The 144,179-nt window shown below is 42.7% G+C and overlaps 2 protein-coding genes across 5 annotated transcripts; both read right to left on the reverse strand.

The window, feature by feature from the left end:
- Positions 1-3,399: 3,399 nt before the first annotated feature.
- On the reverse strand, positions 3,400-5,757 carry Ccdc89 (coiled-coil domain containing 89). The gene has a single exon (XM_032893225.1). It carries the CDS (start codon positions 5,472-5,474, stop codon positions 4,362-4,364), a length of 1,113 nt encoding a protein of 370 aa, XP_032749116.1. The 5' UTR covers positions 5,475-5,757; the 3' UTR covers positions 3,400-4,361.
- A 6,518-nt stretch (positions 5,758-12,275) lies between these two features.
- On the reverse strand, positions 12,276-75,317 carry Sytl2 (synaptotagmin like 2). 4 transcript variants are annotated; one of them, XM_032893226.1, is made up of 19 exons: positions 74,825-75,317; positions 65,778-65,929; positions 63,896-64,028; positions 52,300-52,381; positions 50,909-51,023; positions 47,449-48,249; positions 40,440-44,123; positions 38,568-38,669; positions 36,184-36,237; positions 34,926-34,973; positions 31,398-31,492; positions 28,478-28,597; positions 27,031-27,200; positions 23,326-23,428; positions 21,325-21,495; positions 19,807-19,885; positions 17,334-17,433; positions 14,241-14,446; positions 12,276-13,388 (listed from the first exon to the last, which is right to left on the reverse strand). In XM_032893226.1, the coding sequence occupies exons 1-19, from the start codon at positions 74,923-74,925 to the stop codon at positions 13,243-13,245; spliced, it is 6,462 nt and encodes a 2,153-aa protein (XP_032749117.1). In that variant the 5' UTR covers positions 74,926-75,317; the 3' UTR covers positions 12,276-13,242. The 4 variants fall into 4 exon arrangements, with proteins under 4 accessions (XP_032749117.1, XP_032749119.1, XP_032749118.1 ...); XM_032893228.1 differs by having other exon boundaries at positions 44,052-44,123; positions 74,825-75,314; XM_032893227.1 differs by lacking the exon at positions 34,926-34,973.
- Positions 75,318-144,179: the final 68,862 nt, after the last annotated feature.

Below are 144,179 nucleotides of genomic sequence, written 5' to 3' on the forward strand. Positions count from 1 at the left end.
GTATAACCTGCTCAGATGTATCCTGAAGATATTTATATTATTTATATATATATGAGCTTTTAAAAATTTTTTCCACAGATATGTTGAATTAAAAAAGGTAAAGTTGGGGTTGGGGATTTAGCTCAGTGGTAGAGCGCTTGCCTAGTAAGCACAAGGCCCTGGGTTCAGTACTCAGCCCCGAAAAAAAAAAAAAAGGGTTTAAAAAAAAAAAAGGTAAAGTTAACTGATTGCTCTTTAATGCTATATAAGCTATTTCTGTTGAGGTTTAAATCTCAACCCCATATCCAGACAGAACACACCAAGCCAACATGGTTCCATGTGGAGAGGTTTAATGAGAGAAGAAGAGTAGAAGGGGGGATAAGTAAAGGCTGGTCATGAGCACGTGGAGGGAATGGAGGACGGGGAGAGAAGGGACAGGGATAAAGAGGGCAGGAGAGCAGAGAAGAGTAAGGGCAAGAGAGAATGAGGAAGGAGCAAGCAGCCCCTTATATAGTGTCAGGCATAGCTGGCTGTTGCCAGGCAACTGTGGGGTGGAGCATACCTGGCTGTTGCTAGGTAGCTGTGGGGGTAGAGCTTAGACAGAATACCAACAATATCTAATTGTTTGCTACTATAATGATGTAATGAATATATAACCTCATGTTCGCTTTCCATCACAACAAAAAATAATGAGACAGTTGGCTGATGAGGGGGAGAGGTTTATTTTCACTTACAGTTTTACAATTTTAGTCCATGATTACTTAGCCCCGGCAGTGTATCATGCTAGAGCACACAGCAGAGCAAGGCCACTCACCTCATGGTCAGGGAGCAGAGAAAGAGGAAAGGAGAAGGATCTCACAGTCCCCTCCAGTAGCAAGTGACCTGAAGACCTTCTGTTAAGCCCCAAGTCCTAAAGTTTTACCACTGCCCAATGGTGCTCCCTCTGGGGCATGTGGACATTTAAGATCCAAACTGCATTAAACCTTCAATGGGAAAGACAAATTTATTTTAAATGAGAGCACGGAAGAGTGGATCAGAATGTGGATGAGAGCAAGCTGTCATCTAGCAAAGATCAGAGTCCCCCTGTGGGCCTGGGGAGTTGGGGCTTGTGGGATATCAAAATCAATTAGATGCATAGTGAATGACCAGGCAGATTTTTCAAGGGGACATTTTTCTTGATTTGTTTCACAGGTAGAAAATGCTTGGTTCTTAAATTTTTCCAAGAGAGATGCTCATCAACCTCAGTAAGGTTCAACTGCACAGCCCAGGGCATTAAACTTAAGACATTTTAGGAAATAACATCGGTGTGTTCTTAGGAAGATTGAAAATAATTGCAAAGGCCTGTTCTTAGCCAGTGTTCCACATTCTGATAACTGTTTTCAAGATTTATGATTAAATTTCCTTAAAAAGTACTCCCCGGCTGGCATGGACATGGGAACATAAGTGGATGCACTACAGCAGAGACTGTTAGTGGTCCATTAAACATTCATCTGCCTTCCTAGCTCTCCCCGTGTCAGGGCATACGTTAGCTTCATCCCCATCACAGTGGCACAACCTGATTCATCTGAATTAATCATAGCAGCATGTCCTCTGAAAACACTTAGCTGAAGTATTTCCAGATGGCCTGGTTTGGGACCATGGATGCTAGAAGACACACCAACTAGTTGGGTGGATAGGCATTAGGGAGAGAGGTAAGAATTATGGCCCTTTTTTGCCTTGCGCCCTCATGGTTACATCTTGAAGGTCTGCTCAGTCTCATAGAGGGGAAGGTAGATTCATCTAGTCAGGGCCTGACCCAGCCACAGCTACTCCATGGTGTCTTGGTGAGAGAATAATAGGAATAACAGGCACTGGTGCCAGGGCTCCTTCCAAGGCTTGAAACTTTTTTAACTTCAATAGGATGGAGCTGTGGGGACCTTTGTTTTCCACCCATTCTTTCCTGAGAACTAACCTGAATTCATTTCACTGGAACAGGGGCAGAGCTCTGAAAACATGGCCGTTCATCAATGTTTCTCTTTGCAAATTCTTAGCACACCTTTAGCGTTTACACTCATCCTTCGGGGCACACCAAGGACTTACGGTTTTGTACTTTTCCAAGAGATCACGCTTAGTTCGGCATCACGGCAGACAAGGTGTTTTGAGTTTAGAGTCTCTGTTCTGTTGCCTTTCGTATTAGGGCGACTGCTTGTCAGCATTGAAAAAAATTAGGCTGGCTTTAGAAAAGGGTTTTGTTGCTTTGCTTTAAAATTTTCCCTTTAGGAGTTGGGGATTTGGCTCAATGGTAGAGCACTTGCCTACCAAGCGCAAGGCCCTGGGTTCGGTCCCCAGCTCCGAAAAAAAAAAAAAAAAAAAGAAAAAAAGAAAAAAGAAAAAAATTTTCCCTTTAAAGATAATGGTTAGAATAGGCCAACTTACCTGTCGTCGATTTGTTCCAATGATAAATATTACTTTATAAAGAAGTGCACTCTAGTAGATACCCTGATTGCTTCTTCTTGAATGGTCAGAGATTAAGTACAAAGCACTATAGCACACAAGGAATAGCCCACCCCTCCATGCGTGTGTTTGTGTTTCAAAGGAAGATTATATACTGGGAGGAAGCATGGATTTTAGCGCAGACTTGCTTGATTAATTGGTAGTGTTATGCACAGGAATAAAAGTACGATGCCCTTTGTTGAAACACTAATTTTGTAACAGTGATAAGTATTAAAGCAAGTCGGGGGAGTCCCCTGGCACCCTGCTAAGATCGTTCAGTTTAGATTTCCCTCAGCTTCTCTAGGTCTTCGTGGCTTTACATCAGCCAACCTCTTAGAGTCTCACTGTCTCATCTATAAAATAGTGACAACACGTCCTCTCTTGCGATGTCTGAGTGTGAAAAGTGACTTGGCGGGTGGTGGAGAGAGGACTAGGTAGCTAAGAAAACACGTTGCTCTTGCTCAGTTCCCAGCGCCCACACGGTAGCTCATATCTGTGACTTTAGTTCCAGAGAATCCGTCACCATCTTCTAAGCTTCTTGGATACACATATGATGCAGGCAAAGCACTCACCCAAAAAGTCTAAAAACAAATCATTAAAGACAAACAACTTGATATACAACTGTCCCATTCTCCACTCTTCCTTCTTCATTTATATCATGCCATTGTCTACGTAGTAAGTTCAAGGGCAACTTGGGCTGCATAAGTTTATCTCTCTCTTTATCACAAAACAAAACAAAACAAAAACTAATAACAACAAGCAAAGAAAGCCCCCAAGTAATAGTTTTTGTTTGCTTTAAGTAAATCAAACTTGCTATGTAACTTTTGGTGTTCCTGGCACCAAATGAATAAGAAAATTACTATGCTATAATCTATCTTATAGGTATTCATAATTGCATATAAAACAATGACTAAATATAGGAGAAATAAGAAAATTATATTCTGGTAATTAACTTGAACACTTTACTTCCTTAAGAACTTCTACATTTAACTGTTAAATAACTATTTTTTACAAAACAGAATAATTACTACAGAGAATGCCATAATACACATATACACATTCAACTTGGACTTTTAAGACACAAAGGTTAATTACACACAAAAAATGTATTCACAGGAACAGAAGACAATATATGAGCTACTACCAAAATCAAACACAATCTGCTATGATTGGTTTCCCTAAATTGAGGTATTTTTGCCTATTAACATATTGGGAAATAGAAAATGAAACCATTGAGAGTCTCAATAGAGAACATCTAAATCCTCTCAGTTATTAAGAAGAAAACCGAGAAAATGGGAATAAGATAAACTTGTAGGAAATTTTAGAATTGGTTGACTTAATGAACTTGAATCTTAATGCTCAATAGAATGACTAACACAGCTGGCTTTACACTTTGGCACACAAGTGAATGATCAAATTTTTGCTTTGCCAAGCTAACACAAAATCATGTCCAATCAGACTCTTTTTGCTGAGAACTATTTGTTCTACCAGCTGACAGCTCTCTGTTTCTACGCCCAACCACAGTGCTGTACGGCTATTATTCTGCAATGACTAATGGGGCTGTGTCTTCCCCTTTTTCACGATAGCACGTTCATTTTAGAATCCTTTAAATCATACATCTTTTCAAGCTATAGGAAGATGTCTGAGGCTGAGAATGAGTGAGCTAGAAGATACGGATTATCTTAAGAAATCTTCGAAGGCACAGAGGGGACTCTGGTTAATCTTAAATGTATTCTAGGGGGTAGAACTGAAAATTAACACTAACTGTGCAACAGGAACAACAACAAGGTCATAGTAAAGTGTTTTTTGTACTTAAAAGTATAGTAAATGAATTTTCTTTGTTTTTGCCATAAATCTAAGGCACATATACTTGAAGTATTAACTGGAGACAACAGGAAGCACAATTTCTCTTATGGAAAGAGATGGCGGAGTTTGGCATTAAGTTCTCTCTCTTTGCTTAAAAGATCCAGGCTGTGCTTTTTGAAGGCTTCTGATTGGAGACGCAGATCATCGTAAGCTTTCTGGATCCCGTCTACCTTGCGCTGGAGCTCGCGAACTCTCAAGTTGCTATCAACCGCCACTGCCTCTTGCTCAAAGCGTTCTAGCGCATGCTTCTTGGCCATGGCTGCCGTCTCCAATTTCTCCTCAAGCTGGCGGATCTCAGCCTGTTTGTTCTGAAGCACCTTGCCCCTCTCCATGGACAGCTGCAGCAGCTCCTCTTTCTCACGCATGACAGTGTGCAGCCTGGCCTGCAGCTCCTGGTTCATGTTGACATTCGCTTCTTGGTCCTTCCCCATCTGTTCCGTGGCCTGCTGGTGTTGTTGCTTGATGCTCTGCAGCTGGCTGCGCAGCTGCTCAGTCTCCTTGGCATGCTCACAGGCCTGCTGGTTCTGCAGAGCCAGCAGCTCCTCCTCTCGGGCCCGAGCCTGACCGGCTTCGTGAGCGCATCTCTGTTTCAAGACCTCCAGTTCCTCCCCCAGAGCCTTGTTGTGTGCAGTGAGCTGCAGTACCTTGTTCTCCTGGTCTTTCAGAGCCTGGCTGAAGAGGCTGTTATTCTCCTGCCTCAGCTTCTCATTCTCCTCCTTCAGCTTGACGTTTTCACTCTTGTGCTCATCTTTGAAGCGGATCATCAGCTCGTGGTTGGCTGCTAGGGTCATAAAGCGACTCTCCAGCTTTTGGACCTGCTCATTCTGGACCTTCATCTTCTCCATCTCCTGCATCCTCTTCTCCTCCAGCTCGGAGTTGAGCAGTTCTAGGATCTGGCAGCGTTCCAGGGCCTCGTCGGATCTGCGTTTCAAGATGCAGATGAGCTGGGATTGCTCTTGGATGCGGGAGCGGAGCATTGCCTTCTCGCCCTTCTCCTCCTCGGACAGTCCCCTAAGGTTGGCCAAAGCTTCTCTCAGACCGTCCATTTCCTTAAACCCCAATTCCTCATCCTCGTTTTCCAGGTTTTCGTTTTGTCTTCCTAGGATCTCGTCGGGGGGTGGGGTATCCATCCTAAGCGTCTTCTCCTTCTGCGGCATAGACGCTCTGCAGAAGAAATGACTTCAGTCTTTCCCCCTTCTGATTTCAAAAGGGCGTTGCTATGGACGCTTGGCACTCTCTCTAGCAGTTGGTTTTTCCAGTAAGGAGTCCTGTAATTGGTGGACAGACCTGCCGAACGCAGTGAGGTAATAGGGGGAGTTCAGTGCCAATCTGGTCAGGCTACGCCTGTCTTTTGAGCCAATCACAGTTCTCAGTTCACTGTCACTGTCCAGCCTGGGCAGCATAGCTGTAAGCCAACCACAGAGTCAGCTTCCTATTCGCAACAGGGGACAAATCTGATTTCTCCTAAGAGTAAACAAAGCAAGCTTACAGAGACTTATTCTCCTCTTTGTTCTGAAAAGATCCTTCTGTCTATAGAAACACAGTTGCTATAGGCGCGTCTAAAGGAGAGTCTGGACCCAGGTCTTAGCTCAGCTGCTCTAAATGAAATTCCTTTTGTTTCTCTTAAAGCAGATACCTTTCGTTAGATACCTTTAGTTAGACACTCAACCTTCCTGTTTACCTGTTGGGAAAATACATGAACAGAAACACAGTGAACAATACAGAGGCAATCAAGGCTGAAGCAAACAACAAAATGAAAAAACAAAACAAAACATGATGATTACACTTGTGCCTTGCACGCTGGAGAGATGGAGATACGAGTCTGTTCATCGAGATGCCAGAGGTGATAAACAAATATGTCTAAAAGTGTCAGATAAGATTGACAATCCATGGGATTGGGGATTTGGCTCAGTGGTAGAGCGCTTGCCTAGGAAGCGCAAGGTCCTGGGTTCAATCCCCAGCTCCGGGGAAAAAAAAAGAAAAGAAAAAAAAAAGATTGACATATTAATATAAAGTTTAGAGGCATTAACAGAGCATCATGTTAAAGGGGAAATGAATAAATGCATTTAAAAAACGAGGCAGAAACAGATGCGGGATGAACCTCAAGAATGATCCAACAAATGCAAGTAAAAATGAGATGGTATTTCATCCACCCAAACCAGTAAAAATAAATAAAATTCTCATTATTTATGATTTTTCCAGGACTTGTAAGGGATGGTGAAAGAAGTCCTTGGATGTTTTGTGAATGAAAAGTCAGTTAAGATCAACATGTCTGTGCTAACTTTCCAAAAGTTAAATATATCTGCCTCCTCAAATTTTTACTTTATCCCTCTTTCCTGAACTGTATTGAGAGCTCCCTTCTTTCTCTTTCTGATAATTGTCTCTTGTGAGGAGTTCTTTGTTTAAAATAATCTGAAAAAAACCCTTATGCAAGGGTTTTGCCTTGCCATCTGCCTCATAATTATTAAGAAACTTGAAACCTAAATATCCAAAAGAGACGGCCAATTGAGCATTATCATGTTTAAAAGAAATTTTTCATGGCACAGAAAATACTTACGTTAAAAAAAATAGCTGAAGAAAAGGAAGGTACAAAACTTGATGATCCAAATAAACTTGGTACCGTGAAGCTTAGGAATAGAGAAATAGTTGGCTCTTTGTGTAATGATGGAGTTGTGTAATGATGTCACCCGTATGGTGACAGAGAAGTCTGTGTCATTACAACTATTGTAGGGATGTTTAAGTGCTTCCGTTTTCACTGAGAACAAAACATTAGACAAAAGGGTTGAGATTCTGCCTTTGGTCTCAAATATTTGTGATTGTTTCCCAGATCACAAATTTTGTCTATACAGGGATGGCAAAGCTGAGAGCTAGAAACGTTCCTAGACTGGATGTTTTATACTTTTAAAACTTTTTAACCGATAAAGGCATACATATTATAAATATCAACATTATACTCTAAAATATTTCATATATAAATGACATATACACACATTTCCAACCAGATTAAATATATCTGCCTCCTCAAATTTTTACTTTATCACCTCTTTCCTCCCCCCTCCCCCTCCCCCTCCCTCCCTCCCTCCTTTCTCTTTCTGTGAGACAGGGTCTCATTTAGCCTAGGCTGTCCTCATAACAACTATGTAGCCAGGCCTGACTCTGAACCTCTTACCCTCCCATCTCTGCCTCTGGAATTTCGGGCTATAGGCACTGAGCCACTGCACTCTGCTTTCCTATGGTGAAAAGGTTTGCGCATCCTCTCTTCTGCCTTTTGAAATGTACCTACCGTGTGTTCCCTGCGTCCACTCTATTATTTGATGGCATAGCAGAATTTCTTGCTCCTATCTACATTTAACAGTGTCTTAGTGATGATTTCCACTGCTGGAAAGAGACATGACCAAGGCAGTTCTTATAAAGGACATTTAATTGGGGCTGGCTTACAGGTTCTGAGGTTCAGACCATTATCATCATGGCCAGAAACGTGGCAGCATCCAGGCAGGCATGGCACAGTAACTGAGAGTTCTACATCTTCATCCAAAGGAAGCCAAGAGCAGATTGTCTCCAGACAGCTAGGAGGGGGTCTCAAAGCCCATCCCCACAGTGACATATATCTTCCAACAAGGCCACACTTCCTAATAGTGCCACTCCCCAGGGCCAAGCATTTTCAAACCACTACAAACAATAACTTAGTACCAGTGCTAGTTCACATTTTTGCTGTTGTGATAAATCAAAAACTTCTTGCTGAAAAAAACTATTTTAGGTTACAGCCCATCACTGAGGGAAACCAGGAAAACAGCTCAAGGCAGGAACCAGAACAGAAACAATGGAGGCGGGCTGCTTTCTCACGCAATGAAAACAAACGATTTTTTATACAACAAACATTGGCAGGAAACAGAAAACAACTTCATTGGCTCCAGCCTTGCAGAGCCAGTCAACTAGTTACAGTTTCTTTAGTTAACTGGCTGTAGGGTAGTTCATGTAACAGCTGCTACTGAGTTTCCACTCTTAAACTCTGTGTTGGTTTGGGTTGCTAAACTGAAATTTTAACAAGTCCTGAAGTTTTGTAAAAAAAAAAAAAAAACATATGGAAGACTTTCAAAATGTGTATTAACTAGGCTACTGTGGAGAGTTTCAAATGTGGTCACACAGACTAACCTGGCTAAAAACCAGCTGGTCACAAAAGAAAAGTAAGCAAAACAAAAGGAGAGGAATCTGGAGGAAAGACTTGTAAGGATGGGGGCGGGGTGTCATCAATGGGAAGGAAATCAGAGGTGGGAGGATGAGAGTTATTAAACTGGATTATATAGTTGTCTGAATTTATCAGAGAAATTTTACCCAAAAATGGTGAAAAAAAAGAAAATACCAAAATGTAAATAAACTTATTGTAACTTTTCACTCATTTTTACACCTCTTCCTTAAATCTCAAGCTATGTTGCATGAACTAGAACATGCAGAGTGGACACAAGTGACCAGAAAATTAGAGTGTCTCTCTTCTTGTTTTACATTTAGTGAACATTGTATTTGTTGGTTACCTTATATAGTTATGTGACATAACAAACTGAAATTACAAAGTATATTTTCTTTCCTTTTTTACAAAGTATATTTTCTAAGAGCAGGAAAAACTCTCAAAATATTAATAGCAATTGTTTCTCCAGGATGGAATAACAGTCTCCCTCACCACCTACCTCAGCCCCACACACATAAGGAATATTCAGTGACCTTTGTCTGTTGAATAGTTTTTTCCACATTTAAAAATGTATTTTGTTAAGTACGAATTAACTTCTGTAACATCAAATCCATAGGTATTTTTAAAAAATCAAAACGAAGAATGTTAAAAGATTTATTGAGGGGGCAGGAGGAGGAATAGTAACACAAAGGATGTTTGAAAAAGTTCAAGGAAATCTATTTTATAAGCTTTCTAAATATAAATATTAGAATACACACACACACACACACATATATATACATATATACATATATATACATATATATATATATATATAATTGGAGATAGCTTACACAGGAGACAGCATTCTCCCAGAAACCATAGATCATCAAACAAAAAGCCAAGTGTCAGAAACAAGACATTTGCCTTCAAGTTGTTGAACACAAAGAATCCCAGAGACTCCTAAAACAACCCAGGCTGTCTTCATTCTTCTTGGTTGCCCACCAGGACTTGCTAATAAGACCCTATTCCTGAAGATACCACATGCTTTTTGTCCCAGAATATGGAAAACCAAGCTGATGGTGGCCTGGAAGTGTCTTCCTTATTGGCTAGCTTTCATATTGCTGGGAAGTGCTCTGTAGGCTTGCTGGGGGGAAAGACATCAACAGTCTTACCCAGCTCTGAACCCTGCCAGCTCCAATAAGATCAGCTCAGCAAGACGTGCTCTTTGGAGCAAAGATGACATGAATGCTATTCAGTTTAAGGCCTATTCCTCAAGGTGGAATTCACACTTGGTACTTAACTGGGGCAAGAAAGAACCCATGCCACCGTAGGTTAGAGGCCTAAGGAAAGACTATTGCTATTGTGTTGTTAAATGGACATAGAGACAGCAGCCTTCTAAACACTTATCTTCCTACCCAAAGATTAGTGCAGCTCTCAACCCTGAGCAGAGAAACTACTTTCTTTGCAGTAGATAGGAAGAAGTAACTAGAATGCTCAGCTCTAAATGCAGCATCCGGATTACCAGCCCCCTCTCCTCACTAGAGTTCATAGGTCATCACAGAAGACGGGGATGGAAAGATTTAAAGGTTTGACAGATTCAGACCAGTATGTCCTGGACACCAAAGGGTACTTTCTGGGTGGGAGCTCATGCAGTCATGAGTGCACTCACGAGACCCCCCACAGGATCAAGCCAGTGAAAATTTCCACGAGGATTTGTTGTATAACAGTTTCCTCAGACATGTCATTCTGCAGGGAAGCTCTGCAAGCAGGAAGTTAAACAACTCAAAATAGCTTCAGGAAGTCCCTGAGACTGATCAGATCCACCAGGCCCCTCCCTGCCATCGTAAACAATAAATGCTGACAGTCACTCCCAGACTAATTGAGCTAAACTGCAAAGAAGACTCTGAGACCAGACCAGCTGTCTGGAAGAAAAAGAAACCAGTCCAGCTTCCTGGAAGAGGGTCAGACCAACTAAGGCACATGGAAGGACACTCTCCAACCTATTGAGTAGCCTGCAGGCTGTGCCGTGTGCTCCAGGTTCCCGGCTTTAGGGAGTTGTCACCCAGGCTTGTGTGGACTTTGCTCCTGTAAGTAACCCCTCACGCGTAATCTGGTAAGTAACCCCAATAAAACTCGTTGGTTTGCTGATGGTATCGTCCTTTCTGGGGTAAGGAGATGTGTGTGTTGCATCTCCTTAGGGAAAGTTTTGTCACTCAACAGAATGGGAGTGGAGCCCAACCCATAGAGGAGAACCTGTTGGCAGTTGATGGCCACTGGAGAGGAAGCACCAGTTTTCTTCAGAGATGCTACCCTGGGTAGGTCGCCCTTTCTCCAGCTGAGGGCCCTACACCTATTCATGAACTGGAGTGCCAACTAGACTGACTGATTGTATGGAGAAAAGGTGAGATGGAGAGGTGGCAGGTCAGGGGTATCTGTAAGGAGTATCTGTTGGAGGGATAGAGGGGGTGAATTTGATCAAAATACATTGTATACAGATAGGACATCAAAAATTAAAAAGAATGAGTCCAACATAAATGAAAAGTGGGTGAACAAAGAGATGGAGTCTTAGGACACTAGACAACCCTTTATCCTGATTTTTACCCCAGGGGAAACCTCGCTTACCTATCTAGACTCTGATTCATCAGGAAACACCAATGGTAAACCTTGTCATTCCTACTCTGCACACAGCTGATGTATGCTTTATAAGCAGTATGTCAAATGAACTAGCTGGGCACTTGACTAAGGAGTGAGGATACACGTTTAAAATCCTACTGCAACACTTGAGAAAACTGCCAAAATATTCTTTGCTATATTCAGCAAGCCCAAGTGCTGTGGGGGTAAGGGGAGGCAGGTAGTCCTGGCTGGAGTTGGAGGAGGGCAACTGATGTCTTTAGTGCTTCTGAGATGCACAGATGTTGGGAGGTGATTGTACTGCGACTGTGACACAAGCCAGAGCGGGGCTTGCACTGACACTGCAATTCCAGCACAACCTCAGAGGGGTGGCTCTATTAACTCAGCACCCAGTGGATTGAAGGCTGCAGCATTTGCTTTCATAAAGAGGTAAATGGCCTAGTAGGCTTTGATTTTATTTGTTTTAGCGTTCTTTGGTTTGTTCTTGTTTTTCAACCACTCTCACCACGTACCACAAGCCAGCCTCAGACTTGCAACAATTCTCCTGCCTCAGTCTTCTAGGTCAGGGTTTATAGGCAAGAGCCCCATGGCTTTGATGACATCCATGAGACATCGTTACAAGATTTCACCTTCAGTCATTTTAAAACAGAGACTGAAGACCTTCAAGCCTGCCCACATTAGGCAGGATGGATGCTTGCCCGACAGGAGCCGGATTAGAAATTAAAACAGCAAGAATACAGCAAATACAGAGGTCTTAAGGTGGAGCAAGGGGCTTCCCCCATATGAATCAAAACGGTCCTAAAGATATCTCTTGACCCTGGAAAACTTTAAGAAAGAGAACTAGACTGTTGGGGGAGGGCAGCAATGGGGGAGGTGGGAGGAACACCCATATCTGTTTGCAACAATAAATGGTGAAATTTTTTCAAGTTAATAAAAAAAAAAAAGATTTCACCTTCATTCATTTTCAGAACAAGTCTTTTAAAGCAATGCTTCCTGAAAAAACGATCCAAATATCTCTGTGGAAAACTTTTTTATCTTCAATAACCTTTTTCAGAGATTCTCAACAAGTTTTGTAAAGTAAAAAAATTCTGCCTTTTACAATAACCAAAGAGCTCAGTTAGACGAGACAATGCCGAGAGCTGCATGGAAGACTCTGGAGAAATTAGCCATACCAGAGAATTTATATTTTAGGATTCCTAATACAACATATTGTTTTTAAATCTAAGAAGGCAGGATAAACTACCAACACAATTTAAGTCATGATAATTTATTCTAAGGGTTTTTACAAAATACCTTCTGAAAATTATACATAGGAAGTCCAATACAGTTGAGCAATTTATATTTCGATTAAAACTTTGTAGCAAAGCATATCTGTGACTATTATGCTGTTTTCGTATAGTAAAATTATAAGAAAAACCATCATTATACGCAATATTTTAGCATAGTCTTATAAAATACACACTTGCCACCCGTTTTAGCAAAAATGAAGCCAAAATAAGCCAAGAGCTGAATTCCATATGCAGCCAGTAGGTGGCACCAAAGTCCGTTTGAGACTGAGAAAGGTGACGTTATAGGAGTCGGGGTGTGTGTGGGTTTCTCAAGGCAGATTTATGAGCAGTGAAGTCAGTCTTACTGCCCTGAGATGGAATTCAATGTTTCATTAGAGGTTACTAAGTAAATAGTTGTCATATTATGTAGGTCGTTGTCATCACCGCTGTCCTTCCTCTCTCTGCCCCAGCCCAGGAGTATCCTTGTCCTTTTGCTCGTAACCTTCCTATTTATATGCCCAGCAATCATTTTAATAACCAAAAGGCAGGCCTGAACTGCAACACAGATTGTGGTACGAAACACGTAAAGCTAGCTTTTTCTTTGGTGTGGGAGCAACAGTTCAGTTTTCCTAGCTCGTTCAATTGTCTCCTTGAATGTTGGCATCACATGGCACTTCTGGGCTGTACATCTTGTCATGGTTTAGTTCCCTTGAGTCATGCAAGCAAAGGAATGCATGCAGATTAAATTGAGCATGCTTCATAGTAGTCATTAGTGACGATGGGAGAGGATATCTGTGCACGACGTCAACTCAAGTTCAGATCCCCCTGGGGAGTAGCTTTTGATGGTGGAATCGACTAAGATCACTTGGAAATCTTGGCGATGAGAAGCATCCTGAGGGGCAGCATTGCTTCAACCCAAGTGTTGGGAGAGTTTACCATCTTCTCCCAGAGAGCGACTTCCTCAGAAGTAGAGTCCATCCAATCCACTTCAGTCCCGTAGCTTTTCCCTGAAAGAAAGTTTAACATTTTCATTTACATTTCCCACTATCCAGCAGGGAAGACAAGGTAGACTGTGCACGCCTGGGGAGCACATCTAGGGCATAAGGAAGAGCTTGTTTACCACCCAAGGAGCTTCCTTGTTTTAATCCTCACGGCTCCCAGATGACTGATCTTCACCTGAATGTGAATGTGAAAGCTGGATGATAATTTTCAGGGCATAGAGGAATCAGGAGGATTGTGTTCTGAGGTAGAGAAGACACTGGGTGATGCCTTAGGAATACTGGTGAAGGCGTTTGGCCTGAAAGACTCAATCTCATAACTTGCCTCAGAAATGAACTTTATTATTATTAATCATTATTGTTATTATTTTGTTTTGGAGTATTGGGGTGTTTTTTTGACACTATTACTAACTACCTCATGGAACTGTGAAATAAATGTCATAATGTAATAAAACACCTAACAGAGTGATGAAGTGGTCGTCTCTATAATTGTTAGAGCAGACTTATCTTGTTCACCTATCTCCTTGAATGTTGGCAACACCTGTCTTCTTGGGCATACCTGTTGTCAATTGTTTAACTTTCTTGAGCCCTGTAATCAAAGAATGCATGTACATTGGCTTGGACATGCCGCACAGTACTCATTAGTGGCCCTGGGTATGGATATTGGTCCACAAAGTCAGAACCTTCAAGCTCTGATTTTGGAACCTGCCAACAGTATCAGGTTCTGAAAGGACAGACCCTCTTAACCAAGAACCCTTGGACCCCTGGTGACCTTTCACCCAATGGTTTCATTACATTTAGGATTTTAGCATCTCCTCGAGAGTTTGGCTCATAGAGAATTAAACTTGTGACAAATGTTACCTGTTCCAAAGCCGATCCGGAGACCTCCCAGAAACTGGTTGGTTAGTTTATAATGGTCCCAGACTGTGAGTTCTACACAGGCTTCCATCAGATCTTCAGGCCTGAACCCATCATACACCATGGTATGGTTGAAGACGGGGTTGCTGGTTTTTCCTACAGCTCTTGTCTTCTGGCGACTTTTTCTACTGGTATCTGGAAGGATGGTACTATAAAAGGAGAAAGTGATGTGAGGGCATCTTAGTTAAGAAAGTGAACATCTGTGCTGTCCATGTCCCTCAGCACAGCTATCTCACAGGCAACGGAAGAAGAAAACATGGAAGCCATGTGTGTGGTTCACATCTAGAAATCCGGCATCCATCAGGCTGAGGTAGATTGAAGTGAGTCTTAGAAACAAAGCAAAACTGGAGAGACAGCTGTCAGTGGAGTGTGTTGACAAGCATGAGGACCTGAGTTCTATCACCAGTGTCTGTACCAAAAGCTGAACACGGTAGTATGCATGTTAAATCCCAGTGCTGGGAATTAAATAAAAATGGAAGAATTCCTGAGTCTCTGTAACCATGCAGAATAGCCTAATTAGTAAGAGCCAGGCCAGTGAGAGACCCAGTTTCAAAGAAAGTAGATTCCATTCCTGAGAAACTCTGGCTTTCACACACACACACACACACACACACACACACACACACACACACACACACCAGAGAGAGCACATGTTGGAGAGGTCCTGCTGTAGTTTTATAAAAGTCAGGGGAAGGTATATTGTGCTAGAAAGATTAGGCACAGAAACAGCCAAACTGGGTTTGAAGCCTGCCTCTGAGACTTACTGCCTATGAACTCCAGGAACGTCACTCATCTCCTCAGACGCTTGCTGCCTCAGTACAAAGTTGGAATGGTGATGTTGACTTTGGGAGACTGACATTAGAAGTAACTAACATGCGGCATGCGCAGCTCAGTTAACTGAAAGTTCTTAAGGAGATAGGAGCTGCTAGAGGCTTCTCGTAGAATTGAGCACAAATAAACTGAAGATAGTCATGTGAACTGAACTGTCAGACTTAGAAAGACACAAACAATCACATAGATTGTGTGTGTGTGAGAGAGACAGACAGACAGACACACAGACACACAGACACACAGAGGAAGAGAGAGAAAGGAAAGGCAGAATTGCCTAGGAAGGAAACAAAGGGGATAAATAGAAGGAGGCGAGAAGGGGGAGGGCAGAAATACTCAAAACACATTGTGTACTTTGAAATGTTTTTTATGTGATCTATGTTCTTATATAATCTAGCACTATGTACAGTGAATATATGTCAATGGGGATTAATTAATCAACTAATTGATTAAAAAATAAAAACACTTTTAAGTTCACGAAGGCTTTTTATCAGCTTGTAATGGACATGAGCTTCTTCCTATCACATTGTCCTTTTGATCTCATAGTAAAGCATTGATTAAAATGAAAAAAATTCATAGTAAACCCTAGAGATATAAGTTGTATAGATTAATGTATATCAGTGTAATAAATATTGGTAAGAAAATAAATGGATTAAATATAGAAACTATGCCATATGATCATAACAGTAAACTTCATTATGTGTTAAAAATTTTGTCATAATTTGAGACTTATTGGTTAGTGTTTCCTGAAACCAATAATTTAAAAATTTAGAACTTCAGTGTATTTCTGATTGTCAGTCTAAGGAATTAATGTCTTGTAAAATTGAAAAAATAAAGAGAGAAATCTCTCCAACAGGCTAGGTTTGACTTTTAGAATTAATAATTTGACAATTTTATATTGCATTTATTATAATAACTAAATGAACATTAACTTGCCATGCATCTCATAAAGACAAGAAAATCTGAAAGTGGGAGACTGACTTGAACTGAATTAACTTACCAGAGAACCTAGGCAGAGTACTACATGTCTAACAAACAAGGCCATATCTTATATATATAAAAGTCTACGTCATATATGCCTACATAGTATAACTTATCTTCTAGTAGAGTCTCTAGGGATAAGACCGGAGCTAGAAGGCCACACCAATATTTACTCAATGGTTGTTTACTAGACACAGTCATTCTGTATGTATAACAGAGGAAAGTTTGCTGTCAGGAAACTCAAAAGTATTTTATATTCTAACTCCTGCTTGGAACTTGATTGACAAATCACTCTCAAGATATTTGCAATCTGATGTAAATAGGCAAGAAAGAAAAAGAAAGAAAGAAGGAAGGAAGGAAGGAAAGAAAGAAAGAAAGAAAGAAAGAAAGAAAGAAAGAAAGAAAGAAAGAAAGAGAAAGAAAGAAAGAAAGAGCCAAAACAAAATCTTGGCAAACAGAACATAGGAAGTAAGAGAAATCCTCCCTTGTTCATTCGGAAGCCAAATAGAGTGACATCCAGCATTAAAATTTGGTTAAGCTATTGTCCTGGCCATTCTTATGTCAACTTGACACAAGCCAGAGTCAAGGAGGGAAACTCAATTGATAAAATGCCTCCCTAAGATCCAGCTGTAAGGCATTTTCTTAATTAGTGATTGATGAGAGAGGGCCCTGCCCATTGTAGGTGGAACCATCCCTGGGCTGTTGGTCCTGGGTTCTATAAAAAAGCAGACTGAGCAAGCCATGGGGAGCAAGCCGATAAGCAGCACCTCTCTGTGGTCTCTGCATCAGCTTCTGCCTCTAGATTTCTGCCCTGCTTAAGTTCCTGTCCTGACTTCCTGTGATAATGAACAGTTATGTAAAAGTGTAAGCCAAACAAACCTTTTCCTCCCCGACCTAATTTTTGGTCATGGTGTTTTGTTACAGCAATAGAAGTCCAAACTAAGACAGCATTTTTGTAGTAAGAATTGCCCTCAGAAACGGAGGTACCCCAGAAGATGTTACATGTGAGTTTCAAATATCTAGCTTCATTTGTAGACACAATCTCTTAGGTTTGATTTTAAAACCAAATAAAGCTTTGGGAGCTGATGTCATAGACTCTTACAGTTTGATGTTTCTAATAATCTGTAAGTGATGGGTGTTGACATCACTGATACAGAGAATTGACACCAGCCAGCAAAGACAAGGCTATAGGAGAGCTAAGGAAAGTGGAGTCATGAATATCCTTACCACTTAACAAAAGAATTTAGGTGGCTCCCCCTCAGCAGTGGGAGGTCAAGGCATTCCTTCACCCAGATGTGCACTTCTCCAGTAGTAGGAAGCTTTTTGCCTGCAGTTGAACAAGGAAACAAAATGTGTTGCCATTTCTTTTTGGAAAAGGTGTCACCTTGCATATGGGATACCATGAGGAAACAAGCTAATGCTTGACAGTGTTAAGCTGATTAAGCTTAGGACATTCAGCCGTGTGCTTCTTAGTCTGAATGTCCTGAGCTCAGCCAGCTCTATAAAAATAGGAGCTGCTGTCAACAGATAGGTGCTCTGAGAGGGAGAGTTACTTTTCTTTAAGGATGCCCCCCCTCTGGTTTGTTGTACTTGAGGTTGGGGGATGGGGAGGACACAAAGTTGCTTTGGTAGGGAAAGGTGGATCTGGGAGGTGTTGGAAGAGAGGTGGATATGATCTGAATATACTCCATAAAATTCAAAGAACTAATAAAAATGGGGGAAACAATTCTGGACAGTAGGAACATCATATTGCTTCCAAGAACAGGGCATTTGTCCTTTTGGAGGGGGGGTTTTACTTGGTTCAGTAACATCAGACATCAGGGGTATGGGTCATCTGTTTACAATTGTATGCAAAACATCTCAAGACAATGCACAATCTCTTCAAATACCATTGCCAGTGTGAACTGGTAAGCTGAAAGACATTTTAAAGGCAGGTTTGAGTGTAAAGGAACCCAAACTAGATACTGGTTTTTTTATTGCCCTTTCTCCTTACATGTGCCATAAGGCTATTGAACATACAAGTATAATTGTTAGTATTGGAGGTAGTTACTAAGAAGTTGACTTAGTATAAAGTTGATGCTAGACTGCTTGCATATAAACAGAGGAATATTATTAGATTTTTTCCTGGGTGGTTTAGTCAATTAAACCATACTCATTGATCTATAGCCACATCTATAAAGTGCTCGTGTGTGTGTGTGTGTGTGTGTGTGTGTGTACAAGATACACACATATATAATAATGTGTGTATCTTTGATACATAATTTATGCCCCTTGGAAATATATATGGCTATACAGGAGAAATCAATTTAAATAAATCTAATGCAAATAGAAACACAAAAATGAAACATGGTATGAAAGATCAAGCTATTACCCAGTGCTTTAAAAAAAAATGATGTGCTTAATGAGTGCTAACTGAGTCAGGAAACGCTTTGTGGAGCTGAGACTCCATCTGAGACTAAGGGAGGTTGAAGAAGGGAAGGCAAATGTAGAGAGAAGCACCTACAGAGTAAACACTCAGACAAGGGAAAGAACATTGCACTGCATAATTCCCTAAGCCCTCACCACCAAGTCAGTGAGGAAAATTAGAAGTGGCACTTCTGTGCAGATTGACCTCAAGTGACAGGATACAAAGTCATATGCAAAAAGATCCAGAAGTTATAGAATAATGGTTGGGCCACAATTTAGCTTAAAAATATGCTTTGCCCTTCTCCTCCTCCTCTTCTTCCTCCTCCTCCTCCTCCTACCCCCTTCTCCTCCCCCCTCTTCTTCTTCTTCTTTTCTTCCTTTAAGTGAAGAATGCCCTTTTCTACTTCAACCTGTTCCTTCACCAGCCATTATCCCTTTTCCTAGTAGCTTTATGGCTTGGTTATTGAACACATGAGTTACACAGCTCCTGACTTCTACTACAATATTTCTACAACTTCTTAAGGACAATGTGCCTGGGAAATTAATTGTTGGTGGGATCTGACATTCATTTCCTGCCAGTTTTTTTTAACTTGTTGAAATGGCTGGAGACCTAAGGCCCCAATGCCCAGCCTAAGGCCCCAGTGCCCAGCCTACAATCAGTAATCAAGACAGAAAGCTTTATGAGACTAATCAGGGAAGATCAAGGAGCTCCAATTTCCTAATCACTTTCTATGAACCCTTTTAGTTCACATCTGGGAAAGGAATACTCGAGTTTCTCCCCTATCGTGGCTCTGTCAATAGGTCTAAATTTTCACTACAGCAAAGCCTATTCACATGGTACAAACAAACATTTTCAGGAACCAAGAAGTCAAAACAATGGCTATCTACAGGGCTGCAAAAGACAGAACAAAGAATTTCCTCATAGAAATGGGAAGTAAATTGGTATTACCTACACTCTGGGAAAGGGCAAGAGGAGCTACTGTTTAAAGGGTATAGCATTGTTAAATGGGGCAAGATGAAAACGTTCTGGGAATCCGCTCCACAGCAAGGTCAGTACAGCTCTTATCACTGAACTAAACAGCCAAAACAGAGAGGATTATGTATTTCTTACTATAAGAGAAGTAATGAGATTTTTCTAGTTTACAACTATGAGTTGACTCCTTTAATCTGTACAATTATTAACTTAAGATGTTAGCTCAGGAATCCACCTTTGAAAACATAACAGGGCCCAAGTTATCTGGAGAGCAAAGAGGTAAGGGGAGGCTTTGGATCTGAAGACAAAGTCACTGCATACCAGGGCTTGGCTCTGGAACATATTGGAGAGCTAGCTTCATTTCACCTCTGTTTTCTGTCTCAAGGGCAACTGGTGCTGTCTAAGAAAAAAAGAAAAAGAAAAAAATGTTAGCAGTGTAAGGAACAGATGTTTTTCTATCCTGTTAGTGCATACTGTGTTACAGGACCATATCTGTCCCATTTCTGAGATTATGAATCACATGTTTGCTCCAAACTTAGTTTTTCCTCTGCCTCCAAGCTCCGTGCAATTATTTTTTTTTTTAACTAAGAAAAAAAAAATGTTACCGTTGGACGGTAAAACCATGCCAGAAGCTTGGTAAGGTAGAGCAGGTTGTGACCTGGAAAGTCGGTGGTACACACTTGAGACTTAGGCCCCTGCCTGATTCCTGGTCTGGATCACGTGCCACACTCCTCACAGAAGGAAACATAAGCTGAGGTCACGTAGGCCCAGAACAGAGTTCTCCATGTTAATGATCTACCTAGAGGTCCTGAGGGTTTAGTCAATAAGCTCCCCTTCCCAGATATTCCTCCCTGCAAAAGGTATTTAATCTCAGGTCCACCCTGAGAAGTGGGTACGATATGGTATGCATCCATTTTCCGCCGTGAACAGCCAATGATATGGTTAAACATGGACTGTCTCTTTCATCAAGACCCGCTGTGAGGGACCTGGGGAAGGCCTTTGTCTACAGATTCGCAGCACAGCTCTCCCATGGAAGGTCCATCTATGCTTTTCTAACTCTGCCAAGCTAAGGATAATCACCCTAGGACAAGCCGGAGCTCTCCCTTCCCCTAGCCCTGGCCTAGACACTGTCCCCAGCCTGCCGGCCTGGGCCCCTGACTCAGATCTCGACTCTTCTGAGACTCCCAGCAGTCCTGGATGTCCGGGAGTCAGAGAACCCCCACTTTGGTCCCGTCTCATCACAGGCTGGGGGATCCCCGAGCCAGCTCCACTTTCCCACATCTCAGACTGTGCTTTCCCACCCCTGGAGCAGTGTCTTCCCTGAAGTCCAGCAAGCGCAGTCAAACTCCTCCTCCCAGGCTGCGGTGCCCTGAGGAGTAAGACCTTAATGAGAGCAATTGGGGGCTAAACTGGGATGACCATGAGCCTGAGGCTACCGTAGGCTAATGGGCCAGCTCCCATCAAGCATGGGCTATGTAATAAGACCCTGTAACTAAAAAATAAAAAACAAAATCAAAAAACCCAAAAAACAAAAGGCACATTCTTCTCAAGGACAATCTGACCATATGCTAGGCTCAAAGTCTATCTCAGATTTCAAAGAATTGGAGCACTTAAATGACCTTTTTGAAGACCCGAAGCCAAACATTTGCATTGAATGATGTAAGTTCTCCATAGAATTTTTAAAAGTCTTCCTTTACCAAATACACAACGTAAATTCAATTCTAGCTTCAAATGGTCCCAAGTTCCACACTGGCACTATGAGGTAAATGCTTCTGGTCTCTTTCCTGTACCCCAGATCGCGCACCAACCTACCACACAAACAAGGGGATCTGAACCCACCTTCCTCTTCAGCGGGTACCACTTCAGTTGTTTGTTCTGTTTGCTGTCCCAGTCCCATGTTTCGAGGTCAAGTTCTACCTCCCCCAGAAAGCTGTTGCGCTTAAACGTATCCCGATGCCAAACAGACAGGTTCAACTTCTGCGTCTTTAAGAATTGCCTTTCAATTTTATACTGCAGTGGTGAAGAGAAGAAAATTAAAACGATGACTAGCATCACCTTATGCCAAAGTTATGACACAGAGATGAAAGGTCATCTGTGTGGAGCCAAATGCCTCAGCTGTTTGATTTCCGATATCAAAAGGCTTGGGGAGGCATCTTACTCCACGTGTCTGATTTCAAAGAGCTAAAGCCCCATCTTTCATGAACGCGGATGCTTTCCCCACTGCTGGAAAAGGCAAGCCATAGTTCAAATATCATAGCTGGAAATAGCTTTCTAAAAGCAAAAGTCAATTATTCAACCTTTGCTGGATGCTTTTATAAGAGATAGATCATAAATCAAATTCAATCTAAAAATATAATTCAATATAGAATCTAGTTCTAGTTTTCTACCTAAGGACAAGGTCTTTTTTTAGACTTATTTCTCCTGTTTCTTTTTCTTGTCTTTTTGAGAGAAGGTCTCACTTAAGGCCTACTGCACAAACTTGCTGTATAATTGAGGATAACACCACATTCCCCTTACCTCCTTTCTGTGTCCTCAGATTATAGGTGTGCACTACCGTGCCCAGCTAGACTTCATTGTTTAAAATAGTTCTGCATTCACAGAAAACTTAAACCCAAGGTACAGCCCCCATAAGCAACCTGCCCCTACATAAAGATCTCCTGCATTATCAGATCTAATAACCATTTTTTTCTTAAAAAAGTAAATTTGATTTTTCTAGCCTCACATGGTTAGGTAGGAAAGACTTGGTGCCCTAACAGTTTTTCATCTCAAATTAAGTCAGTCCTTGATTATATATAATCATGGAAGGAATAATAGTACTTCCAATCTAAAAATAATCTCCATTTGGCTTTGTGACATATTGCTTGAATGTCCATTTTGGTTACATCAGACCTACCATTCTCTGAATTTACAATTTAAATTAGCTGGCTTTTCCTGAGTATAGGGTTGAAGCAGCTGACCCAGAAATAGCAGGGTCCTGGGATATATCACAGTCAAACAGTAATTACAAACTTGCTACATAAATCCATGGATGGCTAATTCAGTCATGGACGACTGACACCATCATTAAACCACTTCTTCCCCCTTTCCTGGAGGATTATCAAATACTTATAGTTTTCTAAAACAGAGAATGAACAGTACCTCTTATTTAAGTGATTTGTCAATCATAACAGTATGACATCCCATGTAGGGAGAAAAAGAATGGATGTGAGCTAGGCAACTTTCCATTTACAACCCACCTATCCATCTTTCCAATAAACATGTTTGTGGTGTCCCCTACCCTAAACACTGTGCTGTGAATCAGTATGCATTAAATGTCTAATGTGAGGCATTAGCTCATTTAATGTCTAGTCTGTGATTCCCAAAGGGGGTAGGTAAGTATTATTATTTCCCCCTTTGTAGATATGGAAATTACCATTAGCCTTGTTTTTGAGATCTGAGGTGTGGGAGTGTTATACACTGTACACACCACAGATTAGTCCTTGCCCTGGTGGAACTTAACCCTTAGTGTCAAGGTTAAAAAGTACTGAATGTTAGCACAGGCTGTCATAAGAAAGGCTAGGGAATCAGTGGTCATCAGAGGAATTATGTTTGCTGAGGCAGAAGTATTTAAGAGCAGCTTAAGGTACAGTTAAGAAAGGGTTGGGAGGAAGTCTCTTCCAGCCTGAAGGAACAGAAAATGTGGGAGTGTGAAGAAGATGGACTTCTGCTGAATTACATAACAAAGACAAAGGCAGTTGAGGCTGGGGTGCTGACATTTTCAGACACCACCCAAGCAGATATGACTATTTCAATGCCCAAGTTATCACGGAAGCTTTGCCTGTGGACAGAGTTTAGAAATACCCGCAATATCTCGTTGTATACAGGATTCAAGGTCTTCTTCACTACAAGGGTCTTCTTCTTGCCCATTTTGCCTTTGTCTGGTAGAAGATAGGTCTTTACATATCTAAAAAAGAAACATGGAGAGACGTGAAAGTCAGAGAAAATGAGTGATATTGTTTGGTTTGCATTTACCTTTTACAGCACATTGAAAACTGAGAGCAGAAATTATTACATGGTGCTGATAAAAACAGTAAGAAAGAAATGTTCCTGTCCACACCTTTGTATTTTAAAATATTAAAATGGATTAAAAGATTTAGTAGAATGGATCACTTAATGTTGTTTTAAGATTTGTAAATGGAAATTTCCTTTTAGAAAATGTGTTTCTTTATGTAGCTCAAGCAGGCCTTGAACTCTCGATTCTCCTGTATCCACTCTTTAAGTGCTTGTATTATAGGTGTGAGCCACCATGACTAGTCTTGAATTCATTGTTTTCTGTTGGCTTTCCTAATGTGGTACATAAGGAAAAATAGGCAACAGACTTCTAGTATAATGTTCAATTCTTTTGGTCTGTTTCCTGTTGAGAAAAGGCTTTGATGACTGTGGGATTTGTAAGCTATTACTTTATTACCAACTTATGAACAAATGAATCTTGGCATACATCTGCTTGGTCCATCCATATTTGGTATAAAACCAATGAAGGATGCCAAGGAAGCTATTCTGCAAAAAAAAAAAGAGAAAAGAGAGAGAGAGAGAGAGAAAGAGAGAAGAAAGAAAAAGAAAAAAGAAAAGAAAAAAAAAAAAAAGGAGGTCCAGGAGGTTGTTCAGTGAGGAGGGGCACTTGTCACACACACCTGATGACATGAGTTTGGCTCCCCAGAACTTACATAAAAGCTGAATAGGGCAGTGTGCACCTGTAATCCCAACCCCTTTGCAATGACATGGGAGGGAGAGAGGAGAATCCCCCCAGGAGCTCATAGCCCACTTTCCATGGAGTGTGAGGTGAAGCAGCAGGATCCACAAGATAGACTCTGCCTCAGTATAGTGTGGAAGCAGAGAACTGATTCCTGAAAGTTGTGAGGTTTACCCTCTGACCATCACATATATGCTATTACATATGGGATTAGTGCATCTACACTCACATATACATCACTCACACACATCCATATGCCACACACACACACACACACACACACACACACACACACACACATACATGCATGCACAGAGAGAGAGAGAGAGGGGAGGAGGAGGGGGAGGAGGAGGAGAGGAAGAAGAAGAGGGCAGGGTGGGGAGAAGTCTCACCAAAACTAGAAGTGGATGGAAAGTCTTATGGATATGGGCAGCCTTAAGAATATCTGATACTTTGTAAAATTATTGTTTTAAAAAACGTTTAAAGGGAGTTTGAATGGGGGTAACCTGCATGGATCAATGATATCCCACCCCCTAGAAGCCAGAAGTTATTAAGTGAAAAAAGATCCTACTGCCAGATGTGAATTGTCTAAATTGTTGGTCAGAGTCCCAGAGCTGCACCTTTGAATAATATAGGCTACTGCCATTGGTTTTGGTTGGCCACTAGAACTATATACTAAGACCTAACTGCCTGAATACACCACACACTCTGGTGGCAGGGCAGAGAGTAACAAAACTGGAACTGACCTGGAAATTTTCTTCACTGGCTCGCTTTCATAGTGTTGCAAGGTGCTCTATATCAGCCGCCAGGGTGGAAAAGTGATCGGCTATCTTACCAGCAGCGGAGCCTGCATGCTACAATACTGACCTACTAGGCAAGACAAGCTCACCAATGCCACAGAGACATAGCTGTTACAGGAGTAACCAACCACTTCCTGATTGGAATTGAGGTCTATTCTACAGGTCATAGCTCACACGTGGGTAAACTTGATCAAAATTCCATGGTGGTATTCATGGGGTACCTACCATTTTTATGTTGCTAAGTGTACATGTTATCAAACTGCCTCTAAGTGTTTGTGTTTATGGCCATAGGTCAGTGCTGCCCTTACCCCTGGTCGGAGAAGCTTCCTTTTGCAGAGGGACGTTTTTAGTGCAGAGACTCATAACTGGTCACAATGCTGAGAACAAGTGACCTTCATGTGCCCAGCCCTAAATGGGTCATCTCTCTCAATCTCCTCACCCCAAGCTCAGAGAACATTGGAGAAGGAAGAAGCAGAAAGGTAGGAGCTGGAGGGTGAAGAAGAGTGCTGCAAAACCCTTTGCTGGACATGACACGGGATAACACTCGAGCTCACAGCAGCTGTGGGTACCTATACAAGATGGAGGACTCCAGCACTCCAGGACGCATGGGGGAAGTGCTCCTAGTAGAGAAGCTATTGGCAATTGATGGGTGATGGGGAAGGACGAGTTATTTTTCCTCAGGGGTACAGCTATGATAAAGTTGCCACTGATAAATGACCCATTATAAAATGACCATGGTTATGGTAAACACACACACATTCATAAACATGTGAGCAACTCTAATTAAGCTTGTGTTTTGTTTTTTTATAGCAATACTTGAGATCAGGAAGGGAACATGTTAGGATAAGGAAAAGTTCCAGAGGGAGTGGGAAAGGGACCAGAGAAGGGAATGGGGAGGAGAGAATAGGCTCAGAGTATATATATATATATATATATATATATATATATATATATTTGGCAAGGTAAATAAAAATATTGTTAAAAAGTACTCAGTGGTTCAGAGCACTTTCACTGTCTCAGAGGATCCCGGTTCGTTCCCAGCACCAACACGCAGCTCACGACCATGTTTAACTTAAGTTCTAGTGACTCTGTCTGATTCTCTCTTCTGGTCTCTATAGGCACCAGGTTCTCATTTGGTTCATACACATTCAAGCGGAAAAACACACTCATAAATTAAAAGTAAAATTACATGCCTAAAAATACAAAAATGGAACATTTTACCATTTGGTATCTGTAAGTACCTTCTAACTTTTAGTGAGTTCTGTTTAGAATGAATGTGGTCATTCCATCTACTCTGTAATCAAATGGTACATTGCTCTTTGAAATAAAAAGAAAATAAAAACCAACTGGGAATGACCGAGAAAAATGGTCACAAATCGGACTTCTTCAAAGGCCAACCTTCAAACAAACTGAAGTGCACTCACTCCTATGACTTAAAAGACGAATCAGCCATTCTTCCTAAAGACGTGACCGCATTTCTTACTCCTTGGTCTTGAGACAGGGGTCTTCCTGTACAGCAGACGCTTGCTCCCAACTTACCATCCTCCAGCCTCTACCTCCCGAGAGCTGGGGTTACAGATGTGTGCCACACCACATGGGCTTTGTGGGACATAATTTAAATATGGGAACTACTTTACTAAGTCTTGAGTGTTTTCACAACAATGAACATTATGAAGTCTGTTCCTCGTGCCTCTAATTTTAGAAAAGTTTTGAAAGCCTGCCAGGAGAGCGGGGATCTGACTTCATTCTGGGTTTTGCTGCCTCTGAATCCATCTTTATGGAGTTCTTGTCTCAAGTGATGCCCCCAGAGTCCCCAAACTGAAATATTTAGTGTTTCTCTTTATCTTCTTTTATAATCGAATGTTTGACATATGGGTTTATAAAGCAACCAACATTTCAAATGCAAGCACACACAGACCCTGTCTTTGATGGCTTTGATTGATTCCTTGATCCCTACCAGACTGACTGAGAACTAAGAAAAAAAAAATGGGTGAGCCCTCCCGGGTCTGTACTCACGGGTCTGAGCGCTGTTTCTTAGCATCTGCCGCTGCTAAGTCCTTACACTGGGCCACAAACACATGCAGCTCTTTCAGGGACTCCACGTAGTCGATTGCAAACTGCACGCTTCCTTTCACTTCCAGGTTGCCAAAGTCTCCGCTATAAACGCTCATCACACTGCCGCTCGCCTGGGTGTATCAGAAACAGGCAGTGTTCACATCTCGCTCCTGACACCTCAGTGCAAGCGGCTCACACACAGACCCTGCTTGGCATTACGCTTCCAGCTTGCATAGAAAACCAGTTGATTTGGTGTGGCATATGGTAATACCAACACAGGTGATCTGACATGATATATATGGCTAGGCTTCACTTTGGGTTGTTCCTAAATGACAGATTTTGCAACGCAAAGTCACTTTGATGTGAGTTCACCTCTAAACAGGGTGGTTTTTAAGATAGGTGGCATTCTCTAGCCATGCTTAGTGTTTAAAGTGCTAAAGAGAAAGGATGTGAGAAACTCCAGGCACACGAATTACAGTGATGCATTGCTTAAAATCCCATGGCACCGCATAGGAGTTTTACCATGTTTCTTCTCCTCTGAATCTAGAAAAGTTCTGGCTGAGCCTTGCGCTTTCAGAGTTCAGGGAGGGTAGACTATAAATGATTGATGGAGGGAGCTTAGAGCCTTCCCCAGGTATACATAGATTATCAGGGGAGAAAAATCAATTTAAATAGATTTTTTTAAAAAGGGCTTCAGAAATACAAGGCTAGTAAGAATTTAAGCATGGCGCCATTTGTCTAGCATACCTGGTGAGCTGTGTGAATGTGTATGGATAATAGGGAATTATTTAGATAAATACATGTCGAGGCCATTTCATATGTGTATTTCTACACCGACACTGCATGAAGTACCTTAAATTATGGGAGAAGTTCCACATAATCACATCCACTTTCATCAAATCTGAGCAACTGTGCTTCTACGGGAGCTCTCCATTGAAAAGTCTGTTCTGGATCCTTCCAGAAGGTAATGAAGTACTAACCCACTCCTCGAAAGACTCAATCTAGATTCTAAGAGGCTTATTTAACGGACAGGTATAACGTGTGCCAGAAAGTTATATATAAAGTCATGTCTGAGATAAGCAGGTTCTGTAATAGCTACTCTGTTCCACAAAAAAAAAAAAAAAAAAAATTGAATGGTTCCTATTACTGCCAATTTAGAATTTTAAAGCACATCAAAAGGTTGTTGCTGTTATTGTTTTTAATTACAATGTGCATTAAACCCCTCATTCTATGAGAATTGGAATGTATAGCTAGCTGGAAGGTAATTACAAATTAAATTAAATTAAAGGAAATGATGTTGAGTTTTAGAGATAAGAAAAAAGGCCACTTTACAGTGAGCAAGGGGCACAGAAGAGCAAAGTTTAGAGCAGCAGAGAGAGAGATTAAAATGGAGCCTTTGTTTACATACAGAGGACAAGGACGTCATGCCAGAGGAGCTGCTAAGATTGGTTAATGAGCTGGGGCTCTTCTTGTATCTCCTGAGCTGGTAGCTGCTCTCTGATGCTGTGTCTGTTTCTCTGTCATCGCTCTACAAGACATCACATCACATATGCAGTGTTTATATTTGGAATGAGTCAAGGTCAGAATATTTTAAGTTTGGAATGAGTCAACGTTAGAATCTATGTCTGGGAGAGGATGGTATCTTATTACACAATGATCTGTGACATTTCCCAAAGGCAATGCTAGGGCTAATTGCTGGGGGTTCTGGATAGAGTGGTGGTCTGCAGTGGGCCTCACCTAAGAGAGCAGTGTGCTAAGAGGATGATGAAGTGATATTTTCCCACAGTGTGACCTATGGAAGATAGTACCACTGTGAGCTTTCTTGTCACTTTTTTCTTCTTTTTTTTTTTTGGAGCTGGGGACCGAACCCAGGGCCTTGCGCTTGCTAGGCAAGTGCTCTACCACTGAGCTAAACCCTCAACCCCTCTTGTCACTTTTAATATATTTATATACCCTACAGAAGATATATATTGATATGATATATATCATAAAATATCCATGAAATCCTATCAAAGTATAAAATACCATGCTTAAGTCTTTTCATTCTTAATATTTTAGCTTTAGCTTTCTTAAAAATCAAAATCTTTTGCTAGTGATACTATTAAACTAGGAATAATAAGGGCTAGTCTAATGAGTTTTGATTACATTTTATACTTTTAACTGTAAGGCATCCCTTATGTAACCTATAGTGTTGCTGTATTTATCCTTTTGTTGCTTTTAAGTCTTTGAAATTACCCATTCACTAGCTTTCAACACATTGCTTTAAAACTTAAAAAGCAATAGGATACTTATTTTAAAAACATCCCAAGGAACATCTACTTAGAACAAGGGGGAAAAACAGCAATGACAAATTCAATTGCATTTGTACTTAAAGTTTGTTGAATGCTTTCTTATAAGGTTCATAACTCATAACAATTTTATTTGGGGATTGCAGGACCTATGGAGCAGTTCGATGGCTCCAGGGTTATGGAAGAGTAGTTAGTTCATGCTAGTATATTCCAGCTCATGCGATTACACATCAACATCATAGGTGCCATTATAATGCAGATTAATAAAGGAGTTAAAGAAAAAATTAATGACTAACATGGAAAAGAAAATAATCATGTCTCGAGGATTAAAAAAAAAATCCATACCTTCTAAATACCTCTGATGTTACATTCCCTTCCCACACACTAAACAATCCATTCTCCTCTCCCAGAACACATTATATATCCTACTAGCATACCAGATCATCAATAAGGTATGGGACCCTGTCTTATTGACCTGGTACTGAATTTTTCACATAGCTAGCACTCTGTAAAGGTGACTAAGTTTCAAAGGGACAGCTGATAAAGGAGCAAGGGTTGATTTCATCACTGAATCCTTTACTCTCCAGTTCAAGCCTACATGCTTAGAAGAGTAAAGTGATACAGTTTCATTCCGATGCCTCTGATACGCAAAGCCAAATAAATGTCCCATTAAGGGCTGAGACAGCAGGTTAAAACTGAAGGATAAACTTAACATATATACCGGTACAATTCTCTGCTCAAATGATGTTTCATCCCTATGACCACCCAAGACCAGAGCCAATCTTGAAAGGTCTAAATGACAGAAATTGTGTGGAGTTTATATGTGGCTGGCACCAGCTAATGAGTTAGTTCTCCCCACAAAATAAGTGATTTCTTTTCCAAACTAGTGTAGGGCTCTTAAACATCTGCAAGGGTTAAATATTTGCAGGTGCTGTTCACCTGAAGTCCCTGATGGACAGAAGGGCACCCAGGATGGGAATAGGGTGCTATTTACATCTTGCTCAGAATTTTGCTCACATCCTGTCTTTTAAGAAGATTGGCTTGAGTATAAAGCCTCCCATTTCCCCTTCAGAAACCAGGGCAAAAATCTAGAGTCACAGATTCTCACCTTTACTGAGTGAGTGTTCACTATGCTCCAGGCACTGTGTTATATGTTTTCTTTGCATTAGGTCATTCGGTCCCAACAACCTCATACAGTAGAGAGTCAAAAACCAGACTCACCGAAAGTAAAGAATTTACAACAACCTAACTTTATAGCCAGAACTGGGAATATCTTACTACAGACCACAGGCTTCTAATCATGTGACCACAAGAAACTGAGATCTTACTAAGTCAAAAGACCTCAGGCCAAGGGTTAGATCTAGTTTGTAGTGGTTTCTGGGTGTTTGGAAACTACCTGGAGTATTGAGTTCATGGTACATATTCTGTACTTGGTAAATTATGGAGCATAGCCATGTTCCTACACGGTTATGACACAATGGTTACCAGCAGGGAAATCAGATCTGGATGCCAGTCCACAATCTGGCTGTTTGAAGATATTTTAATTCCACAGGCTTTATTTTTTCCACCTGTAATATTTGGAGATAATGGTGGTGCATACCTTTCACAGCCATTGGAGAACTAAGTGAAATAAACGGAAAGTTTGTGGAAACCAGCCGATTATTTTAACAGGTGCTTTGGAAATGGTTTACTTCCTATGGTTTTACAGACCAGCTCTTAGCTATAGATACAGTTAATTTATACAACATATTTCTCCCCAGATTTCTTAATTTGTACCTACTTTGAAGCAAAAGTTTCACAATCCTAGGTCTATTCAACCCAACTTCACTGGCCAGAATACCTACTGTTTGAGAGAGATGAGACACGACTTGCTTGCCCTATGCCTGGATCAACACCACTGCCTGCATTGACTTGGGAGGCAAGATTCACTCCATTGACATCCTAGGTTCAGGTCATACTCAGAGTGCAGATGCCCTGATGGTGGCAGAGCAAAACTCCTATCAGGCTCCATTTCCCCAAAGGTTCAAAACATAAACTTGCCTCATCTTGAAGAAATGCTGGCACAGACTTGCTCATCCTTTTGAGTTTGTCAGGGTGGGAAAACTGATTATCAGGCAGTGAAGGCACTGTGGAAACTAGAGAGCAGCATTTAGATTTCAAAATTACCCACGACCACCAGACATTAGGCACACATTGAGAATACACTTTGCTTTCATTTATGGATGCTGTTCTGTAGAGAGGTTAAAGGTGTAGTCGCTGGCATGCATAGGATCATGAGATAAGTGACAAGCAGTCCGTGTAAGTCATATCCAGAGAGAGAACTTGAAGGGAGTTGAACCAAATAAAAATGAGTTGACGAGCAAACAAATGAAACCACTTGCTCTTGTTTAATTTGTGTTGGTCTTGTATTATGTTATGCACCAGGCATGAGAGCTCAGGTCTACAATCCCAGCCACGCACTGAGGCTGAGGCAAGAGCATTGCTGTTGGCTTGAAGCCATACTGCCCTATGTAGTGACTTCCAGGATAGTCAGGGATACAAAGAGACAGACAGTGGCCTCAAAAAGACCCCTGCTTGTCAACATGAATTCATTTTATTTTTCCCCACGTCAGAACTCTGAATCCCAAGTGCTGTAATGTATTGGTTCATCTCCCCTACCCACCCCCAACAAGATCCACCACATTTCAACATGCTGCAGGCTGAAAAACTATTTCATTTGGACACTTAGGAATTTTGTTCACAATTCAACAGTAAAGACCCTTGACTATGGAATGCCTGAGACCAGGTTTGGTTGTTTAGTGATTAGGAAAATTCCTGTTTGGCGCTCTCTCTCTCTCTCTCTCTCTCTCTCTCTCTCTCTCTCTCTCTCTCTCTCTTTCTGTCCAAGAGGGAGAGGTGATACCATGGATCTGATGGTGGTTGTTACTCAGAATTATGAAACTCTATAAGTTTTAAAGTAATTGTTTTAGCCAGTGAGGTGGTACATGTCTTTAATCCCAGCCCTTAATATTTAGAGGCAGAACAATTTTCTGTGAGTTTGAGAAAAGCTTAGACTACATAGCAAGTTCCAGGCCATCCAGGGCTACATTGAAAGCCCCTGTATAAAAAAATTATTTTAAGGATATGTTTAGATACCATTTGGCTCCAAGACGTTTCAGTATATCAAGGTCAGGTGTAAACATTTCAAGTTAATATACTCTACTAATTGATTAAGAAAAGATAGCACATGACTTCTTTTTAATACAATAATGTATGTAAAGAAGGCCTAGTCAGAGGGGGAGCTTGAGTCATAATTTGTATATATGTAATTTGAAAATTGTTTTCTTCTTTTATACATGAGTCCCAGTGGGTAAGCTTTTATTAAGGTGGAGTAGTAGCTCTTACAATGAAAGAGCTTCTATTTCAAGACATGTTACACTGCCTGGTGTATACTAGGTGCTCTTTAAGTATTTTCTAAGACACAAACATTTCTGATACATCATCTTCATGTTATGACTTACACACAATACAAATATGTTGAGTTGGCTTTATCCTTAAATTACCATTAGGAAATACATGCAAATCAAATTGCCTTTCTTAAGGCAATACTTAAGGACATACATTTAGCCTGAAACATTAGCTGATTTCACCTTCAGTTAAAAGAAATATAAGGAGAGAAATATAAGGAGGGGAAAAATACAACTGAGCCGCCTATGTTAAATTTTTGGTTATTCTATATCAGTTCTCACCCAGCCCAGGGCTCACAAAGGAAAATGCCTACAGCAAATCCGTTCCATGTCTCGTTAGAATGACCACTTTATCATTTCCCATGCAGTTAAAGCATGTGTGTACATGTGCATATGTGTGTGCTTGCGGGAGTGCATCTGCATTTATGAACCTCTGTGTGCATTTCTGTCTATGTGTATATGTGAGTGAATGTGTGCAAGTGTGTACATGTGTGCACGCGTGGACACATGTATACTTTTATGTGTGCATGCATTTATACTCTTGAGTGATTTACAGTGGGAACAATTCAAGATAAGGTCATATCCTATGTGTAGTTCAATAACATTGTAAAAGCCTTTTTGTTGCATTGTTGCAAAAATGTATATTGTTGGATGATGTAAATAGGTCAAATTCAGCTACACCCATTACTCAAATGTAATCAGTTTTGTATTTATGACCTTCAGCTCTTTAATTTTAATTGCACATAGTTTTTCTTATGGTAAGAATGTTATTTATTAATGAAAAGAGAGTAAGAATCACGTTTTTAAAAATTTTCTAAAGAAATTACTTACCTACATCACAGCACATAATCTATTAGGTCATGGATGAAGACAGAAGCATAGACATGTGTCCATCTGTGCTTTGTTTTCATGCATCAAACAAAACATTAAGCAAACAACAACAAAAAAAATCAGACGCCCATACTTTTGCACATCCTAGTTCGAAGGCAACAGGAAAAAAAAGTCCCTTTGTCCATAAACATCTCCAGGGTCGGACCTTGTTTTGTCTGCAGCAGCCAGACAGTGGCATACTCCCAGAGCCAGGTCTGAATTGCCTTCTCTCCTAGGCAGCTCTTAAGAATTTGTCAAGTCATGTGCCAAAGCTCAGAGCCTTCGGGAAGACCTCATGAGCAGTCTCAGATTTCAAGCTAAGCATTAGAGGCTCCCGGCATCAGCACAGGATTTCTCTATCTACTGGCTCCTCCACTGAGAAGCTCTCCTCAGGAGGCCCATTAGCTTATTCAAAGGCTTTAGTGGTTATTACACACAATACTGTGGACCTGAAAGCAGGCCTGGGTATCGATCGCTTCATACCACCAGTGTCTACATTTATGAAAGAGGGGCGTTAACAATCATGCAGGCATGGATGCTTGCTTTGTCACTGCCCAGAGAGCCACTTCAAATATAGAATTTGCCCTATGTAGAATAGTCTTAATACTGAAAACTGGGAACAAGCACTATCTTTGTCTTTTGGTGGATATAAATTACTTGCTGGACATTAATAACAAAAGTATGTATTTTGTTCAGATTCAAATGTTAATTGTTTTTAAAAAAAGATTGAATATTTACTGTTTGAAGCTAGTTCAGAACTTCAGAATTTAAACCCTGAATACAACAGAAATTTACTTTTATAGATATGCAGGGAGGTCTAGCAACTATGCTGGCTATGAACCGTCAAAGCAGAGTTCTTTCAGGGATCCAAATCAGCAATAAATTGCTTTCTGATTACTGCTATATAAAAGTTAGAGAGACCCCAAGTGTATGGCATAATGCAGCACAAAAGGGAACTACAATAAAAATGCACCCATTTGATTTTGAGCAAAGATTCAAAGAACAGAGTAAGAGAAGTTAATAGCATCAATAACAATATACGTAAAAACCTAAGATATACAAGTCTCCTTTAGTGAAAGTATATTCTTTCAGCATAGTAATATGCCCTTATCAGAATGAAATAGTTTTTTTGCAAGCCTCAGAAATATAGTATTAATAGGTGCTGTGGTATTAATGGATTAGTTCATTAGCATATTTAATGTTACGTAGAATGAAATGTTTAGTCATTTATGAGAAATGTCCTGCTACTCACTTCCTGGTATACATTCATTTGTATCTGGGTCCTGGTCTGCTTTTTGATCTACCCAGAAGAGTAACATTGAGAATAAATACCATTTCGATTAAGGATTAAACAGACATGAAAGTCAAACTTAAATGCCAGTTTTACGACTGAAGTTGCAGAGTTCATCTGACAGGTTTTCAGCTTTTGTGGTGTCTCAGTGGAATCCTTCATTAACCTCCTTAAAGCCTCCTGTTTAATTAAAAATCTAAGACTCGGGGTAGGAGACCTGAGTTCCCTTTTCTGTAAGCCACTCAAACTCAGCAGGGACACAGGAAGGAAGCACTGGACCAGGAGCATCCAAGTCGTCACACCCTGCTTTTTCTCTGACTGATGAGCTGAATGATTGCAAAAAGGTCACCTCACTTTTCTGAGCAGTATTTTTTAAACTTCAAGATAAGGACTAAAATTATTTTCTCAGTTGTTTCAACAAGGTGGTTGTAAATATAAAACGAGAAAACCTAACATAATGTAGAAAAAAAATTACCTCTGAGGTCTTGTGCTGCATTTTGCGTAGTAAGTACACATTCTTATGATTATTGCAAGAACAGCTTGCAAAACTTAAGAGCTGTCACCAAATATAAATCATTCACTTTTAAGTGTCGAACTGTACAAATAAGACTCATTCCTTCCCCCACCAAGGCTCTATTATACAGTTAATGCTGTAACAAAAGAAATATGTATTCCATTGATATGCTTCAAGAGCTTGTGGCTCCTTAATATTTGAAATCAATTCATCTCGCCATCATTCCATACTCATTTATATAATCACTGGCAGGTTTATCTACCCTAGTCCTGGGGCCCTTTCCTTTGAAGTAAAGACTCTATCAATTGTGCCTAGAAAGATCTAAATGCTGAGATTTGAGAATCAAGTACAAGAACAATTTAACCCAAGATCACCACTCTATCTACTCTTTCCGCCTTCAGAGAGTTCTGCAAGTCAAAGTTAACACAAATTAGCTCATACCCGCAGAAATATAATTTCCTATTTATAGAAACCCTTGCTTCCCGAGTCTCTCTGATGAGATCCTCATGTTATCGCCAGCAGAGGCTTGAAGAATATAGGCAGTATCAAATGTACCACATTTTATAACTTAGGCACTATCGGCTGCATACTGGCAAGTGACAAGTGACGTTCTTCTATTTACCCAACCGCTGCATGCCAGTGATTGCCCAAATCACCCCAGAACTTAATACGCAAACAGACATGCAAACACATAAAGATATTTACCATCTTCAGCACTACGGACTAATTCTTCAGGCAGATTATCTACTTTTGCTTGATCTGTTCAGGAGAAATTAACAAACGGTTAATGGGGCTGATAAGAAGAGAACAATGAGTCTGTCCCTGGGAGCTCCCGGGAGGAGTTGGAAGCAATTAGTCAAGATGCAGTGAGGGGTGCAACCAAGATGTCTTCCCCCAAATACTTTCTCTTTAGATTAGCTACTTGAGCCAGTGTCTTAGCGGGCGCTTCCATTTCAGCCGCTATGCTATGCGGCTCCCAGCAGCAAACTGCTGCGCACTGACTCCCAAGGGTTAGAGGGTTTGCTCATTGCAAGCAATCCGCTGACAACAGGGAAAGCACAGGGCTGAAGCAGCCTTCTGTTCTTCTGCAGAGGGTAAGACTCTGGCCATGACTAACACCTTCCCAAACCTATGGTCATTAACAAATATTTGTGTATGCGCATCATCGTTGCATATGCCTCTGGGAGGCTTGCTTGGGAAGCCAACTTCAGAGATGTAACTGGGGACCAGCTGCTAAGTGGAATCTTGGCAGGCTAGTGTGAGAGTGGGTATCGGTATTTGGAAGAGAGAGTGCAAGAATACCCGTCAGCTGACTGTGACTTTTTTTTTAACCCTATACATTCCTGAGTACTCTAGAGCCGCACCTTGGCAATAACCCTACACTTCTCAGACAAGAGGGTTTTGTTTTGTTTTGTTCTTTTACTAAATAGGATAATTGTTGTCTTTTTCTTCTTTTTTTTTCCCCTCAGTGCCCATCACCAGCAAAAAAGGAAGGACAATCAGAGCTGTCCCACAAAGGACAGGGCATGCCTTTTCTGGAAGCATTCAGGCAGATGTGGGGGTTGGCCACCTGTTGAGGAGGCTTTAGAGGGAATTTGGACACTGAGAGAAATCAGAATGAGTGATCTTCAGGGTCCTTTCCAACCCTGAAATTCCAAGATCCTTAGGAGGGTTAGAGCTACATTCTGAAATGGGAATATTATCTTCCATGCCCTTGCAATCTCTGAATTTTATGAATTGTTTTGGGGAAAGAGCTTTTCTTCATTTCTGTTTAAACCCTGAATTTTGTTTAAAAATCCCAAACTGAAAATACCTAAAACTTATTCAAAGTCGGACAATGTTAGCTATCAGTTGAGTTTGGCAGTGGTTAATTTTTATTAACAATTTTTTTCATGGCCATCTGAGACCCCAGGATAGATCATAACTTCGAAAGAGTTGGAACAAAATTCCAGAGGCCATGATTTCTAAATCTACTGGTGTCAGATAAGTCCCAGTGGACATTCTGCCATATCTAAAGACCCCTCCCTGCCTTTAGCAGTTAAAGCAGCAGCCTGTGCGATACATTACCGTTAGAGCATTTCATGTTAGTCTTTGGTCAGCGTCAAAAGAAGTGTTCGAGTAGGAAAGAAGTGGCAAACAAGAAAAGCTCTTGAAGTCAGGGACTAACTAAATCTATTTCATGGGGCATTTACTGTCATACATGATGTGGTCACTTTATAAATACTGTTCACAGTAGTTTATTGTGAGCTTTAGGTCTACTGTATAATACTAAACAAGGCATTTTTACCTCTTAAAGTCCATTTTCCTCAGCTGTAAAATGAAGATGACAATTCACCTCTCATGGGCAGATACATATGGAAAAATTCTTAGACCATTTGCTGAACACAATAATATCCAATAGATTCTGTTGGTACAAATTTCACCAGCATCACTAGTACTATGATTCTTTAAAACTCACTTTACTTGGATTTTTTATTGAGAATCTTTGTGTGTATGAATATCTATATATGTGTATATTTGTAGGCATGCATACACATGAGGTATACACATGCTTGTGGACACCAGAGGTTGATACAGGCTGTCTTCCTTGATCATTCTCTTATTTACTGAGCCATGGTCTTTCTATGAACCCAGAGTCCACTGTCTCAGAGCATCAAGCTAGTGAGCTTGCCCTGGGGCTCCCTTGTCTTTGTCTATTGCTGGGATTAGAGACGTGTTGCCATTCTCATCCAGCTTTTATGTTGGTCCTGGGAATACAATCTATAGTAGTCATGCTCATACCTCAAGGACTTCATCCACCAAGCTACCCCCAGCCCTGTGTGTTTTTAAAGCTCAAGCTGGGATTTAACAACTCAAGGAAATCTAGTTTTCTCATAATTAAGTTTCATGAATTATTTAAAAGCAAAGTTGCGGACACTGAACACCAAGCTGCCTGAGCACGCGTGGAAAAGGCTCGTCTCCTCTGTAACAGCTGCGCCGGAGGCTCTGGTGCAGGCCAGCATGCAGTGAGACCACAGGGAAGCACATACACACACAAGCATGTTTAAGCTTAGGGGAGGCATGGACTGTGGGACAAACTTTATTCTCACTTGATGAATCTGATGGAATGTCTTCTAGACTTTTGGAAGGTATTTTCCTAGCAGCTCTCCTTTCCAAAGTTTTCAAAACAGGGCTGTGTTCTTCTTCTGAACCTGTTACAAGACAAAACGGATGAACACTGCACACTACCAAAGCAAAAGCATCCCCAGTCGGCAGAGGGCAATGAAACCGTAGACTGAAAAGAGAAAGTATCCCCAGTCCCCACTGATTCCCTCTAAACGCTTCACAAGAGAAATGGAAATATCTCTATTACCCTTCAAAAATAATTTTCCTGGTTATTTGTGAACATACACCAAAAGTACTGAGGTGACCACACTAATACAAAAGTGCCCAGGCATTCACATTCTCTGAGTTATTCACACTTCTATTTTGGGCACACAATTTATCAAGCCACACTTTTAATCTTCACACTTAATGTTCTAGCTTTTGAAGACAGCCATGAAATAACTCTTGGGCCATTTAAAAAAAAGTTCCCAGAAAACCACAGAAGACAGGGTTCAGATGTGTAACATCTGTGTACGGTTGAACACTTAGCTGGTGAGTTCTCCAGATCTACAGATGTAGGTCTTCTAGATTCAGGAACATTACCAACAAAGTGGCAAACCGTGTAGCCATTCTAGTAGTACACCAGAATCTTACTAAGTGCAGATTTATACAGGCCAGTTTTCTCTCCTAACTCAAAGGGCAGTTTTGTAAGACAATATCTCCACTGGATTAGTGGGATGGTTTTATTCTTGGGTATGTTTAATTTTAGAAAATATTTCACTTTTCTTGTTTATTTATTTCTTTTAATTAGCAACATTTGATAAAAGAGCTTAAACTTGATTAATTGGGATCCCATATAGATCCCTTGGTCAGTGGTCAAGAAGAGATGCTATGGCTGCTTGTCAAAAACAACCCTGACACCTCATCAAGTCAGCCACTTAGTAAAGCTCATCTAGTTCCATTAACATTATCAAAGCATGGGAAGATGACGACTGCCTTAACAGCTTTGGTGAAAGTGCCCCAGCCAGACAGCATCCTCCACTGCCTCACTGCTCTGATCAGGTAACTTCTCATTCCAATTTGCTTGGCGGTTTTTCTGCCAAAATGCCCAAGAGTTGATCAATATCAATCGGAGTCAAGCCCTGGTTTTATGGCTAAGCTGAAAAGAGAACCCCCGTGCTCTCAGACAAATGTAGCCATCAAGTAAGAGCCCGCAAAATCTAGCTGAGGTAGCAGGCCCAGGCAATGCCCTTAGGTGGGATCAGGTGACCTCATTTGGCTAAAAACATATTTGAGAAGGGGAAGATGTTCTTGCAGGAAATTGCAAAGAGAGAGGAAAGAAACATGAGGTGGGGTGGGGGACCCTCAGCAGAAAGTATCTGAGGGAAGGGAACTCGCAGCCTTGTATTTGGCCCTGAACGTGAGCTGCAGCCCTGCTAAAGCACTGACCCTAAATGCCGAGTTTGTGCTCATTTGTGGAACTTTCTCACTGACTTTTCCTAGAGATGTCTGTGAGGAGTGCTGGTTGAGATAATTTTAATTGTTTTTAAGAAAACAACTCATTTATCTGTCTTAAAGTGTCTTGCTAATCTAAAAAAAAGTTCTTTAAAAAATACTGCTGGAATCTAACAATTTTATAGATTTGATGAGATGATTCTAAAACACAGCCTTGTGAGAAAACCTGTTCTTATTCCAATTATCTGGATAAAGAAAATAGATCAAACGGCTCTTTCTAATGAAGAAAGGTTTGGGAGAACTATAAAAAAAAGAATATTGTGATGGAGGAATATCAAAATGGTCCCAATCAAAACGCCACCCTTTGCACATTTATCTCATGAAGCAGACTCTTCATGGAGTGAAAGGTCCCAGACACTCACTGGAGGTATTTCTCCAGCTCTCCCTGTTAGAGCTGGTGTTCCCATCTGAAAACTCAGATTCAGAGCATGCCTCTGGTCCTTGTTCTTTCTCTTGTCTCTTATATGCTGTTGCTAGTTCGGATTTAACTGCGCTTGTTTCTGTAGCCTTTCCTTTTGTTTCCAGGAGAACAATGGAGCGCTTATTTCTGGACACCCTCATTTCTTTAGGAGCTTCTTCAAAGCCTGGTTTCTGGGGAGCCCGTGTTGCTTCTGCAATAACCTTCTCTCTGCCTCTGTCCTCTACAAATAGCACAGTTTCAACGTCCTCTCTTTTATGGTCTTCATAAGGTTGGGGGCATTCAGGGACCCCAAACCCACCTGAGTAACCCTGGACATCTATCAATGGACCAGTGACAGCTTCATCTCCTCCTAATTGTTTATCACACGGGCTGACTTGAGATTCCAAACCACTACTTGCAAAGTCCATTTTAGAGGCTCCAGAGTCATCCAAAAAAGGATGGGGTGTTTCTCCCATGAGCCCTGCTTGCTCTGCCTGTGAAGTCTGCTTCTCCAAAATGTCCCTTGTCAGCTGGAGCTGACGAGGCCCTTCGGACATCTCTTTGAGAAGTTTCTCAAGACCAACATCAAAAATGTTCTTAGTAACTGATGGAGCCTCAGCCTTCTCTACAGTTTCTTGTATTTCTGTAGGATGGAATCCAGAAGCAAGCTGATGGGACGTCTCACAACCACCTGTTAAGGCTGATGGGGAAACAGTCACTGTATTCTTGTCATCTTTTGACAGGGAAGTTTGCAGTGTTTCCTTCCGTAGTTTTTCCAAGGCAGCCCTGAATTCAGGGCACTCTGGCTTAGGCTGAATGATCGTCTCCCTCACTGTCTCTCCCACTTCCTGAAGTAGCTCCTGACCATACCGAGTCACAGTATAAGAAGGTGACGTAGTGGCATGTGCTGATGGTGCCATTCTAGCAGTTCTACCTTCATGAGTTGTATCAGGAACCGGGTAAGAAGAATGGGAGTCCTCATTTGGACCAACAGGGTCTGGAGCAGCCCACACAGAACTCACTCTCTGAGGGCTTAAGGGTCTTTCAGGGAGCTTGGTGTCCACTTCTCCAGCTTCTCTAAGTAGCTTCTGCAATACAGCATTTATATCAGTCATTGCTGATTTGGAGGGAAGAACAACTTTCTCTATAGCCTCAGAAATTTCCCTCTGAGAAGACAAGGTGCTATCCTGGGACGGAAGAGGAGCATTCCAAGATAAAGACACATCTGCTGGAGGACTGGAAACTCCCTCAAAAGACTGGGAAGGCTGAGCCAATGGAGGAGACCCTTCTGCAGTCAACTGAAGCATCCCTTCCCTGTTACAATGTTTGGCCTTCAGGGTGAAATCTGTACCCACCAAAGTTTCAACACCCTGTGGGGGAGGAGCTGTTCTCTCTCTCTGATCTGCTGAAGGACTGTGATCCTCTCTTATCCACTTTTCAAACAATAGGTCCTCTTTAGGTGGGGAGGAGGGTCTAACCGGTTCCTGCAGAGATTGCAAGGGACTCGACGGAGTTTCAGTTGCTTCCTTCAGGAGTTTGTCCACACTACAGTCCTGTGGAATCCTTCTTTGGAGCTCTTTGGTGCTCTTCTTGACCCCTGTGAGTTCCTCCTCATCCTTGACAAAACTTTTCTTTTGAGGCCATGCACCATTTTCAGAAGCACCGACTTTGAGCGCTTGCTGCTCATGAACTTCCTTGCCAGAAGTCTGGCCTGCTGGTGATGTGGCTTCTGCCACCAACTTCTGTACCCTGTCCTTGAACGTGTCTGTAGAGACTTTAGGCAAAACGCTTGTTTTCACTATGGATTCTTGAATCTCTTGATCCGAGCAAGCCTTTTCAGTCACTGGGGTAACCAAGCATTCTGTATTTTTTCCTACATCTTCCTTCGAAGGCTCATTTCCTACCAACAGATAAGTGAACTTTTGGGGTGTTTTCTGTGGAAATTTGGTTTCGTCTGGTGGTGCTGGAAGCCTGCACTTTAAGTTTAATTTCTCCATCTCTTCTGCAGCTCCAACATTTCCCTGCCTTAAATGTCTTCCTTCTTCTACTTCAGGGGTCTTTTCGCTTGGTAAGTTCACGGTGTTAAACTCCTTGGATTTCTGTCTGTTCAACGGCATAGACGTTTGTTTGTTTGTAGCAGTATTATTCCCATCACTATGTTTACTGTTTCCGTCAGCTCCCAGGCCCCAAAACTTCCTCAGATTCTCAAACTGAGAGTGACTATAGACGTGTTCTGTATTGCGTTCATCCATCCTTTCTCTTAGAGACAGAACTTTGAAGTTGCCATTTGATTTATCAATCAGAAATCTGTCTTTCTCCAAAGAAGGGTGTGTTTCATTCTCCATAGTTTGAGGTAGAGTTACTTTATCGAACTGGTTACCTGAAGGGTGGTTTTTGGATAGACCTGATATTGGGGGCCCGGTTGTTTCAGGTTTATTTGAGGAAGAAGAACTAGCGAGATGAGGTGTTTGGTCATCCCCATCAAAGACCCCATGTTTAGCTGTGACTTGACTATAGTCACTCTGGCCTAAAGATAAACTGCCCAGGGACATGACTTGTGACTTCACAGGCTGGTATGCTTTAGTTGAAGTTGGCTCCTGGCTGCAAGAAGATGTGGGCTGTGGTGCCTTTAACTTAGCACCAGCTTTGCCTCCTTCCCAAAAAGATATTCTGTCGCTCACCCGTTTGTATTTCTCTCTCAGCACTTGGTTCTTGGGTTCCTCACCAACTTCTTCTTGGTCCTCAGGCTTCTTCCAAGAAGATCCACTGTCAGTAGCCCCAGGGGGTAACCCACTATTCTCTGTCTCTAGAGAAGGTTTTAGGAAGGAGATATTTCTGGTTTTGCTTTTCCTCTCTGCATCGTCTTTCAAAATGGAATCTAGGAAAATTACTGAAGAGTCAGCATTTATATGTGTGTTCCTCTTACTTTTTTGAGGTACATGGAACTTGGTTTTCCCTTTACCTAAGCTGCTGGGATGCGTAGTGTTCCATGGGGCTTCCTCTGAATCAGATCTTTTCAGAGGTCTGAGCAGGTAGTCACTGTCTGCAGGAATGGTCCCAACTCCTTCTCCTGTACTCTCTGAACCTTGGCTACCACCCATGTTTTCATTCTTGTGACTTGGGATTCTGTATCTTTCAAATCGTTGCAGTGTATCTGGACCTTTTTTGAGGGTGCCTTGTTGGGACAAATCCTCAGAGTTAGGCTTGAGAAGTGCATCACTGTCTCGGCAAGTTTTAGAAGCCAGCACATCTCCCTCTTCTTGAAATGTTGAGTCAGGCTTCACAGGCTTCACCTTAGTCTTAGTGGATTCTGGGACCTTTGTGTCATCTCCTTTCAGAGACATATTGTCTGTCATCAAGGTATTGCTAATCTGTGCTTTCGAGTCTGTTTGCTCTCTGAGATCTAGTCCTTGAAGATGTTGGAGAGTTGATGTACTGTCCTCTGTATGAGAACTTCGATTAAACCAGTCTAGGACTTTAGATATGGAATCATCAGTTGTCTTCCTTATCTCTGTAGCACATGGACTCACGGGTGAGGCTGTCTGATCAGTGAGAGCCGTGAGAAGAGGCTTACCTTGCCGATGGTCTCTAAAGCTGTGGTCTGATGTCTGGGATGGCTCAGGCTCAACACACTGAGTCAGTTCATCTGCAACACAGAAAGGCTTTTCTAAGTAAGATCATGTTTACAGGGCCATTTTTCAATAATTCATACTATGTTCTAAAAAGAGCACTTTCCACAGTACAACATCTTTCAGGGAGTTTAGTATAAGATATACTTATTAACTATTCTGCAAAAAAATACCTTGTAACAGGAGAGGAAGACAAATGTAGACCCCTTCAAGTAGTGTGAAGAGTTACTTGAAAAGTTTTTATTGGAATCCACAGTATATATGTTTTAAAAATCCTATGAACTTTGCATTCTGCTCCACGTTATATTTAAGTATTAATCTCCAACTCTCAAGTATTTGCATAAAACTGAAAATCCAGCAGTGGATGTCATACTGGTTTTATGGCTTTGCTCATCCAAAAAGAGTTGTCATAAGCCATAGGGGAAGCTTTGAGAAGCACAAACTGAAGCCGGTTCAGGAGTTAGAAAAACAACTTTCAAGTAAGACTAAACAATGAATTCTTTCCAGAACACTTGGATAAGAAAATGAGAATCTTCGCATTCCTGGGCCTAACTCCTGATGTATTAAATCAAAAATCTCTGAAACTAGGGCCCAGGAATCTTGAATAACAACTGTCCTGGTGATTGGTCTGCATCCTGGAGTTTTAGACTCTAATCAGAGCGGCCTCCTCCATCGTGTCGCGTTTCCTTTCCACTTGTCGGGAGTCTGTAGTTAAGTAAGCCAAGTCCACTGAGCTGGCTGCCTGTTGTCAGCTAAGCAATGGTTAGGGGTCTAAAGAAAGGTGGGTAGAGTCTTTTTGAGCCACAATTACAAGGTGCACAGGCATTGTGTAAGATCTCATTAGGCATTTACTTACACTAGTAAAGGCTCATGTGCTTTAAGACTTCTCTTTAAAATGCTAATTTTCTTTGAAATTCAGAGGGGTATTCCTAACATAAGATGAGCTGAATATTTTTACAGTCGGCCACATTTTCAGATCAATAAAAACGTGTCAGTTTATAAAATTAAGTCTTTAATTTTAATTAACTCTGACTAAATGCAAAAACATAAGAGACTCGCACAATACCAATACGTAGTAGATACCAGCTTTCTTATTTAAGTACATATCGTATCATTAAATATTTGTCAATAATTGTGAAAGTCTTAAAGAATTATATGTCTATTTACAGACTAATAATGAGGAAAACATTTGTAAAAACTCTTGGCTAAAATAACAAAGTTTTGTAGGTAATGGTTAGAGATGACTCAGTGGTTAAGGGCACTGGCTGTTCTTCCAGAGAACCTGGGTTCAATTCACAGCATCCACATGGTGGCTCAAAGCCATCTGTAACTCCAGTTCAAAGATTTGACACCCTCTTTGGCCTGCAGAACATGGTGAATAGGCACAGAATCAGGCAAAATACTCATGCAAAATTAAAAGTAAATCTTAAAAAGTCAGGGTATTATAAATATACTTTATGAATTACATACGTACCTAAATTTTTTGGCAGTGTGTAGAACTACCAGTTAGCAAAAGTTATCGTCGAACAGCAATATCACAGATGAGAACTTTTAAAATCGTGTGTGTATATGATTCTTCTTAAATATAAAGCTGTTACACTAAAATAAGAATATTTCTTTAAAAATTCTATAATGAGTACTATTTCCTTCTCTCCAAAGAATGCTTTTGTGTTGTTTGTCATTGTGAACATAAGCTAAGTCTTGATTACTAAAGCCAAGCCCTTAGGGGTCACGTGCTTACAGGGAGGTCTTTGAATGTATAGATTATTTTAATAATCAAGCAGTGAGAAGGGCTCTTAGTGAATGGGCATACCTCTGTATGTAAGCACTCTCTGAGACTAGGAAGGCTATTAGCCCATCTAAAAGAGCTTTGCTGACTGTATTTTCTTCCAAAAATGAAAATAGTCAGTCATGATTGTAAGATCTAACAGAACAAATAACTAAATGCAAAGTTCCAAGGACAGCCTGTGAGGAAGCAGGTGTAGTAGTTTCAGGACAAGGAAGTCTTGTCACGTTCTCCTTATAAATTATAACAAAGAGAAATATTATCCCTGGACATTTTTCATCCTTAAGATAAACGTCTAAGTCAGTGGTTCTTCACCTGTGGGTCATGATCCATACCCTCCATATCAGATGTTTACATTACAATTTATAACAGCAGCAAAATTATAGTATGAAGTAGTAACAAAATAATTTTATGGTTGGGGGGCATCACCTCATGAGGAGCTGTATTAAAAGGTCACAGCATTAGAAAAGTTGAGAACCACTGGTTTAAGTAAATGCCATATGACTACTTGCTAATGTTTGGGCAATCATCAGTAATTTCTTCTCACATGAATTATATGATTACTTGAAGAAGCACTTGTTTTTTTTTTCTAAAAAAGAGTTCTATTATATTCAAATAATTTAAATGGGCAAAGAGCAAAGGAGCCTTGTCTCTTAGTGAGTGACTGACTCAGATATGTATGGAGCTACAGGGCTAAGCTAACGTTCTTCAGCGTTGGCCTAATGTCAACAACCGAAGAGGTAACTTGATTACAGCCATTTTAAAATCTTACGACTTTAAAAACATCCCAGGATCAGATGAAGATGCAATTAAGATGTGAGAAGGTACAAAATATTACATTTCAAATTTATGTTTTTCAAGGTCCAACAATGATGTAAAAAAGCTAGAGGGAACAGGAGAAGGTAGTTTGAAGGTCATTCCCTCAGAAGTCTAGTTTCATAGCCCTAAACTAGGAAATAATGATGTGTTTATGCAAACATTTCATATTTCATTTACTACCTACTTTCTATACTCATTTTTATTTAACTCAAAACATTGTTATTTATACATGTGGTTTCTTTTTTCATTTCTATTCTCTCTTTCTTTCTCTTTCTTTCTTTCCTTCTCTTCCTTCCTTTCTTTCTTTCTTTCTTTCTTTCTTTCTTTCTTTCTTTCTTTCTTTCTTTCAAACAGAAACAGAGGCAGCTCTGAATTTCCTGGAACTCACTATGTCAACCAGTCTGGCTTTAAACTCACAGACATCCTCCTGCCTTAGCCTCCCAAGTGGTGGGACTAAAGGCCTGTGTCACCATTCCTGGCTGATTTCATTTATTTTTTATTTTATATTTTTAGGATCAACTGTAAGGGAACTCATATTAAACATAAGCTAGACACTGTGCTATCCTGATTCTTTTGACAATGGTGATGATTTAGGAAAGTCACCAAATGGCAGCTATTTGAAATGTAGCTGGCAAGCTTAAACAAAACCTTGATCTTCTACAGGGATGGCTGGTCTGGTCATTTCACCAGCTTGTCTGGTGAGGTCAGCTTTTGTAACTTGCAATGGCAACTCTTACCCTCAGGGCTTTTGGACATTTCTGATTGAAGCTTTGTAAAATGTGATGATTTATCTTGTTCACTGATGACGGATGAACTCTCCACACACTGAGGTCTTGTGGGTAGAATGTCTGAATGGCAAGAGATCTCCTCATTTGGAATAGACCCAGAAGACATCGGCTGTTCTGTTTCCCTTTCCGAAATTCTTGGGTTTGTCACTGACTGATAAAGAGACAAAGGTTTTCTGTGGGAGAGCTCTGGGTGATCCTGAAACTCATCTATGTCCCCTGCATCTTCAGTTCCATTTTGCAACCTGTCAGATTCTAAAACAGTAAATTCTCCAACTTCCTGGCCGAGGACAGGTCTAGGACTCTGTGGAAGGTCATTCTTCACTGCAGAGAATCTCACATGCTTTAAGGGCTCAAGTGAGTTTGTGCAAGAGTCATCATCTAAAGAATGTTCCTTTTCAGAAATTCTCTCATGGATGGTGAGGCCAGGTGATAGGATTTTGCTTTTCGGATCCAAGTTGTAATTTAAACGGAGAGTCTCTGAGTCCGTGCTACTGGAACTGGAGTTACGCTTTAGGATCCCTCTTGGAGTCCCTCTTGCATTCAGGGAGTCCCTCCTTTGTCCAGCAAAAGACAGGTTATCGTCGTTCTTTAAGTCATTTGATTTGTAGATCAGTTTTCTGGCTTTGGGGATTGGAGCTTTGATAAGAGATGCATTTTCTGTCTCCATGGATACAGGTTGCTTTGGTTTCTCTGACTTTTGACATGACATATCTGGGATAGATGGCTTTTCTTTTGATTCTGACAACCCACCTGAAAATTAAAACATATTAGGCGATATATTAAGTGGAGAGCAACTCTACAATTTAAAGGAGACCTAAGTTTAGTCTGCATCTAGTAAGCACTATAGGAAGCTGCATAAATGCAGACCTGATGGGGAAAGCACTTACAGACCAGTATATTATACAGTACACGGATGACTTTTATAGTAAAAACATTATCCTATGATACTGCAATGGTAATACATGGCATTAAACGTTTGTCCAAAGCCACAGAAGATAGAACACCAACAGTAAATCCTTGATGTGAACTATTGACTCTGGATGACAAAGATGTTTCAAAGTAGCTTGTCTGTGTGGTATGGTGGTTAGAATGAGAGAAGCCTACACAGGCTCATCTATTTGAATGTTTTCTGCCTACTTGGTGGAACTGTTTGGGAAGGATTAGGAGGTGTGGCCTTGCTGGAGGAAATGTGTGGAAAAATGAAATTCAAAAGCCCATCCATTCCCAGTTAGCTTCTCTCTCTCTCTCTCTCTCTCTCTCTCTCTCTCTCTCTCTCTCTCTCTCTTTTCAGTAAGGCATAGCTCCCAGCTATTGTGCCAACACCATGGCTACTGCCATGTTCCCACCAGGATATCATGAACTCACTCTCTGTGACTGTAAGCAAGCCTCCAAATTAGATGGTTTCTTTTATAAGTTGCCCCGATAATGGCATCGCTTCACAGTAATAGAAAAGTAGTCACACTTTTATAGTTATAAAAAGCATACCACTGTGGTAGCAAATACTAATCATGGGGGAGGATCTGCACATGTAGGAATAGGGCATATATAGGTATTGTATATACATTATGTTAAATGTTATTGTAAACAATGTCTTCTCTTAAAATTGATGTACAAAAGCTGATAAGATGGTTCAGAGGGTAAAGGCATTTTCCACTAAAATTTGGCAAACTGAGTTCAATCCCCTGAAATCCATAAAAAGTAGACAGAGAGAACCAAGTCCACAAGTTGCTATCTGACTTCTATATGTGTGCACACACAGGATGTGAAAGTACAAGAGGCACTATATAAAGAGAGGTTTAAAGAGAAAGGAGAGAGTGAAAGAAAATATACAGAGAAGCAAAAATATCACATATTTTTCTTATGTGAAATCAAGGTGTGTGTGTGTCTGTGTGTGTGTGTGTCTGTGTGTGTGTGTGTGTGTGACATGAAGGTTGAAGGGGATTATTTTTAGCAAGTGGGCGAACTAAGGAGGAGTGGGAGGGATGGGGCAAGGTAGTGGGGATTAATGCAAGCAAGATACAGTGAAATATATGTGTAAAATGTCATAACAAGATTATTTTTTGTATTATTTTTGTATATAAAAATTATTGAAAATATTACTGTGCTTTATTTACTTTGCGATACTTTATTTTTCATTAATTTTATTGGATTTTTTTAAATTTACATTTCAAATGCTATTCCCTTTCCCAGTTTCCTGTCCATAAGCCCCTATCCCATCCCCCGCCCCTTCTTCTATAAGGGTATTCCCCTCCCCATCCACCCCTCTTCCTGCCCCCTGACATTCCCCTACACTGGGGGTCCAACCTTGGCAGGACCAACAGCTTCTCCTTCCATTGGTGCCCAACAAGGCCATCCTCTGCTACCTATGCAGCTGGAGCCATGGGTCTTCATGTATAGTTTTTGGGTAGTGGTTTAATCCCTGGGATACTTTATACTGATTATAAAAACTTTTAAAACAGAGTTTGTAGGGGCTAGAAAGATCTCTCAGTGGTGAAAAGCACTTGTTTTTACAGAGGACCTTGGTTTAATTCCCAACATCCACTTGGGGACACAACCATCTGTAACTCCAGTTCCCAGGGAATCTGGTGCCCTCTTCTGAACTCTGAGGGTACCAAACATGAATAAAATAATCTTTTAAAAGTTTTTCTTAATTTCTCAAAGGAGGCTGAAAGGAAAATACAAACACCATCTTTTAAAATCATAAAAAGTAACTCAATATTTAAAATAAAAATCCCCAATACCTAAAACTAATGTCTTATCAAAAAAGTTTAAAAACAGCTAACAGGCTTCAATTCCTACATGACATTTGCGTATTGTAAAGTGTGCCTGATGGGGAACATATTAAGGCAGGCTAACTGAAGGCTCAAGGTCACTGTCCAACTGTTTCTCATCTTTGATGAATTTCAGTGAGTGACATCTTCTTACAGTTGCTTTTGAAGGAACAGAATTTTCTCTCCCTGGCATGTAAACTTCCATAAGTGGCAAATTTCACTCAGTCAAACCACACACTTGATCAAGTGCTCCTGAGAAGAAAGCCTTATCATTTCTTCCTGGGACAACTTTACATTTTTTTGTCAACTCCTTTTAAACAGACAAACGTGTCGGCACATGGTAGGCATACAAGAAGTACTATTATGTGGAAGACTGCAGGCCTCCAGTCCAACACTTTCCCATGTCACTGCTGAGGGAACTCAAAGCACAGAGGTCACAGAGCACGTGGCAAGCACAGGACTGGAATGTGCAGACATTCAGCTCCTAATATCTAGACAATGGACAGAGCAGCAGGAGAAAACCATCAAGACTTCTCACTTTCTCCAGGGAGTTATTTTAGTGAAAGGAACTCTGAGCATTTCCCCCTGTCCACAGATAACAAAGATAAAAATAGCTGGGCCAGGAAAATAATATTTACCCTCTTTTGAAATCTGAAATAAACCAGCTTTTCCAGTTTTTGACTGCTCGGTTTTGGTTTGTTGCGATGAGAGATCTTCTGGCGTCTCGAGGCTGTTGAATGGATTCTTCCTTTGCTGGGGGAAAATATTGTTTATTAAACTTGGTTTAAATGTCATAGCAGCAACTCAGCACTAGCAAATGCTTATGAACACACATACTTGATAGCTTTAACCAGTTCAATCCAGGCATGTTTGGACCTAAGGCCACTGTTTAGTTCGGTTAGCATAAAATTACTATACCTCATTCACAAACACAGGTACAATTGTATAAAGTATATGCATTGCCAAAGTCCTTTGAGTTAGACCAGAAGCAAAGACTCAGTCAAGGGCAAGGAAATCCTAGGTTTCTAATTAAGTCAGATTCCCGTCAGGGCACTTCCTACCACACAGCTTACTACACCAAAGAACAGCCCTTTGACATTTACTTGAATGATGACTTCAGTCATGTTGAAGTGCTTCACAGGCATTGTTATGGACAACTCTGATGACAAAGTCATAAGTACATACAGACTGGGTTTGATGCCGTTCTGAGACAGGGCCTTCCTACACAGGCTATAAAATGTCTTATGCGTTCCAATATTCCTGCCTCTGATTTTTCATATTAATACAACTGTCTATAAAATTATTACTGTTTGTAGTCTTACAAATAGTCAGTTCCCCCTGGAAACCGACCTCTACTAGACATTCAGGAAGCTATGCTTAAAAATAAGGACTGTGGGAGAGCTGAGAAGCCACATTCCATAGCCTAAGAAAGGCAATACCATATAGGATGTTTACATTTAACTTTTTACTGGGGTCTCACTATACTTCTCTGGCTGGCCTAGAACTAGCTATCTAGACCGAGCTGGCCTGGAACTCACAGAGATCCTACTGTGTCTGTCCTCTACTCATCCCAAGGCCTGGGATTAAATGATGGCTCACCCCTGGCTCTTTTTAAAACAATTTTAAGGCTTAATTATGTATATGTTGTGGGGTGGGGGTGGGGTAGATGAGCATGCAGATACCCACAGAGGCCAGAAGCATTGAATCGCTAGAGCTGGAGTTACAGGCAGGAAAAAAAAAAAAGCATAAACAGTGAACTCTCTTCAGCACTGAGGCCATCCATCTCTTCTGCCCTTAAACTGCTTAACTCATGAGGCCAGAAAGAAATCTGTGCCGTTAGCAACACAAACATAATAATTATCAACTTTATCCACCACAGGAATGACTTCTTAAACTAATAGCCAAATTATGTACACCTGGGCCACACAATGAATTACAGGAGTCTCAGTATTTTTGTTTTGCTTTGACCCAATGGGAAAATTGGCACTCCTGCCAATAACGAGATTATAACTGTCTGGGCTCAATCTACCTTGGGCAGAGACACAGCTGGAGTCCTCGTATTTTCCTGGGACCTTTCAATCGCACTGGAAGCTGGATCCACCACATTGGAACTGCAAAAGAAACCATCACTCAGAAAATAAAGCCCCACCCTGTAGGAAGCATCAGTCTTGGCAGGAGATTTTAAGACAGGAAAAAGGGAGACGTTTATAAGATGAAGCTGCAAGAAGGGAGAAGAAGCTGGGCTCCGAAGCAAGGGCCACGGTGGGACAAAGAGGTAAGGGGAGCATGAGAGAGGACATAAGCAGCCATTAGGGTCCTTGACGATGTCCCGGGTACAGGCACACAAGAGGTTCACAGTTTAACCTTGCAGAAATGAACTCATTTCAAACTTAAATCTAAGATAAGGTACAAGTTAGAAAGTGAGCAGTGGGTTTTATGGGTGAAATACAGTCACGAAATCTTTATTCCACAGGCAGGTTCCCCTAATGCACATAAAGCACAACTGAAGCAGAGACAGTAAGGCAAGTGACCTGCCAAGGAGATAGAACGTCTAAGTCAGATACACAATGGCTGGTGGGTTAAGGCAATTTCTTATGACCTTCATCCCAAGTTAATAGATGAGTTCTTACTCAGGTACAAAGAATAAAAGTACCAGAAGGCCATTGAGAAAGTGCTGGGTAGGTAGATGACTTCAGCTGGCTGAAAGAAGTCCACGGGATTCTCTAACCATTCTCAGTTCTGAGGTGTTGGCCTTTCACTGTGTGGCCCCCAAGTTCTCTCAGTGGCTGTGCTTCTTTTTGACATGTTGCTGTTACACAACTTAATTTGGCTTTGTGTCAAAGCCCTCAGCCCAGGGGTGAAAGTAAACAAAGCAGTCACAGAGCATGATGAGTTGAGCAGTCACTCCCTTGACTCTGAGTGAGAAGGAAAGTGGGTCACAGAATCCCAGGACAAGAGGGAAGTCAGCTTGCTGAGAAGGCTCGTGCCAGGAGCTTAGCCGTAGACATAAAAAATGACGTCACTGTTGGCGGAACCGCTCCTCCCTGTTAATCTCCATCGGTTCTTAGTGACTGACTGTCAGGATCAAAAGCTGAGAAAAATCCTCTGAAGGTGATGGCTTTTCCCCTCCTGGCAGAGGAACAGAAAGCCCAGGCAAGGAAACAATTCACCCTAGGGCCATGGAACCTTGCCCAAGATTGCCGCCACTAAACCCCAAGGCTAGCTATTTTGTGGTTTCATTTCTGTACTTGAACTGCTATTTTTTTCACGCATTAAGCTCTCCAGAAAGCCATACTTCCTTCTATCACCTCTCTTATGGATCCAAAAGTAAAGTATAGCAGAGAAGTTGTCATTTACAGCCCAGTCACACAAAGGCAAAGGAAGGGGATAGGATGTATGAAATGGAAAACACAGGAAGAACTTGTGATGGAACCAGAATTTGGACAGAAAGGAATCCTTATAGGAAATCTATTCCTGTGCTAGCTGGACACAAAGCCAAACTACGTTGTGTAACAGCAACATGTCAAAAAGCAGCACAGCCACTGATAGAACTGGGGTCCACACAATGAAAGGCCAACACCTCACAACGGAGAAGCCATTTCTCTCCTGTGCCACTTTAAGAAGCTGGGAGGGAAAAACCACCCACTACCCAGTGCTGGTGAGGTCATGGGTCTTGGAGGAGAACCTACTACTGCCACTCTATTAAACTAGCACAATCCCTAACTATAGTCTAACTATTTGTCCTTATACCCACATATACATTTCATCCATCACCAAGCAAAGTCCTTTGTAACAGACAATGGCCATTACAGAAAAACATAACAGGTCAAAATGCAGAATTCTGCAGCCCGGTTGATGTATCTGTAACACAACTTCTGTACCTTATCCTCAGGAATCACTGTGGAAGAGGGGACAGAAAAACTATGAGAGACAGAGAAGGAGTTTGCTATAAGATCATGTCTCCAGAGGCTACACTCATCAAGTCTTAGCAGTGTGGCTTCTGAAGCATGAGCTGAACAAGAAGAGCAGGTCTAATGGACATGCTAACGTGGCTGGGGAAAGTCTAGCCATATAAGCCTACCCTGCACAGGAATGCTGAGAACAAGAGAGATATCCTTCCCCAGGGAAGAGTACCAGTTAGTTATCCAATAAGGGCCAGCCCTAAAACCATATACATACATGTAACATTAAACAGCCTGAGTGGGTTGTTTATTCACATAGGCAACAACAATTGAAAAATTGGTCATGGATTTGAAAGAGAGCAAAGGGGGTTTTGAGGGAAGAAAGGGGAGATAGATATAAATCCCTTATAAAATGAGCCGGTGTGAAATATGATGAACAGTATACATCAGATGCCTAACTCAATGTAAATGATCTCCCTTAGAAAGTAAAGCAGCAGGATAATCAGGGGATCTGACCCAAACACAGAGGTTGGGCGTCCCCAAAGGGCAGACATGGTTTTTTTTGACATCTTGATCCTTCCCACTCCCCAACCCCAAAGGATAAGCAGGGCCTCTATACTACTGACCTCTGCATCTAGGCTCCAGAGGCCCCAGTTGCTCATCCTGATTATGACTCTACTTACTAGAGTTGAAGCCAGTCTCCCCCTTAGGGGAAGTCTGTCCTAGCATTCTCTTGTTAAAATTAGCAGTTGGCCTATTCCTGTGACTCTTGGTGGTTTCCACCCCAGTCCGCACTGCATTGTCTGCCACAGCCAGTCCAGTCATTGCCACAGTGCAGATCTTCCCCCTATAGCATCATTTGTCTCATTATTACATGTTTTTTGGGTGAAGAATTTGCTTCCTGCTTGGCATCATGAGATCAGATCTCCACACAGAAGATTTATATTACCTAAAATCATAATCCTTTAATGGCCTTGTTCCTTAGAATCCCACTCATCCCAGAGAGAGGTAGACTCCATCATGAACATAAAAGACGCTCAGTATATTCCACATGAAGTTTGTTGTTTGTTTGGTTTTTTGTTTGTTTTGTCTTGTCTTGTGACAGGGTCTTATTATGTAACCCTGGCTGTTCTTGGAACTCTCTACGTAGACCAGGCTTGTTTGGTACTCACAGAGATCCACCTGCCTCTGCATCCTAAGTGCTGGAATTAAATGTCTGAGTGACCATGCCCAAATTCTTGATGAGATCTTTAAACTGGAAAGAAACCCAAGCTCCACAACCTGTGCTTTGTAACTTTCTTCTTCCACACATTCCAGAAGTCACACTTGGAAGATTATTAGAACACTAGTTATCAGTCCTAGTTCTAGAACCAGAAAGAAATTCTGTAAGTGATTAGTTTGATTTTAAAAAGTTATCCTTATCTCCTTCGGGGCTATTAAGTTCCATGTAGGCTGCTGTTATGCGTCTCCCCCATGGGCTGGCTCTGTGCTTGGTATGTGGTGGTACTCAGCGATGCTACGAAAAATTAACAAACATATGAAGAAATGAGCCAGAGACAAAGGGAGTGAGTTAGAATATGTACTCTAAGCCCTTCAGGTCGGCAGTATTTTCGTGAGCTCACACACTTCTTTCAACACTGGAACAGTCTACACTACAGACTTGCTCAGCACATTCCCATCCGAGTAGCAGGCAGTGTGGTCTACCTAAAGAGCTTTTACTACCATTACAGACTGGAGTAAATCTAAAACCTGATAAGAGCTCTTGAGAGTGCGATATAAATGATTCTGTGGGCCAGACGTCTTAGAAATGAAGTTTTCTTATGACTGGATTTTCTATCAAGCCTTCAGGGGCCTCAGGGAGGGACAAATGTGTTGACTTCTCCCTATTTTCTTCAAGAGCAAGCTGGTTTCTTACACTGACCCTATTACTGAGGGTTCTAGCTAATAGCTAACTCTTCTGGTAGATGGAGATGGATATACACAGAGAAAAGCCATCCCGGAAAGGGATCATTAGGATAAAGTAATAGAATTTCAGAGCTGCAGATGAAGTTGGGGTTTATTGGCTCTTTTTTCCACAGAGGGTAGGAGGGAGGTTGGTGGCAGAGTGAGCATTAGGGAAACACAGGGAGTGAAGGAAGATGCCTGCCACTTTGGTTCACTACACTGATATACAAAACAGCATCTAATTCTTCCCAAACCAAAGGGGAATGGGATGCTGGGAAGTTGACCTTTTTGATCATTTCAGAAGAAATAACTGGATTCTTTTCCAGTTCAGAAGAAAATGTGCCAGTGTCAGAGAATGAAATACTATAGCGAGGGCTAGCCCCCCTCAACCCATGGGAAATGTTCTCCAGAGAGACTGTAGCTTATGGACAACACACATCCAGAGAGCAGTCAACCTCTCACCTGACTCCATAATTTCCAGCTTTCCATCTGCAATGCTCCAATCTCAGGGTTATGCAGATTCCAGAGGATATGCATTTCAAACCTCCTTCATCTTTGTCTGCTTGTCAATGCCAAGGAACCCACACGTGCAAGCAACCCGTACACTTTGTGGATGTTTTCACGCCCTTCCGAGCACCACAGTGCCTGTATAAGCTGACCTATGACAGGTCTGATGCTCTCTCCATCCTTCTTCTCAAGAAAGAGGTTCTTAAAAATGAAGCGATGCAACCTGGAGACTGTTGATCCCATTGTTACCCATAGTTTTAGGTTCTTCTTTCTTTCTACTCCTTTCTTTTTGTTTGTTGTTGTTGTTGTTTGTTTGTTTGTTTGTTTGTTTATTACCCCTGGAGTCCAAACACTGCATTCGTTCATTAATTTACTTACTGATTTATTTTTTCGCCCATATCCTCCCACACCATTTAGTCTTTACTTAATAATTCAGGATCTTATCAATTATTTTCTTTTGTTCACTCATTCACTCACTTTCCTTCCTACCTTCATTCATTTCAGAAGTTATTTACTTGGCACTGTGGAAAAACTAAGAGTAACTTCATGGACTAACTATCCCTCCAGGTATTGTCTGCTTCCTGGAGGAAAGAGAGCAGAGGACCATAGTGAGGACCTTCTCTCAAGTAGCTCTGTGTGCATCATTGAGAATGTCTGTGTCCCTAACAAATACCGCAGTGTCTTTCTAATGATCTATGGATCTGTCACATTCTATCCTGACTCCATTCCCTCAGTATCTCCCCATCTCTCACCTAAAGTACTACAGTATCCCCCATTGGACTATCTAGCCCAGGTCTGCATGCAGTTACCACAAAATTGCTCTAAGAAGTAAAGAGAAAAGAATCATTTGGTAGCACCTCATGGATTAACAACAAAGAGTCTAGCTTCTTGGTCTGCATTCAAACTTGGCTAGCTTCTTCCTTACACTCTCTTATCCACCACACGTACCTGACCTGCTGTATCAGACCACGTCCACTCCCCAGCAAACCAGGGCAGCTCAGAACACCCTATCTAAACAACTGTCCCATCTAATACAGCCTTATCATTCTTCAAGAATCATCCTAAATGTGACTATGTCCAGACTACCTCTGCAATCCCTCCACCCCAGCCCCATGGTGGATAGAATCAGTACTGCTGTCTGCGTTCTGCCTTTTCAATACCACTACCAACTAGGCCTTATAGTCAAGGGCTGCAGTTCCAACTACTCAGACAACCATGGCAGGGAAACCACTGATTAAAGATCTGCCTAAGTCACAGAGTATGTTCAAGGCTAACTTGGGCGACCTAGTAAGACTCTAATGTAAAATGAAATAAAACTACACTGGGACTGCAGTTCTGTGATAAAGGGACTTGTTTAACATATACATTGCCCTGGGTTCAATATACAGCATTGGATTAATAAATGTAAAAAGTAAATACTATTATTATAGCAAGCACAATTATAGTCAGTCCCTTCTACAGAGAGTGGTTTCCTAGAAGTTGAGAGCAGGGCAGAGCAAACCTCATTCACCTTCCCTGCTACCACCTTGTATGTGACAAATACTTAGAGTGTTGACTGACGGAATAAACCACTGATTGGAAAGTGAACTAGTACCCTTACTCTACTAGATGCACACAAGTCGTTAAATGGGTGCTCTCAATGACTCACAAAGATGGACATTTAAATACCTTATTCCTATTCATATCCTACAAGTAGGTGTAGGCAACTTGTGAATTAGTGACTATGTCTTCACCATGCATACCTATTTATAGTCTCTTCCTTCTATTTTTTTCTTTGCATCCTATACATCCTAAGTCTTTTACCTGTGGTTCTCATTTGTCAAAGTGGCTACAATGAAAGTAGCCACTGACTTCTATGGATGACATTTAGTTTTGGGGTCCCTTTCTTACAAGATATCAAGACACTGAGGTGACCACTACCTTCAGTGGTCCTCCTATGAATTTGTCTTGCTAGACTGAAGATGTTCACCTTTATGAAGTTTCTTAAAACAACTCTTAAATCTTATAAACCATCAGTTCTAATAAAGCTTTCATGGTACAAGGGCAAGGACCTCTCAGATATCTAAATCTTGCCTGAATAAACCTTCTTTTTGCTACGCAGGAGATGTGGACCACCTGGCCTACCCAGTAGGATGGCACAAATATGTTTGTATTCACATTTCAGGAAGGTGACTGTTGAGAAAAAGAAAGGAGATTGAAACTTCCAAGTACAAAGGCTTATTACTTAGTTATAAGTATATAGGCTTAGTACTGGGGGAAAGTCAAGTATTCTTTATAATTTGTTTTATATAATTCATCCTTCCGAGAGAAAGGGTGACACTGATAGGCATCTGAAGGGTGGGTGACAGGGAAGAGGATAAGGGACTAGAAGAGAAAAAGAATTGGCAGCTTAGAATGCATCTGAGCAGTATTTGTTATTTTAGATGTCTCTGCAGCTCTAGAGAGGAAATAACTCTAAACCGTCAGAGGGTAACTGTAGGATGATGTCACAGGTGAGGCAGGTACAGGATAGAAGGAGGCCTGTCGTTGGAGGAGAAGGAAGGATGGGCGGGAGAGAAGTTTGAAGGAAGAGGAGGAGACTAGGGGAAAGAAGGGAGACGGAGAGAGGGGAGAAGCCATGGCAGGTGATGTTAAGATTCTGCTCTGTGTATTTACAGGTTGTTATTAATGTTCTCAAGGGATGGATGGTACTGGGCTTTTTATGTTTAAGTGAGCAATTATATCTTACCAATTGGATCTAAGATTACTGTGTTGTGTGTTCTTTTATATGAGGGTTTGAGTGTAGGAAAGTGTGCGGCTGGGGTGTGTTTCCGCCAAGATATCTAGCAGATATCTTGGGGCCCCAAGGTGCAGACCAAGCGGGGTAAAAGACATCAATACTCTTTTTTATTTTTATATTTTTACAACAACAGGTAATCTCCAAAGGTGGCCTCAAAGGAGAAGACAAACAGACAGACAGACACACACACACACACACACACAGGTGGGGGGCAGGCAGGCAAGCAGACAGACAGACAGACAAACACACACAGAGGTGGGGGCAGGCAGGCAGGCAAGCAGACAGACAGACAGACAGACATTAAAAGGTCTACCCTTTTCATTCGAGCTAAAGAAGTGCCTGTAGCAGAGACATCAGAGGCTCTGGTCAGTAGACACCTATTAGATTCTCAGTGATACCCAGGGCTTCAGACTTGTTTCAGGGAACACATTATTATCTCAGATAACAAAGATTGGCTTCCCATGCCAGACAGGAAATATTACACTTCACTTATGGGCAGGGCTCTGACATACAGAGGGAAGAGTTTCTCTGGTCTTTATTCTGTATGCTTCACTTTGACTAAGCTATGTCCTATGGCTTGTGTATACGTGCTCAGCGATGATTTTAGGAGGGGATATGCTATGCTATTGATGTGGGGTTCATGGGCCAGTGGCCCATGATAAGCTTATTGCTTATCACGAATTCATGGTGATGTAAATACATGGACTGAGCATGCTCAGGACCATTTATAGCAAGTTTTCAAAATGCCCAGTTGACAGTGACCTACTGTGTTCTTTTACATCTAATGTTTTACAGAAAGCATCAGCCTGTGATATTTAGAAATCCACATTTAAAAGCAAAAGGAAGCAGGCCTTCCACCGTGTAGTGGTAAATACACCACGACAGTTTCTGAAGTTCAGCAAACACCGTCCAGCTAAGTTAGTGGCCAGGACTCCAGCTGCTGGGGACCAGATTCTCAGCTGCTCTTCAGGGAACACCGTTCTCTGCTTATAAACCTTTCTGAGCTTCCTAGTGCCACAGCTGTAAACAAAGGTGAGCTCATGAAGAACACAGGTGGTTGGCCATGTCCTATTGCTTGCTGATCACCCATAGCATTTTATGAGTGGGCTCCCACAGTCTTGTGTCTACGACACAATAAAGGCTCTTGTTACCATGCCTCGTTAAGAAACTGCACTGCCCAGCCTCCCATCCCCCAACTCCTCGCTCCTGGCTAAGAAAATATTGACAGGTGCTGAGTCACTTCTATTGAAAACCACTTGGCCTATAAATACAGGCCCCAAAACACACTCAACACGCCCAGCTCACAAAGGTTAAACAGCATAAGTGGGTGGCATTGCAGGAGATTGACTCTAAGAAAAATGGTGGCCTCTGACACGGAGAGGAGGAAGTACAGCTGACTGCTTACCACCCATGCCACGTCTCACACAACTGGCCTCAACTGAGCAAAGCGCTCTTGCTAACGCCTAGCAGCTGTGTGCTGGCCTTCTCAGCCACACTTAATCCATGTAATATAATAGTGTAATTGTAATGCCAGCTGGGAGGTGCCAATTCTTCTTCCTCAGAAATGCTGACCAGTTCCCATGTTTCATTTCAGTTACTCTCACAACATCCTAGTGAGGCAACCTGGTTCCAATTCACACGTAAGATCCAAAAGGTCTGTCCGAGGCTACACAGAACACAATGCATGTTCAAATCACAGATGTATTAGCCTGGAAGTAAGGAAGATGGGGGAATGCTCTCCATCCTGAGGGGACATGACAAAATGGAGTTGAGCAGCTTTGCCTCTCAAGTCCTTTGAGATGGAGTGAGAGCCTGGGAGTAGGATAGGAGGTCTGCACTTGATCAAACATTGGGATGAGGTGGGTGCCTCTGATGCCCCAAGCTGTCTTCTTGCGTCTTCTGTAGTTGTTCATATTCCCTCTGCTGGTTAGTGCCCCATGTTCCAGCCTCTATCATACCCAGATTCTAAGATCTGCTCCCAGGTCCTTGGTCATGTATCTAAATGACCATGTCTTTTCTACCAGGGTTTCTAATGTTTTGGCTTCAGTTGTTGTTGTTGTTGTTATTGTTGTTGTTGTTGTTGTTGTTATATTAAAGTCTTATTGTAACTTGATATACCATGCCTGGTTGATATCCCTTAAAGGCTTGCTTTTTTTCTGAAGGGAAGCAAAGGTAAAGTGGATTTGGAGTTAGAGGGGAGAGAGGGGAGAGACTGGGAAGAGATGAGAAAGCAGAAACAATGGTCAGGATGAAATGTATGAGAGAAGAATAAATTTGAAAAGGACATCAAGGGGAATGAGTATCACCAGTTCCTGAGTTCTTGAAATGCTACATTGAGTACCATCTCTACTTAGCATGCTTACTACACGCTGTGAGCTATGGTAAGAGTTCTACATGTATTGTCACCAGGGAGGTTTTACCCAGAAACTGATGGGAACAGAGACAGAGACCTGCAGTCAAACCATAGGTTAGGCTTGAGGCATCCTAAGGAAGGGACAAAGGAAGAATTGTAGGAGCTAGAGGCATCAAGAACACCACAAGAAAACCCACAGAATCAACTATCTTAGGCCCATAATGGCTCCCAGTGACTGAATCACCAACCAGGGAGCCTACATGGAACCTGCAGCTCATGTTACAGTTGTGTATCTTGGTCTTCTTGTGGGAGCAGGGGCTGTCTCTGAGTTTGCCTGCCTTTGGGTCCTTTCCTCCTACTGGTATGCCTTTCTAGCCTTAATAGGAGAGGATACACCTAGTCTTACTGCAACCCGCCATGCTGTGTTTGGTTTATATCCATGAGAGGTCTGCCCTTTTTTAAAAAAATAAAAGAATGAAGGAGGACTCAATGGTGGGGTAGGATGGAGGAAAATACTGGGAGGTGGGGAGGGAAGTAAAACTGTGGTTGGAATGCTAAAAAAAAAAAGTAATTAGTTTTAAAAAGTATTCTACACTTACTAGCTATTTGGTTTCATAATAACCCCGGTTAAGAGAGTATTTGTCTTGTTATATATTGGTGGAAGTAAAGGCTTAAGAAATTAAGTTGGCATTATTTTAAAATCACATATCAACCAGAAGCTATTATCAAGGTCCCTTAACCTCTAGCCAACATGGCAGACCAGCATAGATGACATAGAAAATTAAAAACAGTCCTGGAGGAAAATGGTAAAGCTCATTACTCATGGAAAATAGTTAATTAACAGACACCTTATTTGAGTCAGTATTTCATTTCTCACCTGCGTGACTTACTCATAGTCAACTCTGAAATGCCCATTGGTAGCTGTCTTTTTTTTTGTTTACATTTTTTTCTTTTATTCAATTTTTTTTTTACATTTCAAAATGTTATCCCCTTTCCTGGTTTCCCCTCCAGAAATGTGCTATCTCCCCCTGCTTCTATGAGGGTGCTCCTCCCACTCCTTCCCACCTCCCCACCCTGGCATCCCCTACATGGGGTATTGAACCTTCACAGGACCAAGGACCTCTCCTCCCACTGATGTCCCACAATGCCATCCTCTGCTACATATGCAGCTGGAGCCATGGGTCCCTCCACGTGTACTCTTTGGTTGGTGATTTAGTCCCTTGGAGCTCTGGAGTGTCTGGTTGGTTGATATTGTTGTTCTTCTTATGGGGTTACAAACCCCTTCAGCTCATTGGTAGCTATCTTAGACACCCATCATTTTTTGACTTTAGACTGTTGGAAATATCTGTTTCCACAGTGCCTTGGTCTCAGACCTAAACTCAGTGTGTCCAACCATCAAAGACATGGTCTTCATGCCAGTATGAGGCTCCACTGAGACAGTAGAGGTAAAACACAATTGCTCTTTCTACCAAAAGGTATTAACTGAGACCTGAAGAGAAAGATGCTAAGGAGAATACCTTTAAGTACCTAAAAGCAACTCAGTAAGTCCCCACAGTTTTGAAGCAACATAGCCCCACAGCTGGTTACTTCTTACAAAAGTCATCCAAAACTTTTGAATAAAAGCATCAAAAAGTCAATACTGGAATACAGAAGAGAATGCATTTTAAAGGAGTATTCGCTGTGTATGACATGCCCACTGTTCTGCATCCATGAGAACCAGTTCTGATCAGTCTTATCAATCCTATCTGTATTGCCTGGCTTCTGTCCTTCAGCATCTTTCATTGCACCAGATGTAACCATGTGATCAGGAGTCATCTGTCCCCTGAAATGAACTGTAGCACTCACACACTCCTTTACTTTACCTTAAGAAAATCTTTAGTACAAATGAAAACCACCACTCCTGATATTGGAAGAAACAACCATTTAACATTTTGACTCCAAGATTGAGATTTATTGGAAATTCTGAAAGCTAGGAAAGAAACTTTTCTAGGTTCCATTCCCACTGGAGTCCAGAGCTCCCCCAACCATCACCCATCCTCACGCCTAGGACTCCTGTCCTGTCCTGTCCTGCCTCTGTACCCCACACCCACCTTTGCCTGAACAACACATCGAGTCATGAAACCCACAGGTTGGGTCATACCTTGGGCCTGCTGGACCTGTGTCATCTGCTGGTTCTTCCACAACAGCTAGCTCTGGGGGAAGGGAAGCGTCTTTGTTGACATTATTCACCCAGCTCTCCTTTGTCCTCATTGCTGTGTCCTTCTTCTGCTCAGCTGAAACAGGGAACAGTAAGGATAGAAAGGTCACCTCTCATTGCTACGATCTATACTGCTCGCATTGGCTCCTATCCACAGGGACTCAAATCTGAACCTCAGGACTCCCAACTGCCGTGATGGCCACTGGATCTCAGGACCAAAATTATAACTGTGAGAGAAGTTAGTAGATTCCCCTGATTTCAGATCCCTGCTTCCCAGTCTCCTAAAAGGATAGGTGGACCTTTAAAGGTACAGGTACCCTAGAGACCACTGAAGCAAAGTTCTAACTGCCTTTAGGTTAATCTGACCTGAAATGGAGCCGAGACTGGATATCCTTAGCCAAGAGATGCTCAGAGTGGGATCCTTAGCAAGCATTTACTCAGTGCCTATAACCGGCTAAATACAATGCTTGACTCTGTGGTACAAAGGTAAACAAATGACCCTAATTTAGGATGTCCCTCTCCAGGGCCTCTCCTGCCCCATAAGTCTGTCCACAAGTCCAAATTCTAAGTTCTTCACTGCATCCTGCTTAAGTGTCATCACCCCCATAAAACTCTGTGCCATGTCTTCAGGAAGATTCCCTGCCTCTCAATACTCAGAATTCTCTACTCGAATCTCTGTAATTAGCATCAGCTGAGTGGTGAGGAGTGACCAAGAACTGTGCTAAGTTCTTTGTGGACATTATCCTATATAGTGAAAGTTGTCGTCCACGTTTATAAATTTGGCAATTGGAAATTAAAAAGCTCAAGAAAATTGCCTAAGGCCACATTGTATGTGTCAAGGATATGTTTATTTGGTGTTAAGATGGGACAATATTGGGGCTTCAAATTTCTAAATGCATTCCAAGGTGCAATCTATCCCCTATCGGTCTTGCCACAGATCTGTCTAGTATCTTCAATTACAAATAGAATCACAGTACTAGCCAGTATCACCCAAGATTTCTCATGGCCTGAGTATGCTTGAAAACCAGGAGAGCTGCAGTCAGAGAACTTTACATGCTTGGAGGTCAAAACTTATCAGTAATAAGTGTGCAACGGTCCAAAGATTTTTCAGTCCAAGCTCTGCTATTTAACAATACTATGACCTTTGGCAAGCTAACCCTAGTTGCCCAATAAAGTCTATAGGAATATTATACATACCTTACAAAATTACTTCTACAGTTAAAAATAGATAATTAACAATCAATATATATTAATGCTTTAAAGATGATATTTTTCTTTGTCTGTAAGCTAGACCCAGAGATTTACAATGATTGATCTTGAGTTAAATAGAAACTACTTAGACAGAAATTTGTAAACACACAGACAAAATGAAGTGGTGAAATAAAGAGAATCATAAATAAACTTTTATCGTCCTTTAAATGATCTGTTTGGCTGCTTAAAGAAGAAGAATCATGTGTCAAGATCATTGAATATGAAACCTGGTTTCACACACCTGTGCATGTACATGCTTACAGTGACATGTACACATGCTGTGTGCATGCTCGCACACGTACTCACACACACAGCTAAAGAAAGGCATGCACATAATCACCAGGCACCAAGGCTACTACATTATAAAGTGGTACCCAAACAATTGTCTTCCTCTACAGCCATGCACTTAGCCCTACCTTCATCCATCCAAATTCAAGGCAAGAGGATTTTGACTGAGAAGGGCATGCACTATGCAGAGCATAGCCACAATTGATTTCCTTCAGCAGATTTTCAGTGAAGAGTCTCATACCCTTCCCCACCCTCCTTCCTAAACAAATGTCAGCTGTGACCTCACCTGCCGCTGGGAGTCTCTTCCTTCTCATGGATGCTCTGATGATGTCAGCACCATGGATTTTGTCCTTGTGTCTTTTTGCCTTAGCTTCATAAAACCATTGGCCACTCATGTTCTTTAGTTGTTGGTCATCCTTAATTTTTTCAGGCAAGTGTCTGCAAAGGGAAAAGAACTTTACTTGTCTGAAAACGCACAATAAACAAACAAGTTCACTGTGGTTGTGTGTGAAGAAATTTGTAAATGCACAAGCAAAATGAAGCTCTTCCTAATTCATGTGCCACAAACATCCAAGATGACTTATAAATGTTCTGCTTTGACTAATAAATGAATTGGAAATGTCAAGCATGTTTTTTTAAATGACTTTATCGTTCTGTGTTTGAATGTTTTGTGTGTAAGTAAATGCACAATAGACATGAATTGCTCACGGATGCTAGGAGAAAGCAGCCAGTGCTCTTAACCTCTCTACCTGACATGTCTCAAGAGTGGAACCATTTCCTAGTTGCATTCTTCTCTATTCAAGTGGACACACTTGAAAGGAGTGATGGAGAAAGTGTCCCTGGCTTTTTTCCTCAGCTGTAAAGTGGGGAAAATACAACATCTCATAGGGTTTCCCTGGGAAGTGTGTTAAAACACATAGCCCATCCCTGCACATGCCAAGGGCCTATTAAGCATTGGTTGGACAACTAGTGTGTGACAAGCCATTCCCAGGCTCTTCCCTTCTCGTAAAATGAGCTTTTCAGGGACTATCCTGGATGGCGATGGGGCATGATCTGTGTGCTGAGGCAAGCTAAACGGGGGAGGTACAGGCAAGTCCCATCAGTGCAGACATTGTTTTTTTTTTAAAGTTACCATAATCATTCATGCTCACCAAACAACTGAAACCCAAATAACAAACGTACTGGTGCTGTCCTAAAGCATCCCTAGTTTCTGTTGGTTGTGGAAAATGGTGTTCTAATCAACAAGTTGTTTAACCTTTGCATCCTTCTAGTGAGTAAAATAAGAATTCCAAACCTGTCCCCTTGTCCTCTTAGAGATATACTCAGTAACATCCAATGAAAAGCACTTGGGAAACTTAGAACTCTTGAGAGACAATGTGTTGCACAAATCCAAATGGGTTCATTCAAGCTTAGACGGCTATGAGCATGGCTGTCTTAACCAGGTAAAGCGAATGGGGCTCGTAATTGTTGGGCTGGGGATGAGGACTGCACACAGGTACAATGGGGAAGGAACTGGAAGGGTGGTTACCCTGGCCTGGCAAAGATACCTCCTTCTTTCTTAAGTATGCTTCAAGGAAATGGTTCTTTGTCTACCGAATATATGTCTAGGATAGCCTCTCCCAGTCACCAAGGAGGAAGTGATTCTGCTCCAAGTGTGCTCATCAATTCCTTAGTCACACATTGTCATAACAGTCTATCTACAAATCCTGACAGTGTCATTAGTTCCCAGCCCTGAGCCACCAAAGAATCAGTACTTCTGATAGTTACTCATTGCCTAAGGCTTTGACCAAGCAGACAGTCCGTGGTGAGCTGCTGGTGGTAGTTCTTAATTTTTCTTCTCCCAGCAGGACCACGGTTCTGTCTAGTTACAGAAGTAAAACAAATCCACCTTTTCATAGTCAGACTGGGCTCTTGGAAGGAGGGCCTTCATTCAATATATATATTTGCTTTAAACACAATGTGCTTGCAGAGGGCAGATGTCATATGAGACCACTGACCACCTGACTTCAGACTGACTCTTTGGATTTATTTCCCAGAAGACACTCCTAAGCCGCAGTTGCCACACACTGAACTTATTGCTCCTGACATTGCTCCTCTGTTATCTGCATGTATTAGTGGTGGAAATGTCTGACTGGAAGACTATGGAGGTTCTCCCAAACAGGACCAAAACAAAGCCTTGTTTGAATTCCACCCAAACATGACAATGGACAGGGTGGTGAACCATTCTACATTTCAGTCTTTTTGCTTGTAAAGTTGGGGAGGATCAGACCTCCTCTTGAAGGCTTCTGAGATAATTCACCGGCATGCTTGCCTGGATGTATTTAGCAGTGCCCAGATCTTGTAAAGAGGCTGATGACCTCTGGATATCTTTGTATGACTTTTTTGTCCAGCACATTCCTCCTGCTGCTGCTTCTTCAGACCAAGCCTGAGCACCACAAAGACACATTGCCCTTTTTCTTGTTCCCACAATACCTCCCCTTTCACATCCACACAGTTTCCCTAGACTCCATTATCTCTTTCAGCCAGTCATCATTGGAGGCTACAAACTCCTTAAAGACAAGGCTTACATCCCTATTCAATTTATAGTTCCACCATGAAGCACAGAGACTGGCAAAAGATTGATACCCAGTAGCTGTTTGTTAACTAAATCATTGAACAATTAAGTGTTCAACAGCCACCATGGTCTGAATAAGAAAAGATATAATGAAGATCCCATCACTGCCAAGTTTCAGGGGACTGGAGGCCATCATGGTGGCAGGGTTTCTGATGAGGTACGACTACACATCTCTCCTCAGAACAGGAAAAAACACACCATGACATATGGTAACCTATTGGTGTACCACAAACCCTCACAGCAGTGACTCCCAGTTTCTTTTCATGAGATTGTTTTTGCTAACCAAAAAGTACTTTGCAATAGAGCTTTTGGAAGTCTTTGCAGCCTTGCTCTTCTCTCGTCTTCATAAGCATCTGCAAGGCCCCAGTGTATGCACAAATGGCACAGAGGCTATGTGAGTCATGCCCTCAGAGACACATGGCTCCAGAAGCGATTAGTCAGCACTGTGGTAAGGACAGGGTTGCTGGCTCTTTTGTTTGAAAGTGGCAAAAGAATGAGAATTCTTTCAAATTTAGTGAGGGCCACTTTTGCATTTTCTAAGATGATTATTGCTGCTGGTTTTATTATTCTCTTTTTTTGTTCCTATCGTGGTCACTTGTAACATTCTGTAGATGACTCTATGTGTGTAACATCAGAACTAAGTTCATAAAAATTTCAGTCATTTGAATAGCCCCACTGTGATGGTACCAAAATCTTCTCTTCTAATAGCTCTGTTATTTTTCCTTTCTTCTGAGCTGCAATTGAATGAGCCATATCAGCCCTGGATTTTCTAATTGATGTACCATCTAGCTGAGGGGCAAAAAGGTAGATTTCTTGGCATTAACACTGCTTCTGCCTGCCACCCTCTCTACACATGCACATTAGCATAGAGAAGATGCCTGCTGGTGGGCAGGAAAACATCACTCAGCCAAGAAAGGCCACTGTCCTGTCAGCCTTTCAGAGCAAGCACCTAGTTGTTTCTGTCAGCTGAAAAGCATTTTGCAATAGAGCCTTTGGAGGTCTTTATAACCTTGATCTCCTCTCATCTTAATAACCGGATGCAAGGCCCTGGTGCATATACAAGCAGCACACAGGCTGTGGGTCACTCCAGTGCACAGGCCTCCATGTTTAACTTCCACACAGTCTGCTTGCACAAGCATGTAATTTCATCTCTCTCTTTCTGTCTTTCAATCCCACCCCAACCCCCAATATATTCTGGGAAAGATGATAAGATCCTATGACTTAAAAATGACCTCATTTTCTAAATGGGATGATTCAAGTCCAGAGCAGTTAAAAGTCTTGCCCAGGGTAGCACAGGGCCGGGCCTAGAAGTTAGTTTGATTTTCTGCTCTCCTGTACTGCCTGTGAAAGCCTAGCAAGATTTTGGATTCTTAGGTAGTTGTCACACTTTATTCTTTCTACCAAGGGACTCACGCACTGATGGAGAGTCTGGAAATCAACAGACCTAGAAAGAAAGTGAACTGAAGGGGCTGGAGAGATGGCTCAGTGGTCAAAAGCACTGGCTGTTCTTCCAGAGGACCTGAGTTCAATTCCCAGCACCCACATGGCAGCTCACAACTATCTAGTAGATCAGACAGTCTCACATGGACACGCATACAGGCAAAACACCAGTGCACATGAAAATAAATTATTTCTTTAAAGTGAACTGAAATGTCCCTTAAAATGATAAGAAATACACGTAGGGGGATGTGGGCACATCACCGATCCCTACAGTCTCCTGAGATTCAGCGCAGAGTAGGAAAGCACCCGGGCTTTGCTGGTGGATCAGCAAGGCTGTCATCTTGCAGGCTGTTTACTCTCTTCTATTCCATTTTCCCATCTGTCAAAGGGGGTTGAACTCCACTACTCTAAGAACAAAAAGGAAATGCCTGTGAAACTCCCTGAATGCTGTAGCCCCCAGGATTTTGCTTTCATGGAAAATGCCACCAGAAGTCCTGGAAGCTAATTCTTCAGTGAAAACTGTCTTTACTTAAAAAGAAGCAGCTGAGAATCGTAAGATGTGGTGGCGGTTAAGAAAAAACAGCCCATCTCTGTAGATGTGGTTGTATGCGTATGGGGGTCAGGACGTGGTGCTGGTGTGGTGTTCAGACAGATATGTGCAGTAATTTCCTGCTGGCAGGGTGACGCAAAACACAGGAAACACCACCTCGGCAGTGTGTCATTTTCAAACCAAAAAAGACTAAAATTACACATGTGTGTGTGTAGTAATGTTCCCATTAAGGATGGAAGTCTGAGACAGAGGGATGGAGTGGTAGAGAAAAGCATCTATCTTGGTGTCTGCTTCTCTGCTAACCTATCAAACATCTCCACCCAGAAGTTAGGGACACAAGATGACAGTAACTTGAGCCCAGTGCTTGTGAGTGAAATCAGAAATACCACAGAAGACAAATATGTGTCAAGGATAACCTGGAGCTGTTCCCTTCCCACGTGCAACCCAGAGGCTGTACGAGAATATTCTCCTGGGGCCAGGTCCATATTGTACCGTTAACAGCTTAGGTGGTTTAGGAACTGTGCATGTCTCCTGCATGATGTTCATTTTATCCTCTAGTAAGTCAGCGTGGAAGGCAACATATAACATGGAAGGCAACATATGACCTATGCCCCCCCGAGGTGATTTGTATAGATTTGGATATGAACACTTCAAAGCATTAGATGTATGAAAAGTGGCAAAGCAACTTCAATAAGAATATAAACCTTGCCTCCAGCCCTACTGACAAGGATTCCGAATCAGTGCCTGGCCTTGTAGACAGCAGTGCAAGGGCCCTCCACTGACATTGGAGGGATGTATCCCCAATGCCATAAACAATTACATATTAAAGCCATTCACAGGTGGGATCTCAGCACATAAGGAGCCGAAGTGGAAAGAGCACCACAATTCGACTGCACCACTCTACACTGAGGAATGGGAAGGGGCTGAGATGGCTCAGTGAGAAAAGCACTTTCCACACAAGAGTGAGGGTCTGACCTAAATCCTCAGAACCATCATAAAGCATAGTACAGAAGCACACATCCGTAAGTCCTGTATTTCTGTAGCAAGATGGGAGATAAAGACAGGACAGTCACTCATAGGATACCATCCTGACAGCAACAGGAGACTGTGTCTTAATATATATGCAAGTGGAGGGCCAGTACCCAAGGGTTTTCCCTGACCTATCATCACACACACACACACACACACACACACACACACACACACACACACACGCACACATGCACACATGCATGCACACACATCGTACGTACTTCCAGAATACATATTAATGGCAGACTAACTTTTGTAATGATGCTAACTATAACACATTACTGCTTCCTCTTAGCAAGAAAGAGAACTGAAGCTGTAAAATCATGTTAGGAGAGCAAAATTTAAACTTTTAAACTTCTAATCAATAATCCTTAAAATGGAGGATTTAAACAAAGGCCAGGGGATGGTAAATTCCTCAGGGGTCAGGTCTTCAACCATCTTGAAATACCATTCACATCACTCTCAAGGGCAGGTCCTTCATTTATAAGAATGCAATTAAATTTTACTGTATTAAAAGTAGTTGAGGGGTTGGGGATTTAGCTCAGTGGTAGAGCACTTGCCTAGGAAGCGCAAGGCCCTGGGTTCGGTCCCCAGCTCCGAAAAAAAAAAAGAAAAAAAAAAAAAAAAAAAGTAGTTGAGACTTTGGGAAGTAATTCCCCGATAAGGAATCAAACTATTAACCAGCATTCTCTGTGCTTTTGAGAGGTACAATCTCTGTGAAGGAGGATTCAAATGTCCCTGTCATATTTGCATGCCAGGAAGAGGAAGAAGCATTTTTTAAAATGACTTGATCAGGACCTGGTCATTCTCAGTCTGAGTTGAGATCCAAAGGGGAGGTGAAGTGACTTTGCCTAACGAGCCACAGATAATTAACTACTGGTGAGGAGATTTGGCTCCAAGGTCCCTGTGTCATTACCAAACTCTCATTTTTTAGTTCCAGAGGAAAATTTTCAATGAACAGCTTAAGACATAATGTGCTGTACTGAGATCGTGGCTTTATCTCTGAGCAGTTGTGAGGTCCTGAGTAACTCATTTCCCCTCTCCCCACTTTGCCATCCTGCCTGTCTGTAAAATGGCTGAAGCAGATCAAGAAGTCAGAGCTATCTAGCCATAACTGACCAAAGTGGAAAGATAAGCTCTGAAGAATTACAAAGGAGCTGTTAAGCCAAAGCCCAAGAAGGATCATTTTCAGAAATCAGAGACCAGGTCATGGCCCAGAAACAGAAGGGATTCAGAAACATGCCTACAAGTCCCTTTGGCCCAAAAGCAAATTGGTTGCAGAGCAAGAATCTTCCTGTGTGGAATCTTCTTGTGTGGAACACATCAAATGAGGCCCTGTCAGAAGTATACACACTCCTGTGACCGTCTGCCCTTTCCAGTATATACTATCTCTATCCATAAGGTCCTGTCCTTGCCCATGCTCAAGAAACTCTTGGTGCCTACTTAGAAAGATGTCCAAGAAGTATTAGTGGCAAGGGCTGACACAAGATTTTGTTGTCACCTCTAAGCTTCTTCCTAGTTACAACAGCAATGAAATATCAGTGCCAGGAACCCTCAGAAACCTGCCTGGCCCCTCCAGAGCAGCAGACCCAAGGAGAGTCTGCCAAAGAACACACAGCACTAACACGGAGGCTGTGGCCTAACCGAGCTGTGTTCCTAAGTGCATGGTCCACTCCTTGCCTTGCCAAAGCTCAGGGTTGTTACAAGAAACACACGAGGGTAAAGTTCAGCAAAGGGTTTGTAAACTGTAGATGAAGCCTAACACTCTTTATGGGGAGACTCCAGAGAGTGTTGTAAGTGACATGGGGGAAAGTGTGATCTCATTCTCATGATCACAGCTCCATGTCAGCTTTGTGTCATGACAGAAGTGCCCTTCTCCCCTGCACATCTCAGGGGGAGGAACACTAGAGATGAGCATTTCATTTCCACTTTGTGAAACTTACTAGTTGAACAAGTCACATAGTCAATTTCCACATGCAATCATTGGGGGTCATCATATTGTATTCTATTGCCCGACTCCACAAAAGAGTGCAAAATCGTGAGACAAGTGGAGCATATCAAACCCCTTGTAACTTGATAAACCTGTTTGTTTACTGTCCTTAGTAGCAATAATTGGGCATGCTATCGTGCTTGAATTGATTCATTTTATAAAGCATTCATGTTTAGTCAAATAAGTCCATTGTTTGGGGTCCTAATATTCCAGCAATAAGCACACAGCTTATTGCTCCTTCTGGAGAACTAGAATGGGAACCAGTAGGGTAATACTGCTAACCTACATTCAGGAGCCCCTTCACTGCTCTCAAAGCCTATGACTACAGAGACAGTGGGTTGCAGGACCCAGAACCTAGAAGGAACAGTGAAGAATTAAGTCCAGTCATCCAGCAGCAAGCTTTGGTGTTCTTTCTACCATGGAGATGATCGAATGTGGTAGGAATGTTGACAGGGAATATTTGGGTTCCATTAAAAAAAAAAGAGTAAAAGGTCAAGTTGGTACTTTTCTTTGAAGGATCCAAGTCAAATGCAAACTTGACCTGTTTGGAGAGCACTTTTAATTTTTCTCTTAAAACCAATCCTAGCAATTCTGAAAGTGTTCAGAAACATGAACTACTTATTTTTTTTTAAATCCAGGCTGGACTGGATTATATAACAACACTGTCTCAATCATTCTCCCTTCCCCAGCCCATCTCTCTCATTCTCTCTCTCTCTCTCTCTCTCTCTCTCTCTCTCTCTCACACACACACACACACACACACACACACTCACCCAAGCAAAACACTAAACTACATTTCTTCTTTTCTTTTCTGTATTTAATTTTTTCTTTATTTTTTACATGTGGTATTTGCATGTGCATGTGTGTGTGCATGTGTGTGTGCTCATGCCCAAGTGTGCATTCATGCATGCAGGAACATGTGGAGACCAGAAGTTGGCAAAAGGTGTTCATGCTCAATTCCTCTCTGTCTTGTTTATTCAGACAGGGTCTCTGACTGCACCTGGAAGCCACCCATTCGGATGGACTGGCTAGCCAGGAAGCCTCAGAGAGCATCAATTTCTGTCTGCCTAGCAATGGGATTATAGGGACATGTGGCCATGCCTAGCAGGTCATTATGCTTAAGTGGCACTTGTCTGAACTATCCCTCCAGAATCGTTTCTGTTGTTTGGGTTTTTGTTTGTTTCTTTATATTTTAAAAGATAGGGTTTATATGATAATCCAGGCTAATCTTAAACTCCAGGCAGTCCCTCCATAACTCAACCTTTTAAATTCTGGGATTACAGACAGACATGAGTTATCATGCCTCATCTATGACTCATTCTTAAATGGAGTCAATGGCAGATAGGGGTGTGTTCCTAATTTAAAGAATAGGATCTCACTGATCTCAAACTGTGAGCTAGAGCACGTCCACCTCACCCTCTGGAGTAGCTTGAAATCCACATATGTGTAACATGCCTTGAACTCCACATATGTGTAACACGCCTTGCTAAAGTTTTTCACTGAGACCCTATTTCTGCTGGGAGCCCAGTAGGAAAATTAAGAAACACCAGGAGAGAAACTTCTGTCCCGGAAGTTAACCTAAAAATGGAATGTGTAAGTTTAGGCTGCAAGACAAACTACCAGTTATGCCTGAGAAGAAAACAGTTCTATTTTCTGTGAACTGCCTCTTTCTTTCCTTCATACCCAAGCACCTTTTTTGCCTCTTACCTGACCCTCTCCTCTTCAGCCCTCTTCAGGGCAGCATCCCTCTGCAGAACCTTTAAGATGGCGTCTTGTTCCTCCTCTGTCAGGAAACTTAAGTCGATCATTTTGGAGCACAATTTACACAAAAGGAACAATTGTAACAAACAAATGTAGCTTGAGGTTCTCAGGGAAAAAGAGCTGAGACCACAGTCAGGATGATTACAGGATGCAAAATTAAATGGTATCTTATTTGGTAGTAAAAGTCTTGACTGGGATCCACAAAAGTTTTAGGCAGATGACATCAAAATCATAAGAGCAAGGTTCCTGGAGGTAGCAGTGGTCTGTGGGATGAACAGGTCTCAGGAGGATGCTGCACGCCTTGTATACGCCTTCAGCAGAATTTCTTCAGTGCACCCTCTCTGGACCTGCCTTAGACACAGTCTCTCTCCATGCTCATCACCATCTTGAGCAACAGACTCCTTGGTGCATCCTCAACCTGGAGAATCATGGAATGACAAACACTAGTCAATGAGAAGAAACTCCTTTTTATTTTCCGGAGCTGAGGACTGAACCCAGGGCCTTGGGCTTGCTAGACAAGTGCTCTACCACTGAGCTAAATCCCCAACCGAGAAGAAACTCCTGTAAGCACCATTCAGTGGTATATTTTTCAATGGCCATAGGTGATGGTTTTTGAACTGAGAAAACCAGCTTTTCCAGCTTCTCGAGCTCAAGGTCAATGAGTCAGAAACATGCTTCTCCCCAATTCTAGACCACAGAGATGGAGCACACAAAGACGCTTGTCAATGTTTAACAACCCACCTGAGCAGTGGAGAGTCTTGATTTAGAAATTCCTGGCTTAAAATGTGATGCTGGAATTCAGCAGGACCCAGGCCATGTGACTGAGGGTATCAGAGAATTGTGGGAAAGAAATGGGAAATAAAGATTCGAAGCGCTAGTCACTTCGCAGGTGGGAGCGTTCCACCAGTGTGAGTCTGTACTCTGCAGTGCAGCAGAACTCACTAAGGGCAGAACTAGACTAGGATGATCCAGTTCATTGGGCTGCACCTCTAACCTTCGCTGGGTCTGGAGGAACCTGCCAAGCTTGTCCTTCTTCATTTCTGAACACTTACTGATATGTACATATAAACTGGGGGAAAGGATGTTTCAAAACATCCCATCATCCCAAGTCAGCACCTTTGAGTCCCAAGATAGGTAAGAATCCCACTTGCCTAGAGGAATCCTAAAGATGAAATAAGAGATGAAATTTGAAGAATGCCATGAGGCAAGACTTTGGAGACGACTTACTCCCAGGCACGGGTCTTTTGACAAGTCTAAATGCTCAAAGCCACAGGCTTAAGTGATTCTTAAAGCAGTGTCATTTAAGAAGAAAAGACAGTGTGCACACAAGCGAGTGAAGTTTATGCATAGAAACCTTGCAAAACAGAACAACTACACAGCTACGATTGGCCTGTAGGTATAAGCCATTAACTGAGTTACTCTACCAGAGGTTTTATCTGCTCCTTTATACTCAACAGCAGGGTATCCTTGGCAGACTATAATAATCAAGTAAAGCAGCGACTGTAAAAAGAATATGTCTTGCATCCTGTACACCAAGACTAGCCAGTGAAAAACATTCTTGCTCCCTCCGAATCCAAACTTTTGTTACTAAGTAAGATTGTACTGGTGATGGTGGCGGTGACGGTGGCACACACCTTTAACCCCAGTGCTTGGACGGCACAGGTAGAAGCAGGTGGATCTCAAAATTCAAAGCCACCCTGGTCTACAGAGTGAGTTCAAAGTCAGCCAAGTCTACTTAGAGAAACATTGTCTCAAAATACAATACAAAACAAAACGACAACAAAAAGACTGCTTGATCAAAAGGGACTCCAACATTTGTGTGTACTTTTGGTTCTTGTTCTGTATTTTTTTTTCATTTTTTGTTGTTTTTCTTGTTTTATTTTTTTGTGGAAGAGAGACACAGACAGAGACCATATACCCATACACACACACACACACACACACACACACACACACACGTACATACACATATGTTCACACATATATATACGCACACATATATTTGAATGCATTATGTCTAATGTCCTTTTAAACTTTTCATGTCCTTACATATGCTACACCTGCCTTCCTGCCTTCCTGCCTTAGAAAGTGTTCATTTTTCAAAGCAGATCAGAGTTACAACCTCCACAAAGCCTTTACTGACTTTCATAGCCAGAGGGAAGATGTATAATATACTAAATTATTGTTTCTAATGTTTCATGTCCTTCTTGTAATAGATTTGAACCTGACCCACCTGAAACAGGGTGGCTTTGACTGACCCACAGCTATGGCAGAAACAAACATTTACTGTTAGAAGCCACCAAAGTTTCACATTAGCAGCAGACACCTCACTGATACAAAAGCCCCCTCCTTCTTCCAAAAGTGCATATGTATGTGAATATATATATATTTCATCAATAAATATGAAAATCTATTCTTTTTATCCATGTATAATTATAATAGTGAACGTTATATGTTAGAGAGAGAGAGAGAGAGAGAGAGAGAGAGAGAGAGAGAGAGAGAGATCAACTACTATAATTGCTCTCAGGCCCCTATTTTATTGTGTCTCTGAATATTAATAAATATAGTGAATGAATCAGTCCATCAATCAGTTTCAACACATATGGTCACCAAGATATAGTCTTCTTGGTTCTTTCCTTCTTTCACACACAGCCACCTCATTGGATCCCAACGGTTGGCAAGGAAATGGACTTAGGTCACATACTGATCACTGTCACAGTGAAGCCTTCCTTGTATTGCCATTTGGTTCAGAATGAGATCGCTTCTATGTTCCAGGAGTTGGAACAATTTCAATGGTCTCACACTAGAAATGAGAAGAGCTGCCACAGGTGGAAATGTTGGTCTCCACACATCCAGGGAAAAAATGCAAGCTAACCAGTGCTGCATACCCTGATGTCTAAGGATTCAAACAAACAAAGGTGCCTCTTATAGAAGACTAATAGCAAGGCAGAGGGGAATTTTCTCATTTCCCAATGCAGTGCAGGGCTCGCACCCTCTCCTAGGTGAATAGTCAGGAGTCTCTATCCAATCTCATCATAAGAGGCTAACTGGGGGGCAGTTGAGACTCCTTAGTACCGCATCCTTGCCTGCTCCCACTGTTTCAGATGGCAGTCAGCTAGGAACTAAGCGACTGTTTGATTTGTGCCTTCAGTCAGCCAACTGAGAGCCCTTCTGAACCCTAGAAAGGCAGCAGGCAGGGAAGGGAAGCTCCTGATTGTGTAGACCTTACTCATGGCCCACAAGAGTCTGGTTAGATGAAATCATACAAATAATTCTTTAAAACTTCTAACGTATATAAATTAGACTATGATGTTGCCAGGTGACAGAGCTGTGGAAGGAAAAGATGGACAGAAAGTAAAACAATCCTGTGAGATAAGAGGAGCTGGTTGAGGGCCTCACGGACATGACATTTGAACAGGAACTTGAGAAAGATGAAGAGATACACTGTGCAGATATCAAAGCACCCTGAGATGGGAGTGTAAACCACAAATTGGCTAGGGCCGGTCACCACAGAGTGAGCTAGGATAACAGGAAGAGTGGGTCAGAGAGGAAGTGGTCCAGACTGCATTGGTTATTGTAAGGACTGTAAGGGTCTTGCTCTCAGTCTGAAGTGGAGCACTGGTAAGAAGGGGTAGGTAATAGGAGAAGGGAGTCAGTGTTTCCTGGGCACCTCCACTGTGCCTGCTACTCTTTCTGTTTCCCCACAGACTGATGCTGAGGTAGGCGCTGTGTTCTTACAAACAAAGGGACTGAACCCTAAGAAGGCTTTTGCCGTCAGGTGATACCTACCTTTGCCAATTGTTTTAACAGAATAGATCACCCTGTCACTGGTATCTTCAGTGCCCATTTCCACGTGGACTCCTCAAAACGAGGTGGCAAAATAAAGTTTGTCGTCTGTGGACCATCACTCTCTCCTTAAGCATAAAGGAACCATTGACTGTAGCTATAAGATATGGCATCCTCTGAATTACATGGCACTGTTAGCACATCCTCCCTATAAGGAGGGAGATAATCTCTGTGGTAAGGGGAAGTGAAGAATGTTCCTGTGCTCATAGGGAATCACTAATTCACAGAAGTATCCCAGTGGTGAGTAGAAACATCCTTGTGTCCAGCCTCCCACCCATGTTCTTCATGCTGCTAAGTGATTGTTCTACAACTCAGCTCCCACCAAAATATATGCCAAGCTGAAAACGCTGTGCCAACTTTCCATGATCCAATACCTGAAACTGAAAGTCCTTATGATAGTCTGGGAACTCACGCCTATTTCTTCCTTGAGCTCTTTCCCTTCATAACCCCATGCTCGACACTTCCAGTTCCTCTTGTCATTAGGTCTGTGCATGAGCTATTCTTTCCTTCTGGGTCCTGACTTAACTGCTCCTTACTAGACGCCTTCTCTAACTACTCTATGCCAGGCTGGAGGCCCTCTGGTGTGTTCTACTAGCACCTGACTCAGACTATCACAATGGACATCAGTCCATCTCAAACTCAGCTCTCTCATTTGCCGCCCACCTATTTCCAGGTAAGGATTGGGTTCTGAGAGCTTTGGGCCCACAGCACCTGCCACTCACATATAAAATTTATCAAGTATCTGCAGAAAATAAAGATACCCAGGTTGGGGGCAGGTAGGGGATGGGGCTTCCACTTCACAAGAACCAAGCTTTAGGTTCCAGAGTGATCTCAAGTTCGTGCTATCCACAGGGTTCTGCCTCCAGGCTTGTATTGTGGTTTGAATATCATGTGACTTCTCTAAGACTATTGTTTTATGGAAGAGCCTAAGAATCATGTGTGGGATGAGTGAGTGTGTCCCTTTCTCTAGGGAGATACTGAAAGGCTCTGTGTGGGACATTGCAGATGTCACACAGTGCAATGGTTGGTTTTGTACACTTGACACAAACTAGAGTAACCTGGGAGGCAGGAACTCTCACTGGAGAACTTGCTCCACTAGACTGGTCTATGAGCATGTCTGCTGGAGCATTTCCTTAACTGAGTATTTTCTAGGAGGGCCGAGCCCACCATGGGCCATGTCACAGAACCCCTCCCCCCATATACACACACCGGTGGCCCTGGGTTCTATAAGAAAGCAGCCCAAGGTTGCATCCAGGTTCCCGCCCTGTTCTGGTTCCTGCTTTGACTTCCCTCCATGATGAGCTGTGATCAGGATGTGTTGACCAAATAAATCTTTTCTTCCCCAAGTTGATTTTGTTCTCAGCAGCAGACACTACACTAGGGCATCTTCAAAGTCCTAGGAACAGCAACCCCGATGGGAGAGACTTTGAATGTGGACTGTTTGGTTGACATTTCCTGCGTGTCATCTCCGCCATGGCTCATCTATAAAAGTATTTCCCGTGTCAGTTGTCCAGATGTTAAACAGAAGAGTGAAACCAAGATTGTAAGCAACACCTACTTCTGCTAATAGCAAAGAGCAAAGAACAAAAATCATTTGTTGACCAAACCTCAAGTTAAAACCTAGGTAATTAAAGAATCTCTTTCCCAGGATGCTCTGCCGGAAGACGGGAATCAGAACCCATCTTCTGCTCTCCTGCAAAGCTGTTGGTGTATCGGTCAAGGCCTTGAGCCCCAAAAAAGGGGAGGAAAACTCATGCCAGCCGTGGCTCTCACATGATAAGTTTTTTTCAGAAGAAAAGCAAATTGTTCTGACAGTCCCATGACATTAAGGAAGAAAACTCAAAAAAAGGGAAAACCCGCTGGGCAATAGAAGAAAAAATACAAATATGTCAGAGTTAGAGAGAAGGGTGCTTAATCAAAATATAATAAAAATAAAAATAAGGAAAGCTCTGGTCAATGACCTCACCATCCCCGGTAGTAATACTTACACATCCCATTGTGCATAAAGTTAGCTACCTCATATCCTTCCTAAATCACAGTGGCATTGGAGGGTGAATGGAATCAGCCGCAGGTGCTGCAGGAAAAGCTGAGGATGGGGTGAACAGTATCAGAATCCGCCTGTCTCCCTCCCAGCAGAGAGGCCTCCCCTGAATACCCTACACCACACGCATGTGCAACCAGGCATGAAGGCTGACACACCAAGGTGGAACCAGTTTGTCAGTTCTACCTGTCGGCTTCCTTTCTCCCTGCCCTTCAGAACTGCATGCATTCCAATATCCTGTTTGCATCCACGGTCCTGCCTTTCCCATTGCTCCCTGGCCTTCCTCTGCAGGTTCTGGATTGATTTCCTTCACTTATTCACCTGTCTGTTTGTACCCTCTGGGCTGTTTTCATATGTAGACTTCTAGCTTCCTTATCTGGACTTTTACCCACTTTTGTATTTTTAGATTTATTGTGAAGGAGCAATGATCTTTTAGAGGAGCTGCAGGACTTGTTTCTGTGTTGATGTTTGTGTACCTGCTGGGCTGGGTAATTGTTTGGGTTTTATTTGGAGATCGTTACAGTGAGCAGTTCATGCCATTGGTGCTCTGGTGCTCGAGCCTAAGCAAGACTTTTGGATTAGGCTCCTGCTGTCCCTCACAGCACCTCTAGTTCAGTTCGCAGATGATAGAGTTTATATTTTTAAATGGTGTGTGTGTGTGAGAGAGAGAGAGACAGACAGACAGACAGACAGACAGACAGACAGACAGACAGACAAACTCATGCTCATTTTAAGGATGAATATGATCATTCCAAGGCACACACGTGGATGTCAGAAGACAGCCTGTGGGAGTCAGTTCTCTCCTCCCACCACGTGGGTCCTAGGGATCAAACTCAGAGCACCCAGCTCAATAGCAGGTACTGACTTGCAGAAATGCATATTTCCTAAACTATCCCCACCCACAGTGTTGTTCTGCCTGACCATGAATGGGATCACCAGAGAAGATTCCCAGTAGGTCAGAAATGGCAGATGACTGGCTAAAGAGTTCAGCGATTATCAAAAGTTGAACAGATCCCTTTACATACCAGTTGTTTTTCAGCTGTGGTGAGAGTGAGCTCACACCCCACACCCACAGTAACAGCTGCACCAGAGCATCCTCACTGGTTCTTTGTTCAGACGAGAAAATGCAGACAAAGGGATGAGTTAGACGAGTGCCTCAGGTGACACAGCTGCCTGACATCGGAACCAGGACACTCAAAGAAAATCTCTTTTTCCAGGGCAGATCCCATTTCGGTGGAAATACAGATTATTACTAGATGAGATGTGCTGTGTTTCCCAGCATGCCTAAAAGCTGCACACTGGCAGCAAGTGGGAATTACGGACCAACCCCAGATTTAATGATTTTCCAGGTTTCACAGTTAAAGGAAAAGAGTGGAGACACCAGCTGATTCATTAACTAGACTGGAATTAAACCCAGAAGCATAAAGCTAACTCAACTGGAGCCGTCACCGGCTTAGACTTTAAAAGCCTCATTTGTGTAGAGGTATGTACATTCCCAGCCAGGCTGGAGGTGAAGGACTCTCTCCAGATGTATTAACTTGGGGGTTTCCAAAGCTAGCTACTGCATCACCTGAAAATTTCCAGCTCTGTTGGGGAAAGGCAGGGAACTATCAGGAATGCTCAGGAGAAATGGAAGTGGGCAATGGAGATATCAATCAGAGCAAATAGGGCACATATAAAGTTCCAGCAGTCAGACCCATCGCTCTGGATACTAATTTTAAAATTCTCCTTTTCCTGCTACTACCTACCCCAAGTGATTCTCATGTAACAGAGCAGCGGTAGGACCTCATCTAGGAGGTTTCATTCCAGGTTCCAGGTGACAATAATATAGAGAGATGAGACCACTAATTGATCTTCTCCCCTATCTAAACTCTGCTCGAATCTAGTATGTAGGGACGAAGCAAGCAAGCTACCCAGGGCTACACCCTGACCATGACTGGGATCACTAGAGAAGATTTCCAGTAGGCCAGAAATGGCCAGTGACTGGCTAAGGAGTTCAGTGATTATCAAACGTGAAGCTACACCACTGAGTTGAGCACTCCAAGAATGAATGTCTCTGTAAGAGTGATGCACACCTGAGGCATAAATTTCAAGGAGATACTAAAGATGTTTCCAGTACAGCAGCAACACTTAGCATCCTTGTCTCAAAAGCTATGGTACCCTAGGGTGCCTCAGCCTCCTCACCCTCATCCTATACCCACTCACATCTCTGCTCGGCCCATGAACCATGCTATCAAAGATACACTAGTTCCTTCAATGGACAAGGTCTTCCTCCATCCTCTTCGTCTTCTAAACAGATGCTTTTGAATGCCATGATCATTCCCCACGACATAAAGAGCTGCTGCTGAACATACTGGCCTTTAAGTCAAAAATACATCTGGAAGGAGACTAATCTCTGAGTCTTTGGAGGCTCCCCAAAGGACTCTGGATTAGTCCCCTGGTCTGTATTGTGTGGGTAGCAGAACACACTGGACAGGGTTATCATGAGGATGACATTTGGCGTAGTGAGTGCCCTGTAAGAACCCTTTCACAAGAAGGCTCACATCTCACCAGCTCTCCACCTTTCCACGTCGCCTTGAGACTGAAGTGTGACAGCCCCCACTTTTCCTCTTACTCAGGACACTCTCTTTTTTCCCCCACACTCTCACCCCATTTTAGCAAATAAATTACAGATTCCTACAGGCATACTCATGCAGACCCCATGATTGAGGTCTTTGAGGAGATTCTTTTCTTTAAGTGTTCTAAATTTGAGGTGTGGGTAAGAGAGATGTTGGTGAGAGGATTGCATTCTTAAGATGGTAACAGTTCTCAGTCTTCCCAGTTAGACTTTGACTCCAGTTCTAGCATACCGTAAGTCAAGAGTGTGACATCTTGGTCTCTAGTTCTATAATAACTTCTCCACTCTGCTTCTACCTTTTTTTTTTTTTCAATACCTTGCAGAGTCCTTGGCATTATTACTGTGCAGTGTACCAGCACCTAGCACGGTGTTTGACTCATAGCTGGTACCTCATCTATTGCATAATTGAAGGACAGGGGAAGAGGGTAGAGAGGAAAATCAAGTCGATTCAAAGATACAAAAATAAATAAACAAATAAAAGCCAAGCTATATTATAAAAAGCATACACAAATTTTCATAATTTATGTTCCATATATGTATTTGTTGACTCTGTAGTAGGCAGGATGATTGTCTTCCAACTATCACCACATGGTATCTTCTAGAAGCTATAAATACATTGCCTTGTGTAATAAAAAGAACTTTGGAAATGAGATTGAGGACCTTGCCATAGGGCGGTTATCTATACTAGGTTATCTAGGTAGAGCCAACATTTAACTCTGGGGGCTTTATGTGAAGGGGCAAGAAAGTCGGGGGAGATACCTGGAAGAATCCAGTTGGAATGGCGTGTTTTGAAGTTGGAGGAAGAAGTCAGGGGCATGTCTTCTAGAAGCTGCAAAAGCTAGGAAACATCTTCCGTAGAACTCCCAGGAGGAATTCCCAGGAGGAGCTCAACTCTGTTGACCCTTGGGCATCTCTGAAACCCCAGTTTGCTAGCCAGTCCCCTACACTTTTGTTTTGTTTTTGCTTAATATCTTATGGTTGTTGTGTTTTATTTTGCAGGAGTGGTGATAAAACCCAGCGCCTCGCACATTCTGGGTAAGGACTCTATCTCTCCAGCACTCCGGCTGAACAAATGCAACACACAAAGTGACTGTGGGTAGCAACCTGGACTCTTTCCTCTCCTTGTCCAACCATCCCTGGTGCACCTGACAGAACCTCTTCAATCTCCTTCCACTTCTACGTCCAGCTTCCTTCTTCATCAGTCTTGGATTATTAAATAATCCAATAGATCCAGACCAAAAGCCATCACTCTGACCAACCTATACCACCACTCAAACACTTCCCCTAGAGCTTCCCTGATGCAGAATCCAGACTCTTTATCCTAGTACTAATACCATTCTTATTCTGAGCTCTGTAGTTATCGTTCTTTTCCATGGGCCTCTTCCTGCTGCTTGAATTCCAGCCAACCCACTCCTCGTTCATTCTCTCCACATCATCACCTGGTGTTCATGCCACTTTCTCCATCTGGAACACCTTTTCTGTGTTATACAGTCAAACCTATCTCAAGTATCATCTTGAATGATCTTGAAACTGTTCCTATGACCCAGTCCTTTCACCAATACCCCTACTGAAATCTGCCAACATTAACTCTTTCATTTAGCCCTTGGAATGCTTCTACATCTCTCCTAGGGAATAGTAGAGAACACAGTCTTTGGAGTTTAATAGACTGGCGCAGACTGTATACATCCCACAGTATAAGCTACCTAGCTTCCCTGAGTATCAAGCTTGTCTGAAAATGGATATCATACTGATCTTACTAGTTTGGTAAGAAGAATAAAACAAATAGACAGTGTCTAAAAGACTATTTATTAATGAATGTATCCACATTATTCTAACTTCTAAGTGAAATTCTGACTTACATACTACACTCTTCATGGACGACCCCCCTCTTCTTTGATTTAATCTTTTAAATACTAAATGAGGTACTAAAAGGTTAGGAGCATTCCTCTAAATTTCCTGCCTACCTAGACAAGAATGACCTCATCTCCAAATGTTTCAGAGCAAAGGAAAGGAAAAGGAGACTGGATCTATTTTCAACATCAGTGTTAGAATTCTTGTAGCATTCATGTAGCTGGTGCCCAGATGTGCACACATGTGCATACGTATATGTATAGTGGGGTGTATAAAAGCCAGACACCAGTGCCAAATATCTTCTACGTTTGCTTTCCTCCTTACTGATTTGAGACAGAGTCAGGCACTAATCCTGACTTTACTGTTTCAGCTAGACTGCCTGATCAGTGAGCTCCAGGTAGCTGCCTGTCTTCCCCTCCCCAGCACTGGAATCACAGGTGTGGGCCACTTCACCTGACTGGTTTTGTTTGTTTTGTTTGGTTTTTAAATGTCGTGCTGAGGACTCAAACTCAGAACCTAACGTCTAGGTGACAAACACATTACCCACTGAGCCATTTCCCCATCTCCAATAGAAATTTTAAGACGGAAACTTTTCAGAATCTGTTTTTGGCTAATGTTACTAACCCACTATTTATTCCAGCCAGGTAATAAATAAGTATTGTTTTCATTAGCGTAACTGCACATTGTTATTGTGACCTCATTGAACACCAACTTAAACAACAACCACTGTTCCAGAGCTGATGAGACAAAGGTGTTCTGACCTGTCATGTTTAAAAAGCCATGATACAGATTCTCCTTCAATGCTCGAGCATATGTGCAGCCAAGTTTCCTTCCTTTAAAGGTATCCCTTAAACTGCTTCTATGGTGAGAGGGAACTGGCCCCCTTTTCTCGGTCTGTTTGGCATTGTCACAAGGGAAAATCATGAGACTGAAATCCACAGCGAATTGTTAGAAATGCGGTCACCCACTTACTAGCTAGCTGACCAGGGATAAAGCACTTACTGAAGTCTCCATTTATTCCACTCTGAGCTTGAGACAAACCATTGCCAACCCCCTTGGCATGAAACACTGCAGGGAGCCAATAAGACCACATATCTCAAGACATTTGGTAAATAAAATGCTGTATGAGAAGGCATGCGTGCCTGTTCACTTTCTAACACAGCATGAGTTTCAAGCAGATAGCCTTGACTTTGGCTAACAGAAGGGTTCATAGTTGCCTGTGGAGGCAATGAGGAACATCTTCATCTGCCTTCACTTCACAGACACATCCCCTTGTCTGACTCTAAGCCTTCCTCTCCTTAGTCCCTAAGACACAAGAGGAGTGGTGTAATTACAGATGTCAACAAATACCACTGAAACCCTTCTTGAAGTCTTAAGGTATACCTGGCTTGTTCTCTATAAAATTGTTTGAGTAACATTATGGAGTAAGGAGTACTATCCATAATGGTAACCGCTTCATGATGTTAATTAACAGGTGATTTGGTCAGGAATTCTTCTGTTTGGGTGTCATATTGAACTGGTCCCTGAACCATTCAAATTCCAACCATCCTTCAAGGGAATGGTCATTTGCCAGAAAGATACCCCCTCCTACACACAGACACACAGACACAGACACACACACACACACACACACACACACACACACACACACACACACACTTGTATATATGAGAAGGTAGGGGAAATCACCACCTTTGTGCAGAGCTACACTTAAGGTTACTATTAAATGTCAAAAGGAGCAAGGATCTCAGCACTGGCTCCGTTTTCCTCAAACTCCCCCTTTGCTTATTTCCCAGACTGCCCTGACTCAGACCCAGGACAATGCTTCACAGAAGGCTAAAAGTCCTAATGAGCAAATCTCATGAAATATTCAGCTGGTCTTCTGGAGAAAAACAGCTGGAGATGACCTTAGGAATTCCACTAATTTCCCCCTACCACACAGTTTAAAAATAACCAAAGAGCATTTCTAGGGAGAGATGGCCTTTCCTTTAAAGGCAATAATAAGCAAAAAGGCATGCTGAGGTCATTAGCCCAAACAGTACAGTCCCCATGATAAATCTTCGGCCGAACGTTCCTATGAGAATCTGCCTTCAAAAGGTCAAGGCTGCATTTTGTTGTGATGGCCACCCTCCCCCACCCAGCCCTGACACTCCACTATATAAAGACATGTGGATACCATCGTCCCCTCATGACCCATGTGGCCATGAGAAACCTTTCCTCCATTGGCAGAGTTTCCACGTTGATCTAATGGAGGGGTGGGCTTCAACCTAAGCTTAAGGCTCCTCCCTGGGAGGTGTATTAATGACTCCTGCCTGCCTGGAAACAGCAGTCAAAACTCCAGTGTTACACTGGGCCCCCATGTCTGCTACTGAGCCTTCCTCTCCATTTTCCTTATGCAATGCCTTCAAGTGCCTTTCACCTACCTCACACCTCCATTCCTTTGAAATATTCAGCTCGCTCTACTTCAAGGCCCACTTGAACTTCTCAAAGTCCTACTTATCTTTCCACATATCTGCCTTCTTCGGAAAGATGAGGCTAGCCCATCTCACAAATCATATTAGCATCTCTTCAAGGATGGTCTCTGGGGCCTTGTGTGATAAAGCAAGCAGCTGTCTGTTTACTTACTGTCTGCCACACATCTGAGCTCTCCTGCAAGCAAGAACAATCATGGCTGACTCTCTAGAATACCTCAGTGCCTGCCACTCCGTGTTTTGTGACCTTGTACTAAATTCCACTGAAGGACCACCTGTATTTCATGTTGTTCCAAAAGACCAGAACTTTCCTTTGTTTTTTCCCCCAAAAAATGTTTTCTCTACTCAAAAAGCAAGAAAGTAACATTTTTCTCTAAACTTTTGCCATATTAGGATAAAAACATATATAGCTGCTCAGGACTATGACATAATCCTTGCTGAAGTTGAAAATATACATTACATTTATCCCCGAGAAACTTCCATTGGTTTGAAACCAACTGAACCACAGTCCTTAAAAAGGCAACTCAGTGCTAAAAAAGATGTCCAGCTTGGCGGGATTCTTTTTCTTTTGCTGAGCCAAAAGAAATAATTATACACTGCTTTTTCTGAAGATTCCCAAGCAAATGCTGGAAACTCGAATGGGCAAGCAGCAAGAAGAAGACAATCTTCTACAGGAAAAGCAAAGTGCCTTATTAGCCACTAATAACACTAAAGTATGCATGTGTATTTTAGGAGATAAAATAAGATGTTAATTCAGCACACTAGTTGGATGTGCATTTGGTGGAAGAAAAGAAAAGACATTTTATCTTCTTCCAATCCCTTTCCCTACCATTGCACATAACATATATTGTAAGAAAAACCTAGCAGAGTTGCCCATCATCCATATTCCAGAGAGGTCACTGAAGCTGATGGAGATTAAGGACTTAACTTGCAACCATACACTTCTAAGCAAGCATCAGAACTTGCTCCAGATTGCTACAGCTCCAATGTTCTATCTGACACAACAGGGAGAGAAGAAGTAAAGACAAAAGAAAGGGTCAGGTGTGTGTTACACTACACAGAAACTTCCTTGCAAATTGGGCTGGCCTTTCATACCAAGCTCCTCTGAGTGCCTACTACACACATTTGTAAACTTGCCACACGATGCAAACAGTTTCATTCTGCACTTAGCTCCGACTTAGCAATCTATAAAGAAACTCCGAGTCTGGGGTCCAGGTAGGAGGTATAATGTTGCCATGTCAGCAAATCTATTTTTCCTAAATCTTTACAAAAAACAAAACGCCCTTTGCACTGATGTAGGAAAGAACTTGGGGGTATTAGTCAAACCTTAAAACACCTCCAAAGGCAGATATAAGTAAGTGATCATTACGCTGTGTCTGCAGGCCCAGCCATGCCCTGTGCAGAAGAACAAAGAGCTGGGTTCTCATCCTTGCTCAACTACTAATGACCCATTTTTATTCTTGTGGCTGGCTGACCTCTCTTGTAAAATGAGGTGTACCTACTGAAATCATTTTTTCCTCATAGGCACAAAGTTAAATTACAAAGTAAATACCAACACTTCTATTAATCTAGCTGAGAGAAAAAGAAATTCAGAGACAATCTATTTAAAGTATTCAAGGAAAAAAGGCATCCTGCTGTATCATACAAAAACCCAAGCACCTTTCATATGCTATAGTGATAGTGAAAAAGAAAAGTGAGCATAGGGGGTAGTGTGTGTGTGTGGGGGGTGGGGGTATTGCTAGAGTTTGGAGCCAGGATCTCAAGCATACTACATCCCTAGACTCTCTTTTCTTTTTTCTATGTCTCCCTTCCCTCCTCCTCCCTTTCTTACTGAGAATGTCCTCTCTTTGGGATCAGACAAAGGACAACTGATATAAATACTAAATAGGAAGACTGGGTTCCTGTCATCAAGAAGACTTTGACTCGAAACAGTACCAAACACTCCCACTAGCACAATGTTGTGGGCCTGCACTGCACCAAGAACAGGTGTGCTGGACAGAGTATGGAAGAATATGTGTCATCTTGTGACACCTGGGGTTACTGGAGGTCGAAGGCTCGTCAAGGGTTACAAAGGTGTTAGGTGGCAGGATTGAGTAGACAATGCATTTAGAATGGTGAAGAATGACTGAAGCCATCAGGGTGCATTTAAATGTCAGTTGTGTGATTGGAGGAGGACGAGGGATAAGGATAAAAACTAGAAATCAGTGAGGGTTGGCCTGAGCAGGGATATGCATTAGACAAAGCATGAGTCAACTCGTGAAATTCAATGCAGAAGACAAAACCCTCAAACTACTTAGGATACAGTGGAGTTCAGAAAGAGAAAATTCCTTCTCTGCCTCTACATTGAAAAGCATTGTCTTCCACTTAGGACCTGGGCCTTCCTTTGTCACCATAAGTAATCAACGTATTATCTTTCCCAGGAGTAGAAGTAGCATCTCTGGGCCTTGGTTTTCCCTTAGCACTCACAGTGGGTATTGTGGGAGGACCATGTAGAGCTAAGGGAATGATATCTATGCCGCTGAGAGAGGATGAAGTCGTCTGACCTTGGCACTGATGACTGTGAGGTAGCTGGCCCTGTCCATCATGGCGAGGCTCCCATCTGGAGCTGTGACCAGTCACACTCCTGCACAGCAAGCCTGCCTTCCCAGACCACAATTGCTGCTACCGAGGTTCAAGAATGTAATTAATGAAAAATCTGGACCTGTTCCTGAGGCGGGGGGGAGAGGAGGAGAATGGTTGGAAAGATTTCAAGGTGATGATAGGACTTCAGACACACAGGAAGGCTTAATCAAGCAGGCCCGGCTCTGTAGAACAGCCAATGTGCTGCATGTGCTGCATTTCAGCCAAAATGCCAGGAGGGAGGCTGTAGAAGAACCAGAGATGCTTAGGGGAAAGGCCTCACACACAAAGGAGAGCAAGACCTAAGTTAACTGCAGACCTGTGCTTGGAAGGGAGCCTAGCTAGCAATCCTAGCATTTCCTCTTAGCAGAATTACAGGTCTTATGCCTTTATATTTTTTGACTGTTCTTAAGGATAACTTTATTAATTTATTGATTTATATGGTGGTTTTGAGGAAGTGGTCATCTCACAGTCCTTTCTAATGAGTGTGGAGTCAACCCTACAGATAACTGTATTTCATATGGAAACTCTCAAATAATATCTATTTCATCAGGGGTAATTAGGTAAAATTCATACAACGTAGGGAGGGTATGATGAAATATGATGAAATTTTTTAAAAACCTTCCTTCATTCCCACTCCGAAGCAAGCAGTGCGGCCAGTGTGGGGACAGGCTCTACGGGATCACGTTACCCAAAGAATAACCTTGGAAATCAACTCTAACAAAGGGAATTCCCCTTCTCCTACATTAGCTTTGAAGCTAACAGTGAAGCAAATGCAATGAGCAAAAGAGCTGGAGCTCTTGAGCTAAAAAGCACAGCCACTGCTAGCACATTTTTCCGGTTTTTGGCATCTTGAGCTCCCGTGAAGGTATCAAACTTTGTGTAGATGATTACCAATGGAGTTGGGAAGTGTTGTCTTGGCAAAAAACTAATAATGTTACCTAGTGCCTTCGCCAGTATTCTATTGCTGTGAAGAGACACCATGACCAAAGCAACTCTTATAAAGGACAATATTTAATTGGGGCTGGCTTACAGGCTCAGAGGTTCAATCCATTACCATCGTGGCAGGAAGAATGGTAACACTTTAGGCAGACATGATGTTGGAGAAGAAGCTGAGAGTTCTGCGTCTGGATATGCAGGCAGCAAGAAAAGAGAGTGACACTGGGTCTGGGTTGAGCTTCTGAAACCTCAAAGTCCACCACTAGTGACAAACTTTCTTCAATATGGCCACACCTATGCCAACAAGGCCACACCTCCAAAAATGCCACTCTGTATGACCATGTTTATTCAAACTCTATGGTGACCATGTTTATTCAAACCACCACACAGTAAGAAGAACAAGATGTACACATGGCATTGTATTATATTAAATACACTCTGTAGTATGTATATATGTCTCTGTGTATATGTAGTGTGTATATGTTGTGGTATGTGTGTGTATGTAGTATGTATGTACTGTACCATGTGTGCAGTGTATATGTGTAGTATGTGTGTATGTTCTGTGTGTGCACATGTAGTGTGTGTATTTGTGTATATGTACGTATGTGTATTATGTATGTGTGTTCTTTCATTACTGCTTAGGCTTCTCTAAAAAATGAGATAATTCTTTCCTTCTCTTCTTCTTCTTCCTCTTCTTCTTATCCTGTTCCTGTCCCCATCCCACCCCTGACCATGGGTCTCTCTCTGTTTAGTTCTCAGTCATTTGTATACATTTTTACAAAAATCATTCTGTAATACAAATAAAGCTAGTCAGGGTGGTTGCTAAGTGACCATAGAACTAGTACCCAGGGAGTAAAAATCAAGCACCCTCCCCTACAGAGGAATGTTCTAACGAGGGTTCAGATATAAGGGAATATTGGAAGCATGGTAGCAGGATTTTACATGAGGTCATTGTCACTTTGATGGAGATATACCATACTTGTCCAGGCTGTGTGTGTCTATATATATATAGACACACACAGGTGGGAGGAGAGGGTGGGGGTGTATATGTACAGTATAGTATACTACATATGTATATATAGTATTCACATACTAATACATATCTCATGTATACATATATAGTGTGTATGTGAGTACATAGTGAATATGTATATAGTGTGTATTTGTGTAGTATGTGTGTATAGTGTATGTGTGGGTGTATATATATGTATTTATACATATGCATATACATATTATACAGATTCCAAAAGCTCCATGACACAATTTCAAATTTCATTCAAAAATTTTCAAACATGAGTCAAGTAATACTTACAAAATCTCTGTTTCTACCCATGATGCAAGTCCAAGTAATATCAGCAAACAAAATATTTCACTAAAGCAAGTGTTACCTATAATTTTGATTTCATAGAAGATAAACAAGCACTCATTTTGTTAGTTTTTCAGTCAAATAGGGACAATGGACGAGTCTGTCCTAAGGACATGTTTTGTGAGACCCATGAGATACAGTCACTGCAGAGAGAAACACAATCACAGAATAGTGGTGTCTAATACAAAACCAAAGTCAGTTTTAACCTTCTGAAGCTTCTCTCCTCACTCACAGATGAAGTCATTGAAAAGATGATCTCATAGCAACCTTCCAGCAATAGGCACTCTACTCTGACTGGAGAAAGAACACAGCTCAAGCCATGGCAGAATTGGGCTACTACAAATCGTGCATTAGTAGTCCTGAGCTTCACACTCATATCAACCTAAATGCCAGAGGAGAGCCACCCCACAGTCCATAGGAATTTAACAAATCATTCTTTCCATAGTGCTTAGAGTCTTCCAAAAGTGGGATGCTTTTAACTAATTCAATGACCCTACAGGGTTGATGTTGGAATTGGATGAGGTCCTCTAACTCTTCCATCAAGACCAAGGAGGAAGCAGTAGGAAGCCCATCTTATAGTCAGAAGTGTAAGTGACAACCTATCATCGGCAAATGTCATCTGAGGCAAAGGCAGTCTTGTGGAACTGAGCCCCTCAAGCTGATGCTGTCTGCCTGCACTGGGTGAGAGGATACTCAATGTGTGAGAGAACTGATTGCTCAGCTCCTATGTGGGAAACACATGACCTAGGGTCAGGGTCACAAGAGTGAGACTAGGAAACCACTTTTCTTTTTTCCATATCCTTACAATGTTTTTCTTCATGATAAATAGAAAACTAGGCAAAAGTTGTTAATATTAATTAATAACAATAAGACTACCGAATATTCTGAGCGTAGCACTCAGAATATGCCAGTTGTCGTTCTTAGCACTTCATGTCTATTGCTCCCTCACAATGTGATGCAGTAAGCATGTTAAAGAGATCCAGCTGCAGTGCACATGCTCCTCACCCCCAGTCACACTGCCTTCTTCGGTGGAAGCACCACAATGGGCTGCTAGGGTTGCACCCTAGTTAGTCCTTGGCTCTTCTTCAGCTTTCACAATGACCTTTACCGGTTCCCAACCTTGGCTCATTTTCTAATCTCTAGCTCAGTCTTCCTAAATTTGACTGAAATTCTCAAAAATCCCAAGAAACAGAGTCCCTAGGAGCCCCCTCCCCCCACCTCCCCACTACAAGATGAAAGTTTAGCCACAAGACCTGTGTGTTGCACAGCAGATGCCTTCAGAAAGTAACTGAACGTTTTTGAGACAGTGTTACAATGTAGCCAAGGCTAAATCTGAATTGGAAATCCTCCTGCCTCTCACTCTCAGTCCTGGGACTATAAAGCCACAGCACCCTTCCAAACTGGAAATTTGAACCAAGAAGAATTCTCACCTGTGTCCAGAGAGCAACTCGAGGGAGAAAAGAAACATTTCCCCAGTAAAAGTGCTTGATGAGCTCATAAACTGGGACTGCAGTTTGCAAAATTTTATAGTCAAGATGGTGCAATACAATGGTATGAAAAGAAAGCTGGAGTGTTCAGGGTTGCTGAACCAAGGAATGTTCCAGATTCCTCCTGCCTGATTCGCCCATTAGGAAGCCAAAGCCACCAAGAGAAAGAAAGCCTCATGACCATCTTGCTCAAAGGAATAAGTAAGTTAACAGATAGGTAGATACGTAAGGGAAAATCTTGTCCAAAGTCATAGGTTCTCTGGTCCACAGATTTTTATCATGTGTGTGTGTGTGTGTGTGTGTGTGTGTGTGTGTACACAGACACACACACATACATACACATACATACTCACATGCGTACAAACACATATGCAAGTGCACTCACACACACAGAGTAGATTACTAAAAGAAATCAAGGAGAGCTATTGAGACCCTAATGCTTTTTCACCTCATACTTAGGAACCACAGTTATAATCATCTCTAAATATTGGCTGGTAAATGCCCTAATACAAGGGAAAGATATCATCATAGGATATATTTTATTACATGTTTATTTATTACATGTATATATATTAGAAGCACATAAATATATAACTCAAAAAGTATAATTCAGCATATGGCCTATAGACAGAAGTCATGTATAGTTAGTTATCTTGATAATGCAGAAGAGACCTTTGGCAAAGATCACATACCTTCGTAATAAAAATCTGAAGAAACTAAGAATAAAGGGAATCTGACACACCTATATGTTCCCTTTAAAATCAGAAGTAAGATAAATGTCTTATTAAACAGTCAATATGGTGCTCCAAGTCTTAAAACAATAAGACAGGAAAAATTAAAGGTATACAAATATGGAAAAATAAGTCAAATTATCAAAATTTGCAGACAGTGATACTATACTTTAAAAAAAACATTACTCCACTGGAAGATTCTTATGTCAGAGACAAATTCAGTGATATAACAGGATGCAAACGCAACTTATAAAAAGCGGCTGCTTCTTTACACCGTCACAAACTTGCACAGAAGGAAAGCCGGAGAAGGATCCTGATCCCAGTCATAGCCGCTTTGAAACAAGCAACACACTTGGTCTTGGAGTAAACCTAACAGAAAGGCAGAAGACCTCTACGGTAAAAACTTTAAGACACTGAGAAAACAAATTGGAACATGTACTAGAAAATAGAAAAAGTCCCCGTGATCATGGACTGCCAAAATTAATACTGTAAAAATGGCTTTATCACTAAAAGCGGTCTTCCAATTCAATGCAATACCCATCTAAATTCTAATAACATTCTTTGCAGAACTAGAAAAAAATCTAAAATTCATGTGGAAAGGACACAAAAAACCCCACGAATAACCAAAGTAACACCAAGCATAAAGAGCTACGCTAGGGGAACCATGAAGTCTGGCCTCACACTGTTTCCTGAGCCACAGTGATTGCACTGGCTACTTTTATGGCAACTTGACACAAACTGGGGTTTTCTGAAAGGAGGGAACGTCAACTGAGAAAATGTCTGCATAAGACCCAGCCGTAAGGCATTTTCTTTATTAATGATGGATAGGTGAGGGCCGAGCCCATTGTGGGCGGGGCCATGCCTAGGACAGTGGTCCTGGGTTCTATAAGAAAGCAATTGGGTAAGCCATGATGACAAGCCAGTAAGCAGCACCCTCCATGGCCTCTGCATCAGCTCCTGCCTCCAGCTTCCTGGCCTGCTTTTGAGTACAGTCCTGGTTTCCTTTGACAATGAACTACAATGTGATAAACCTCTTCCTCCACAAGTTGCTTTGGTCATGGTATTTCATCACAACAGTAGCAACCACCCCTAACTAAGACAGTGACAAAAAAGACTTCTATTACTAGTACAAAAGCAGGCCTGTAGGACAAGACCCAGATATAAACCCTGAAGCTACAGTCATCTAATTTTGCAACAACGTTTTAAAAAATATACAGGTAGAAGAACAAAACAATCTCTATTATCCTGCACAAGAGATAAATCAAATATGTTTGAACTTCAAGAGAAAATAAGAAAAATATTTCAAGATAGGGACATAGGCAACGTCTTCCTGAAAATGTCCATGATAGAAATAATCTCAAATACTGATAAATGAAATTGTATGAAGTAAAACCCTTCAGCACAGTAAATGCACTCAGAGCAAAGAAAGGAGCTGTGGGATGGGAGAAAAGTGCTTCCAAGTGTACGTCAGACAGAGGATCAATGTCCAGGAAGCAAAGTAAGTTCCAAATATTTAACACAAAAAATTCTATAGGAGATCATTTAATAAATACATGGGCTAATGATCTCAGGAAACAGTTCTCAAAAACAATAAAGAAATACAAATGGGCAACAAGTATGTTAAAGTACTCAACATTTTTAGGTACTGGGAGATGTATCTTAAGACCATTCTGAGATTCCATCTTACCCCAATCAGAGTAGCTATTGTCCATAAAACCAGTGTCAGCAGAGGCTGGCAAGGATGTGGGGAAAGAGGAATCTTTAGGGGTTGGGGATTTAGCTCAGTGGTAGAGCGCTTGCCTAGCAAGCACAAGGCCCTGGTTCGGTCCCCAGCTCCAAAAAAAAAAAAAAAAAAAAGGAATCTTTATCCACTGCTGGTAGAATTATAAACTATGGAAATCAGTATAGAGACTTGTCAACAAACTGAAAATAGATTTCTTATTTGTCCCTGCAATACCTTCCTCTCTCTCTTTCTCCCTCTCTCTCTCTCTCTCTCTCTCTCTCTCTCTCTCTCTCTCTCTCTCTCTCTCTCCCCCTCTCCCTCCCTCCCTCTCTCTCTCTCTCTCTCTCTCTCTCTCTCTGTGTGTGTGTGTGTGTGTGTGTGTGTGTGTGTGTGTGTGGTTTGTACTATCCTAACATAGAAAAGGTTTGAGGAATGGAAGGAAGAGACCTTACAGAAGAGGAGAAAAGGGGAAAAGAGAACAATGGAATGCATGTGCCATGAAAGCCAGAAGTAGAACTATTGGGGTTGAAGGACCAGCACGAGGTGGTTAGTAGGAGACGACCATGAGAGAGGGATGAATTAGAACAAAGTATAATGAGACACATGTATATAAGTACCATAACGAAGCCTAGTACCCTGTATGCTCACTTTAAAAAGGATCAAAACGATGGGAAAGAGATAGATTGGCTTAGATAATTGCTAAGCGGCACCTGAGAAAGACCAAAATTGGAGAGAGAGGAGGGGGGCTGGAGGAGGGAAAGGGGGGAGGAGAAGCAGTAACATTCGTGTGTCATCTTTAATCTTACTTTCTATAATTCTGCAGATCCACAGAGCTGGTAAAGAGAACAGGTCCCCGTTATCCATTTGACAGACTAGTTTGAAACCAGCCCTGGGGATCTCTAGCTGTTCACAGAACAGCTAAGTAAAGGGTGCGTGGATTTCTGTGCCTTGTGTCCTTTAACCTCACACAAATCCACAGCGAACACAAAACGGAAAGATGAACTTTCAAACCTTGTAAAGCAACTCCATAGCACCACTAGCACCATCATTTCAGGGAGTGGAGGAAGCAGTGTTTAGCACACACAAAACCTCTCCTGTCGCCACAAGTCTCTCCCCTATTAAAGTCACCAACGCACCAGTTATGTTTTATATCATGTAATCTATCTTCCGCTCTAACACACACACCTAGGAAAACAATTACTGTGGAACTCTCCTTTCCTTATTCATAACACAGCTTCTTAAACTGTGGGTTGTGACCCCTATAGCACGGTGTAACTGGATAGATGTTGGGTTTGTGAAAAATGTGGCAACGGTAAAGATTTTTAAAAGCACAAGCACCAGCAATTCGAAGTAAATGAATCCATGTACGACTGCCGACACAGCACCAAGTGATGTCCCTGCGGCTGGATGTGTAATATGTACACTTTGCGTTGCTCATTCCGTCATGCTACCAAAGACCACAAACGCAGTCTTACACACTTCCACTCAGACCAGAGTGTCTTTACTATAATGTGGCTTCCCACTCTGACGGACAGATACTGGTTTACTCCCAGGCACTGATGCTCGCGTCATAATATACAGAGCACCAAGACTTCCGGCCTGTTCCTACCATCACTTCTCCACGTGGAAGTGTGCATCAGTATGTCTCAGGGGTGTACTGTGTCAGCATATCTGATGTTTCATTGCTGACTTGAGTTTCATTTTCAAAAATTTTTCAGTGCATTTTGATTTGGGGTTACAACAAAATTTCCAACTTTTCTGAGATAGCTCTGGAGAGATTTCTGTCAGTTGTGCCATGTATGTGTTGGAGGAAGAGGCATTGTGGGCATCAATCCTTACAAAATTAAAATGCCAATCAATCCTGAATAGTGTTGAAGATGCTTTATATCTTTCAGTGTCAAATATTCGGCCAAGATTTAATCCTTTAAAAAAATATCATGTGCAACTCATTTGTAAGTAAGTTTGCTTTCGTCTTTAATAAATGATAAGATCGTATGTATACCAATATATGTATACCAATATGCCTCTTATATAAATTTCTTTACAGATTCTTCTAAGTGAGTGTTTGATTTTTATAGCTACTTATTATAGCCTGTATAGTCAAAGTTTCAAAAACTTTTGCTGGTGAAAAAGACTGATGTGTAGAAAAAATAATAGAATAAAAAGTCCCAATCTGGGGCAAATCTCCCCCATATTCTTTCTCAGGGATACTACAGCTGAGCCTTGAGCAAAAACTTGGAGAAACTGCTTTGTCTGGACAGATGAATGTACTCCCCAGTCACAAGCTTGACGAGCTATGAAACACAACACTCTGTGCCATTTTTCTGTACTTCAGAAGACCAGCCATAACTGTGCCCATCTTTCTCACAGGCCTCTGAGGAGTTACATGCGCCTCAGCTGAACAGTACAGTAACAAGAGGATCACTTTACTCCAATGTTCTCAACCTATGAGTCATGACCCCTTTGAGGGTCACATACCACATATCCTGCATATCAGGATTTACATGATGATTCATAACAGTAGCAAAATTTCAGTTACAAAGTAGCAACAGAATAATTTTATAGGTGGGGGTCACCACGGTATGAGGAACTGTACTAAAGGGTCGCAGCATTAGGAAGGCTGGAAACCACTGTCTTAGTCAGAGAGCTGTGCTAATTATTTGTTGTGAGATCTTATACTGATTAATATCTTCAAATCTCTGAGTTTCCATTTAAATGGAGGATAATATTTTTGCTATATGAAGGTTGTGGTGTGGTGGCCATAAAATGTTGTGACTGGTGCTAACTTTATCTAATTCTCGGTACAAATTTTTACCCTTCCATAAATACTGCTAGATACTAATGCCCACACCATAGTTATAACTGGAAGCTAGTACACCCCTCTAAAGATTGAAATTTGCTTGCACCGAAAACAGCAAAAGACACGTGAATAAGCTAAAGGTATAAGGATGATGAAGGGCTGGAGAAGTGGCTCGGCCATGAAAGTCTAGGCTCGCAACCAAAATGTCAAAAAAGATTATGAAATAAATGGGCAGGGCTGGCTCAACACAAAGATGATAAGGACATTTACGATGATGCTGCGAAAACCCTTTTCCCCCAAGCCGTGTCACTAGAGGACATGTTTAGGGCTTACTCATCTCCTCCATGGAGTCATACAGTGGCCATAGGCAGCAAAAAATGAAAACATTAAAAACACTTACCAACTTTAAAAAAATGGTAGACTGGGGTTACTGAAAGGGAGGAGATGGAACCTTCTTATGCTCCCTGATAAGGAATGTGTTTGTTCTCAGGACTGGGAGTGTCTTAACCTATTCTTAACCCAGGGTGGTAACTCTGCCTCGAAGTATACAGCTGTCTGACAATATATTTGCTCTCAATGTGTCATGGTCCATGAGGAATTCTCTGACAAACACTTTATACATGGCTATCTCTGAGCCCATGCAGTGGAAATATTAGCTAACCACTAGGCAGGAATACACAAACATGGGGCGAGGTCCTGTGTCCAGTGTTTTAAGGAACCTACTAAGTCATGTGGCCAAGCAACAACATTTGGGCTTCCGTTTATTCACCTGCCCACTGCTGAGAATGGAAAAGGAACCATCCATGGCTGCGACGCACCCAGGCTCCCACCTCGAGGAACTTGTGGATTTCTTCTGCACATCCACATGTGTTTGCTCTGCTGCTGCGTGATCTTGCAGGGCATGTAGATGTGCATAGAAGCAACAGACTCAGAACAGGATATCATCCCAAGTATATCCCCTACATGTAGGATTAGCATGGGAAGTAGGACATAAGGAAATAGAACATAAGGATGTGTCCCTGCCATCCAGGTAGGTGTGGTGTATGCACACATCAGGGAAGATGACGTGCTTTTCAGAATGAATCATAGGTTTGTAGTGCCCCATGAGAGTGTTCTCTTCCTCATTAGTACAATTAGGAACTGAATAATCTTGTTAACACTATGTGCCAGGCGAGATATATATATGCACATATAAATACATGTACATATACATTCTAAGCTATTCAAAGAATCGTATTATTTAATCACAAAAGAAACATTCTGTTTTTTACACATACGATATTTTTATTACGGTTCTATATTAATGTATTTACTAACATGTTTATATTTATATGTAATATATTGTATATAAATATAATAATTTATTATTTTATTATTAATTTAGAGGGTTAAGGAAAGTTATGACCCAAGCAAGCAGAGGGACACTGGAGCTTCCTCCAGTGGAAGAAAGAAGCCATTTTCCCTTTTCATCATGTCATCATCACGCATTCTGCTCCCAGCTCAAGAGCCTCTAAAGGCCTCAGTTTCTGGGAAGGAGAACCCAGGCCTATTAAAGGCTTTTCAGGCTCTGACTCATACCTACTCCTTCAGATGTGCCTAAGCTCAGTTCTGTCTACTTCCCAGCAGCACCCTCCTAGACACTGCCAGATGAATTCCCCTGACATTCATTCTTCCTGTTTTCAACCTAAAGCTTTCTCTCTTGTTTCAATATTTCCACATCTCTGCTCAAAACAAACATTCTTAAAATGGTTGTAGGGCCAGCAAGGTGTCTCAGCAGGAAAAGGCACCTCCTATGCAGGTCTGACAACCTAAGTTCAATACCAGGACTCCACATAAAGGTGAGGGAGAGAACTGAGATCATAAGGTTGTCTTCCGAGATTCACATGAGCACCATGGTATTTGCATACTGAACATGCATGTTCCCACATGCCATGCATGCATCCAAGTATACACAGCCATAAAACTTGTAAGAGTAAAGTGATGCATATTGTCGATTTTATCGTATACTCAATACAAGGTCAGCTTAGAGAAACCAAGGATATAAACCTAGGAGCTACTGACTCAGAATCAGTGTTCCAAAATTATCCAACATTACTATCAACTTACTTGGTTATGGAAGAAAGACCAATGTTGTTATTGTTATTCCTAGAATGAAAATAGATTCAGATCTTTAATTCAGTCTATGTTAAATTAGGCTGTACCTTTACACATAAATGGTTTTGATTCACTAAATTAGCCACTTTCCTTGGTTCAATCTTCTATGTCACAGGACAAACTAGCACAACCCTAGTCCCAGCACCACTTCTGAATAATAGTATTATTTCCGTGGATCATTTAGCATTTCCATCTTGCTTACTTCACTGCGTCAAATGAAAAAGTTGAGTTGAATGTTGCTTTATGCTCTCTTCTCGTTCTATAACAGCACAGGAGATGTTCCTTTAACCCTTGGTAACTATGCCCTGCCAAAATTTGAACCATCCATCTCTGACATGCTAAGCTCACCTTCGTTGGTTTCTTCTCTGCTCCCAGGAACACCCTGTGATCTCTGCACTCTCACGTGCTAAGATAAAGTGTGAGGTTTTAAAGGTTCTCCTTCCCTGGTTAGGGAATTTGAAATGCACCCTGGAGTGCTGTCAGTTCCTATCACATCACAATCCTGCAGCTAGACCAAGGCACCTAGAAATCACTTCAATGTAAAAAGACAACATTCAGCAGAAGAAATAAATGCTCAAGGGAACAAATGAAAGACGTCTCTGTAAATATTATTCTTGTGATGAGTTTCAGAATAATCTTTCTTACTTATACTTCTCCAGTAGGAAAATCATCTAGACTTGAAAAACAAATTTCAGGGAAGGAAGAGCCCTCAAACTTTCCTTGGGGGAGCACTTTCCCATTTACTAAGGGCTGATGATTTTTAAGGGAATGAAGCTAAGGAATACCAGAAAACACCAAAGTGCAAGTCCCAAGACACCAGGCCAACATGCAGATATGCTAACGTTAGCTTTATTAACCTGGACTTACCCTCCTGGGAAGGGTGATCACTCGGAACCTTTCCTGATCAAAATGGAGGCCAGTCCTTTGATAGCTCCACTTTTACAGTTTAATCTGTAGTTCCCAGCAGCACTGTCCACTGTGGGCACAGCTAACAGCTTCTTTCCAGCATGCCAACAAGAGCTCTTCAGAGGCATACTGGGAGGTCCTCTCACATGCCCACCTCAGTCTCTGCTCTAGCCTAAAGCCAAGTCTTGAATGGAGTCATGTGTTTGGAGAGATGGTAAAACAAATTCATGTGGACTCACATTTAAACTTCAAGCTCGTGAGTAAGGAAATACATGTAGAACATTCTCAATTGTTTCTCTTTGAGACAGGTAAAAGATTCGAGAGTCAACATAGGACCACCAACAAGGAAAGCGCTTTACACTAAACTACCCTCTAGTCTCTCAACTTCTTGTAACTGAAAAACACCCATGGTTCTCAGCCCCACTCTCTAGAAATACTACCAGCTACCCTGGGGATACAAAAGCTACAAAAGAGGAGAATTAATAATCTTGATACATTGACAATACAGTCAAGAAATTAAACCCAAACACAGTATATAGTTGGTGAATTTTGTGGGGCATAGTATTGCTGTGTGTTAAATTTATGGTGTGTACCCAGTATGAGTCACAGGAAATCAGATAGAAAGATTAGCTGAGGAATACAGTCTGATCCAAGGAATGCTTGCTGCTCTCTAGAAGGTTAAACTCTAAATTATTCAACATAATGCAATGCACCAGGAGAGGCTATGACATCATTGTAGCCTCTAGTAGGAAGCCATCAATCTTCAAGTTAGAGGTAAGCCTGGGCTCAAACAATATGGTTTCGTCAAACCTATCAGTCAGGAGTAGTTCAGAACAGCTCTCCTGATAAAGTAGTAGAGGCAACAAGAGTCAGATCTTTCTTACATGTGTACACTAGATTTCATGTCAGGGCCAGTCATTGGTATCTCTGTCTACTTGTAGCCTTTTGAGGCTGTTTAATGCAAAATATCTCTGAATGGGACTCCTGTGGAGTATGTCACATTAAGAACCTTCCAGTCTTCTGAAAGGTTTTCTTTTTGTCTTCTTCAAACAAGCAATGTTCTAGAAACAATAAACTAAAAGCTAAAATTAATTTCATAAGAGAAATCACAGAAGCAAATTATTTGCTAATGGTTTCCCTGCCCCAAGATTCCTAGTTTTGTATTTTAGTATGCTTCCTTCATTACAAAACACAAACACCCACAAAGAAAAACAATTAAGCACTCTTACTGCCAATTTTTGTGTTATAAAGTCAAGTGTTTCTCTTTTCCTCCTTGGGGACTTTGAGCTACAAAGTTTCTCTGAGATACGTAGAGAAAAATTCCAGCCTTCTCAAACTTTCAGCACATCCGTGGAATCTAAGCCGCTATATCTCATACCAATTTTTATACATCTGTCATTAGAAATTAAGGCCATAGTCCCAACACTTCCTGTCATGGAAATTGCTTCAACAGGCAAAGAAATCAGGACTTCCATGACAAAAGTGTCCCAGCTGTCACACAGTTTAGTTCTGCACAAGTGACAGCCCCTGTTAGCAAATGGAAGGGTAGAAGATCTGTGACCAGAATCCCGCAAGCACGCGCGTGCTCGCTGTCAGCCTCAGTGTCCTCTTCCCAGGCAAATACAAACCCTGAAACCCATTTCAGTAGAGATAACTGAGTGGTTTGAAGAAGAAGTCCAATGCGACTGTAAATACCTCAAAATGAGAAGCTAATGTGTTCTCTCATTAATCAATTTTGCAATTCATTAGACGGGGGAAAATTCTCACTTCCTCCATCTCTGGCACCCTAAAGGGCAAATGTAAATTCTAAAGGACCAAAGAGGACTATGAAGATGGCTCAGTGGGCAACAGTGCTTGCTGTGAAGGCGTGAGGACCTGGGTTTGGATCCCTGGAACTCAGATAAAAGCCAGACACACAGTACAAGTATCTCTAATTTCAGCGCATCAAGGGGGAGATGGGAGGTAGAGCCAAGAGAATCCTCAGAAGTTCAGGGACCATAAAACAATTAAAGGACCCTGTCTCAAACCAAGTAGAAGGCAAGGAACAAAATTTGAACTATCTGGTGGCCTCCACAAGCATGCCTATATTTACTGCATCTGAATGTACGCACACACATGCGCACACACATACCATATACACGTATGAAATAAGCTAAGGGACAAAAGAAGTACAAACATATTTTTTAGGGTCATAGAGTCTACCTCCATAACACAAAACTGAAGAGTATACAAACTTCCAGATAAGCACCCTATCTTTCTATGAACTGGTCCTTGACTGAAGGAACTTAGAGTTTGCAAAGTCTTTCTAGTTGTTCGTGCTAATTTCTACTATTTTCTTGACTAAGTGTTAGAAATATGTCCATAGATTGAGGTTGACATATACGGATATCTATAATTAATTAACTTAAACGTTGATTCTCATTTGTTTGCATGGGGATGAAAAAAAAAAAAGAGCTGGGTTTCCAGGAATTACTCCATGAATTTGTGAAAAGTGATGGCATTTCACACTCCTTCTCCTAATAACAGCACAAGAAAGTCACTGTGCCTTTTAAATATCTAGGTCCTAATTCTTAGCAGGTCACTAAAAATAAAATAAAAACAAGTTTATTTCTGGTTTTATTTCAATGTGACTCCAGCTAGAGTCATTTTGGAAAAGGGAACCTCTCTTAAAGAAATGCCCCACTCCAGATTGGCTTGGCCTGTGGACAAGCCTGTGGTACATTTTCTTGATTGATGATTAATGTGGGAGAATGTAGGCCATTGTGTTTGTTGAGAGGAGCAGCCCTGGGCTGGTGGTCCTGGGTTCTATAAGAAAACAGGTCGAACCAGCCATGATGAATAAGCCAGTAAGCCACACACCTCCGTAGACTCTGGATCGGCCTCTACATCCAGCTGCCTGCCCCCTTGTTCTTGACCTTACTTCTGTTGGTGATTGTGATGTGGAACTGTAAGCCGAAATGAACCCTTTCCTCTCCAAGCTGGCTTTGGTCATGGTGTTCTATAACAGCAACAGAAACCCTCAGATAGCATCTTCATTGGTCAAAGGTCTACCTAAAGTCATGATGTGAAAAATCAGATGAGCTTATATATTTGAGGACATTATCACTATGTAATTATTAGCTGATGTGACTACTCGCACGGCTGTGTTCTCGGTATCCAAAATAAAATAAAGCCCCACCCTCCAAAAGAATGTTGGCGTTTCCATCCCCTGAAGTGATGGCGACCGGTCCCTGCTTCACTATCTAATCTAGAGAGGCTGAACCTTACTCACCACCTGCAGGCAGAGCGCACCAGCAGGGCGAGCTTCCCTGCTCTTGGAACTGAGCCTTATGCTCAGGAGTCTTGGTTTCCGGCATTTAATGTTGTTAACGGTCTGTACTCAGCAATATATCAGCCTAGAATTTATGTGACTGTGGTCAGCTCTTCCATGGTACCCTAAGATGCAACGTCTTTTAAGTGCAATGTGCTGATTATTTAAGAGGAATGATGCTAATGATAACACCAAGTATTAAATGATATGCTTTCTTCTTTCCTAGATGGCAGTAATATAAAATTTTTTATCTAATAAGGCAGATTTTTCCAACGTGATGAACTTTTGACAAGAAGGGATGACTTTAGATAAGCTGGCTCTGCAGCCAACAGACACAAGAGACCACTGCTGACCCTTTTACCTAAGAAGAGTAAGAAAGTTTGCTCTTCTTGAGTCCTGTGGGACCCAGGAATGAAAACACATTCAAACACAGAGCATGGACTGTCTTCATTAAGAAGATCTCTACAGTTTGCAATTATGCTTAACATGCTCACTAGAAGAACTTTACTCCTTATTGATGCCCTGGTAAGAATCAACCATATGTTGAGCTAATCGTGGTGGCTCATGCCTGAAATTCCAGTACTTAAGGAGCTGGGAAAGTGGCATAATGGGTAAAGTGTATATTGCAGAAGCCTAGGGTCCTAAACCAAACATAGTAGTACTCTGTGTAACCACAATTTGGGGTTGGAGCAAAGGCAAAAGGATTACCTAGAGCTCACTAGCCAGCCCATCTAGCCAAAACAGTGAGGTCTGATTCGGTCAGAGACCCTGTTTCAAAAAATATGGTGCGGAACAATAAAAGACACTCTACATTGACCTCTGGCTTTTCACACATGGGGTGAGTGCACCTGTGTGTGCACAGAGAAAGAGAGGGAGAGAGAAGGGGGGAGAGAAAGAGGGAGAGAGGGAGAGAAAGAGAGAGAGATCTTTGTGAAAATTAAAGAAATGTTTTGTGTTAGACATCTGGCACATATAAAACTCAATATAATTGATTACTGTCCCCAAGGGGTTCATTGTGGATATACAGAAACAATCAGAAGAAATTGAAAGCAATTATTAACTGTAGTTTGTTTAATAACTTAATTCTGTTCCTTTTAAAACTCTGATAGTATCTGAGATGCTCTGAAATGAACAACCAAACCTGCTCCCAGTTGGCTCCTGGAGAGGGACAGGGGTAAGACTTCCACCTTGTCCAACAATTTATCAAGAACAGAGACCTGCAGCTCACATCCTCCAAGATCCTCTATCCCTTTATCTTGCTGTCCAATTCTCAACCCAGGTATTAATGGGTAGAATGGTCACATGCATTCCCTCCCTATAAGTAAACTATATCCAAGATGGCACCCAGCAAGAGTGGAAACTCAGTCTGAAAACGTTCACTTATTCCGTGACACCCTTCATTTCTGAAGCTTGACTGGTACACACTTTAAAGTCAGAATCCATCAGGATTCTACCAGACTTCATAGGGCTTGAGCTTCACTGGATCTAAATTTAAAATGAGAAAAGTTGGGTGGTTCTAGGTGAACTAACCAAGTCCGACAAAACACTCATTTTTCTTTCTGAATCATAGTGTTCTTGTCTTTGAACTGATAATATCACCCATCCAGTAAGGATACTTTTGTCATCAAATGATAGATTTGTGAAAGCATTTTGAATGTTGCATATCTCCATACAGATATCATGTTAAAGGATGTTAGTCTTTTTGTTGCTTCCTGTTGGGTATAGTCTACACAGCTCAGTAAAAAGTTAAGGTTCTTGTGCTGATCCACAGCTCTTCCCAGGTGGCTACATCCTTCTCCTTCAGGCTGTTATCTCTCACCACACCTCGAGATGCACTGGTTCCAGTTCAGTTTGGTGGTGGGTGTCCGGTTTGTGAACCCTCCCATTTTCACTTGCTTCCAAATGAATAAATTATCAGAGACCATAACCTTCTCAGAGTTTGGGATTTCAAAGTCTAACTTTTTTTTAAAGGATGAAATCAGATTTGGCGTATGAATTGACAAAAACCATAGAAGCTTTGAAATCACTTCTTCCCAAGCCTTTACACACACAGGTTAAAAAATGGCCTCATCTCTAAAGAAGGACCAGTAATTCTCTGAGTCTTTGTATCCACAAAGCCCTAGCTGGAAAATTAACAACGCATAAGTAGCTTGCCTCTGCACTTTGTGGCAGTTCACCCTATCTTGAAGCAATGGTCAAGTGCAGTCTCAGGTTTCAACATCAAGTCACATTCACTGCTATAAAGTTTTCATAGGGAACACATACAAAGCTGAGTCAGCAAAAGATAAAGTACATTCATTAAAGTCAGGAGGAAAATGGGTCTGAACTTCCAAGGTCCTCACCAGGGGAGTCACAAAGCAGAAAGTGACAACATACGTGAAATGTTACTAATTAAGAGTTCCTTAGAGACTTGGTTGAATTATTTGGGGAGATGGTCACATGGGCATGTATCTAGTTTCAGAATTTCCAGAAGGAAAGGAGGTACTCAGCATAAGCTATTCACACAATCTAGATCAGTGTTTCTCAACCTTCCTAATGACGTGACCCTTCAATACAGCTCCCAATGTTGTAGTGACCTCCCAATCATAAAATTATTTCATTGCTACTTTATAACTGTGATTTTGCAACTGTTAAAAATTATAATGTAAATATCTGATATGTAGGATATCTGATATTTGACCCCCGTTGGGGTTGAGAACCATTGGTCTATATACAGGGAGCTACTCTTATCATTTAGAGTAGTGGGAACCCTCCTGACATCCAGGTGTTAGTCTACAGCCAACATTGTAAGTAGGTCTCTATACAAATAAGCAATTTCAAGCCTGCTGAATTAATTTTTTCAGCTTCCATAGAAACAAAAACTCAAATTTGTAGTTAAGAATTGTTTGTTGATAGATTGGAGAGGTGGCTCATCAGTTAAGAGTTCTTGCCCAAGTTCTCTTCCCAGTATCCATATCAGGTAACTTCAGCTTCAGGGGATGTGCCCTCCCTATCCTCTGTAGGCACAGTTTCCCTTATACACACACATAATGAAAGACAAACACTTTAAAAAGATTAATCTCTAAATTCTTCTAAGAAGCATAACTTAGTGCTTCAAAATACCTTTATTCTGTGTACTTTCCCATGGTTGTTTTTTTGGTGCTGGGAACTGAGCAAATAATCAGGTCCCTGAGGGCCTGCCTCTAAAAGCAATCAGATCAAGAAGGAAGATAACGTGAACACATGAAGATGGATGTCACAGTGGTGGCTGATGATGCCAGATGAAGTATAAGACCAAACACGGAGCCAATTAGAGGGCAAGACTGTCCATGGCAGTGGCTCAGGAAGAGCTGAGAGAAGAATTGCCATGCCCTCGGGGGGAGGTTAAAGACAGCAGAATGGGAGAGTGACAGACCAGTAAGAGCTTGACAAGAGGGGGGCAAAATGCCACTGAAACAAATATCCAGTCTCAGCTGCGTAAAGCTCTCTATGGTCAGTCAGTCCACTCCAACCTCTCTGGCCTCAGCTCCTGCCAGAGAGGTTGATGACACTGTTTTGACTACACTCCAATTGGCCACCATATTATTTCTCTACTACTCTGAACTCTCCAAGGGCTATTCATTCAAGGCTCTTCCTACCATACCACTGGTTCTCTCAGAAGAACCTGGCTGCCTGACCTCTGCTTACTTCTGACTGTTAACATCACACTGCACAATAATGATGGACATCTGTCTTCCCCACTAGACTGAGCCTCAAACGATTTCTGGTATGTAGCAAACAGTATTTACCGAATGAGTTAATACATCCCACTAGGGCTACTGTCCCTTTTATCACAAATATTCATAGTTTAATAAAAGTTTCAATGAACCATCATTTTATTTTCAATGAAGAACAACCAGTCATACTGCATTTGCATGTTAGACTAGAACCTCATGCATGACTGTGGAAAACTCTCAAGGACCTGAGCAGTTCCCACTCGCATTCCACAAGTCCTAATACCTAGGTCTCAAAGAGAAGAGACCTGTGCAGAATCTATCATAGGACCAAGCCCAGTACTTGACTAAACCATTATGACATGTGCCTTGGCCCAAGGAAAAGGTCAGATCTAAAGGCTTAGTGTTTCAACAGCTTCACATGGGATGCCTCTAGAAGTTCAACATGCATGGCTTGTATCCTGTGCATCAAATATCATCCCAAAACTTGCTCTTGGTTTCTGGCTGCTCAGAGAGTGATCCTGGGGAACGTCTGAAGGATAAAGATAAAAACAAACAGATCCACCCACTCCTTACTTCCTCGCACCCCGAGCAAACAGCTGTGCTCAGTTGCATGGCGCTGCATCTGTCCCTGCCAGGATCTGACAGGTGGGGTTACTTTTCCTCCACACCCATGGCTCCTGGCCACTCTTTGGTTCCTGTAGAGAAGCAAGTGATCTTTATACTGGGCTCAAGTAACCAAGGCTAACTCCCCAGTGGCTTTCCCTAAGGAATTCCAGGTATAGGCCAGGTTTTCCCTGTGGTCTGAATAAAGCAGACAACGCTCTGGAAAACATAAACACAGTCCTAGAAACACACAAACACACACTGGATGTCCTTGGGTCCTTTTCTAACTGCTCGTGGAGAAGAGTCACACAGGTTCTTGAAGCTTCCTGTTAGCGAGAATGTGACCACCTGAATCTCCCTGGTCTCCTGCCAGGAAACTCAGAAGCTTCTACAATGCACCTACTAAGCACAAGAAACCATACAGTGGGTTGACCAAAGTCAGCAGGCAGTAGGTGTCTAATCCTGGAATCTTAAACTCAATTTTAAAGATATGAAAGGGGGCCTTAGATAGTCTTCCTGAGTTTAGGACTCAATCATTTTGCCAAAAGAAAACTTATGCTCTGTATTTGAAATACCAAATAAGAGCTGGAGATGCAGTTCAATGATGCAGTGCTAGTCTGGCATGTGGGGCAGCCCCAAGTTCAATGTCCATTCCAAATAAATAAATATTTTTCATACACATGCATATACCATACATATAATCAGTTGATGAATAAATAAATAAAATAGAAAATAAGCTTACCATATATTTTACCTTTTTAAAAAAAATGGCTTCAATGTGAGTCATATAAATTAAAACATAGGGGTCATCAGTTTTCAATATGCTATTGTGATGGTTTGTATATGCTTGGCCCAGGGAATGGCACTATAAGGAGGTGTGGTCTTGTTGAAATAGATGTGTCATTGTGGGTGTGGTCTTAAGACCCTCATCCTAGCTGCCTGGAAGTCAGCATTCTGCTAGCAGCCTTCAAATGAAGATGTAGAACTCTCAGTTCTACCTGTACCATGCCTGTCTGGATGCCTCCATGTTCCTGCCTTGATGATAATGGACTGAAACTCTGAACCTGTAAGCGAACCCAATGAAATGTTGTTCTTTATAAGACTTGCATTGGTCATGGTGTCTGTTCACAAATCTTTAAAATATGGTGCCTCATCTGTACCTACAAGTGCAAACAAGCATGCTGGTCAACCTCAAGTGCCTTCTCTGTCCTTGGGGATGTGAACTCTCCTAAAGAGACTTAGTCATTTCATTTTCAAAACTGAGAAACTTCTGTTAATGCTTGTGGCCCTCAAGATTAAGGGATTTTTAGCCTGGTTTTACTTTGGCCGTCGTTTCTCCACATTAGTAGCACCTCCACCATAGCCTAACTTCCTTAAATGTCAACTCAGTGGCCTCTCCATATTCCCTTCTCAGGTCCCCCCATATGTGTGCTTTTAAAGGTTCTATGTCTTGTATCTGTCTTCTCCATTTTGTCCCCTTCCCAACCTGGCAAAATGCCACTCTGCCAGATTCAGTTCATTCCAAATGTTACAGGTGGTTGCCTTCCTTTGTAATCTCACAATAAGCTGTACTTATTTTTACCAAAACACTCACCACTTGTACCCTGACTATCAATTTACTGGTGTCAATCAAATGAACCAGAAGAAGAAGTCAAGAGAAATGAAAGAAGAGAACAGAGAGGAGAGGAATGGAAGAGAAGGAAATAGCAATCAGTAAAGTGGATCCCAAACATGGAAACCTAAGTTCAGACTCCCGGCACCCACATTAAAAAGTTGCTGGAACAACACACACCCATAATCCCAGCACTGTGGAGACAGGAGGATTCAAGTGCTTGCTGACCAGCCAGTCCCATCCATGAGCTACAGGTTCAATGAGAGGGTCTGTCTCAAAAAATAATAATGCAGAAAATGACAGCCTGATGTCTCATCTGTATGTGCATCCACGTGCACCTACACATATGAACATTCACACGTATAAGAAAACAGAAGGGAACTGACACTTGTTGAGTGACCTCCCTACCCATCTCCTAATCCTTTCTTTTCTCTTCTCTGTCCTATCTTCTTCCCTTTCTCTTGGTGTCTTTTGGATGTTAGGACAGGGGGAGCAACAGGAAATTACTACTGATGCTACAATATGTGCAAGGTCCAGCATTGCTTTAATATATTTTATCTTACACTAAGAGGTTATGAAGAAATATTTTAGGAAAGGAAATAGACTTCTCCTGAAACATACTAAGTTACTGTTCAATCAAGCAATTAGAAGTGGATCTAAAAGGTTATCTGAGTCCAAACCCAAGTTTTATTCTTCTGCCAATAGGTTTTGTGGGAAACATGGGCTTCCAGACTTACATTTGACCATGAACACTAACCAGAAATACTTGTTTGATTATAACCCTTCTCTTATCACATTGCTATACATGTCGGAATCCCAGCTTCTTACTATCTATGGGTGTACCTAAAAAATATCTGTTATTAACTATCAGTTGACAAAGTGTCCCAGGATTCTAGCAAGACTGCAATGATGGCGAAGGTGATGTGTATTGTTTCTGAGGGCTCTCCTTCCAACTAGATAAGCAAGAGACTGACAGACTGACCCTGAGTGTGTACTTGGTAAATAATAACTATTCTAGGGACTAGAGTATGACTAAGCAGTTAAGAGTACTTGTGTTCTTCCAGAGGACCCAGGCTTCATTCCAAGCACCCACTTTGTCACTTACAACCAATTGTCACTCCAGTTCCAGGGGATCTGAGGTCATCCTCTGATCCCCACCCCACACACACACAGATACGAGGCGCACGGGTACTAGACATGCATACATGCAGACAGAACACTTACACACATACATAAGGACAAATAAATCTTAAATGGATATTCTGCTTATCACCATTTTCTGATTATGATTTCATAGCAACACCAAAATGAATGGGGTTGGGGGGGGAGAAACAATGTTTTCTCTTCTAAAGCTCATAGATGATATCTTTACTTAATGTAAACAGCACTGGTCCTTAACACTCTAAGCATTGCACATTAATCACTTTTTTCTAGAACAGTATTGGTCCTTTTAAAAACATGTATGTTTAATTTGAGATGGGCATGCATGCCACAACACACATTACAGAGGTCAGAGGACAACCATAAGGATCAGTGCCTTCCCTCTGCTGTGTGGGTCCCTAGGATTGAACTCAAGTTGTCAGACTTGGCAGCACACTATACCTGCTGAGCCTTCTCCCTAGGCCCAGTATTGACCCTTAGGTAGGCTGCCAACCTACTGACCCGTTGCTTTGTAGTTTATTGCCCCCCAGATGCTCCCGGAACTACTCCATCCCCATTATTATTATCTCTCTATAGAAAAATTTCCCAAATTTGCAACACACCCTATTTCAAATATTCTTTTGTGTAGTCTCAACACCGCACAAGCTGTGAGTCCTGTGAGCTCTGCATCTAGAACTCAGTCTGTGACCTCCTGCATTCCTGAGCAAGAGGACCGGGTGCCATTAGGACATGGATAGGTACTGAGTACTTTGTCTTCTGCTGGTCCAAGCCATAGGCTCTGAGGTCAGATGCCTGAGGTCAAATCTCTATTGCTTCTCTTGTTATCTCTGTGGCCTTGTACAACTTATCTGTGCCTCAATGTCCAGTGAGTGAAACAAAAAATACTATAGTAAGTAACTAACGGCCTTAATAACTAACAAATGTGTGATGCATGTAGGTCCAGTGTGTAGAATAAAACCTGATAGGAAATAAGTGCTAAATAAAGTTCAAGTGCCGCCATCATCACCTTCTTTCATTGTGGGGTTGGAAAAAGCTTTCTGAAGCCATCGGAGATAATGTGTTATGCGGCATTAGCAACCGATCCCATCCCAGCTCAGGCGAAATGCACTTAGAGTAAATGAGGCTGAATCCTGTATAACCAGTGATGATCACTTGAAAACATAGATGCACAGCCTTACTGCTTTTGCTGATGAGTATCCATGACTTTAACTGCTCATAGCTTGCTGTGACTGCATCAGACAGAAACTAGTTAAATCAGAAATAGCCCAGATAGTTATGAAGCAACAAGTCTTTAAATGATGACTCTTGACCAGCCACTAAGCGACAGCATCCGTTTTGGCTAATTTTTATTAAACATACAAACTTATCCAGTCTCTGCAACCTTGAGAGGTAGATAGGACCGCCATAGCCACTTTATGGACATATGAAGTTTATAGGATATGGTAAGGATTTGGGGACAACAAGATGAGTTCTCTGAATGTACCCGCAATGACAAAACTTAACCGACCTTAGCACGCATTTGGAAAGCATCAAACTGTACTTCCAAAATTCAAATGACTGGTTTAAAACCAACAGTGGTGATGAATCTGCTGTAAAGATTCCAACTTGCCACATCTACCTTCTTCGCAATGCAGATCACTGGCAGGAGACCAGAGCACAGATCTGACAGAACAGCTCCTTCTGGTCTGGTCTCCGGCTCATGCCCTCAGCCTCACAGCCCTGTGTTTTAAACGAGTGACTCAGCCAGTGGCAGGAAAGACCAGGCGCCTGTGGCCATGAGTAATGGCAGCATAAAACACATCTGTCTGATTGGAGCTGCTGGTGTCAGTTCAGTACTGTGAAAATGTCACAGTAAAACAATGCTCCCATGAGGGGAAAAAGAAGAGCCTGGTCACCCGGGGCCAAGTTATGCCTTTCTTTCTCCTCTACTCAGACGAGTGTGGAATTGCTTACAAGGTCTTTCTGTGTGTGCATGTGGGCCCACACTCTTGTGCTGCCATACATGCTGAGGATCTACTCCAGCCCCTGTGCATGCTAAGCAAGCACTTCACCCCTAAGATCCATCCCAAATCCCACAACTATTCCTTGGTGAATTTAGACTCGGGAATATGTAGCCAAATCTATGTCTCTCAGCAGCTACGAAGAATGGATAAAGTGAGCTGTAAGGGGCTAGGGAGATGCCCAGAGGTTACAAGTAGGAGGACCAGTGTTAGGAGGCTCGGAACCCACATAAATGCTAGGTAGGCAGTAGCCTCAGAAGCAAGAGAGAGGGGAATCTCGGAAACAAGTTGGCTAGAGAGACAGTCATGTCTGGAAGTGCTGGGTTTGATTTAGAGACCATGCCTCATTCAGTACAGTGAAAAAGTGACTGAGCATGTTTCCTGACACCAACACCAGGTCTCCACATGTATGCACTCTCACATATGTGTGACACACATATACATTGTGGGGTAGGAAATGCTTTTATTTTAGCCCTGTTTTCTCTCAATCATTGAGAGATGACACCTATGAATGTAGTTTTGGAGGTTTACATAAAAAAAAAACAAAAACAAACAAACAAAAAACGGGGGCACAGCACCATGTTTCAGCAGAGTGATTTCATACATTGTTTCATTTGTTCATTTATGGTTTAATTTAAAATACTTCACTAAGCTTCTATGGAGGGCCAGTCTCAGGGAGCAGCACTGAAGAGCACAGCCTGAGCCCTCGGGGTCTTTGCTTTGCTGTGCTCTCTCCTGTCTTCTGTAACCTCTTTTCACTCCGCCCAGTGCTGTGCTAGTCAAGTAGGGTCATGTGCCTCTCCCACATTCTACCACATGGCCAAGTGCCCAGGGGGCACTGGGGAAAAACAATGTACTTAGTAACTTAGCAGCAAATACTTAATGAACCACATGACTTTATTGTGATTTTTTTTAAAAAATTGCTTTTATTATATTTCTATATACCTACCATTCCAAAAATTATCCCCCAAACTGTTCTCTCCTCCTGACATTCTAGGTGGTTCTAGACTAATAGCTAACAATTAAGTGACTAAAAGCAATGTGTGAAAGACAGCCAGGTGAGGACTATCACAAAGGCGTCACCAAAAGCTCCATAGCAACAGAGGGTAGGACCTTTTTCCCACTACCTGAGTCATTTGGTACATGAGCAGAAAATAACCTAGAATCAGATCTTTAAGATTGCAAGAAATCTCATCCAGTCCAATTCCCTAACTGTTCAAGTAAAGAAGCCCAGATTCAGAAGGAAGGAGAAAGCCCAGTTTGTACAATTTGTCTTCTGTGAGTACAGAATAGCCAAGCCACCAGCTTCCCACAGCAGGTCCCATTTATCTGTCTCCACAATCTGTCAAAGAATACGATGAATGCCTGAGAAAGCCCCCTTGAGGTCATGGCTCATGGCTCCCAGTCTTCACCAGTGTGCCCCTGCCCTTCAGGCTGTTCTGACTGTTTCTGCCTAGCATGCCTCTGCCTGGCTTAGACAGCTCTCAGAATTTCCTGTATAAGTACAAAGCTCCCCTGAAGGTCAGGTCTGCCTTGACTGTAAAACAAAGGGCTACTCACTTCTTCTGATCAGGACTTTGAGATCAGTCTTGGATCCTTAATCTTAAAACAAGAAGGAAGGAAGGAAGGAAGGAAGGAAGGAAGGAAGGAAGGAAGGAAGGAAGGGGGAGGAAGGGAGGGGGAGGGAGGGGAAGAGGGAGAGAGAGGGAGAGGAGGGGAGGGAGGGGAGGAGGAAAAGGGGAGGGAGGGAGGGAAAGGGGGGGGAAAGGGAAGGGAAGGGGAGAAGGGAAGGGAAGGGAAGGGAAGGGAAGGGAAGGAAGGAAGGGAAGGAAGGGAAGGGGAAGGAAGGAAGAGAAGAGAAGAGAAGAGAAGAGAAGAAGAAGAAAGAAGAAGAAAGAGAAGAAATTTGGACTCAAGTTCCATAAAACATTTATATTATAATTAAGTCCTATTGAGTCAAAAGTTGGATCCTTTAAGTTTGACAAAGCTTTTGATCATTCTACGTTTAAAACATGTCAATAGCACGCACGCTTTTGTACAACTCAAGTAATAATAACTTACATGTAACACTTGGTTCTCATGACTGACTGAGGAAAGTAGTAATATAGTTTGTTTCAGAAATGTCCCCTGAAGGTACAGAGTGCTTGGTGATACCACGGGGACATATTGGAATCTTTAGAAGGAAGGATAAGGAGACTATAAATACAGCTCTGTGGATAAGAGTGCTCAGAGGGGCTGCAGAGATGGCCCAGTGCTTAAGAGCACTGGCTGCTCTTCCACAGGACCCAGAACTCATATGACAGCACACAACCATCCTCAACTCCAGTTCCGGGGGAAGTGATGCCCTCTTCTGAACTCCAAGGGCACCAGGCACTCATGTGGTACATGTAAAATACTCACATACATTAAATTAACAAGAGCAGGGAGAGAGGGAGAAAAGAGGGCAGAGAGAGAGAGAGCAGTAAGAATACTCCTCCTCCAGCACACTCTGGTTTGGCTCCCGGCACCCACATGGTGGCTCACAACATTCAGTAATTCCAGTTCCAGATGGTCTGACCCCCTGTTCTGGCATGTGGTGCACAGGTATGCATGCCAGCAAAATACCCACCCACAAAATAAAGTAAGAAATCTTTTAGTCTTTATTTTTAAAAGGAACTTAAGACCTTGAAGGTGTTCACTTGCAGGGGAAACTGAGGTCCCAATGCCTTCTCCTCTGCCAGACACTTCCACCATCATGCACTGCCTGTCACAGGCCTAGAAGCAACAGAACACACTGAACATGGGCTGGAACCACAAGCCAAACAAACCCTCTTCACCAGCTGATCACCCGAAGTGTTTTGTCAGAAGGACAAAATTCTGACTATCATAAGGAGGTCATCACCTTCAATTTACAGAAGAAGGAGAAATTGGCTCAGGGAAGCCACTACTGGCATCACTGACTTGGATTTTAGGACCCAGGCTGCCCCAACCCCCACTGCTTCACCGTCCTGTGGGCAGCAGATCACTCTCCACAAGGTGCTAATTCATTCATTCATTCATTCCACAAATGTTTATTGAGTGAAGCCTGGAACGAGCCCCCTATGGGACAGAGCAATCATTCACAAGCCAACGGTCAGGTCTAACGGATCAGATTCAGACAATCAATCTTTCATTAGACCCCAAACCATTTCTAGCATAAAGCAAACAGAACTCCTGCCCCACCCAAGCAGTCGCAGCTGAGTGGATCAGACAGGCTTTCTGGAGCAGGGCTGCTGAGAGGGAGGCATTGTCAGTCTCTGATTCCCCCCAGAAAGATGGGCATTCCTGACCACACAGGCCAACGGGACCTCTGAGATGCCTTACAGTGCCTGGTACTTAGTGACAGCTCAATAACACTTGCTTGCTTGCTTCCTCCCTGCCCTGACTAGTCTTTACAGAAGAGCACAAAGTAGAAAGGTTTTAGAATTACAAACTAGGTTTTGACCCCAACTGCACCAGCGTTTAGCTGTGTTAGAATAAGAGAACCAATCTTTCTGAGTCTCTGCATCTCCATTATAAAAAGAAGTATACTGTACCAACCTCGTGAGGCCTGTCCTATAATAAACATCCGGTAAAGAGAAATCAGTGTCTCCCCTTCATCCTCACTGGACCTCTATTCTCCTTTCCTGACACTTTTAGTGGGTCTGAGAATCTGACTTCAAATGTATACCACTCCAGGAATGAGGGGCAGAGATGGAAGAAATTGTTTGGGGGCTGGTGCTAAAGAGCTCCAGAAACCGAGTCAAGACCTCAACCACTTTCAGCTAGCTTGCTTTGTCTGGCTTCTCCATCCTGCAAACAGCAGGACTAGCGTTCTAGCCAGGAAGGGCTGTCAAAATGAGAGAAAGCTGGACAGCAATTTGGAACTGCCCACCCCTCCAGTTGTGTGTCTGAATTCCACCCGGCTTCCTCTGCCCACTGCTACTAAGCAGTAGGGTCAGAAAGCTGTGATTCAAAGCGTGTGTCTAGGCTTCCCTCTGAACCTGGAGCTCAGAGCCCACAACTTGGAGTCCTGGAAGCAGCTAGTCACATTCTAGCCCTTGGTGAAAATGAGAACTTTTCAAAGATGCAGGAAATGGAGCCCCTCATAGCCAAAGACGACTTATAAAGAGAGGAAAGGGGAAAAGGAAAAGGGAGGAGGCACGGTGAGCACAGAGACCCACTTCCTACCCCACTTCCTACCGCTGCTGGATGGAGTCTTACACCCTGAAATACGCGGTTTTGCAGTTTGAAGCTGGCAAATCCCACCCATGTGACTTAGCTCGCTACGAAAAGAGGTCTGGTTGGGTGTAGAGGAAACTGACCCAAAACAAATCTGTTAATTTTCAAACTAGAGTTCGCGGGTCCCTTCGCTGCACCTGGGGAAAGGTCTGCCCTCTCGGGTCCTCACCTGAGCACCCTGCGTGCGATTGCTCGCAGCCAGGTCCCGCCAGCCTCCAGCCCCAGGTCTGGGGTCGAGCCTTCAAAGTACCACCCCCAACCCCATCGCAACCGCCTACCTGGTGTCCCTAGCTTAGCTGACACACAGCGGCGAGGGCAGCAGAAGTCACTCTTAACTAAAGGAGAAACTGAGGAGCGAAGCTTGTCAGTTGCCAACACCGGCGGTTCACGTTGTAGCAGTCAGAATAGCAAGGACAACAAAAATATCTCTCTACACCAACTCCTCCAACTACACCAAGACCCAGAGCAGGACCAGAAAGTAGTCCCGGTGACACGGTCAGTGGGCAGAAAAGTCACACCCAGAGCGCGCCGCGTCTCCCCCCAACCTCCCTGGCCGCTGCCAGAGCCCTGGCTGCCCCCCGTACCTCCTTGGAGCTGCCAGCCTCTCTCTGCCGCCCGGCGCTGGCAGCCTGTTGCGCCGCCCAGGTGTCACCCGCTGCTGTTTGGGGAGGGCGGAGGGAGGGCAGCACAGGACCTTCCCGGAGCACGAGGCTCGCCCCGCCCGCCCTCGCCCCGCGGGGCCGCCTCCTGTGCGCAGGTCCCTGCGCTTCTCTCTTGCTCCCTTCCAGGCCTCCTTTTCTACTTGTCAGTGAAGCAATCGAGTTTTAAATCCAAAATACCGGAAACCATACTTTAAAAAAAAAAAGAGTCCCAGTGCATGAGGGATGAGGATACCTTCCATCTGAAACGCAGAGACGGTCACCACCTTGCGGGAAGAAGAGGTGCCTCACGATCTGGCAAAATGTTCTAAACCCGGGCATCAGTTTCTTTATATAGATAGTTTGGATTAAATAGTGTGATACTTTAAAAGTAGCACTTGGGAGACTGGGGGACAGAAAGATTACCTTGGGTTTAAAGCTAGCCACTACTAGAGAATGAGACTCAGTACAAAGAAAGAAAAGAAAGGGGCGGGGGTATTAAAAGCATCTACTAACACAGGGCCAATGAGATGCCTCAGCAATAAAAGTGCGTTCAGCACAATCAGAAAAACCTGAGATTCCTCATTCCACCGTGGAAGGAGAAAAATCAATTCTAATTCTCCCACCCCTACCCCACCCTCCCACCCCCACCCTCGCTTCTCTGCGCGCTCAGTGTGTGTGTGTGTGTGTGTGTGTGTGTGTGTGTGTGTGTGTGTGTGTGTGTGTGTGTGTGTGTAGAGCTGTATCTGGATAAACAGTTAATGTGGTGTACAGTGCCTGGGCCACCAGGGTGAAAAGAGGACAGGTTTCAAAGCTCTGGCCAAGGCAGATACACCTTAAAGGCAAAAATGTATTGTGTCCAGTTTTTAAGTGTAAGAGAACAGAGCTAGCCCAAGCAAACTTCTGGACTTTAAGGCCTTCTCTTCCCTCTTCATGTCCAGGATTAGTGTTGTCCATCCCGCTGACACTGGTTCTTCTAAATTTCTTCTTCCAGACTAGCAAAAATGTTGGTAGGCAACAGCCTCATTCTGTCAGCAAGTCACAGCTCCACACAGCCTGTGAAGTTCCCTTAATATTTTAGAGACCTGAACTCAGATAAAACTGGGTCCTTGGCTTACGTGCAGGAAAGAATTTCAGGATGAAGCACAGTGGGAATTTATTAAAGATGGAACCACACACAAAGAAACACTAAAGCACACCTGACCCATGGGCTTCTCAAAAAAAGAGTCCCAGTTAAGTCTTACGACTCTTAGGATTGTGGAAGCTTTAGCGATTTCACTGAGAAGTTTCCAAGGGACCCTCCCCTGCTCAGCCCCTATTCTCCTTCTCTACATGAGATCAGGTGTGAGTCTGGAAGTGCCATGGGTAGGCTTCACGTTCTGTAATTTTCCCTGTATATCTATAACGCCTCAGTTCTATCGTGGGCTACAAACAGGCCCGGGAGTCCTTGAACTATAGGTGTTTAAGGAGCATATTCTGGCCTTTTTCCCAAGTCTGAAGTTTCATAGGTCCTGTGAGAGAGCATTTAGGTTCCAAAAGAGGAAGCTAAACTACCAGTCACCTTGCCTTTAAAGAGGCTACTTTATATATAACTTCCACTTTGGATAAGTGATATACTGGGGATGGAAAAGCACAACCACACGTGAAGATTGTCATCATAAATGATTAAATACACATGCGACCAAGGTAGGTTGTTTTGAAAAGAATGATCCCAGTAAGGTCCGCTGGAAGGGATGAAAAAAAGAAAAACCTGTTGGAAATGTACTGATTGTTGTCATATTACCACAGTGACAGCAAGGCAGACATGAAGAAATGGAAGAGTAGCTGTGCCTCCCCCTTGAGGGAAGCGGGCTGTATCCGGTTGGTGATAGCTACTGTGAATGATTTGAATGGAGGGTGTGGCAAGACATTTTCAGTATCTCACTTCCGTGGCTGATTACACCTGCCTTGGTTAGTGTCTTCCTCACCATCTCCAGTCCTGGAGGGCAAGCGGACCGCTGCTCACCTGTAGAAACATTGCAACATCTGGGCACTGAAGAAACTCAACCCCGCTATGTCCAGTGTCAAGTCTACCCAAATACTCATCTTAACTTCTTGGGCACTAGTTACACCTCAAAACGGTTTATGGAGGAGGCTGGAAAGAGAACTCCGTGGTTAAAAACACCGGCTGCTCTTTAGAGGACCCAGGTTTGATTCATGGAACCAACATTACAGCTCACAAGCATCTGTAACTCCAGGTCCAGGGAATTAGATGCCCTCTTCTGGTCTCCATGGACCCCCGGCAAAAGAGCAGTGCACATATTCACATGCAGATAAAATATCCATCCACGTAAAGTAATATAACAAATTGTAAGGAATTTGTGTCACAAAAAGAAAGGCGGGGGAACACACTTAGTATAGAGCAGGACTAAATGTTCAGACTTTGCTCCAGGTTCCTCGGAGGAACTAATTGGATCACTTTGGCCACTCATTCAGCCTCTGTTGATGTGCAACCTTGTATTAAATAAAGATGATAACATTACCTGAACTGTGAAAGGAGACAGTGCTGTAACACTCTTAGTCCTCTTGGTTAACACTAGTTAACAGCGTGATAGTGATTTGGAGGGAGTTCTTGTAGTTCCAAGAAAGCAAAGTCAAATTGTTGAAGCCTGCCTCGCTAGCACTGCAGCAGCCATTTTGTTTCATGCCTGCCAGCTATTTCATACTGTTGCTGTACTATGCCTGCCCATCATTGACGCAGAAAAATAACGACTCCGAACCAGGGTCCTGCTGACCACATACCCTGTTATGTTCTGTGTGTTCTGGGGTTTGTTAATCTTAGGAAATTCAACAATTGTAAGCTCACTTAGGACCAATCAGAGTAAAGGTCAGTTAGAACTGCTCTGTCTAGCTAGCCAAAGTAGCCTGAGTCAGAGCAAACCACCGGGCAGCACTCACTGCACCTGCACATATAAACCAGCCCTGAGAAATGTTCAGGGTCCCAGCCTAACTCTTAGCTATAGCCCTGATTGATCAGTCTTGGGGTGTGCATTCGATAAACCATCCCCGTCTGACTGAGATTGGTGTTCATGTGGTTTATGGAGCAACTCCTGGACCCCATCACAATTTAACAATAATACATAGAGACAGGAAAATGTGAATCCAGGAAAAAAAATCCTAAAACCAAATATAAAGGTTGGTTTGGTTCTATGAAACAGAGTGGAGCGTAGTACAAGTGAACTTAGAAAATTTAGGAAGAACATGAATATGGAGGATTTCTCTATTTGAGTGTGGGTTACCTGAACGAGGAGAAAGCATGGCGTCTATAATAGTAACTTTTATTACCTGGTGTCATTGTCATTTCAGAGACTTACTGCAGAATAAGCTCACCGTTTTTACCTCTGTCTGAACTCTGGCTGGCTGGTTCAACTCAACTCTTCTCGGTCAAACGCCTCTCCAAGCTGACTGATTCAGTCTGGCTCGTCTTGGCTTCTCACTGAACTGCTCTGTTTGGCCTCAATAACTCCGGCTTATAACTTGTTCTTATCTTCTGGATCCTTCTTATTCTGTGGCTTCAAATGCTTCTGCTGACCTGCACTGAACACAAAAAAGAACTCAACTCCACAGCACTGCACTTACTGCACTGACTCTCCACCCTGACCCACTCAACTCCACTGCACAGAACCCAGAGATCTGCATGCCTCTGTCTCCTGAGTGCTGAGATTAAAAGATTAAAGCCATGCAACACCAGGCCTGAACCTAAGCTTTTCTTTACCTGAAACATACTCTATACCAGCCTGGCCTTAAACTCAGAGATCTGCTTGCTTCTGTCTCCTGGGATTAAAGGCATGTCCGTATTCCAGACTTAAAGGATCACATAGACTGATAGGTCTTTGGATGGGATCCCTTGCCAGAGCAGCCATGTAGCTGGATTAAAATTCCTCTGCAGTCATCCCTATGGAACTGAAGAAAAACAAGTATTGATTTCAGGATCTTGTATGACACTCAATAGCTGCCTTCCTAGAAAGGTATTGCTTGCTGTGGGAATCTGAGATTTAGCCCCTAATGTCACTCAGCTGTGACTTTGTGGATTTGGGGACACACTGCTGAACTGGTAAGTTTTATCAGCTTGATTACTTATTGATGTGATGACTAGATCCCTTCAGATTTGAAACAGTCTTCCCTCTAATTCTAACACAAGGAACCACCAGGGCCTGGGAGAAATGCCACCATATTTTTCTCTCCTGACATTAATTCTTGCAACCTCTCTGACCCCGATGCACATTCCCCAAGCATTTTCTTGGCATTGGTCTCCTTTAGTTCTTACAATTAGCTGTCATAGGATCTCTTACTTCTGAGCTGGGAAGATAGATAACTCAGTGGGTAAAACACTTGCTATACAAGTGTGAGTACCTGAGTTCAAATCTCTGTGACCCTAGTGAAGGACAGACATAGTAGAACAGATGTCTGTAATCCCAGGGCTTTAGGGAGATGACACGTGGAGACACAGGATCTGCAGAACCTCTTGGCCAGCTAATCCACCATATGCAGCAGAGAAATGACAAAAGATCCTGCCTCAAACATGGTAGAAGGTGAGAGCTGAGACCTGATGTTGTCTCTGGCTTCACACACAGGCTGTGGCACCCACACACCTGTGCGCATTCACACATGCACAACACACATGTACAACATACACGCACACTTGTACACACACACACACACACACACACACACACACACACACTGTACACAAATACACAAAGATAATCTCTTTTAAAGCTCGTCCATTTGAAGGGCTATCTCTCTCTTGTTTTTTCCCACTACTACTACTATCCTTTCTGCTACTCCATCTCTACCAAAACTAACCTGTGCAGCATAAGCACAATAAGTAGGTGCTTATTAAAGCATATTGGCAGACAGGGCTCTCATAGAAGATGAGTTCCAGAGGGCAGCAATTTTGTCAATGGAAAAGTAAAAGAGCTGTCCTATGAGAGGTGAGCATGATTTTGTTTTGTGCTGTGTAGATGTATAACGTCTTACCCACTAAAAACTCTAAAAGCTGCAAAATTATATCTGCTGTGGAATGCGGTGCGATTACTTATAGCAGGGATATCAAATGTACAGCATTTAGAAGAAGTTTAGTCATGGTTCTGGGTCACCAAAGCAAGAGTTTGGTTTTCAAAGTAATTTGTAAATGTTGCACATCTTTTAAAACTTTTGAAATACAAAACTTTGTCCTTGGATCATATTGTGTTAGCAATCTCTCTGCAGCTTCTAATAAAGTTTGGCATCTGTCGCTGTGGCCCTTTGTATTTTTCAAAGGCCTTCCCCTTTATTATGCTGTTTGGTCTTCACATCAACCCTGAGAAGTGCTAAGGTCAGATGCTGCTCTCTGCATTTTTCAGATGAAGATAGAAGGGACTTGAAAGGACCAGGCCTTTTGGCCTCAGCCAAATACAAAGAAGGCAGCAACTGCCAGGGACCTTTCTATGCCACAGATGCTCTGATGTCCATGAAGATTGGGGATCATTATTTATCATCTTCCCGAGCAATGAGCAGATGCAGATGTACATTGGTTTATACTCACATATATATTTTTGTGCCTTTATAATTATTGTCTCTCGAAAGTACAATGACCACTATTTATGACTCCAGAGATCTTTATCTGTGCATGTCAACATTTCTTCTAACATTAATTACACGTTTCTAAGTCTCTAGATTTACTGTGTCTGTGGTTTTATTAATAGTGTGTGTGTGTGTGTGTGTGTGTGTGTGTGTGTGTGTGTGTGTGTGTGTGTGTTGAAAGCAGTCTTGATCTTCTTACCCTGACTCTTCTTCACCAGGTCACGCAGGTACAGTTTCCAGACTGCCTTCTTACCCAGATGTCCTTGCACTTTGAAACCCCTTCGTCCAGTACAAAGCAATCTTGAGTGACCATGAACTTCCAGAATGGATCAAGATTCCATTTCATTCCTAATTTACTCCGTTACCTGTCTGTTCTCATGTATCTTTTTGTGTTACAGCCATTGGCTGACTGAGTGGCCTTGTGTATATGTTACATCACTATGAAGACCTCAAGTACAAACAAGATTGGTATCTGCTATTGATATTCTTTCAAAGACACATTTGTTTTGTTTCCTCGTTTTCTATACTAATGATTATAGGCAACATAAATGCTGAAAAAGCCCAAACTAGGGATTTAGCAGCCAAGGATCAGGTCCTGATTTTGTGCAAAATAAAAATGTCGCTTTTCCACTTATCAGTGAGTACATATCATGCATATCCTTTTGAGTCTGGGTTACCTCATCCAGGATATTTTCCAGTTCCATCCATTTGCCTGCAAAATTCATGATGTCCTTGTTTTTAGTAGCTGAATAGTATTCTATTGTATAAAAGTACCACATTTTCTGTATGCATTCTCTGGTTGAGGGACTTCTGGGTTGCTTTCAGTATCTGGCAATTACAAATAAGGCTTCTAAGAACACAATGGAGCATGAATCCTTATGATACTGTGGAGCATCTTTCGGGTATATGCCCAGCTACAGCTGGGTATAGTTGGGTAGATGTAGAACTATTTCCATTTTTCTGAAGAACCACCAGATTGATTTCCAAAATGGCTGTACCAGTTTGCACTCCCTCCAGCTATGGGGGAGGGTTCTCCTTTCTCCACATCCTCACCAGCATATGCTGTCCCTTGGTGTAAGGTGGAATCTCAGGGTCATTTTAATTTATATTTCCCTGATGACTAAAGATGTAAAACAAAACAAAACAAATTACAGAATACTGATGATGCATCCCACAGGTCCTAAGAAGTAGAACAGAAGGAAAGCGAAAGTAAGGAGGATGCCGCAATCCCAGTTAGAAGTGGGGACGAAATCATCACGGGAGGCAGAGGGAGGGAGGGATCTGAGGGGGAGGGGGTGGAAGGATCGGGTATGGGGGAGACAGGAGAGAACCCCAAAGGGCCAGGAGAATGAACGGAAATATGCAGCTGCCAGAGGTGGGGGTGGGGGAAAACCTCTAGAAACTCCCAGAGACCTGGTATGGGAGAGCCTCCCAGGACTCAATGTGGGTGACCTTAGCAGAGATGCCCAACAGTAGGGAATAGAACCTGAAGAGACCACCTCCAGTAGTTAGACAGGGATCCCAGTGTAGGGATGGGGACACCAACCCACCTTCAAAAGTGTTCCTGTCTAAAGAAATGCAGGGAGAAAAATGAAGCAGAGACTGAATGAATGGCCAACCAATGATGGGCCCAACTTGGGATCCATCCCATGGGCAAGCACCAAACCCTGACACTACTTCTGATGCTACGTTGTGCTTGTAGCCTAGCATGGCTGTCCTCTGTGAGGCTCTAGCAGCACCTGACTGAGAGATGCAGATATTCACAGCCAAGCACTGGACTGAGGTCAGGGACCCTAGAGACTAAGCCAATGACCAAAGAGCATACAAAGGCTGGTCTGAGGCTGCTCAACACACATGTAGCACAGGGCTGCCTTGTCTGGCCTGGGTGGGAGAGGATGCACCCCACAGTTTATATAGGTTCATAATGTTATGTGTAAATAAATAATAATCCAAAAGCAGAAGCAGAGCTACTTGTGGGACAAAGGAGACTGAGGGCGGAGGTGGGTAGGAGAGCGTGGGAGGAAACATATTCAATGCCTACTGCACACTTGCATGAAAGTGCCCTTATGTAACACAGCACCGTGTAAATGAACCCACACGGTGAAAACTGAAAAGGTGAACCCACCCACACATCAAACATACTTCGTCTCTTTGACTTGGAGCTTAAAGACGTAAAAGACACAACAGCCAGACCCCTAACACCGTGATTTTTCTGACGAATAGGAAGCACAACTTCCAGGAAGCACTGAGTGTTTCATACATGCAAATCCTCTACAGCCTGAGGCAAAGGGATTGCTATCGTAAGTGTGACATCAGAGAACTGAAATACTGCCCGTACTGTCCGTGGCAAAGGTAAAGAATCTTGGCTTTGCGTGGACACCTGGCTTGAGAGACAGTTGCTACCAGAGGAAAGTCCCTTCCTGACCACACTGGAGCATCAGTGGGAACTTGTTAGACGAGACAACTGCAAGCTCTACCATGGTCATACCAAAGCCCAGTCTGAGAAGAAGCTATGCAGCCTGTGTTTCTACAGCCTTCTGGGTGGTTCTAGGGCACACTGGAATTTGAGAGCCGTTGAAGTAAGGAAAACAACTGACACTGAGGAATGGAGGGGTAGCTGAAGACCACTTAATTAACAGCTGAATGTGGATTGACTTTGAAAGGTATTTCCTGTTTCCTCGGCACTGTTTTGAGTCTACAAATGACTGCTCAAGACATTACTGTTAGCACCAGGTCTAGTACATCAGTGTTGAGCTAGGTCACTGCCACACATCAGCTGGAGGTCACAAGAGTCCGAGACACTCGAAGATGTGTCTATCCTCTGTGTTTGAAGAGTTCCCAGTTACAGCAAATTTGTTGATCCGTTTATAGGTGAGAAGATACAGAATCAAAGAGGTCGCAGAACTAGCAAGTAACGGAAGTGGGATCTACACTTGGATCTGTTTCTTCCCAAAGTTGGTGCTTTTTCTTATGGTGCCAGGGCTCAGTCACAAGCTCTCATGTGTGCTGCCACTGACCATTTCCCTAACGCCCATCTCAACGTCCCAGTAGTCTTGTTTGTTAGTCTCAGAGCCGAGCAGACAGCCAGGTCAATTAGGTGTGGAATGAGTACTGCTGGTGAAGCCCTGAGCTCACATATGTATCCACCTCTCCCCATCCCCTGCTAGACTTGTCTTTCTATAATACTGGGTCTTTCCTAACTGTCTTGTCCCTTTAGTTACTCAACACAAAGAGCCAAAGCTGAAACCTTAAACCCCTGATCTTCTGTCATCCTCCTCACTGTAGTCCTCTCCAAACTAGATAAACACCAGCCTCTGCCTCCCTGGATCTGGGTGTCTAGAAACTGCTGCAGCTTCCCTCACATTTGATTTCCACACCAAAACGCCAACCCAGACCCTAGAAGTGGTTCCGCTGAGAGCTGAGAGAAAGCTAATAGCAGTGGTGAGGGGAAATCCATCTATGGATGAAGGAATGAAGACTGCTAAAGATGGCCCAAAAACATCTGGCAGAAAGAAAAAAATCACCATGAAGGGGAACACATTAAGGGAGCGCAACTGGGAGATGGGAGTAAAGGCCGGGACACGAGATTGCGGGACCTTGAGAGCCTAGAGACTGTGTGAGGCTGCTGAACTGCCCCGCCCTCCTTGTGGCTTCATCTTGGAATTGAATTGCTCTTACAGCCGTCTGACCCACCCAGCTACCATTCTCTGGACACCCGCGTCTACTCAATTTGCAAACATTAAAACCAGAATACAAGCCCCATAGAGACACAAGGATTGTCTGCTTCATCGTTAAAGGCTTACCGTGCACAAAATGTCTGACATGTATTTATTCTACTCGTGATATATTACACATAATTATACATTATATACTAAGTATATATAATTAGCTGAATGAATGAACACTTAAGTTAGTGGCGTGGATGAATAATTAATGAATGGGAAGTACGAGAAGTTTAAAGTTCTCCCAAACCTTAAAGTTTGGACAGTAGGTTGAGTCCCGGGGGTCTTCAAACGTGGCACAATGATATTCAACAATAAGACTGGAAACTAAATCAAGAAGCTGAGGTCAGCTCCAGTCTTCTGCACTTCTGATTGAGAACATCTCGGATTTCCCAAAATAAGACATAGTATAGTATATATAGACTTGAGGCAAGATAACAGTGCACTTTGGTCTTTAAAACTACAAGTTATACTTTCTTCCCTCCCCACTATTTTAGTCCTTATTTTTTACTGTCCCTTTTGGTTTTGGTTTTCTTACTTATCTATCTACCTATCTATCTATCTATCTATCTATCTATCTATCTATCATCTATCGATCATTTTATTTGTTTCACATGATATCTCCCTTCCTGGTTTCCCCTCCACAAACCTCCCATCCCACCCCCCTCTAATGCCTCCCCTTTGGCTCTATGAGGGTGCTCCCCTACCCATTCACCTGCTCTTGCCTTAAAGCTCTAGCAGCCCCCTATGCTGGGGCATCAATTCTCCACAGGACCAAGGGCTTCTCCTCCCACTGATGCCAGATAAGGCGGCCATCCTCGGCTACATATGTAGCTGGAGCCATGGGTTCCTCCATGAATACTCTTTGGTTGGTCTAGTGAGCAATATTCCAGTACCGTTAAACATTTGTCACTGGGGTAAAAATAATTTGCAACAACAAAACAAATGTATGGAAGTTGCCAAAATTACAGACTAAAGTGACAGAGTTTTATATCTTAAACTTTAAAGTCCCCAAAAGGAAAACACTGACGCAAAAGGTTAAGGTTTTACTCTGCTCCATGTCTTAGGGCACTGACTCAAGTAACATTCCTAAGTTTTCAAAGTATATGAAGTTCTACATAATCCCCAACTGATCTACACGCTGGCTGAGTGATACCGTGGACCATCAGGCTGAAGCTCCGTCTGCCACATTCACAGTAAACAAACAATTCTGGGACTTGCAAAGGAAGCACAAGAAGCCCGAGGGCACCTCTGACTTTGAACTAGAGGAAACCACCACGTGCTATCATGCCACTAATGGAGAACACATTTACGGTTTGTCTAAGTGAAGAGTAGAAACAGAATCTCCAAGACTTGAGAGCTCATGTTGCTCAGAATGCAACTATAAAACTCATAGTGTCGATGTTCTAGTGACCTCTGAAGAGGGCATTCTGGGGCCTCACTAATGCAGGTGGACATGGTATGAGTAGGATCAGAATGGCACTCAGCTAGAGGGTCTGCATGAATGTCAAACTGGAGCTGGGGCTGGGCAGATAACACTAGAGATTGGACATATGAGAGGAGAGATTGGGGGAGGGATGGAGGGGAGTGGAGGGAAGGGAAGAGAGACTTTAAAAGAAGCAGGTATCATTGAAAATGACACACGGTCTACAAAAGACTGCCTGAAGTCTGGTTTCTGATCATCTTTTTGAGAGATGATGGCACTGGGAACTGTCTCCCTGAGTTTGAAGAACGGTTACAGAACCTTCCAGAACTGACACATAATTAGTTACCTCGGACTGCCAAGGTTTGCACTGATCCAAACCATGCCGTGGTTAGTGAGACCTGTCAATGGTGCATAGTAGCTATTTCTATTTTTTTTTTTTCTGCTTATGATAAAGCACAGATATTCAGCCTTACTCTTGGCCCCTGGAGAATTCCTAACAGCAAATGATACAATGGGAGGGGAGCTCTCCACTTACTTGGAGAGCCCTGCGTGGAGTGTTAGGGAAGAAGGGACAGAGCAGGTTAGACACCATCTGTATCCAAACTCCATGATTTCTTAGAAATGTCCCCAAGCTTCTGGATACCCTGAAAAGGGACCCAGCCCACAGCCCCAGGGACTATATGTAGCCAAGAATAGCTGTGAAGCTCAGTGTGTGTGTGTGTGTGTGTGTGTGTGTGTGTGTGTGTGTGTGTGTGTTATTACTTGTGATTCAATTGTGCATTTCTTCAGTGTGAACATTTTAGATGGCAATATAATTCACATTGTTGATGGGTGGGACACACCTACCCCACACCCTTGGAAGTTTTCAATCATTTTAAGCATAAAGCAATCATTTTAAGCATAAAGTCCCATCTTTTTTTTTAATTTTTTTTAGTTATATTTCTTTACTTACTTTTCAAATGTTATTCCCTTTCCCGGTTTCCTGTCCATAAGCCCCCATCCCCTCCTCCTCCCCCATACAGGTATTCCCCCCATACATCCCCCTTACTGCCCCACCATATTCCCCTGCTCTGGGGGTCCAACCTTGGCAGTACCAAGTTCTTCCCCTTCCACTAGTGCTCTTACTAGGCTATTCTCTGCTATCATATGCAGTTGGAGCCCTGGGTCAGTCCATGTATAGTCTTTGGGTAGTGGTTTAGTCCCTGGAAGTTCTGGTTGGTTGGCACTGTTGTTCTTTTGGGGTTGCAAACTCTTTCAATACTTCCTCTAATTCCCCTAAACAGGGTCCTGTTCTCAGTTCAGTGGTTTGCTGCTAACATTGACCTCTGTATTGGACATGCTCTGGATGTGTCTCTCAGGAGAGATCTATATCCGGTCCCTTTCAGCATGCATTTTTTAGCTTCATCCATCTTATCTAGTTTTGGTGGCTGTATATATATGGGTCACATGTGGGGCAGGCTCTGAATAAGCCCCATCTTCTAATACTGTTTAACTTACACCCTCAGCATTTAAACTAGATACAAGCAAAGCTGTTTTTAGAAATTGGAGCCCAGACAGTTTCCCTCCTGCACCCCAAAGCCTTTGGAAACCTCCAGCAGCAGCAGCAGCAGCAGTGGCAGCACCACCACCACCCCACTGGGATTCCATGAGGCTGTTTGAAAAGCATGCCTTTGGGGCAGATGGCTCAGTGGTTAGAGCATCCAACCTCTTCCAGAGGTCCACCAATTCCACCACATGGTGGCTCCCCATCTGTAAAGGATTCCCTCTTCTGGCGTGAAGACAGCTACAGTGTACTTATATATAATAAATGAATTTCTTTAAAAAAAAAAAACCATGCCTTTCATTGGCCCTATCTATATACAAATGAGGAAAAGAAGGCTCATGCCAACAAGATCATCCAAGGCCACCATCAGCTTGTCTCACCTCCTATCATGGCTGTTACTCTATAGCTAACATAGGTGTCTTCGGTCTTCACAGCAAGCCATTTCTACCTGCGATTCTCCCCGTGTGAAACACCGCCACCCGTCATGCCTCTTGATGGTTCCACATCCTTTCCCATCAGCCTGGCCCTTCCACAGCCCCTTGGGTCTCATCAGAAGCCAACTTTGTTTGCTAAGCTCCTCCCAATGGCAGGCAGGCAGTGAGGAAGGGTTTCTAACTCTTTCTCACATGGCTGAAGGTTCATACTTACAGGAACTTGCTCCATGGCTGCAAGCCAACCCCCAGGGTTCAGGAATGTTGATGTCTTTCCTCTCAGACGTGAGTCATGACCAAATCCTTGTCAGGCCCCTATTGGTTGCTCCTTAGAGAGTTCTGATGGGCCTTCGTCACTGTCGGGTTGAAGAATCAGATAATGGGAAGAATGCTTTCAGGAAACAGAAAATGACAGAAATGTTGGTGGCTGCTGATAGCCATTGCCGCAGAGGACACAGAGACTTATCTGAAAATGCCTATTCTTAGAATGACAGTTTTCAGACATCATCTGACCTTCCATCAGCCTGAGGGGGTGGAAATAAGTAGGCCTTGAATCTGACTACTGTCTAACTCCAGTAAACATACTTGGACGTTCCCAGTAGATAGTCTTTCAAATGCTCCACAAAGAATTATTCACCACTTCCATGATAGCAAACTGCAGCCTTGAAAACTCTGTGGGGTTCTTCGCTGGCAACTTTGTGGTGGATTAATTTCTCCCAGAAGCCTCATCTTGGCTGGGGAAAAGCCACATAAACATCAGTTAATGTTACTCTACAAATTTCTGAATATATAATCGGTCAGAAATGCTAAATCAACGTATTCCAAAATTGACTCTCGGTATTATTTTGTTGGCAGTAAATTATTAAGAGAAACTAATTATGTCTTCAGAGGGAACTACCCAGGCACTCGCAAGCTGTTCAGAATGACCGGACCAGCTACCTCTACTCTGCTATAAGGTGACTCATCTTGGTAAACAGGCTTTTAATTACGAAGGAAATTTACATCCTCATCCCTCGAAGAGAAGGGAGAAACCACAAACCATTTAACTGTCTACATTCTCTATCTCTGCTTATCGCTGGGCCCAAGTACAAAGGGAATCTACCTGGAAGGACCATTTCTCACACAATAATCCCTTTCAGTCAAACAGGACTTAGCAACTTATAAAGTATGTTCACCTTTGACCTTTCACTCCGTCCTCCCAATAGCTCCTGAAAATAGGTAGAGCAAGAATTGGAGTCCTGTTCCTCAGAAAATTGGACATTGAACTGCCTGAGGATCCAGCTATACCTCTCCTGGGCATATACCCAAAAGATGCCCCAACATATAAAAAAGACACGTGCTCCACTATGTTCATCGCAGCCTTATTTATAATAGCCAGAAGCTGGAAAGAACCCAGATGCCCTTCAATAGAGGAATGGATACAGAAAATGTGGTACATCTACACAATGAAATATTACTCAGCTATCAAAAACAATGACTTTATGAAATTCGTAGGCAAATGGTTGGAACTGGAAACTATCATCCTGAGTGAGCTAACCCAATCACAGAAAGACATACATGGTATGTACTCATTGATAAGATTAGCCCAAATGCCAATTACCTAGATGGCAAAATGTGAATGCATATTGCTCCTGAATCCCCAGAATGCAAATACAGAAGGCAGCCCACTGAACGAGGACCCCGTCTGAAACTTGAAGGAGCTCCAGTGGATCCAACCAGAGCCCAAACTACCTATCACCCCTGGACTCTGACCTCATGGACACCAGACATCCTAGTAAGAGCACCAGTAGAAGGGGGAAGCCCTGGGCCCTAACCCCAGTGAGGCAAACACTGATAAAATAAAAGGGGAAATGTTTGCCGGAAACCGGAAAGGGAATAACACTTTCGAAATTTTTAGAAAAAACACCTTAATTTTAAAAAAAAATAAAAAAAAAAAATTGGGGTTAGACGGCTCAGATTTAGAGCACCAACCCCGCTGTCCAGTTCATGCAGAGGTTAAGGCACCCAGGTTTCAGTGGATCAATGCCCAAAGCCCTCTGGGTCATCTCAGGGACACTAATAAAATAAAAATAAATCTTTTTTTTAGGGTCACCTCAATTTTGTCTCAGAATTAGGGTTATGACAGAGGGACACAGGTTGATCCTGGCCCTGCAACAGTGTTTCCCAAACTAAACAGCTTAAAGCCATGATGATCCACAGAGGTGCATGGGAAGCCAGGGCAGGCAAAGTACAAAGGGGCGGGGGGGGGGCCGCTCAGTTGCTATCTCCAACCAAGGACTCAATGTTGCCATGGGCTGGGTGTGTGTTTATTAATGTGTCCAGTGCATGTCTTTTAACATACTGAGTGCCCAGCACATTTTTAAAGTATTCCACTGCTTTTATTTTTAGTTTTTAGTCCTAAATGTCTCTATATTATTAGTCTAAGCTTCTCACTTTACAGATTGGAAGTCGATTAATTTGAAATGTTCATGCCCAACTAGGAGCCTGGAAGTACTCTCCATACCCAGTTTATTCCTGTCCCCACATTAGCATAAAAATTATTTGACACAATGTGTTATTTATATCCACGGTGCTCAAACTTGAATGCATGTCAGGATTATCTGCAGGGCTTGTCACAGATCTCTGCGTCCTATCCTCACAGCCGTGTCTTGGTGGGAGACCAAGAATTTACTTTCCTAATTAGTTTCCGGTGATGTGGATTGTGATTGTTGACGACTATACTCTGAACACTAGCTGCCCATGGAATATCAAACAATTAAACTAAACTGACCAGGGAATTGTGCACCTCACTAATTTATTTCATTTGTTGTTAATAATAAAGGGACATCTGTCCTTCAGAATTTGTAATGCATTACTTTGCCACCTCACTATGTCATAGCCGTGATAGCCCATCGCGTCAAAGATCCTTCACTCTCTTTTGGTGAAGCCCTGGACACATCACCTTGTCCAGCCTTTGAGTTGTCGGCAGTCAGGGGTCAGTCTTTGTGTACACTTCTCTCTGTGAGAGACTTTATTCAGGCCACCCGCCTCTCCTTTAGGGGGACACAAGTTTCTCAGAGGTGTCTTTCAAACTATGAAGACAAGAATCTGAGGAGCCTCTAACTACCCTATCCTTCAACAGGACAATCCTGAAGTTCGTCTAATCGACCGCTCAGAAATCAGATGGAATTCTTCTTGTTCGCAGCAGGACCCACTCACCAGCCCACTTTCCTGTTCCGCTGTTTGATGGGCTTCTTGGGGTCACTTCTGGTCTAAGCTACCTTCATACGATGTCTTAGATCAGCTTTTCAGGGGAAATAAAACCAAGAAGGCCTGCCTCTGAGCTCTTCCCCAACTCAGGTATGCCGGGCGCTTGCACTTTCAGTTCCGCGTCGTTGGGTCTCATTCACAGGTCTCAGGTGGGACCCAAGACCGGTACTGAGGGTGCGCGTTCGTAAGTCAGTAAGGCAGACTGTTTGCCTTCGCAACAGTACAGCTACAGGCTGGTGACCCGGGAATGCACGATTCCGTCCCCGCGAGCTTAAGCAGTCACTCCAGAAAGAGGCCTAAGTTCGCCAATATGAGACCCATGAGGTTCGTAAGAAAACAAACAAAATATAGAAAGCACCTGTCAGTTTTAGATAAGCTCGGCAAATATTTGAATTTGAGGAGTGGAGTTTTCAGCAACAACGGTGTAGACATTTGTCACACATTCGTCACGCTAGTGTGCAAAACTCCAAGGGGCAAGGAAAGCACTGAGAAATAAGTCCTCAAAAATCCAAGGGGGAAAGAAAGGGGCTGAGAAATAAGTCCTCAAACTGAAGCCAATTAAGGAAAGTAGATACTTTCGGTATTTTTTTCTTTTAAAAATGGAGCCAAATCTTATCCAAAATACAAAAACAATTCATGTATCATTCTGGGCAGTTTGGGGTGGCTTGATTTTTTTTTTTCAAAAACATCGTAAAACAAAACAAACAAAAACTGAGACAGAAGGTGGCAGGTGACAGCCAGGCACAGACTGCTAGGATCTCCAGGGAACAAACAGAACAGTTGGACAGCAGCCGTCCTCAAAAATGGGTATTAGCAGAAAAACAACTGGTTTCAGTTACAAAGAAAGAAAGGGGATTTTGGAAAGCAGACTAGGAGAATTCAGTCCCCACTGTGGAAATAAGTATTACAACAAATAATTCAGAGGGAAAGAGAGCGCGGGGGAGAACCTCATGGGTACCCCGGCAGCTACCCTGCAAGGTGGGTCATGGATGTGGGGGAGAGCACCTCTTCTTTTTAAAGACTTCTGCTGGGTCAGTTAGGCCGCTCAGAAGCAAATGTCCTTCTCTGCCTATCTTACTGAAGGAACCCAGAGCAAGTATCACTACCCACAGAATGCCTCTAAATAGACAAGAAACTTTGGATCAGAATGCACAGTGTTCTGTGCCATAGAAATCTTGGCACAGATTCAAGCCGCCCTCTGGAGTAGGTGCACGGCCACTGTGCAAGGGCAGGCATAGATGCAAGCCCAGAACTCATATCGCTGCAAGGAACTACAAAGGTTGACTGGGCACTCGAACTATCCCATGAGGGACCACACACAAGGGGGACCAAACCTGCAAGGGACTACACGGAGGCAAGACAATCTTGCTCCTGCAAGAACGCATAGAAACAAATGACCTCACCATGTTCAGGTAAGGGACCACACACAGACTCTACAGTCCAACCCGGATCCTTACCCTGCCCTGTCGCACAGCCTTTATTTAATATCTAATTTCAACTTTGTTCTATTCTCCCCTGCCCTCAAAACCGACCTTTTCTGGTGTTGTCAAAGAACTTCAGTTGCCTGGAGTTGAGAGCAGAGGTTCTCCCTACCTCAGCCTGGGACTCTCATATATATTCTGTATTATCGTGTATAATTAAGTATATGGAACTATGAGGTGTGTGGATTGTAATGAGGATAATGATGTATTAGGAATACTGTTTATCAACTGTTAACATGACTTCTGTCATATGTAATGACTTCTTCCAACATTTTATCCCAGGCCCTGTACTGGTAAGCTTTTAGGGTGGTTCTAGGAGGAATTAAAGGGAATACTGGGTGGGGGAGGGAGAATATGACCAAAATGTATTGAATGCATATATATTATCAGAGAATTAATAAAAATATACTGTATTTTTAAAAGACAAGAAAGTAAGTCTCTAAACACCAAATTTCCTAGGGTACACATGCATTATGAACTTGATAAATATGCTCTAAAAATTATATAGGGTGTAGGATATATATACCTACATATATATATGCAATTTTTAAAAGAAAGGGGAAGACATTTATGGGGGAGAGGGGGGAGGGGATGCTTCAGTGATTCAGAGCACTGGCTGCTCTTGCAGAGGACCAGGTTTGATTCCCTGAAGCCACGTGGCAGCTCACAGCTATCTCTAACTCCATTCCCAGGGGATCAGACTTCCTCTTACAACATCCCAGGGCACTGCACACCTGCACACACTTACATGCAGGAAAACCATATCAAATAAAAACACAGCTTCAGAAAAAAAGAAAACATTTCCAACTAATAAATATAACATATATAATACACACTACATATTAGATTTAAAGCAAATCCAGTTTATTTATTTATTTATTTATTTATTTATTTATTTATTTATTTATTTGCTCCAATGTATTGTGGTGACTTTAGAACCTTTGGAAGTGCTGTGTAACATATTCTTAGATGACAGACATAAGTACAAAGATACTGGCACTTTAACTCCCAGAACTGACTTCTCTCTAGACACTCCACAGATTCACTATTACAAAAATTGTTTATACTCTGGTTTTTTCGTGTTTTCTCCTTGCCGCATGAGGGTAAATTAAAAATGGTCTTCTCAAGTGTTCAACAAACATACGTTTTCTATCTTTCTATTTACGGAAACAGGCACCAAAGTTAGTTATCGTTATGTCCCATAATTATTTGCAATACTCCTGCATGCCCCACCCCTGCCCACAGGTAGGCCCTCTCTCCCCTGTTTGCACAGAAGGGAGGCTATGTATGCAGACACAGGGAGGAGCCAATCATCCACAAGCCAGAGACAGCCCTCAGCAAGCATGACCCTGAGTGCATCCAGACCTGGGCTCCCAGCCTCCAGCGCTGGGAGAGCTTTACAGTTCTGTTGTTGAACCGTGGTAATACTAACACTCCGACACACTTCTCGGAATGGTCCTCAGCACAGTCTTTAAAAACAAAATGATGGGGAGAACAGGTAAGCCATTTGATTCCTGACACCGCTAGCAATTACATTGAATTCTGGTGATGTCAGGTCCTCACCAAAATGGTTCCAAGCCCAGTTTCCACATTGGTGGGACACACATTCCAATGGCTAGCCCTCCCTCAGAACAAGCCTCTGGTGGTTTGTAGGACCAGGTGTGGACTGGGTAAATGACAAGCAGCATTTTTTTTTCTTCATTCTCTGCTAGCTCCTAACAATCGGGACTTTTGTGTAACTGGTCTGTTCTAAACCAGGGGCTTAGCCTCAGATCACTCTAAGTCTAGGGCAGCTGCTGTGGAAAACTGCCCTGTGCATTGTGGGATATTTAAGAGAATGCCCGCTTCACCCTGCTCAGTCATAACAGTGTTCAATGCCTGTAGATATTGCCACATGGACACTAGGGGACAAAAATCACCCTGGTTGAGAACACATTGATTTGAGTCTTAGAGGTCATGGCCTACATTTACTGAAGTCTGTCAACTTCTAGCAACCACCTGAGGGGGAGTGTGGAGCAGTTTAAAAAATGAAGTGATTGTGCATTTCCTCTCAAATGCAGCCAGTGGGACAGAATTTGTGAAGAAAGACAGACCTAGGATGGTAGGGGGGAAAGGTACTGTTTGAGAGTTATAAATGTTCTGTGTGTCATATACAACTATTTCCTTTGGAAGACACACGGCGAAGTTCTCCACACATATAATAATCATGAGTTTTGGCACATATAAAAACCATGAATTCCAGGACAGCCAGGGCCACATTGAGAAATCCCTGTCTCAAAAGCAACAAAAAGAACACAAACATTTTATAATCTACTCACTAACGTGGGTCCTGCCCCTGCCCAGTCTAGTGACTCCATATCAAAACTGTCAAACACGGGACAGAAGTTTGTTAGCCACGTTGGCTCTGCACTTTCTTTCCGTCGTGCCTCCCAGCCTCTAGTCCTCGTCCCCAGCCCAATCTTGCTTCACTGGCCTTCCTTGGTCTTGCTTTGGGCTGGGAAAGCCCTGGTGCTCACAGGATGAGGCTAATCTCCCTGACACCGCCTCATCCACTCCACCTGTTCTTGGCTCTACGCTAGACAGCTGAGAGCCGTCTCTAATGGCACTGAACTGAGCCCACTTGCCTTTATAGATCATGTTCTCGAACTCAAGCACAACGTGGTGATTGTTCTTAGGCTTGCAAGAAAATAAAAAAAAAAAAAAAAAGCTGGCTGCCTGTGCTCCCCCATTCACCTATCCCCCTGTGCTGTCGCCTCTATTACTATGCTTTAGACCCAAAGACCTTAACCTTGTGTGGCCTTCCTTGCCTACTTTCAGTAGCACAGGCTACCTGGCTAGCTGGTAGGTTTTTGGTTTTGTTTCGTTCTAGTTGATGGAAATCACCTACAGGCAAGAAACTTCAAATGCCTGTCTCCTGGACTTTTTGTCTCCCTCGGGATTTGACAGCAGGGAGCAGTAGCGTCCGAGTTGGGAGAGTAGTGGGAAGTGGCGCCCTCTACCGTTAGTCTCTGTGGGGGCCTCGGTTATCGGGAACCTTAGCCCTTGGCAGTGGCCACTGTTGCAAAATCTCAGCCCAGAGTCTAAGACCGTGTTCCTAGAAGAGTTGACAGGCCTGTGAGATTTTTCATGTCCCCTCCTCTGGCTCCTTTTCTCAGTTCTCCTCTGTTGTCATGGTCCCTGTAATTCCACTATCCTTCCTGCCCTGGCCACTCTCAAACTGCTCAACACCTCTTTCAAACCACCAGGCAGGCCACGCTCTGATCACTTCCACAGCTCAGTGGCTGCCGTTAGGATGCTCACGGTTTGACTCAGGGTTCATTTCCGGACATAGTACGCCAACCGGGTTCCCCACTGCTACTCAGGATGCCCCGGGCTGCTCACCAACTGTGCGCCAAGGACGTTTAGAGTCATTCAGGCATGAGGGGGGGGGGGAGCCTTTGGCAGTCTACTTCTGGCTGGATTTTGGGTTAAAACTGGCATCAGACATTGAGGGACCCATAGGCAGTGCCTGACACACTGGCACCTTCTTATTCATCTGTAATCTCAGTACCCGGAGGTAGAGGCAGAAGGATCAAGGGTTCCAATTTAGGCCAGGCGGTGGCGGCACACACCTTTAATCCCAGCACTCAGGAGGCAGAGGCAAGCAGATCTCTGTGAGTTCGAGGCCAACCTGGTCTACAGAGTAAATTCCAGGGCAGCCAGGCTACATGAGCCAGAGCAGATAAGGATGGTGTCACACACACCCAAAAAAGTTCAAAGTCACTCTTGACTCCATAAGTTCAAGGACAGCTTGTCTTGGTCTCAAGAAATAAAGAAAGGTTATCTTACATGAAGGGAGAAGGAAAACCAGTGAGCGCTGTTGGGGAGAAGACAAAAAGAGCAGAGCAGTGGGAGTGCTGACATGAGGAAGGTGCAGTGTATATCTATATATACTCTGAGAGAGAGAGAGAGAGAGAGAGAGAGAGAGAGAGAGAGAGAGAGAGAGAAATGTGTGCGTGCACAATGTCACAATGAAACCTATTATTTTAATATGCTAAACAAAAAATGAGTAACTTTACTCATAACTGTCATAAGTAAGGAATGCTACAGAAGGGAGAAGATGTTCTGAGCACTGTGGTGGGCTCCCTCATCCCCCACCCCACCCCTGCTGCACATATTTTTCTCGGCATTCACCATGCAAGTCTAGCAACCACTTCTAGCAGTCCCTGACCCACGGTGTACAAGGGGATTGTTGGTCCCTGAAGCTCTAAGTGTCTCACAGTCATCACCCCCTGGAGACCATGATGAATGAGAGCTAACTACCCAGCCTACTGAGCTGTGTCCCAGAGTCCCTCAAAACCAACCCCGTTACCCAATCTCTAGAGAACGTATTCATCAACAAACCCTGACATCTCTACCTTTCTAGGTTTCCCCACTCTCCTAACTTTTTGGGAGCGCCTCCCAATAAACCTACTCACACACGAACCCCAAATCGAGGATGCCCTTCTAGGGGAAGCCAGTTGATAACCGCAGCATGGGCCAGGGTGACTTTCCACAGCCCTGGGTAGGCATGATGCCCAAGAGCCTTACCAGTCACATCAGGAACTCTTTGCTCCTGCCTCTGTGGGAAGCCACATAAGATCATAAACGAAGAATGGAGACTCTGGCAAAATGTAGAGAAAGAGCTGGAGTCAAGAAAGCCAGATTTCAGTCACGTCAGAAGACTAGGACCTGCCCTGAGGGGAGAGAGGCAGTAAAGAAACCCTGCTAAGACTGCCTCTGCTGCTCACCCTAGCCAGAGTCGCCCTGGCTTGCAGCAAGCCACCATTTAGCTATTCTCTAGCACACGCAATAAAAACAACCCACGCCTCCCGGGTTTGGCAAGGCCAGCAGAGTCCTCGCTCAGGGCGGGGATGGAGTGTGCACAGCTTTCCCAGAGTCTGGTTTTGCCTGTAGCTTGTACCACCTCTGTCTGTAGCCACCATGGCTGTTTAACACTGGGGAGCAACCCAGACTGAGATTTCACATCACAGCTTCTGGGACTTGGAGACATGTTAAAATGGGGGCTTGGGGAGTGGGGGCACCACTTTCAGAGAAACTCAGCCAGCCAAGAGTCATCACCATTCTGTAAGTAACTCCTAATGAACTCGTGTTACAAACGAAGGTGAACTATTCTTTGGACCGTTGACCACGCCAATATGGGGAGGAGGGGGTTGGTGTTGCTTGACAACAAAGGCCATCCCCACTGATAGATGAACTGGGCCAAAGGAGGACCTTTCAACATCAGGACCCCAACGCATTGGCTCTTCTGTACCAATCAGCGGTTCTCAGAGTCTGGACGTTCACCCGGGCAGCCTCTCTCCATGTGATTGCCCTGATGGGGGCCCCAGAGCTGAAGTCTACACAGGCTTGCCTTCCCTGGGTGTCTCATTTCAGTGGAATAACATCTATGGCTCTTTGGCTATGGTCTTCTCAGCTAGGATGTTGGTAAACAATGTCCTCGAATCCACATGAGGTGGAAGGAACAGACCACAACCTCCCCTTTCCTCTGGTTTCAAAATGTAGTGCACAACACTGCATTTGCTAAGATGCGAGGCATAGTCCTAAAAATACCTCTTCATGTTTCTGTCCGCAGATGAATACTGGGCTGAAGAGACGCGAGTTATAATTGCCTCTGCCTCGTTCCCCAGATGAGAGGTAGAGCTGTGAATACGTCCTGCTTCTTTTAATATGTGTGTGGATGTTGTGCTGGGAGCAGGTTTCATAGGCTGCCTCCCAGTGTGGGGGTGGGCATCTCACCTGTGTCACGGAAGCCTTAAGAGGTTACGCAAGCTCATAGGTGGAGACAGGGAGGTGAAGTCATGGTTTTTCCAGGCACTGTGGTCCTGCAAGGAGTAGCGCCTGAGACATACTCCTTGGACCAGAAACTGGATCCAAATGAGAGGCTCTTGGCAAAATAGAAACTGGAACTGTGGTCAGTGAAGTTCACCCCTGCTCCCAGCCTCACCCTGACCTTTCCCACCCTCCTCTACACCAGCCGGGGTTTTGTCATCAAGCAAGCTCTCTAAATGACTTACAGGACCTGGTGTGATGTTTCCTGCTTGCTTCTCCTCTGCCTTATCGCACTCCTCTCTTGCCTCTGGGGTCCCACCATCTCGTCATAGCAAATGCCTTTAGCTTCACTAGAAACTCAGCACTCTCACCTCTGGGTCTTTGTCTCTGTCAGCTCCAACCAGCACACCAAACCAAATTAGTCATTTCCTCTAGGCTTGCCCTTGAGACAGTCTAGCAAGGCAGTCAGTCGGCTTGCCTCACTCTCTCCTAGGGTTCACCAATGGAGAAGACACTTTACTCTTGTGTTTTTTTTTCTACCTAAAGCCAAAGCTCCCCCAGACAAATACAGGATCTGCCCGACATCTGACCTCATGAGCTACACTGAGCTCAAACTGTTCAAACAGCTCCCAGACCCCGCCCTCTCTCACAGAAACCGTGAGGTAATAAGTGAATCACTATGTTTAGAGTGGTTTTCTATCATAATAAGTAACTAATACGCTATTAAAACTAGGTAGTTTAAAACAATGACTTATCACATCTCCTTGATCCCCTAGCTAACTGGAGAGCCCTTCTTTCTCACGCACAAACTGAGATCATTTCGGCAATGCCAAGCTGATGGAGAGGCCGGAGGGAAGGGTCCAACATGACATCACTCATGTGTCTGGCATTCTGTGGGATAGAATATGGTTTCTAGACACCCTCTAGCCCACAGGATGATGGCTAAATGATTACCCACAATGCCTATGCTGCAAGGTTATCTCTGGCAAGGTTATCCCATAGGAGATGGGACTGTGTGAAAGTTTACTCCCTCCAGAGCAAGTATCCCAAAAGAATCGGAACAATCTGCATGATCCACTTCAACCCAGTTCCAGAAGTGACAGAGAATCATTCTGCTGCTCACTCTCAGTGAAAGCAATCGTGAACCAACCAGAATCAGGCAGAAGGAATAGACAGTCCATTTCCTGATGAGATGGGTAAAGAATTTGAACGTACTTTGTAAAAA

The sequence above is a fragment of the Rattus rattus genome, chromosome 2 (genome assembly GCF_011064425.1).
Source record: "Rattus rattus isolate New Zealand chromosome 2, Rrattus_CSIRO_v1, whole genome shotgun sequence".
Lineage (NCBI taxonomy): Eukaryota > Metazoa > Chordata > Mammalia > Rodentia > Muridae > Rattus > Rattus rattus.

What these genes read in the sequence shown, in the direction of transcription:
- Ccdc89 (XM_032893225.1), bottom strand. Translation starts at nt 5,474, where the DNA reads ATGCCGCAGAAGGAGAAGACGCTTAGGATGGATACCCCACCCCCCGAC.
- Sytl2 (XM_032893226.1), bottom strand. Translation starts at nt 74,925, where the DNA reads ATGATCGACTTAAGTTTCCTGACAGAGGAGGAACAAGACGCCATCTTA. An exon ending in CAGCTGTGTCTCTGCCCAAG is followed by an intron (nt 51,024 to 52,299) that starts GTAGATTGAGCC and finishes ATTTTCCCCCAG; the next exon opens with CAAAGGAAGAATCCATTCAA. An exon ending in AAGAAACAGCGCTCAGACCC is followed by an intron (nt 23,429 to 27,030) that starts GTGAGTACAGAC and finishes TTTCTTTTTTAG; the next exon opens with ATATGTAAAGACCTATCTTC.